Raw genomic sequence first — 144,179 nt, forward strand, 5'->3', positions numbered from 1 at the left:
ATGTAATTAATAATAATAATAATAAAGAAAAAAACAGGACAAGAAGGAAAATTTCTGCACACCGGGACAAATTTTAAGAAACCGGGGCGTATGGTAGCCTTACATACTTATTTGCATGCGGAGTGTCAGTACGGAGCCACTACGTAGCAGAGTTGAAACAAAACCTCGTAAATAGGTTGCCAACTCAGGAAAACAAAATTACCGGCACACCCTCAAAATTCTCTGTACAAATGAGAAACTGAAGACTGTATTGATCGTTTGCACTTGTTTAAAATTATCGAAACAGATGAATAATACTGGATATTAATCTTTATGTAACAATAGTTGATTCATAAAATGAAATTTATTCTATAAACTTCACTTCAAACAAAGGAAATTGCTTTAAAAAGTCATTTTCTACTCTCAATAAATGAATAAAATTCTTTTACAATAAAATATAAGTGTTATCAAATTTGTTATCTTAAATAAATAAAAAAACTGCCATACGTTAAAAAAATATCGATAATGTATAATACAACGGAAATTTGTGTTTGTAAAGGCACTGTTGAAAAATTTCGATGTTCAATGTTATATTCTGGATTGCAGATTCCAAAATACCGGTCAGAAGGGGTCTAATAAGAAGTTTGTACCGGTCACCGGCCTTAATCAAAATTACAGCAAATACCGGCCAGTTAGCAACTCTACTCGTAAATCAGAATGCTGAATGCACCAAAATACTTCACCATGCATTCTATAGTTTCTGCAAAATGAGTTTAATGAAGATAATCATATAAAACAAAATACTGTGTTATAATTTTCCCTTTAACAGTCTACTTTGTGGATTTGTTATATCTTCCACTTATCAATTTCCTGTACGAGATGAGAATAACGGTTTCTGCGCAAGATAGAAAGAAAAAAATACATTTTTCTCATAAGGATTCAGTTCACGTAAGAAATAATGAATAAGTTTAATAATAAGAGCCGAGGAGTGAAAAACTAACTCAGCAATAATGATTGTAAGTATAAATATAAATATAAAAAAACAAAAACAAAAAAAAAAAACAAACATTTAATTCCATCATCGTTAGGATAAGATCAATATAGTGAATCACACGATAGTGTGAACAAACCAAACCACACAATAGTGTGAACAAAGTCCTGTTAGAAAAATACTCCATAAATGTGACACATTTTTTTAATGCTTCTACCATTTATACAAACCCTCACATTGTTTTCGTTCTGGCGGCGCCCCTAATAGAGTACAAACGAAAATTTCGCCTGCACATTTCTGTGCAAATGATGTACAAGCGATTGATATAATTTGTGATTGAATTGGATATGGTGGGGGCTACCATTTAGACAGCCCCACTTTGTTTTCGTTCTGGCGGCGCCATTAATTGTGTACAAACGAAAATTACGCATGCATATTTCTGTACAAACGATGTACAAACGATTACGAAAATTTGTGATTTAATTGGACATGTTGGTGGGAAGCTACCATTTAGAGAGCCCCCAGTTTGTTTTCGTTCTGGCGGCGCCCCTAATTGTGTACAAACGAAAATTTTGCCTGAACATTTCTGTAAAAACGACGTACAAACGATTGCGACAATTTGTGATTGAATTGGACATGGTCGGGGGCTACCACTTAGACAGCCCCACTTAGTTTTCGTTCTGGCGGCGCCCCTAATTGGGTACAAACAAACATTTCGCCTGCTCGTTTCTGTACAAACGAAGTACAAACGATTCCGACAATTTGTGATTCAATTGGACATGGTGGGGAGGTATTACTTAGAAAGCACCCCACTTAGTTTTCGTTCTGGCGGCGCCCCTAATTGTGAACAAACAAACATTTCGCCTGCCCGTTTCTGTACAAACGAAGTACAAACGATTGCGATAATTTGCGATTGAATTGGACATGGTGGGGGGCTACCACTTAGACAGCCCCCTTTTTTCTGTTCTGTCGGCGCCCCTAATTGTGTACAAACGAAACTTTTGCCTGCACATTTCTGTACACACGAAGTAGAAACGATTGCGATAATTTGTGATAGAATAGAACATGTTGGTGGGGGGCTACCAGTTAGACAGTCCCCCACTTTGTTTTCGTTCTAGCGGCGCCCCTAATTGTGTACGAACATACATTTTGTCTGCACATTTCTGTACAAACGAAGTACAAACGATTGTGACAATTTGTGATTCAATTGGACATGGTGGGGGGGCTACCACTTAGACAGCCCCCATTTTTTTCTGTTCTGGCGGCGCCCTTAATTATGTACAAACGAAAATTTCGCGTGCACATTTCTGTACAAACGAAGTACAAACTATTGCGACAATTTGTGATTGAATAGGACATGGTCGGGGGCTACCACTTAGACAGCCCCCAATTTTTTTCGTTCTGGCGACGCCCCTAATTGCGTGCGAACATACATTTCGCCTGCACATTTCTGTACAAATGAAGTACAAACAATTGCGACAATTTGTGATTCAATTGGACATGTTGGGGGGGGGCTACCACGTAGACAGCCTCCATTTTTTCTGTTCTGGCGGCGCCCCTAATTGTGTACAAACAAAAATTTCGCCTGCACGTTTCTGCACAAACGAAGTACAAACGATTGCTATAATTTGTGATTGAATAGGACATGTTGGTGGGGGGCTACCAGCTAGACAGCCCCCAATTTGTTTTCGTTCTGGCGCCGCCCCTAATAGTGTACAAACGAAAATTTGGTCTGCACATTTCTGTACAAACAATGTACAAACGATTGCGATACTTTGTGATTCAATTGGACATCGTGGGGGGAGCTACCATTCAGACAGCTCCCCACTTTGTTTTCGTTCTGGCGACGCCCCTAAGTTTGTTCAAACAAACATTTCGCCTGCACATTTCTGTACAAACGATGCACAAACGAATGCGACAACTTGTGATTGAATTGGTTTTGGGGGGGGGCTACAACTTAGACAGCCCCCATTTTTTCTGTTCTGGCGGCGCCCTTAATTATGTACAAACGAAAATTTCGGGTGCACATTTCTGTACAAACGAAGTACAAACGATTGCGATAATTAGTGATTGAATAGAACATGTTGGTGGGGGGGTACCAGTTAAACAGCCCCAATTTGTTTTCGTTCTGGCGGCGCCCCTAATAGTGTACAAACGAAAATTTGGCCTGTACATTTCTGTACAAACAATGTACAAACGATTGCGGCAATTTGTGATTTAATTGGACATGGTAGGGGCTACCATTTAGGGGAACTCCCTCGAGAGGAATCACTCTACTTATTTATTGCAAAAAGCAGAATTTAAAAATTCGCATTCGTCCAAAGTTATCGTGTGAAGTAACAGCCGTTTGTATGTACGTACTAATATTGATAAGTTCCTTTACGCGATCCCAATTAATAGTTCATATGCCCGCGCCACACACACACACACTAGCATTTGTACACATGAAAGTATACCTGGTAGTATCCACACGCTTACGCCGGAAACTAGAAACAAACAAACACACACACACACACACACACACACACACACACACACACACAGGGACAGAGAGAGAGAGAAAGAGAATATCTTGTTGTACCTTTATACTGAATGCACCATTACTCACAAAATCAGTTAAAAAAGAAAAAAAGAAAAAAGTTGTAAATGAAACTTTCAAAGATTGGTACCACTGCTGCGTGTCACACATGAGATTGTTCCATAATGATTGATTCGTAATATGATGTATATGGGTTTCTTAATGGTAGTATAACAAAATGCCTTCAAATTGACCACTAAATAAAAAGTGAAATTTATTTCTCAAATGTTGTAAAATCGAAGTCGGTGGGCATTATGGGAACAGTCTACAATAACAATATATGCAAATAAATATTAATATACTTCACGTTTTCCAGTGGGTGCAAGAAAGCTTCGAATAGTATTTGTTGCCAGAAGCATTAGCTGATGTATATATATATATATATATATATATATATATATATATATATATATATATATATATATATATATATATATATCGGTCAACGTGGGAAATGAAGGGGTAAACATCCCTTAAAGTGAGAACATAGTGCAATATGACACCTTTTAGCAAGGCCATGACTAGCAACGCACAATGCGGATTTGGTTGAAACTCTTGCAGTGAATACACAGGAATCAGAAATAGAACATACGTGTTTTTTATATCAGTCAACGTTTGGGGATGAAGGGAATAACCATCCCTGTAAACTGCAAACATTAGGCAATATGAGGCCATGTAGGAAGGCCATAACGAGTAACGCTCTTGTAAATATTGGCCAAGGTGAGAGATAAGATTTGAATTCGTTACTACAGTTTCAATTGTTATTTGTACCTGTATTATAAAGCAATATCTTGAGTGTTTAAAGCATGGTTACATCACACGATACTAGAAATTAAATGATAATTACGAAGAATTCATAACACAAGTGGACACTGGATTTAACTCGGTTTATCCTTGATAAGCGTGTTACAAGAGGAATGTTATCTTGTATTAGTAAAAAGACAATCATTCCAGAATAAAACATCTATCAGAGTAATATGTTCAAGTACACGTGTACCGATAAGTTATCAGTGAACAATGGTCAATGTTTTAATCGCATGCCTTGTGTCCTATATATCTTTGATGACGTGCACTGAACAGTGTCAGACTATCGTTAAGAAAGCATGACTATCATTATGTTTATTGGGCCATAATAAGTGAAAGCTATAGAGCACTATCCAAAACCTAATCCCATTAAATGTTATTCGTCTACTTGCAGCCTATTTTGCTATTGTAGACTTTCGAGAACAACCTCCAAATTGGGTAGAGACCACCTTCCAAACTCCCTTCGGAAATTGATCAATGACGCTGCAGATACAACCATGCGTATTGCAACGAAGACGTTACTGTAGACTTTGATTTGGATGAGGATGTCATGGAACCAAATGCCATCACCGGCTCGGGGGAAGGAAGTAGATGAAACTTACGAGAAATGTGTGCGGAGGAGAGCATCGGGGACCTGCGATGATATGAGTGGCGAGTCTGTGGACTTGGAGTACAAGAGGAAAGCAGTTGAATTATGAAAGAGTAGAAAACGAAAAAAAAATTATCGTTACAAAAATGAAATGAAATCTTTAAGTTTTACGTCCCACGGTTATGCCGGTTAGGCTAAAGGAGACGGTGATGATGAGAGATGAGTGAAATGGTGGAATGAAGAAAGTGGGAGGAAACGGGAGAACCCCGAGAAAACCCACGAGCACGGTGTTTGTCCACCACAAAGTTCACTTGGCGGAGGCTGGGATCGAACCCGAGACCCCAAGCACCAGAGGTGAACGCTCTACCACTGAGCCACCGCGCCCCCAATTATCGTTACAGTCCGCTCTGTGACACTACAAGAGAGTAACTTCTTAAAAACAGGCGTACCGTTGGAAAAAACAAGTCTAGGTGGAACAAGCAAAGACAAATTGGTGAGGTGTCGCTCGCTATGCTTCGAACTTTCAAATTGCCGTCGATGCACATTTACCGCTGCATTACGTAGATCGTGGTTGCGAACATTTAAGCTGACGCACAATATTGTTTCACATAAAGTTCCAAACTTATAGCTAATTTTCAATATTAGCCAATGTCTATCCCTAACGGCATAGCTACTTATGGTGTTCTTAACAGGTGTAGTGTTGCATATGTTCGCAGATTAGGCGGGTGTTTACCCCTTCATCCACCACGTTGGCCGATATAGAAAAAACGTATGTCCTTCTTTTGATTCCTTATTCACTGCAGGAGTTACAAACAAATTTGCATTGTGCGTTGCTACCTATGGACTTGATAAAAGGTGTCATATTGTCATATATTCGCACTTTTGGGGGTGTTTACCCCCTTCAACTCCATGTTGGCAGATATAAAAAATAAGTATGTCCTATTTTTAATACCTTTATTCACTGCAGGAGTTTCATGCAAATCGGAGTGTGACACTTGGAAAATCTTGGTTGTTATAAATTTCAACTAGATTTATAGGCCGATATATACGTACTACCATTGCTCTTAATTTGAACATTGCGTATTTCATGTCTCTCTAAGATATCTATAGAAATAGAATGCTTTCGATTTTATTATTCCATAGGTTTAAGCATCGATATCAAATATTGACTTTAAATCTGACGCAAGCTTTTCTAATTTTTAAAATGTATTTCAAATTAATCTTTAAGATGATTTACAACCTGGTTGCAAATATCACATCAGATATTTTTGAAATGCCATACAAAAGAAAGTTATCGCAATTGTCAGATATTCATAATCAAGCAGGAACTGTTGCACGGGTATTTAAAAAAATGCATATTTTTTAAAACTTCTTTTTATTAAACAAAATCTTATTTATTATTAATATTTCTAGATGAACTATATTAAATTCGTACCTTTAAATTTAGTTTTGTTTACTTATACTCTAGGAAAGTTATGAAAAAATAAGTTTTATCAAACCTCCTCCCGAAGGGGATCAATGACATTTATAAGGATTGCCACCCCTCTCATAGTTGGCCTTGATGATATGTCTAGACTCAACATTGGCTACACATTCAAACACACACAATTTGTACATAATATTAATTTGAAACGCATTTGGTAGGTTTCTAAGCACACAAATGATAACCTCGAGTGTTTGAACGCAACTTAAATAAATTCAACTATGCCATTAACATCCGATAGCGCAAAAATAAAATAACGTGATTGGGACCCTTTGTATTATACGTTTATAAATACGTATAATAGTTTAGGAGCCATCTTACTGACGATTGTTGCACGGAGGTGTATAGAGAATTTCTCTTCAAAACTTGTTTCCTATATGTCTAAGGATGGTTTTTAGCTTGGATATGCGTTTCTGGTATGGAGAGGTTTCTCCCAAAATGGCCGCCAGCTAATGTTTAACGTTGGTGATAAACAGCCCATATCTCCGAAACTATTGCTTTTAGCTCAAATTTCCAAAGAACCAAAATGTATCAATACATATTATTTTGATAATGTGCAAGCAGTTTTAAAAGAGAAAATCTAGTTTTAAAGGTTATAAGAAAGCTTTATTAATGAAAACATTGCATTCTTTGCAACATTACTAAGATAAAATATACATTTTGATAACGTACACAATCTTATACGTAGGACTGATTATAGAGCAGTAAATGATTTAGTGAGTTCTAATCTATATATCTATCTATTATATATATAATATAGGGTAATTCCAAACATTGTGGCACTTTGAAACTTCACAAGTACAACATCTGGAAACGGCTATTACATTTTCCTACATATACAAGTGTTTGGCTGTGCACAAGTCTGACAAGTAGAAATGTGATGGAAGCCAGGAAGAAGTTGTTCAGCCGTAATTTGAGAAATCCCCTGTTTCAAGTTCCAGATATTCATATTCATTGAGATTACGTATATCTTGTAGATCTGTTAACAGACTGTACCACCAGTTAGCTTGTAAATATGCCCTCTCGATAAATAGTGCCGTACTAGATGATAATGGTGGAAGCACTGTGAAGTCTAAAGTTTTCATTCAATGGTATTTCGTGATTCTTAAGTCATCCATTTTCCTAAAGTCTTTAGACAACATCCTTGTTCAAACAACGGCTACCAGGTTATATAAGGATTTTTTGTGGACACTCTGTATATTTCGTAAAGACAGTGTCTATTTTTTCGATTTATACTTTATTCTGCAACGCATATAAGTTCTTTCTTCGGTGGGAATTGCTTCCTTCCCACACAATTGGACAAAGAAGTCTCTCATTGTTCTTTCATTTATATATTTAAAACATTGCTGTTGCTGAGAACATTTCAGTTAGTGACAAACCATTTTAGTGTTTCTCCCTGACTTATTATATGCACAGTATATTTTCTATAGTTATTGGGAACTGAATTAAGTGTTTTCTTTAATCGCTTATGAAACATTGCCATAGATTGGAGAAATACAGGCTGACCAGATGTTCCAGTGACCAAAGCGGCACCAATTGCGTTGTTTCGTAGCTCGTTATCTGTACTTTCTTACGCCAGAGTTATCGCCGTGTCTAGTGCATTGCAGGCAGTTGACTAAAATTAACATAATTGTTTTTCGATATTCTGTTTGTATGTGCATACAGGTGAGTTAACTGAGTGATTTTTGAAATGAACTGCCAACCCTCTTTAATTGACCACTGCAGCCCGTACCTTGAGCTTTGGTGCTCATGGAGTTTGACTCCGGTATGGTACGTAGCCACCACGCACGTTGCGTCAGGAACCAAGTACGATTGTGTGTTAAGGGGCACAAGCTATTAGCCGGTGAAGGACGTTTTCTTACGGCTAGCCCCCAACTAGTAAAGTCCCAGGTCCGCAGACCTTGTGCGTTTAAAAAGTTATACACACGCCCTTCAACATCAGCATTCTACTTTCTCTTTTATTTGCTGAAAACTCATCTTTACGCTTCAGGATTGTTCGGTGCCGCAACTGGATTCATCGTGGGACGATTCAGACAACTTTTCCCCAGTGCTAATCTCCCAAGTGCGTCAATGGTCTGAGAGAAGCATTTGTCGTGAAATCTGAATTATAATCTCATATATATAAAGGGCTATATTGCCTTAAAAGGGCAAAGTGTGATTTCAGTGACGAAAATTATTATACATATTCAGTGTTCAGAGTTGTGTTCATTCCTCCTCGCTATTTTTATATATATAATAGTATTCTAATAAATAAGTATGGTGTCATTTAATCCAGTGTGTTTTCGTTGTTTGTATGAGTGATATTTGTATGCGTTATGGTCTGGATGATCGTCCGTGAGGTTTTCGAGACGAGACACCCGAACCTCTCGGCGCCTAATGCTCATCTCATTATTGAGACCGACGAGCGATTTGGAAACAGTTTGTAATCTCTTCTTGGAGAGGTCCTTCATCGTCCTGTCCAGGTAAGTTCAAGTATCAGGAAGATAGTTATTGGTAGGTCGAACCACGAACAGCGACCAGATTACACGGAGTGGTTACAAATAAATGTTCACCCAAACAGAGACCTCGAACAGAAATGGTTACAAATAAATGGAAGCCCGAACACCCGGGCGATTACACTCTTCAGCATTTTCAGTTATTGAACTTGACAGATCATATTTTCCGAACACTAATCAAGTATGAATAATTTTCTGCCAGCTTTGAGGCTGCTTTGTACCAAATTTACTGTTAGTATCATATCCACTTAAAGAATGAATCGCAGGAAGTACTTTAATAACTCATATTGAAACAATTTGACATATATCGCATACTGAGATATATCTTGTAGATTGTCGTTTCTCGGAAAATGTCCAAAATTCGTTTACTACATTCGGTTGAAACTCTTTATGAAAATAATAAACATCACAAACAAACACATCTGTGTCTACTAATGCTATTAGCACACTTTCAACTTTTGAGTACTTACAGCATGATTTATGTGAAGAAATATTCTTTCATCGGCTTCTTCAAGAGAACTACTCCAGAGGATGATGTTCTTCTATCACACTGCCTTCTTCTAATTTGTCAGCTTGTTATCCATCCATATCACAAAAATAATCTAATTCCAAAAGCTTTTCATTGAATTTACAGCAGTACCAGCTATGATGAGAGCATGAAACATAAAATCAAATACTATGCAGCGTGTATTTGGATGACATTGAGGCGTTTTTTATGTTTATTTCAAACTCTTTTACTAATGCTGATTTATTTGATTTTTGTCAGATTGTCATCTTTGGCTAAAAGAAATGAAATTGGTGTTAGCTCAAATGTTAAATGTTTATCAATTGAATAGCTTGGCTATTTTGAAATATCATTTTTTCTCTCAGCATTAGATGTTTCCACTTTGCGTGTACTATGAATTGCCTGTGCAGTAGAGACATGAAATGGGGTTCTTACATATAACAGATATTTCAAAACTGCTGGTTTTCTTCTGTCGCTTTGGTGCTGGAGTAAGTTGTACTTTTTTAATGATTCTTTCTAAAATCCTAAAACATAAACCAAATAATTAATCTCACATACTTAAAGGTTTCCTACCAAGTTTAATTAATGGTTTCAAAAAATAAATTATATTTGATGTCAACATAAAACTTCATGAAATTCATGTAAAAAAATGGAGTATATAATTTAAAATAATGTGCTGATTAATTTTGGTCCTTTGTAAAATTTTGTGCTAAAAGCACTAGGTTCGGAGATATAGGCTATTTTCCACTAACGTTGCACTTGGGCTGGTCGGCCATATTGGCGGCCATATTGGAAGAAATCTCCCCATACCAGAAATGCGTACCCAAGCTAAAAACTATTCATAGACAAATAGGAAACAAGTTTTGAATAGAAATTCTCTCTTCCACATCCGTGCAACAATCGTCAGCAGTATGGCTTCTGCACTATAGTGAATATGATTGTTATAAGTCGTCTGGCAAACCTTATCTTATGAGTCAATTTTGTTTAACTCTTCACGATTATGTACAAGATAAATCAGCAAGAACAATACCGTGGCAAAAGAACACCAAAATCAAGTTGTGGCAAACAACACACTACCGTTGCACTCGAGAAAATGTATATAGTAATTGTGGGGTGTTTACTCAATCCAGGCGAATCCAATGATTCACGAAATTGACGAAATGTACCAAAAACTACAATATATATATTGAGCAGTGGTCAACAATAAATGTGCAATGAAGTTTGCATGAACTATAAGTGTTGACAAACGCAAAAATGAAAAAGGAACACGATATAAAATTTACATATAAATTATAAAGTAGAAAATTTTAAATTCTACAATATTACCAGTGTTTAACGAAAACAAAATCAAAGATGAAACGTATAACAATCGATGGATAATATTGATGTGAGCAAAATTATAAACGTGAGCATGAAAGATCATGCGCAGTTTTCGAGAAAATGGAAAAACAGAATAAATTTGTAAATCTGAAAACTGATACAATACAACACCCATACCATTGAGATGAAATGGATATTGGTATGCGGTTTATACTCTGTCCATAAGCTCTTCATTATGATATATATCTAAAAAAATACAATCACAGTCACTGTATGGTAATATGATTAAACCTAATTTTTTGTTTAAACATAAATTTTAGCCATGGATTATATATATATGGGAGGGGTGTATGTGTGTATGTGTGTGTTCTCAAAATGGTGCTCCCGAACAACAGAGCGCAATTCTTCAGGTAAAAATAACGCTAAAATCCTATCTAATGGAATGCCCTCCATGGCCTCCTTCGGCCGTTATAGTGAATCAAAATTTAACAATGCATCAACGCCGTAGATTAACTTGAAACCATTAGTATTGCTCTAAGAATCCATCAAGCAGTTATATCGACTGTTATGCTAGTAAGTAGTGCTAGTGTCAACGTATATAAACTTTAACTTCGTTCTGGAAAGAATCGATGTAACTACGTGATGGATTGGTAGATCTACTCTATGAAAAAAAAAATGAAATGAAATCTTTGAATTTTACGTTCCACGGTTATGCCGGTTAGGCTAAAGGAGACGGTGATGATGAGTAATGAATGAAATGGTGGAATGAAGAAAGTGGGAGGAAACGGGAGAACCCCGAGAAAACCCACCCACACGGTGTTTGTACACCACAAAATTCACTTGGCGGGAGCTAGGATCGAACCCGGGACCCCAAGCACCAGAGGTGAACGCTCTACCACTGAGCTCCAGATCTACTCTATGGTTCTTTATCTGCGACGCTGGTACATAGTGCAATTCGAGCCTTTACACGAGGGCCCGAAAGTTTTTTTTGTTTTATTTTGATTTGTAGAATAGTGCTGTCTAGTCCGTGGGTGCCATTTTTAGAATACCCGAAATATATAGGGTGTCCGATATATATATATATATATATATATATATATATATATATATATATATATATATATATATATATATATATATATATATATATATATATATATATATATACAATGTAATCCGGAGTTTGGGATAGTAGAACTTTTGAGCCTGAACCGGTACACAAATAATGGTTATACAAATAATGGTTAAACTTTATTCATGCACATATTTTTAAAATAAAAAGCAAGGATTGAAATACAGTAGAATCACACAGCGTTGCCAGATGTAACCGAAGGAGCAAATCAATTTTTAAAAAAAACACATAGTGACTCATAACTCATACGTATGGATGTTCTGTCATTAATTTTCAGTTTGTTTAGTTGGAGTAGCTTGGAAACTATGAACTGGAAAAAAGAATTTTTCATTTTCACTGATAACTAATCGGATGAGGCCTCTATAAGAGGGAACTAGGGAAAACGTAGTTTTCATAAATTAACACTCTGATATTTCAGTGCATTAAAGGGTGTGTTAAGGATCTGTCTACATTATGCAATTCTGAAAACAACGAAAAAGAAACTTTGAAATTATACTGATAAAACTTTTACTTATATGCATCCGGCAACATTGTTATTATCATGAAATGAGTTATCAGCTCTACAGCAGATGTAGAAGTGCTCCTGTTTTGATTCAAACACTGGTTCACACATTTCATCATGTTGGCAGCCAATTTACGAAGAGTAGAAGTGTTAATGTTCTCAGTGCTACTGAGAATGTTGGTTTCCAGGTCTTGTATAGTTCACGGATTGTTCTTGTATATGTCTTGCTTTAAGCAGCACCATAGAAATGAATAACAGTGTTGCCGGGTGCATGTAAATAAAAGTCTTATCATGATAATTTCAGTTTCTTTTTCGTTGTTTTCAGGAATTGCATAATGTAGGCAGTTAGGAATTGCGTAATGTGTTATGAGTCGTTTTACGTGTTTTGCAAAAAAAAAATGATTTACACCTTCGGTTAGGGTCTAGGTCAAAACCCCCACACGATCGGTCATAACTCCCACACAAATGGACAAATCCTCCAAACGCACGAACGGTCAAAACCCCCACAGCCAAAACACCCACACTCAAGAAATGTCAAAACGCCCACACGATCGGTCATAACTTCCACACAAATGGACATATCCCCCAAACGCACGAACGGTCAAAACCCCCACAGCCAAAACCCCCACACTCAAGAAATGTCAAAATGCCCACACGATCGGTCAAAACTCCCACCCAAACGGACAAAACTCCCACACATAGCAACGGTCAGAATCCCCACATAAATGGACAAAACCCCCACACAAATGGACAAAACTCCCACATGCAGAAATTGTCACAACTGCCACACAAATGGACAAAACCCCCACACAATCGGACAAATCCCCCACACTCTGAAAATATCGTGATTGCACGTCTTTGTTGCGGCTCTTTACGACGGCCACTTTAGTGTTTCTGTCATTACAAAACAGTGCAAGAAGAATAGTTGCAACATCAGTTTAAGTGGAATAAAAATGTTATTAAAAAGTACAAGGGCAAGACATACAACCAGGATCATTTCAGAGTGTGGGAGATTTGACCGATTGTGTGAGGGTTTTGTCCATTTGTGTGGCAATTGTGACAATTTCTGCAGTGGGAGTTTTGTCCATTTGTGTGGGGGTTTTGTCCATTTATGTGGGGATTCTGACCGTTGCTATGTGTGGCTGTTTTGTCCATTTGTGTGGGAGTTATGACCGTTGGAGGTTATGGCCGATTACCAGTGTGGGGGTTTTGGCTGTGGGGGTTTTGGCTGTGGGGGTTATGACCGTTCGTGTGTTTGGGAGATTTGTCCATTTGTGTGGGGATTATGACCGATCATGTGGGCGTTTTGACATTTCTTGAGTGTGGGGCTTTGGCTGTGGGAGTTATGACCGTTCGTGTGTTTGGGAGATTTTTCCATTTGTGTGGGGGTTATGACCATTTGTGTGGGCGTTTTGACATTTCTTGAGTGTGGGTGTTTTGGCTGTGGGGGTTTTGACCGGTTCCCTTCGGTTACATCTAGGAACACTTGTGGTTCCTAGTGTACTTCAATCGTTGCTTCCTAGTTTAAAAATATATGCATGAACAAAGCTTCATTTTGATATAACCGTTATTTGTTTATCGCTTCAGGTTCAAAAGCTCTACTATCTCTAATTCCGGGTTGCATTGTATATTGGACACTATATATATATATCTGAGATGCTTAAGGTTAAATTCCCGTACTTAGTTTCCAAGAAAATAATATATATATATATATATATATATATTATAGCGCTGAAAAGTATTGTATTCGTTTCCAATAACAACTAATAGTTTCTACCTTGTAGGAACAGATTATTTATTTATTGCATATATAAAGAAATGTGTTCTGTTTGTTATATCATTATATCCAGTGTTATTTATTGTCATCTAACGATGATACACATACTGCTGACATTGGCGCATATGCTCCTTGTACAGTGAAAGTGGTAACAATTTTTTAAGCTTTATTTTGATGTACTTTTTTAAGTGGAGATAGGAAACTGATTATAAAGTTTGCGTATATTAATTTTATGTAAATAGGAAGTATGAGCATAGAGGTTTGTAAGGTTTAGAATAGCCCTAGAGTAGCGTTTCCCAAAATTTTTCAACTTGTGGCAAACTACGGGTGTTACTTGGATTCCTGCGACACACTTATAGATATTATTTGTAAATATAAAACACAGTGGCATTTTTTCTGTGATTATTGATCTTCTCACAGAGAAGAAAGCTCGAACACTGGTTTTTCCCCGTGGTAAATCATTATGCTTATTTTTCATTCTAATTTAAAAATAGAAAACAATTGCAATGAAATATTGACTCAAGTTTTTAAAAATACGCTTTCTTTTTAAAAACTATATCCAACCTTTTACTAAGATGGAAGATCTCTAAATAACGAACGAATAAACAAATCTCTTTTACTTTTAAAACACAAATGTAGGTAATTTGTCGAAAGGATTGAATTATATTTTAAATTTTCAAGTTGCGAAATAGTTTGCAAGAATAAAGAAGCAATAATGGTCATAACAGTGACAACAAATACTTTTTTCAACATTAGAAATGTACAGAGCAATAACACGGTATGAAACTTAAAATTGTAGATTCATAGTAGAGGTTCATAGTAATGTGAAATACAAATATACATTTTTCTCTATGTTTTACAATTTCATTGCTATAAAATTAATAATTTTGTTTCGATTCCTCGCGGCACACCAGCGGCCCATTCACGGCACACCGTTTGGAAAACGCTGCCCTAGTGATTAAACGTTAAGGTAAAATAGTGGTAAACTACTTTCATAACGAAACTTAAAATAGTTTTGGGCTTATTTCATGTTAGAATGAACACATCAAAATGTTTCAATTGTAACCTATTTCTATATCATTAAAAAACAAAGTTAAAAAAAAGAAAAGAAACATTAGTAACAGGCAGTTTAAGCGATTTTTTTAAACGCTCAGTAAGCGCTTCATTAATGGAAACAGTGTTGCCAGATTTTCTTACCTAAACTGCTCCGATTCTTTTCGAAACGGTTCCGCAAAGTGCAAGAAATTTTAAACTAAAAATTTTTCGAACTAACAAATTTCAAAACTAAAAATTTTTCGAACTAAAAGTTTTGAAACTAAAAAATTACAAAACAAAATTTTTTCGAACTAAAAAATTGAAACAAAAATTTTTCGAACCCAAAAACATATTTCAAAAAATTTTCGAACCAATTTTTAAAAACATGTTTTGAAATAAAGATGTAAACCGCATCTAAAAATTTTCAAATCATTTTTTTCGAACTAAAAATTAAAAAATCAAATTTCAAAAACTAAATTTTCAAATCACTTTTTTCGGACGAAATCATTTAAACCAAATCTTGGATATATTTCCCACCTCAAATTTTCAAGATTACCATTATTTGAAAACAAGTGTACAGGGTTTCAAGAAATAATAAAACATATTTTTTTCAGCTTGTTGTTGTATTTTAACGAAAGGTGTGTGCTCTTCTCATAAAATTTTGTGAACGTAATAAATACAGAATCTAGTTTAATGAATATTTTTTGGGCGTGTCATCATTTTCGACTCCTGTAGACGTATCCTGTAAAGAAAAAGAAAAAACAACGGAGTACTTTATGAATTTCTTTTTCCTGAAACAATAAAAACGAGTAAATATTGATAAGAGAGAAATAAAACTTACTCGTAAAAGATGGAGGTGTTTAGTTCCATCTTCCTCCTCGGGTACGAGATGACAGCATTTCTTCCACCGATGGTGGTGGTTTATGAACTCTTGTGGGTACTGCATTTTTCTTGGTGTTGCTACTTTATGGTCAAGGTTCCTCCTTGGATACGAGATGACTGCATTTCTTCCACTGATGGTGTTGGTGGTTTATGAACTCTTCTGGGTACCTCATTTTTTTTCTTGGTGATACTGCTTTGTGGTTAAGGAGGGGGAAAAGGAAAATGAAAAAAAAATTGAAGCCTCATTGGGTATTTACAGTTTTTTCTTCTTCATCTTCTTTTTCCAGTTCCAACTTCCGTTTTTTAACGCACCCGTACGGAACCGTATCATAAGAATTGAGTTCTTTAAATCGACGTTTTGTGTATCGGATGCTGTATATTTTTTCTTCTTTGCGTGTGACGATGGTATGGTCTTTGGTCCTGCATATTTTATGGGGGATGGTAATGGTGACTTGTTCACGGCATTGATTTGTAATCATTTCTTTTAGCGTGTTGAAATTTAATTGCTGTTCTGCATCATAGTTTAATGTAAATCCTCTAATTTTACATATGTAGCTGGTGACGTTGGTGTCTGGATTGTATATTTCTAAGCTGTAATTTTTCGGATCTCCACTAACAAATGTCTTGATGTATTCTCGTTGTCCATAAGACTCCATCTCATCCGATAAGCATCCCAAATACGTAGAAGGTTCAATGGTTGGCTCTCCAGGCTTTTCTGTAAATATCAGAGAATCCGTGTCGAAATATAAAACACGTTCCTGCAACATTTCCAGGTACTTATACAGTTCCAGACGTGCCTGACATGTTGTAAATGCACCTAAAACGACATTGGTGTTTCGGTTTTGAACAGGCACATGTTCATTGTACTCCCAGAACGCATACAACATGGTATCATTGATGGGTACAATTTGATGGAGTTTAATGTCGGGGGAAGTGAGTTTTTCATAAAATTCTTCCGGCCGATCAATAATTGTGGTCTGGCTAAAGTTTGAACGTTGCGAAAGCTTTCCCCATAGAGAGTTAACACAAAGCTTAGATAAACTTCTTATTTTCAATTTTGGTCGGATCCAGTGCAATTCCTTCACTCTCCAGGACGGTTTGTATAAATTTTGTTTTGTCTTCTTCGGTGACACAGGAACTTGGCCAGCCAGAAGCTTCCATTTTCGATTTCAAAAACGTATTGATATATTCCGTGAACAAGCCACCTGTTTTCGTGATGGGGTCATATTGTTCAATGACATAATCCCAAATTTCAAAGATTTCCACCGGTTGATATCTTAATTCTATTGCCTTCTGTATTTCATATGATACCCATGTTCCAGTGAGGCATCGCTCCTGATCGTTGTGCGTACACGATGGTGTAGGGTCTGGGTTCATTTCTTTGGCACAAGCAGCACACAGTGGAAGCAATAGCTTCTTGTTCCATCGGTAAGGCAGGAGACCACGATAAAGATGGCGACTTGGCAATATCGTCATTTTGATTGTAAGGATAAAGCGAAACAATATCGAAATATTTTATTTTTTCTCCTGCTTTTTCGTCAACTTGGTGATAGAATTTCACACAATTGGTCCTTCCTCCAAAAAAGCTATCTCTTGGATTTAACCCTTAACGAGTTTTCGTAACCATTTGGCTACACATTTTTTGATCTTGCCTGTTGCCTTTGAAGACTATTATTTTTAGGTATTTTTTCTTGTGGTTGTTTGTGTACATACTTTCCGCGATTCAGAGAAGCTATTACCTCCTGGTGACAACTCTGGTAAATTTTACGCGGAAGGTAGTCTGTGGATATATTGTTTTGCAAGCAGTGCCGGAAACAGACAGAAAAGGTAGTGAACCGTTAAGGGTCTGCGGTTCATGTACGGATGATTCTTGAGATCAGGCCCGTATCCAGGGGGGTCTAGGGGGGCAGCCCCCCCTAAATTTTTGCCGGCCCCCTAAAGTTTTTACAGTAGGCTTGCAAAAGAACTATAATATGGTGATGGACTATCATATGGTTGGATCGGCCCCCCCTAACTTCAGCCGGGTCCCTCTAAATTTTTGGGCCCGGCCCTGCTTGAGATACGTCGCCATTGCTGGATTTTGTTTCAAGAACTGCTTAAATTCCCACTCCCATATTTCATGTACAATGTACGCCAATTCACGCAGTCTTGCATTTTTTCGTTGCGTTCGTTCATAACGGAATTCCATGGTGTCTTCAGGATTGCCGTAGATGGGCTGATTACGGCCTGTAGTAATACACACTTTACAGCCGTGATAAAAACAGACGGCATGCTCATAGACGTGCTCCTCTAACGTCTCAGGATCTTGGTAGTAGCCATCAACATGGAATCCCGCAATAAACACTTTTTTTTGTCGAGCCGCATGTAAGATTTGTTTTCCTTCGCTTTTTTCAATGTAGGCCAGCCATTGCATTGCAGCGATCTATTGGGTACTTCTCCATCGATAGCCATGTGCCGGTAGAATTCCAATGGTGTTGTTTGAGGAAATTCCGGCGGAATACTAAATTGGAAGCACTTGCAATCGTGATCGTCTCCAAGAAGGGATTCACTTTGGTTTCTGCTTCAAATGACGTCATAAACGAAACTCATGCTTGTCGCAGTACATTGACATCTTGAATTCAATAGTTGATAATTTCTTTCTGGAAATCAAATGTGTCATTATGATGATCGTTGTACCACTGCATGAACTTGCTCCTGTCTTCGACGCACATTTTATTTGCACCATAATACTTCGTTTCTGGAAGTGGTCCAATATACGATTGATTTTCTTTGGTGTTGAAGAAATGCGGGAAGTAGCCTTTGGTTGCGGGTAAATTGAACGCTTTTGACAATTTGCTTAACGCCATAGGCAGGAAGTTCAAAGAGTCAATGAACGTCAGATTATTCAAGGTTAAACTCAGTATCTTGGTCCCATTTAATATGACGTCAGGTCTCCATTGACATTGTTCTACCATGGTCTTTAGAATAAAATGTCCATCGTAGCCCTTCGAGTTGTGAGCGAGACAGAAAATCGTATTTATATTGGGACTACGTTCCCGCAAGTACTGGAGAAAATTATAAATTGGATCGTCTCCTTGGAAAATATGTTGGCGCTGACCACACGTACTGCAAGACTGCTGGATATTATCGTTTTCAACACAGGCGTAACATACTTGTTGTGCAACCAATAAATTCGGAACGTGGACATACATATTATCGCCAATAGTCGTGTCCTGCATGGATTCTATATCGTAGAAAATCAATAAGGCTTTCTTTGCGTGCATGAGTGAAGGAACACCAGGTTTTAAGCATTGTCGATCAGGAAGCATAAAACATTGATGTGACCCAGCAACAATCTTCTTACATACATTACAAAAGATCTTATTACACTCATGAATACGTTGTCCACTTCGTACAAAAGAATATATTCTGTAACATCTAGTACATTGCTTCACCATTTTACATACAGATTCCCCTTGATGATATGGAGCATTACGATGATTGTTAAAACATTCTTCGCCATAAAATTGACGATTGCAGTCATTGCACAATATCGGCGTTTGATTCTTGTCGCATAGAGGTCTCTGTAAACATTTGGAGCACGTTACAGGACAATTTTTCACATGTCTGTTACGATGATCATACTTTTTGTGGCACGCTTCACAGTAGAAATTGGTTGCAAAACAAGCAGTTAAAGATTGGATGATATCAAAGTGTCCAGCCAAACAAATCAAATTTATGGGAGTGCTAATTTCATCGTTGGGCCCCTCGTACATGATGTCATGATCTGAAAAACTAGTATAAACAGTAATTTTATACTCTTTGAGGTATGACTGGAATTGTCGAATTTCATTTACACTGCCCCCATGGTCCAAATTGACTCCTGCATTTGAACACAAAGTCTCGACTTCTTGGTCCACAACACATTTTCTCTGATTTTTATATTGCTTATGTCGTTTCACATCTACATTCTTGTATTTTTTCAGGCCAATAGCAATAACAAGGGCGTACGCCAGACACCTTAAATCTTGATTTCTTACGCGTACAATCCCTCGCTTGCTTCGTAACAATTGTTCGTTCTCCAGTACTCCCTGCCGCAAACCGCCATAGCCACGTGGAATATCCACACGATGAAAATGAACGGTGAATGGTTCGTGCAGGAGAAATGAATTGTTACTTTGTAAAACTCTTTCGAACGAGGCCCACATCGTCTCCAATGTCAGGTTTCGTGCTTGACGAAAACTCACCCAAAATGGCTTATTGGTGTTGCGTGGTGATATTATCGATAAACCAATCATCGCCTCATCGTCGACATTGGCTAATAAAAGGTCCAGCATTGCTTGGAAACTATTATGCACGTACTGGATAATATCGGTTCCTACGGGTGGTGCGTTAAATTGAACTTCGAGCATTCTGCCCTCAATGTTAAATCGTCTATAATGACGAGTAATTTCATTACAAACAGTAAAACCTGATTCGGCCATGGTTAAAAACAGGAGAAAATAAACAAACAGGTACAATTACGATAAAATATGTAATGGGGAAAAAGGAATTGAGCGGCGTGAATTTACTACAAAAGAAAAGAAGAAAGAAGAATCTTAAATCTATTATATAAAAGAGAACGCACAAATCCTTTGTTAGCTCATAACGCTAATACGGCTGAACCAATTTCTTTCATTTTTGGGGGGTTATTAGGATTTGGACCCTAGATGGTTTTTATCATATCACTTTAATTTTTAATTACCAGTGTCTTGAGATAATTGACCATTCAAGTGTCCATAACGTACAAATCCTTTGTTAGTTCATCATAGGTATAAAAATAAACGTATTTATATGCAACCCGCATGACCGTGTCACTCGGCGGGTTAACATAAATGACAGGCGATATAATGTTAACATTTACTGCAATCTTCTATGGTTTTTATCATATCACTTGAAAGCGAAAAAGTAAAAATTATCTAAGTAACAAAGTTTATTGCGTTCCGGGGTGACCCCAGCGAAGCGGGGTGAACGCTGCTAGTACCTGATAAACAGGAAATCATAACATTTATGATAAATTCTTAACTAAGCAATTCATGTAAAGGTCCTGAGTTTGATTCCCTGGCGGGTGCGTTCAGAATCTCCTTATTAAAGCACACGTACTAGAAATCAAAGTTAAAAAAATAAATAATTATGTTACTGAAATGAGTGTTTTATTGCTGTCAAACTCGAGACCTTTACATCAGCATATAACTGACCTACGGCTCTATAGTGATAAAAAGAATGCATGAAAGAAATGAATGTTTCAACAGTACTGAGATGTGACAAAGTACGCGTAAGTATTTTTTCCACTCACAACGACTTTAAATGATACGTTTGCAAGTTTGAGAGAAGCATCAAACATTAACGTTACGCATACGTAATTGTCGAAACAAAATCTGTATAGCGTAAAACGTTTTTTATTGTGACTAAGCGGTTAGCGTACATGCTTCTAACATGGAAGGCCCTAGTTCAACCCTCCGTGGGGTTTGCTTTCCACGTCGGATCGCTGTCAAGCCTTTTTTTGAAATTTAATATTCTCATGCGTTATCATACATTCTTTCAAAACTAAGCTAAGAGGTTAACGTACACACCTCTGGCCCTGGTTCAATCCCTGGTGGTTGTTTGAATATCACGTTAAGCTGAAGGGACGCTAAACTAAAACAATGCGTTTGCAAGTTGAAGAGATTCATCAAACATTAACGTTACGCATATGTAATTGTCAAAACAAAATCTGTATAGCGTAAAACTTTAAACCAAATATTCATGTACTCGTGGCTAAGCGGTTAGCGTACATGCTTCTAACGTGAAAGCCCCTGGTTCAATCCTCGGTGGGTTTGCTTTCCACGTCAGATCGCTGTCAAGCCTTTTCTGAAAGTTATTATTCTCATGCGTTATCATACATTCTTTTCAAAACTAAGCTAAATGGTTGACGTACACACCTCTGGCCCTGGTTCAATCCCGGGTGGTTGCTCGAATATCACGTTAAGTTGAAGGGGACGCTAAACTAAAACAATGGTTTCAAAGGGAATCGAACCATATTATTCTCAGGCGTAGTTTTCGAAATTTTGTAATCCATTCTTTTCAAAACTAAGCGCACACATTTTTAGCCATGGTTCAATTCCCGACGGGAGTTCACATTCAACACTAAGCTGAAGGGACGCTAAACCATATCATTTCTCGTGCTTAGTTTTCATGTGTGGGGGTTCCTGATTCGATGTCGTGAGTTTATTTGGGGTACTACCACTTTCCCATTCCACTAATTCCACATAGCCTAAATATTTCGTACTAAAAGTAAAACAGTGAATTAGTGATCCGCCCACAAATATTAAATAAAAATGATTTTCGAATCTTGTGTGAGAAATAAAATCTCACTGAACTTACCTCAAATTCAATGAACGAAAAATCGTCGCAATGAAGACACTTTTAAAAAGCAGACCTTCTTCACTTGACAGTTGAGAGCGGTGTAGGATTCGAAAAGTGAAGTTTATATTTTTATTTAGGTCGCTATGAAAACAATGTCATCACCAACCAATCAGAAACGAGGAAATTCATAAAATGATGTCACAACGAACCAATCAAAACGCTGCTTTCGTCATGAATCACGAACCAAAACGATGTGTAACATCGATCGTGACGTCATTCACATTTCTCAATAGTTACAACATCTAGTATCGCAATTCTGATCATGACATCATTTCAAATGATTTCTACATACTCCACCTTTCGTAACTGTGACGACATTTCATTTTCCTCATATTCCATACGAGGATGTCAATGTTTGCTTTTATGAATCATGCTGACACGTTCGTAGTAAAACTAAAGTAATACGATACAACATCCGCTGACGTTTGCATTCAATCATATGTGCTTCTATGTCAACACACAAAGAAGTCTATCAGCATTTAATTTTAATCCACGAACGGAAGCGTTACACTGCCAGATTTATTTTCTTAAAGTATAAATGTATCCTTTCAAAAACCATGGTTAGAAACCCACCAAGCATGATTAAATCCGATCTCATTAAGCGGTTAGCATACACATCTTTGGTTTGAAAAATCTGAGTTCGATTCCTGGAAAAAGATTTACTAGGATTTTCCTTTTTAGTTTTCTAAAACGGATTAAAATTTCAAAATTTGGTTTAAATTTCTAGTTCAAAAATTTTAAAAGTTTAGTTCGATAAAAAGTTTGATTTGAAAATTTTTAGATGTGATTTACATCTTTAGTTCGAAACTTTTGTTTTTAAAAATTGGTTAATTTCGACCTGGTAAACATTGACACAATAAGGAAATATTGTTGATGAGTAGTAAGTACTTCAACTCTCGGAAGTCTCTCTCTTCCTGGTTTTAGTCTGTGTGATCCTGGATACGTTAGCAGGCTAGTAGGATGTATAGCTGCTTTATGTTGTGTCATCGATATGTATTTTGGCTGTGTCAATTTGGGAATTGCATGTGCATGTCATCGAGTGAGTGTCACTACCTTTGCTTCTGTCATGACGTCAGAGAGACAGTCGAAACAAATACACTTGAGAAAGCTCGATCTTGGTCATTTGGTCATTGCTCATTGGGACCTTCGTTACTTGGTCTTTCGTCACCGTACCTTCGGTCCGGCATTCGATGCCTTGGTCGATTGTTTGACAAGTCATCATGGAGATCTTCAAGACGCCTCGACCTACAAGTCTACGCCTTCAGCTTCATATTAGGGTGAGACTGTTCTAAATTTAAGTTGCAAATCCTAGCTCTACCATCCATTCCTTTAACGTTCTCATTGCTACCATCATGTGTTTCATTTTAATCAAATTTAGTATTGTTGGTAGTCCGTACTGTTTCACTATATATATATATATATATATATATATATATATATGAATATGGATATGGATATGGATATGGATATGGATATAACGTATACTTAATTTACTATAAATCTGACCCTGGAACCGTACAATAGCTCAATATATTACATATATATACTTACATTTAAATAATCTAACATATGCGAGATCCACACACAAATCTTTAAGAAACCTGTTAAGGACTTGAATCAGTTTAGGTTTTGGATTGTGTTGCGTCTCCTTCGTATGCTGTATCTTGAATTCCACTTGAGATTTATCCTATAGGCTACCAATCTGCTCTAAAATGCTGTAGACAAAATAGCGCAAAGCAGGACATCTTTCTCTTTTGGAAAAGAAGGTAAATTAATGATGATGACAGTACTCAATTTATTTTCATATTGTCATTGGTTCCTAATCGTTAAGTAATATTAAAATTCTAGTACATTTTGGAAAGTGAAGACAGGAGAAAAACATTTTAGAAATAATACCTTTTATATACACGTTTACTCTGTTACTCACGCCTCCTTCATTGTTTTCCAAAGGGAAGAATAGAATAAAAGAAATAAGAGAGTGAAAAATATGACACAATGACCTAAAAAAGAACTGCATCATTGATTTTACGTGCTTTCTTCCATTCTCAAGGGGATTTTTCTTAGAGAAATTTGTCTGGCAACACTGTCCAAACGTAATGGAAGAGCCATCACCTTTTCTTCGTCTCTTTTTTTACCCCTGTTTGTGTGAGGCTTCTCCGTGTGTCAGTAGTTGGCTGCGGGAACGTAAACACGTCTAATGGTTCCCGCTCACAGTATTTACCACTTCGCCAAAGATTCCTACCCGCAAACGATTCCAGCATCTGGGGGAGGAGAACGAAAGCTTTAAGAAACAATATATTCTTTTTTTAATCGTTTTTGGTTGCAGTTGCAATTACTTCTTTCCACCCTCTTTCTTCGTTTTTTTTCTTTTCTCAAGAATGAAAGGATGAAGAAGGAAGAAGAAAAAAATGAATATTTATGCTTTCAATTGCCAACGCTAACTACGTGCTTAAAAATACCGTTGAAAGGAGGTGCTTCACGTTTTAGGAAATAACATTTCCCAGTGAAAGGAAAATGGCAAAGAAATGAATTACAAATTATTTGCACTTAAGACGTGGAATTTACGTTACTTTCAACGAAATGGAGTGAAATAGAAGATTATTAGAAGATTTTTCATTTTTTGAGGGGTGTTATATAAATGTGTACGTGAAGATGAGAACCAAAGCTGCAAATGCAACACTTTACATTCTAATGAATCGATAACAATATGTGAAAGTCTCTCGTTTTTATTTCCACAACAAAATTGCATGTCCTCAATCATTTTACACTTCCAAACTATCCTATACATACGTACAGGAAGACTTATTGAATGCCAGTCTGTCTGTCTTTCGATATGTATCAGTGCAAAACCAGTAAATGATAGTGGCAGGTGGTTTTTGGAATCGATTGGGCTTCTCCAGCAATGGTATATCCTTAAAATCTGAACGCGTTTACCGCGACTAATATAGGATAAAATGTTTACAACGCAACAGTATTTCTAGATAGCCTGCATATAGCTATTTTTTGATATTTATAACACGTGCATAAATATTGTCTTCATATTAATCGTGTACTCTGTCTACTATAAGTTGTAAATTAAGCACTTTACCTGAAACTATCAAGACTGATCACAGAAAATAAATTCCGAAGGGATATGCTTATTATTATCTTTTTTATTTATAAAGAAAGTAACTTGAAACTGACTTAGAGTGCAATTTTATACAGTGTAAATGTGAGATTATGTTTGTTGAGTTCTCGCAACATCCTCCCTAGACATACCTTGAATACTCTAAGCCCTCTTTTTGTCCCATCTTCTGAATACGATAATACGTGTATATCAGAATTACCATCACACTTTAAAGATGCAGAAAGCACACTCATGCAGAAACTGAATTCAGAACTGAAATTTGAACATACTAATACAAAGAAGCTCTATAGCAATAATGCATATTCAACACAACATTGCAGTTGCAAATTATACCGTAAATTAATGTTTTGATCCCTCCTAGTCTACTCCCCGGATCGAACATACTACAGTGGACAGCCTCCACTTTAAACTGCAGGTCTCGTCTTTTATAGCTTAAGATTTTTAGCACTGATATAAGACCTAAATACAAATCAATCAACCAATTGTTTCCTTTCGATCTACTGTACCTTATCTGTTCTATTCTCGAGCGTAATATCCAGAAAGAGACCAAAGTAGTTCGAAACATGTGTAAAACTTAAACTAATGCAATTTAAATATTATATTCTTTCTTTTACATTTTTTGAAAACAGATACTGGAGAAATTTAACTACTGAATAATATAAAATATACGAAATACGATTATTTTTCGCTTGACAAAAGTAATATATTTCCGTAGTCAGCATACAGTTTCAAACGCTTTCCAGGCGAATACCAAAACCGCTTTTCTCCTCTACAGAAAGATAACTTCCTTCCTTCAGGCCCGTCTCGTCCATATAGACAACCTAGGCGGCTGCTTAGGGCGGAATGACAGGCCCTTTTTTTACATGCGGTTTATCAACATTAATTATGTGCTCATCGACACGCGTGTTGATCGGCATAATTCGATTTTCGTGCTCATCCACACGGTATTTGTATCTTCAAATCTCATTCTGCTCATCCACACGCTACCAGCTGTCAAGTGCGGACACCTGGCTTCGTGCCTTGGGGGGTGCGGGTGCAAGCCTTGTTGTCTCTCGACGTTCCCAGAGGCCAGGTGTGCACACCTGATTGCGTGGTCTTGGTGCTGGGGGGTGAAGAAAACTATAAAAGGCCGAAACATGATACTGCCGCCTTTGCTAAAGAGAAACTGTTATAACGAAGTAAAGATATCATCCACAACACATTACACACACACGCTTCCTGGAGAAATAGGCATTGCGTTCCGTCGGCTGGGCCCCCTATTGTAAGTCAAGCGCTGGCCATATAGGTTTTGCAGCCTTTGGCGACAGTCGACGGACGGGAACACGATACTATCTCTTTGAGATAGCATTAGAGAAGCGTAATACACAAAAATTAGAGAAACCCAACCCTCCAAACTCACACTTGTTCTCGAAATAGAAGTCCGGTCCTTGCCAGAGCCATGCCGAGACCAAGGAAAAGGACTCCAACTAGGCGACCGAATGCAGAGGAGGAAGAAGTGACCCACCCAGATGAAGATATCTCCAGAAATGTTGCTCCTGTGACCATTGTGAACGCATTCTAAGAATTCGACATAAACAAAGGGATACAAAGAAAGATACACAGAAGTGAATACCAGCTGGAAAGCCTGCACGGAGGTGACATCAACATGTACTTCAAAACAGAGGTGACCAGGGACATATTTCTGAAGTTTTACCTCAACGCAGACCCAGTCGTAACCTTCGGTTCGCGCTCAAAAATTGTGGACAAACACAACAATACCCAACATAGAGAAGCTCCTGAACCTGAAACGAAAGTGACCACACAGGAAGAGAAACTGTAGCACACACAGGTGAAAAATCCAAGCTCTGGCTCTCATGAGGGCCACCCAAACACACAGATGAAAAACCAAAAGGTGAAGAAACCACATTCCAGAGTAAAATCCGGCCCTTATGAGGACCATGTGGAAACCACCGCAGAAGAAACACTCAACCAATCAGGTCAAGTAAATGAAACCCAACAAGAGAACTTGCAAAGCAATGAGAAAAAAGAGGATGACTTCCAGGTTGTAAAACGAAGAGGCAAGCGAGAAAATAAGACGGAAGATCAAAACCAAATCCCAAACCCCAGCCACACAGAAGTCAGAAGAAAATTACAGCGAGAGAGCACGTACACCTGCGTCATCAAAGGAGTACCCACTGCAGAGGATACACCGCAAATCCAAGCAGCTCTATTAGAAGAACACATCCGCTACACAAATCTTATTCGTATTCAAACATCAAAGGGCCCAGCACCGATGCTTAGACTGTTCTCCAAGCGCCCAGAAGATGTAAACATGGCTCACCACATATGGACTGCAAATACAGGGAAGATACTACAAAATAGAAAACTCCAAACTACAGCCCTGCTGGAACTGCTACCAGTATTGGCATTAACGCCTTAGATGTACAGTACTGCGCATATCCTTCCGGTGTGGAGACTCACATAAAGAGGAATGCAGAAATCCAATAAATACAAACTTGTGCGCAACTTGCAAAACAATGACCCACAGAACAGGAAGCAGCATGTTCCCGTCCAGACCAATGGCTACACAACAACAAAAGGTCACAAACATCACTTTTGAAGATGAGAGCCAAACCCACGGTGCTATCGGCTTTTTTCAGAGCCAGGATAAGAGACATCAGTAAGTTACACAGCCAAACGCAAACCAACAGGCTCCTCCAGATTCAACACAGGACCATATCAAAAAAGCAATAGATACAGCAACCAACAAGATCATAACATGGATAACTTCTGTACTTACAATTTCCACTCCACCAAATAATCATCAAAAGATGCTGGACGCAATTCAAACAGCCACCAAGAAGATATTTGGGAAAACAATAAATGCGCTCATAACAACTAGCAGAACAATCATATTACCAGACCAACATATGCACAGAAAATAAAGCAATCCATGAACAATCAACAGGACAGAACGATAGAAGCAAGTGAACAGAACCAACAGGAAGTCAGACCTCAAGAAACAAGCAGAAGCCGCAGCGAAGAAGCTAACAAGGGGAAGAAGTACTGCAGCCTGCAGACCGACGACGACCCAAGCACCACAGACAATGGGCAACGCAAACGGCAAAATTGCATGTTCAAAAAAAAATAACAATAATCCCCACTAACAATACACCTCCCCACTACAAACTACACAGACTTGCAAATAATTAACATTTACAGATAGGGCTTTAATTTATTACTACAGATGTGTTTACATGGATTTTTGCCTCCCTTCGTTTGTGTTTTTGCCATGTAAATCCTTATGCATGCAGCATGACCGACTAAGGTTTATTTTCTTGGTTTCCAGGTTTTATTGTCCCTCTATCAAACACAAATAAAGCTTTTCTTCGCGCTTTCCTATCTTCTTCTTTACCCTTCTTTCTTCTATCCACACATTCGCGTGTAAATGTCTCATAAAGATAGAAACCGCAGCACACACTCCATCCGACAGATGCTTTAGTATACTAATTGCATGTAAGTAGAGGCATGTAGACAGATGGTTGATGCCTTATTCTCTATCAGAACGCGGACATTCCTGAGGGGCGTCCTTTTTTTAAACTTTTCTGTTTCTGTTTCTGGGATTACAGTACCACATTGATCTGCAATGGAGTTCACAGGGACCGCTATCAGGAAAGAACTGTTACTGCATGAAGGATATCAGTATCATTTCCAGAGGAAGAATTGAGATTCTACAACATGGGTAAGTGAAAATCGTTAATATTTCCATAAGCCAATTTTGAAAGTTGTAAACAGAAGCCCTGAGAGTTTATAGTATGCCTGAAATTTGTAATTACATTGTATTACAAAACTTTAATAATCAAATCCATATGTATTATTATTATTATTATTATTATTATTATTATTACTATTATTATTATTATTACTATTATTTGGGTTTCCTCTTCTGAAAAGCCTAACAGCTGGAAAGATTTGGAACGGTCCTCTGGACCCGAAGAGCCTAACAGCTTTACGAGATTGTGGAAGGAGAGTGTTTCCATATCTATTATTATTATTATTATTATTATTATTATTATTATTATTATTATTATTATTATTATTATTATTATTAATATTATTATTATTATTTGGTACATTTATGAAGTAAAACGTAATTAATCAAATCTACATCTTTCTTTCAGTTGTGTGTGAAGAGAAGGATTTCGAACTGTTCTAGCAAAGTGAAATTGGTGGAGGAAACAGCAGTTGTAGAGAGAAATTACACATGTATGTCAGACGTCGCTGCTTGCGAGATAAGAAAACGACTCGCAAATTGCAAGAGAAGAGCAGAAGAAGAAATATTTACACCAGTAAGTCAGATCTTCAAAGACGAAATGACAGTACCAGTAAACCAAGGTTTAGATTTGGTGACAACTATTCTAATGTACCTGACGTCACGTTTGTCGGCGTCACAAGACCTGACCTCACAAGAAAGGCTATTTGAACAAAGGAAGGAGAAAACTCTCAGCTTGAAACAGGATACCCCAACGCCTAGCAACATCTCCTTCCCTGACGATATTCTCCTATTTCTTCATGAAGGATGGATCTTCATTCTTGCAATACGACAAATTAGAAGAAAACAAAATGATTTTGTGTTTTGGTTATGAGAGCTTAAGACAAGCACTGAAAAACAGTGAGGAATGGTTCTTGGATGGAACTTTTAAGAGTTTCTGTAAACATTTTGCGCAACTATGTACCTTACATGCTGATATTGGAAGTATACATAGCAGTACATCGGTTCTTTATGCATTGCTGCTCGACGAACGTGACGTCAGGTACAGACATATGTTTTCTTTCGTAAAATCATGGTGTTGAGCTATCCCAAAATTGGTGAAAGACTTCGAAGCAGCAGATGTGAATACTCTGAAGACTGTATTCTCCGCTGCTCAGATCTCAGGGTGCAACTATCACTTTAACTAGGCGATTTGGCGGAAGGTATAGGCTCTCGGCATGGTGGAGGAGTACACAAAAAACGAAGATATACGCAATCATGGGCGGATGTGTGCTTCTCTGAGTGTGTTGACGATGATTGGTTGGTCATCATGGAGGACTGTCCAACAGGAGAAAAGGTTGAGGCGTTCAATGAATATTTTATTGTACAATGGCTGGAGAATGCTAACGTACCTAGAAAAATGTGGAACTGCAGTGGGCAAAGGCACAGGACGAACAACGTCGTTGAAGGTTGGCATCATCGATTGAACAGCACCATATCAAGAAATTCACCACATTTCTCTCTTATAAAGGTGTTGAAAGCAGATGCCACATCAAGTTTTCATGTCCTTAACAGACAGGAAGTGTTTGGCAACAGCCAGAAGAGGAGAAGGTTGGCATATATGAAGCTGGATGACAGGATAAATCAAATACTGGAAAATTTTGGAGAAGATGGTGACTTGAAGAAATGTCTCAGGAGATTTAGGTACGTGCATAAACTCGAGTAGGCTGGATATTGTAATGTGTAAATATTCATAAGTTTGTAGCCATGTATTATTTTCGACGAGGTGCAGTTAGTACGGATATACTCGACAAGGCTCCTATCGGGTATGGATCGAATGCGATGTAATTATGTAGTCATTGCTTTGTCCCATGCTCCTGAGCGGCATGTTATAGGTCGTCCAGACGTATCAACATACATTTTCATATGTTTTGCATAAATGTGTTTTGCATAAGTTTGTATCCAAACAAAATTTTGTGGCTGTGAAGTGTTAGTTGAATATGCGTAACTTTGTACTGATGTGGTTTAATTTTAATATTTCATAAGTTTGTAGCCAATTGTATATAGTTATTACGTTTTGCATGAATGTGTACAGGTTTTGTTTTATTTTCATATTTTGTAAGTTTGTAACAAGTTTCTTATAGTCAGTTCCCTTTTCTATGTAAACAGGTTTCCACCCCTCTTCTCACCTCGCCTCAGGTAGCATGCGGATTAGCACAATAATAAATAAAGATAAAAATACCGTGCCGATGTGCACGAAAATTGTACATGCGGATGTGCACGCGTGCCGATGTGCACCACACCTCAACATTAGCCAAAACGTACGTGGGACAGCGCGCTACACATTTAGAAAGAGGAACTTAATGAAAAGGGATCACTCAGATCGATTACTGCTTACTTATATGAAGCGGGGAACATCTACCTGGCTATAGTACGTTTCCGTGTTCCTACTGCTCATTCTATGACTAAAGAACATCTGCATTATACGAATATCGAGATTCCGGATGGTCGCAGAAATGTCACTCGCCTAAAGTTTCTAAATAAAGTAGTCAGTGGAAACTTAAGGTCTGAAGCCCAACTTCAAGAATTATTCCTTCACATTCCTACCCGTTTGCATCAAATACCCACCTTTCCCGCCCTAGACTATCAATTATTCAAAGGCCCTTCTTTCACAGAGCACAAATTTATATAATTAGATAACAAATGACGTGGACATTTTTTAAGCTATTCAGATTTGGATCGAATAATGACATAAATTCAAATTAACTAAACATGAATTAAGAAACATCTTTGTTTTGTCTTTTTTATTATTTTTTTCTATTGTTAATACATGTTTGTTATGTTTCTCTATGTAAATAGCACTCGTTATTCTGATCCTGTGTTTTAGTATCTGTTAAGATAAATACATGATAGACCCGACAGTCCTAATGAAAGAGTTTGCAAGTAGGAAAGCAAGGAAAGTAGGCTACCGTTAAGGTTATAAATGCTGTTGCTCAATTTATCTCAAACAGTGAGTGTGGGACTTACGGAAATATTATAATATACTATCTCAACATCACGAACTTTAAGTTGTTTTTCTTTACACTGGTGCAAACAGAACTAATTTTTCTGTGATATTAGAAAGAATTACAACTATTTTATGTTTTATATTTTCAATGGACATGGTTTACATTAGAATACAATTTTAATTTCCTGTTGCCCTGTGGTTACATTAGTAAAATTTTATTCCAAATGCCGCAGCAATAATTAAAAAAAAAATAATTGGCTTATAGATTACTTATTAATACCATAGAGAAAGACATTGGGAGTAAGTTTTGTTTTATTTAATGCTTAAACAACTGGTAACAATGTGATGATGTGGGATAATGTTAGGGGTGACAAGGCTTCACTTTGTTTTCGGTTTGGGAGAGAAGGAGATTATGGGGGCGCAGACATATTTTTCGCCTAGGGTATAAAATAACCTAGAACCGCCCCTGCCTTCCTTGCAGGATTGAGCAGGAAGCTTGGGGTTCTCGCAGTTACTTAGCGATCAACTTGCTGCTCTTTAAAACGTGTTGTATCATCCCAAAGCTCTTACGCGACTTATTGTGTTAATAACATAGGATGGTTGCTCCCCGGACTACAGTGATATATTTGAATGATTCTTTTTATCCGTTAAAAAATGTTGATGCTTTCTGTCTTTGAAGAACAGAGGACATTCTGAAAGCAAGAGGGATAGTTTTAAGTTATATTTTGAGAAATTTCTATTAATAAAACATGTACTTTTAATTTTTGTTCACTGACGATAAAAAAGGTAACATAGAGAAATCGTTACTTGTCCTCAGAATGGATCTTATCTGTCAAATCTCTCTTCAAACCGGAAATGGTAGAAATTGACCATTTCCAGCTTCAAAGTTGATCGCCATAGAACAGAAACGTGATTTTCTGGAATCGATTCAGTTTTTCAAGTAAAGATACCAATTTCACCCATATCTCTCTCTACGAAAACCGAAAATGATTGAAATTTACTAGTAATACCTATTTCAATGTTGGTCTCTGGAACAAAAACAGTAAGAGATAGCAACAAGCGGGTTTTGGAATCAATTCAGGGTAGTAACAATAGATTCTGTCTCCATCATTAATCCTTTATTCAAACCGAAAGTGATCCAAATTAACCATTTCGGATTTCAATACTAATTGTCATAGTGAAAAATGGTAATTGAAAGCAAGAAAGAGTTTCTAGATATGGAACCAGTACCACAAAAAATATGTTCCATTTCCGACTTTATTCCTCCATCACAATCAAAAGTGATAAAAATGAACTATCACTTCCGGTTCTATTTTGATGTCTGTTCAAAGACCGATGAATAGGTTCAACCTCTCACACTATGGCTCTATTGCAGCTTGAAGTTATAGAGCTACTACTTTCGATTCAAATATTGAAATCGGGTAGTTTGAAAGACCTCCTAAGGTCACAGTGTGAATTATAAGTTACTTTATGAGTCTTTTCTTTATGAGTTCTACATGTAACTGAGATTCTGTAAGTAAAATAATAAAAGAAAAATAAACAACCTTATAGTTTTAAATTAACCTTATGGTTTTATATATATATATATATATATATATATATATATATATATATATATATATATATATATATATATATATATACTTTTATATATATACTTTTAATTTTTGTTCACTGAAGATAAAGAAGGTAACATAGAGAAATCACTACTGGTCCTCAGAATGGATCTTATCTGTCAAATCTCTCTTCAAGACGAAAATGGTAGAAATTTACCATTTCCAGCTTCAAAGTTGATCGCCATAGAACAGAAACGTGGTTTTCTGGAATTGATTCAGTTTTTTCAAGGAAAGATACCAATCCGGCTTGGAGAGAGATTTGACAGATAAGATCCATTCTGTGGACCAGTAGCGATTTCTCTATGTTACCATTTTTGTCGTCAGTGAACAAAAATTAAAAGTATATGTTTTTATTATAGAAATTCCTCAAAATATAACTTAAAACTATCCCTCTTGCTTTCAGAATGTGCCAACCTGGTACAATGTGTTATGTTTGGACTAGACGTCCAAACGGTAGCATATGATTGCTGACATCAAAACGTTCATAAACATGGGGTTCATTCCGTTTTATTTTCGAAAGACGATGCGTCCAAGTGTGAAATCAATTAACTTCACACAATAGGAAAAAACGGTTTATGGATCACAACTCTTGCATGAATCTGAGCTCTCATGTGGTATAGTTTTCTTACAAATGAATGTACATGAGAATAACTTACGTATGAAGCCACAAAGTAAGTAAATGTTAAAATTCACAAAGTAATGTAATTGGGTAACAATGTTGCCCACTTCGTATAAAGACCAGAGTGTACTTGCCCGGTTCGCAACACTGACAACCCAATAACCACAAATGTTGATTAGTTTCATTCTCTATGTTAGTGTAAATGTATTTGCACAAACATAATTCCACTTGATTGTATTATTCCTCTAATATTGAACATTTCCATTCACTTTCCTATAGTAAGCCACTGGAAGGACTCGATATTTGAACACCCTGTATCTCGGAAACGAAGCAGCATCGCACCCATGTTTATAGGAACATTTTTACTTATTTGAATATATACAATCACCTCTTGACTTTTGGCCATGCATTTATGTTACACCCTATATATATATATATATATATATATATATATATATATATATATATATATATATATATATATATATATATATATATATAAGGTTGTTTATTTTATTTTTTTTATTATTTTACTTAAAATCTCAGTTACATGTAGAACTCATAAAGAAAAGACTCATAAAGTAAGTTATAATTCACAGTGTGAAAATAGGAGGTCTCTCAAACTACGCGATTTATATATAGCACTAATTAAATTTAATGAAACGAAATGAGATGTAATTGGATTTAAGTTCCAAAGTATGTCCTATAGACTGAAGCAGACTGACTATGATGAAATTAAACAATGATAAAGGAATCGAAAAAAAAAATAGTAAAATATAGAAAGCTAGCTAGATAAAGTCCAAGGAAATCCACGTATAGGATGTTACACACCACAAGCCAGGGATAAAACCAGGTACCGTCACATCAAAGATAAGTCCTCTATCTTAGCCATTAGATTGCCAAACATGGAGTTTATTCGTAATTACAAACTAAACTGTCGCTTCTCTTTCAGGAGAGGTTATGAAGGTCTAGAGGTTGTGTGTGGAGGTAAGAGCTTGATACGGTTTTGACTTCGGTGCTCTTAGAGATGATATAGTCAGCAACTCACCTTCTTGTCTTTCACTTTTCCAGTTGTCCCAGGTACCTCTTTTACAAAGGCTAGATGAACGAGGGTAGAATGAGAAATGGCAGCTACTGTTCATTTACGATGCTGTTTGGGGTTTGCAATCTAAGGTTTAACCAAACATTTCAGTACAAAATGTATTATCACATATCTTCAATTTTTTAATTGTATGATTTTATGTATGGTAATTAACATAGTGTATCACATAATAGACAATACAAAATTATCATATCACAATGATAATTTCATATAGTTTCAATCTGTGTAAAATGACAGGGGTAGTCGGCATCTCTGGTGTATTTTCTCCCAGATGCGAAGAAAAGATGCATCTGTATGGAGTTCTATAGACATGGATATCCGCATGATTTATCACACGAGGAATCTATTTTTCTTTTTAAAATATATATGTATCCCTTTGGCATATAAAGCTAAGCTCGTTATAAGGAAAAGAAAAGGACGTTGCGAAGATTCGTAGTTTTCAGCATAAAGACAAACACTTGTGCATTTTTAAGACCCTCATGTAGGTCTATCATGTAGCAGCTATTTTTGCAACAGAAGTTTTGAACATAAAGAATTAAAGAAAACTAGCAAACCTGCACGTTCTGCACAAGCGCAGGACACTATTGTTGTCTAATGATCGAATATGATACAAAATTAAAAATATTTATGGCTAGCTAAGTAGTTTTAATAACACGTTAATAATATATTTAATAAAGAATTTCTCGTTAATTACTCGAATTTAAGACGACCTCGAATCTAAGATGGTCCCTGGTACGGAATTTAAGACGCAGCCCGATTTCGCTGGGTTATATTAAGGAAACATAGTAATATGTTCCGTTTTTATTATTACTAAAGCGCTCTTTGATATTGGTCATTTTCGGTTATTTTTATATATCCCTCTTTCCTCCCCATGTTGCGGGCACAGCATGGTAAAAATTATCTCAGGCTCGAATATCATGTATGTTGAAAATTTGATCTAGATCGGTTGGATGGTTCAAGTTAAGTTCTATTTACTGTTATATATTAATCTCCCCTTCCCGTCCCCTCCTCTAGGTTCTACCGTGAAAGTGAAAATGTTAAAAAAAAAAAAAATTCCAATCCCGGACATCATCTATGTTGAAAATTTGATCGAGATCGGGCAGGTGATTCAAGAGTTATTAAGTTTTATTTATTTTTAAATATCTTTCCCCTCCCCTCCTTCTACCTAAGTTCTACCGTCAAACGAATATGATAAAAGCCACCCCAGGTCCGAACCTCGTCTATGTTGATAAATTGATTAAGATTGGTTCGGTGGTTTAAGCGTGATGAAGTGACAAAGACAGTCACTTTTATTTTTTACTTTATTTTTACATATATGTCCCCCTTCCTCTCCCTTACATTAGGTCGTCAAAGCAAAATTATGAAAACATCCCAGGTCCGAACCTTATCTATGTTGAAAGTTTGATCTAGATCGGTCGGGTGGTTCAAGAGTTATTAAGTTTTATTCATTTTCATATATTTAACTTCCTCTCCCCCCCCCTCCCCTAAGTTCTACCATCAAAATGAAATAATAAAAAAACTTTTCCAGGTTCAAACTTCATCTATGTTGAAAATTTGATTGAGATCGATCGGGTGAGTCAAGAGTTATTAACTCACGAACATGGTCACTTTTATTTTTATATTTATTGATTTTTTGTGTATCTCCCCCTCTTCCCCATCTCCATGTTCCATCAAAGTGAAATGGTAAAATCCATCCCAGTATGGACGTCATCTATGTTGAGAATTAGATTGAGATTGGTCGTTTGGTTCAAGAGTTATGGTTTTATTTATTTTTTTTATAATTCCGTCCTCCCCCTCCCCTAAGTTCTACCGTCAAAGTAAATAGCTAAAAACACTGCAGAACTGCATCTAGAATTGCATCTAAGTCAACATTTGATCGAGATCGGTCGGGTGGTTCAAGAGGTTAAGAGTCACAAACAGAGTCACTTTCAATTTGGATCTGAAGTTTGTTGTCCACAGGCAACGCTATTAACATATAGATATTGGATAATCAAATTTAGAAACTCGTCAATTACTCGTTTCGCTGGGTTAAAATAAGAAAAATAGTAATATGTTCCATTAGTCAGTCACTTTTTACTATTGCTAAAGCGCTCTCAAATCAATAGAAACAAACAAATATAATGAAAAATGGAAAAATAATAGGTAATCTATATAAATAAAACTTAAATATTACTATTGTGGACTGAATTTGGATCTGAACAGCATTGGGCGTGTCACTGTAAATCTCCCCCTCTCCCAAGTTGTGGGGCAGAGTTTGTATTTAAGTGGCATGAGAAGTGTCACTGTTCATCTCAGCGCCCTCAAAAACTATGGTTCGACACTACTGGTAATATCGGTCATTTTCGATATCTTCTGTATGGACATCACCAAGATGCGATGAGCTGTAGACTCTCAAGAGACATCATTAATATTACTCACGCGTCTTAGAGTGTGTTCCAGTATAGATCTAAACAGGGAAGTTATGGGCTCTATCTACTTTGATAGGATATGCACAATGTCAATACATCGAGTACCGCAACAAATCTAGTAGTAATATTAGAAATGTATTGAAGGATGGAGGGAAAAAGCTTGTCTTGAGACAGTCACCCTATTGTCTTTCCATTATTGATCCAAAATTTCTCGATAAATTCATTGGAATTATTTGTTCCAATTTGATTTATTAGAAAAATAAAATTAGTAATGTTTACGTACATCTATGAAATGTAGCAAATAATATAATACACAGTATAATAGTGAAAGCGAAATTTAGTCTATGACTCCTTCTTTCAATCTTGCAAACATTCTACCTAATCGTATGTGCTATTCTTTAGAAAACGCTTCAGAGACAAATTGCACGAACACAGGCTGAGAAACTTATAGACAATTTTAGTTTATAAATCTTAAATGAAAATGGTTAAAAGTACTGCGTTCTGCGTTGAAAGTTCGACTGAAAGAAGAACAAGTCATCTGAAATATTAGTTTAGCTTTGATTTTATTTTGTTTCCTTCTTCTACTCCGATTTGTTGTTCTTCAAATCAGCGCACGAGGATAGAGAATTTTATCAAATTTCAGATTTAAATAGTCAAGTAGTTTAGAAAAATTGCGTTGCTGCTTCTGTAAACTATAGCACCATGACTAAGTTTTCCATACATTAATTACACTCACTGTTTCCAGACATTTTAAAACGCGCTTGATTATTTAAAGTTGGGTGATGTTTAAGAAACCTATAGAGAATCGATACTAGCATTAGTAGACTCGTGATCATCTACAATGCAAATATATATTAACATTTTCTTAGGGGTGTATAGTTTCTCCATAGAAACGTCTGGATTTCTTCGTTAGTAGTTGTCTATTATGAATAGTTCTGTACCAAAAGTATGGACATTCTATGGCTATAGTATAATTTATGGTATGTACAATTAAAAATAAAATAGTTAATGAGGACAAACTAATATACATACATGTGTACCTACAACAGAGAAAGCACTAGTACTACATATTCTTACGAAAGAATAAATGATTTGATGAGGTCACCATATTACTTTTCAGTACATATTTCGACTTTAAGTCAACGTTATAAACACGAAGGATAGAAGGATTACACTTTTATTTAAGATAAAATGAAATAGTGAGTTAGTGAATATTCATGTTTCAAAAAAGTAGGTAGAATAGATTAGGTTTGCATGATTGAACTTCGATTGGTGCATGAGGACATATCCTCTCTAATAAAGGACAGTTGATATCGTGTAAAGTGTTCTGGTCAGTGTACTTAAATTCAATCTTTTACATTATAGAGTCTCTGGTTCAAATCTCACCTCATGGTTATTATTATTATTATTATTATTATTATTATTATTATTATTATTATTATTATTATTATTATTATTATTATTATTATTATTATATACTTTATTTCTTTTATTTGTTTCACTCTTATTCTTTATTTTTGACTTTTAAAAACCAGTTAAAAAATTACTATATTAACACCTGGACAACATTCTGGCTTTGACAGTAAAACGTTCTATGCAATATAATTAATAGCTAGAGAATTGAACATGTAGTCAACTGAGTTACTGTATGTGTCATAATTGTCTTCTTCCGTCGTCGTCAAGTAAAGATTTTTTTCTTTCTTCCTTCAGTAACTGAAAAATATGAGAGTATGCATATTTTACTTGAAATGATTCCTCAAGCGTGAGTCAATGTTATTAGCAAACGTTTTACGTGTAAATAACTTCTTCAAATTACCCAAAAATCACGTTTTCCACTACTAGTTCTTCCACGAAAAAAAGTGACGCTTTTAATAAATTGTTTATACATACGAAATATGACTAATGCTTGCTGATTACTCGATCGTATTTTTAAGTTTTATTATGAATGTCCTACTCTAATAATCCTGACAGTTGATCAGCATCAGCAACCTGCAGGTAAATGAAACACAATATTAATAATATTTAGTACGAATCCCTTCCTTGTCTGAATCATACTGAAGTCTGTTAGCCTTCCCCTTTTCGTGGAAAATGACTCATTCAGAACTTTGCGGTCTTCTCTATGTGGGAAGATTAACTCCTGTTTATGATTCCTTTGCTGAATCATGGAACCGTTTGCATGCATATGTCAACAAAGTTATTTAATAAATTTTATCCCTGCCAACAGTATTTACAGCAAGCGTGGGACGAACAATGAAGGAGGGTTGGATAAGTGCGGGGTTTATTAGCGTTTCGATTTGTTATCTGTGAAGAACATTATCGCAGCTTTTCATCAAATGACACGCTGTTAATTGAAAAGATTAATTGATGTTCGGTTATTATTATATATTTACGAAATTAACTCTTTTTTTTTAACTCAATAACAGAAAGTAGTGTACATAAGATTTCATTATTATATGCATGGGCGGCGATTACGGGAGGCAAAGTGGTGCAGTTGCCCCCCACTTGTTTGAAATGACCCATTAATGTATATAGTTTCATTTGGAAATATAAAGTTTTTGTATTTATTAGTGGTTCATAGAAAAAAATTGTACCATATAATATTTGATTTTGCGTGAGTACGTATTGGTTCTCTTCCCGTGGAGTTAAGCGAGCTACAGGAATTTCATTTTAATTGCCACGAAAAATGACCCAAAAATTAACCTATTGGAGCGTAACAATTCCAGCGTACTTTCATTTCTTTATACAAGGGCTCGATATGTTAATTAGCCGCTTTGAAACTTATTAATATAATATTTCGCAATAATAATAATAATAATAATAATAATAATAATAATAATAATAATAATAATAATAATAATAATAATAATAATAATAATAATAATAATAATAAGAAGAAGAAGAAGAAGAAGAAGAAGAAGAAGAAGAAGAAGAAAATAAATAATCACAAGTTATTAATTGCCCAATAATTGAGTTCCTAAAATGTCTTTTCTTCTTTCTAATAGTAAGGAATATAACCACATGAGCTCCCGCCGGAATAGAACCTGGGTCTCCCACGCCTTTGGCACCGCGAGTCCCCGAGTCTCCCGGGTCTCGTACACTAACCGCTTAGCCATGAAAGATCTCACAAGTAAGGGACCATATGGTTGTCGCGCAAATCAGATGCAGATATACGCCATCTGATTGAGCATGAAAAGATATGGAGAACACAGAAATTTAAGGTGCTAAGGGCCATAGGGAGCGGGGCAAGGAAAGAGGAAACATTGAATGTCGGCAAAATTGGAGAAAGTCAGGAATGTCGGGAAAAGTTAATTTTTTGCGAACAGGGAAAGAAAGTCAACCAAAAGAAAGAAACTAAACACAACAAGGGCATCAAGGACGAAGAAAGATCATAATCAGGGTTGCCATCCGGACCGCACTGTTGCCAGCTCTGCGTAACATTGATATGGAAGATATAGCACAGTATAGCAATTCATGCACAAGGAAAAATATTAGTAACACAAAAGAAATTGAAAAGACTCTGTACACGTGCTTAAAAAGGTTTAACGTAGTCGTGAGTGAATATTACACCCGCGTGAATCAAAATGGAGGAAAATAGAGAACAGTACGCACCATTTGTAGTTTAATTGCAGTTGACGTGAAGATCACGAATGAATGCGTGGGCAACACACAAACATTTCTCGCAGTGAGCACAGCGGATAAAAGCAAGCTGGTCACACGCGTCTCTGCAGCATTCCTCTGTGAGTCCTTTTTCAAAGCAATATACGGAAGGTGTTTCAAACTGTCCAGGATGTTCATTGGAATAGCCACATTTGAAAAACGCAAAGCGTATCATCTTTTGGAATCGCCTAGAGGAAAACTGGTAATGAACAAATGACTGAAGGCGGAGAAAGTTCTCACGTTGCCACACACCAATACTGGAGAACACTAATGTATCTGTGATGAACGATCATCATTATCATCATGGAACGATGCTCCCAAACACTTTCGTTTCTGTGTTATCATGTGTACCTCCTTCACTTTCATGTCTATATTTGTCCTCCCTCATGTACATTATTCACTCACGACTATCGTTAAACCTTTTCACGCACGTGTACAGAGTCTTTTCAATTCTCTTTTGTGTTACTAACATTTTTCCTTGTGCATGAATTGCTATACTGTGCTATATCTTCCATATCAATGTTATGCAGAGCTGGCAACACTGCGGTCCGGATGGCAACCCTGATTATGATCTTTCTTTGTCCTTGATGCCCTTGTTGTGTTTAGTTTCTTTCTTTTGGTTGACTTTCTTTTCCTGTTTGCAAGAAATTAACTTTTCCCGTCATTCCTGACTTACTTCAATTTTGCCGACATTCAATGTTTCCTCTTTCTTCGCTCCGCTCCCTATGGCCCTTAGCACCTTAAATTTCTGTGTTCTCCATATCTTTTCATGCTCAATCAGATGGCGTATGTCTGCATCTGATTTGCGCGACAAACATATGGTCCCTTACTTATCAGAAAGGAATATTAATTAAAAAGAGAGTAATAAGAACCTCTACCTTTTCCATTGTTTTGTAGTGTAATATGCGAGCAAAGTGGTGTGTTTAGGAGTGTGCCATTGCATATACAATTAAATTTAGTGAATTCAACATAATTCTAGGTTTTGGGATTATTTTGTATAACTGGAGTGTGGAGTGATTCTAAGTATTGTTGTGTTTTGATGCGTTCCAAGAAAGTGAAAACTGTACCTAATGGTAACGAGCACGTTTCGGGAAGTTGCAAAAGTAAATATTTCTTTAAGTGTCGTAGCATATGCTTATAGTATTTGCTGTCCTTCATTTTCTAAGAGTAATAACATACATTTAATGGTATGTGTGGAATTAAAAATATAAGTTGTTCATTAATCCCCAGTTTCAATATAACTTCTAGAAAACAGGCCCCATTATTCATTACTATGATTTAATATTATCCTTTCTATGTATTTGTTTCGCAAATTTGTTATTAAATAATCTGATCACAAAATTTTCCAGACATAATTTTAAGATGCTCATGAGTAAGGAATCAAATCTCTTCTTACAGTTCGTTGTTTAAGATTACAAAGGGCTAGTACCAACTTGCGTTGCTCTTGTCAATTTACTTAATAAAATATGAAATACGATATACGATGTTTTAACTGAAAAAGACAGTATCCTATTACTTATACAACCTTTCTTTAAACAAAGTGTTAGAAGCAACCAGGGAAACTTACATTGATATACAAATATTCAGATCATGTCTTGCCCCGCACCCCACTTTTAACGTCCAATCGCCGCCACTGATTATATGACTATTTGTATTAACCTAGAAATTTTTAGAAAAAATCCAAAACAGATACTTCTGAATCCCTTTATATTTATACAAAGTGCACACCAGAAAATCTGCCGTTTCGTTTTTAATTTCCAAGAGTATGGAAATATAGGAAATTAGCCTATGTCTGTTTCTAACGAACTCTCCCTCTTTATTGATATACAGTTGCCATCTCTCCGTCCAAGCATGAGGCATAGTTAACTTTGGAAGTATATTTCAGACACTGGAAAATAGCACTTACCAAGGATGATCTACTGACAAAATAGCTTCCTCGAAGAGAATCCTGAGGTTTGGAAACAACTAGAATTCACTCGTGTCTAAAGTTGGTGAGAAGGATGGGTGTGGCAAAAGTTTAATACCGTGATCAATCAAGAGTGAAGTCATAACATTAGCACGGTGTGCGGTGCATTGTCCATGTGGAGGATAAAATTGCCATTTGCCATTTGTGGTCATTTCTCGATCAATTTTTGCAAAACTTCTGTATTGAAAAGTGTGCAAAAATACTCGCCTTTAATTACATGATCTTTCGGAGCAGGGTGGGACAATATCACTTCCTGGAAATCCTAGAAAATAACCTACAACACTTTCTTGTTGGATTTCACTTCATGATTTTTGGGGGGGGGGGATCTGTGTATTTCCACTGCATCGACTGTCTTATTGTTTCTATGTTGAATAATGAAATCTGTGATTCACCCATTTTTACAATACTTTCCAAAAAATTGCATCCGTCTCTTCTAAAGCCTGTCAAATCTGCAACAATTGACTGAATCCTTGCCTCTCTTTAATCGTCAGTAGGCATTCGGAACATTCGGAATCCAGAGGGAAGAAACTTCCCTTAGGTCCAGTTTGTCATTATTCGTTCTACTATTTCCATTGTTAGCCACAATGTACCACAAATTTCCTGCATGGTAACACGCTTTTCTTCTATGATGGCATTTTCAACCGTGCAATATTAACGTCAGTAGATGCTGTTTACGGACGTCTAGACCTCTAGTCATTTTTCACACTCGTTCACCCTGCTATGAACTCACATAGCCACTTCCTATTAATGTTTTCTCCAATAGCACTATCACCGTACACGCCCTTCAATTGACGATGAATATCGGCTGCACAACGTTCAGCTGCGGTGAGGAATTTCACAATTACCCGTTGGTCTTCAACCGAAAATTTCATGTCCCCATGCAGTATCAAAAGCATACCTTAGTCTCGGTTCGCACGAGCAGAAAAGTCTGTTGCGGACCCGCGCGAGCCGAAAATACATTGATTCTTATTATTCATGTCACACGAGCAGACTCTCCCGCGCGACTCTGCTGCGGACCCGCAGCGGGCAAAAATTGAGTTGTGGGGACTGCTGGCTCCCAGCGAGTCTGCACAGGTGTAGCGGGTCGCCAAAACAAAGCTGCCAATGACTCAAGCCACACGAGCAGACTTTCCCGCGCCCGCAGAAATGGAAATCGAAGAACTGGTTGTAGAATTATTCATTAATGAAGCACAAAAAGATCCGGAGATATGGCATTTAAACTGTGTAAAATATCGAGACAGAAATAAAAAGCGAGAGGCATGGAACAAGATGTGTGAGACCGTAGGCCTATGTGAGAAATTTAATAAAAGAACAAAGAAGAAAAACAGCAATGATATGTATTATTATTACTTTTTAATATGAGAATCTAATATTGATGTTGTGTTACTAGTGACATAGTAACACCTTAAAACTATTGTCAATATATCGTTAAGTCTTAATTGTTTAGTTTTACGTTTGTTTGCTTTTCTTTTTGCTTTGTTTTGTTTTTGTTTATCAATCCCTTGTCTCTAGTTGTCCCTGCTGGGGTGACCTTCCCTTCCCTTTACTTTTTCTCCCTTTTTCATTTATTTATGAAATAAAGGATACGAAAATAAAAAAAATAACATTCCCAATGATGATATCTCGTCGGTTTTGAATGCTCAAGGCACCGGCTGAGAGTTACGCGGCTGAGCTAATCTACTACTACTACTACTACTACTACTACTACTACTACTACTACTACTACTAATAATAATAATAATAATAATAATAATAATAATAATAATAATAATAATAATAATAATAATAATAAAATTCGTGCAGTATTTACATTTGATTTTCTTATAGCTTCCTTTTTCAGCAGCGAGGCTATGAGCCTTTATTGTGATATTAATAAAAATATACAACAAACAGGTTTGGAGAACGACACTCTATTGTTAATGCAGTTCCTTGATGAGATTTCTTATATCACTCACTCCGGAATGAATGGACCATTTGTAACACAGCATTATACTTTAAATCGAGGTCACGTATTATATAGCCTCTGTGTTGAAAAGGGACGCTCAAGTCCAAAAACAACCATCAACATAATAGCAGAACAGAAAAGAAAGAAAAATAACATCGTTTTTCGGCTGACAATTTGTCGTCCATTGTTAACGTATTAAATTTTAAAATTATTAGATTTAACACGAAAATTAGTTGAACATCAGGGTACGCATGATGTTTTAAATACAGATGCATAAGAAAAATATTGTTTCTCGTATAATTGATGATATTGTGCACATTGTTGCTATTTTAGAGATAGCAAGTGAATGTTTCTTGACATAAAGAACAACTTAAAATCTTGCTATGAAACTCCACCTATGTAGCTTACAAAATAGAAATAGTAGCCTTTCTCTGTTTTCGTTTGCTGCATTGCCTCCTTGTGGTGTACTACACATGTTGGGAATTTTCTCAAATCCTTTTATAGTTATTCGTAAAATATTTGAACCACCTTCCTTCTGATGATCGCATTTCAATAAAAGTGTACTTACAAAACTCCATTAGATACTCTATTTTGGGCATAAATTTTAAACTTCCCTATCCACTTAGATTGTAAATAAATAAGTGGAAATTTTGGTATTATATAAATGACCGTCCTTCCTCTTTTAGCAGTGGAATATACGAAAGCTTTGAAACATGTTCCATTGTTTTACGTAAGAGTTCATATTTGGAATTCATATCTTTAACTTAAGAGACTCTCACACACGACACTGTGTGAATAAATAAAGAAAAATGTTACAATTATAAAAATAGTTCCCTTTTCCCACCTTAGAAGTGGACTATTTGGAAACACTAAATCAAATATTTTTATTTAAGAGTTTACATTCGGAATTTCACATCTCCAATTAAAGCGAATTCTCACATTGAACACTTTCTCAATATATAAAGGGAAATTTCACTACTATAGAAATGGAATGAAATCTTTGAATTTTACGTCCAACGGTTATGCCGGGTAGGCTAAAGGAAACGGTGAAGATGAGAATGAATGAAATGGTAGAATGAAGAAAGTGGGAAGAAACAGGAGAACCCGAGAAAACCCAAGCACACGGTGTTTTTCCACCACAAAGCCCATTTAAAGTGAGCTGGGATCGAACCAGGGACGCCACGCACCAGAGGTGAACGCACTACCATTGAGCTACCGCGACTCCACTACTGTAGAAATCTCCCTTCTCCTCTACAAGAGAAAAAAATAAAAAAAACGCTGGAATCTGTGCTCCATTATTTTTATTTAGGGGTTTACATTCCGAATTTTACATCTCTAACCGAAGTGAATTCTCACATTTTCTTTGTGAATAAATAAAGGGGAATTTTACTGTTACTGAAATGCTTCTTTTACCCTCTTAGGAGCGAATTATTTAGAAACGCTAAAATAAATGTCTAATTTTTAATTTATAGTTCCAACATATGCCAAAAATTGAAATTAGTCAAGCGACAGTTAATCCACGCTAGTGGACGCTAATAACAACTGAAAATGTCTATGAATAGGTCCTCGAATATCTTACTTTCTGTATTCATACAAATGATAGTTAACATAATTAGCTTACATTTAATGTAACAACTAACATTTGAATTGGTGGCATCATCTGAAGTCTTATGATAGTACTTTCTGCTTTAATTTTATAACTTGACTTATTATCGTTAAGAGTTCATCAAACGAAGTTCTGTTCATGCGAAAATAATTTTAAAAACTTCTCTTTGTCATTGCGTAAATCAATAAATGTGGAAGACAATTGTAGCTGAAAATAAAATTAACTGTTTTCTATGTTGGACTGAAACGCTCGCCCGAGTTCGTTGCGAGTCCACAGCAGACTTTTCTGCCGGTCTGAGCTGGTTGATCTGTGACGCCCGCGTAAGTCTGTTGCGGGTCCGCAACAGACTTTTCTGCTCGTCTGAAGCGAACTGCTGCCACCTAGTAAACAAAACCTGCACTGGTTAGAGACGAAGGGTGGTGGAGGTCTTCGACGCCGCAGTTGCTCTCCTGAAATGGACTTCAAAACCAAACGGCGCGTACTTCCGGTGTATGTACCTCGTACAAATTATTTTCACTGAAACAAATAGAAACTAGAGTATCGGTAGTATTTTCCAACGAAGATCAAAGTTCAATTTGTTTTTAGACTAGCAAAGTATTGGTATCTAATCATGCATGTATTAATATGCTATTTATTATAAATGTTTGTTTATTTCCTTTTTAACTGCATGTTTGATATGAATGTGTTCTAATATTTTTTACATAATCTTCTCCCATGATTCTATAACTATTTTGTTCTAAATGCCATTTTAATTGTATTAAATATTTATAAAATTATTGTTGTTTCCGTTCTCTCTCTCTCTCTCTCTCTCTCTCTCTCTCTCTATATATATATATATATATATATATATATATATATAAATTCTTCCTCTCCCAAAATTGCAAGGGATTGTTTTCTCTATTCAACGATCAAAACATAACATTTCAACATCAAACCATAGAGAAAGATATTTGGGTATGAAGCTTGTAGTCTTCGTGATAGAAAAATACTCATAATAAAGTATTACAGAGCTGTTTGTTTATTGATAACGGAGTAATTGAAAGTTAAAATGTACAGTAAAACCTATAAGCAGATGTGCAAACTAGATTAAGAATTGTATACTATTAGAAATTAATATTTACATCACCTGCACTTTCAATATATTACATTATGGTTGCGGTAGAAATTAACTTCTTATTTATCTTTTTAGTACAAAAATTTTGATTGGACAGAAATAATATTTGTAGATAAAAATAATAATTTATTACTGAATACTACAGAAAATTATAATATCTGCAAAACAGATATCGTAAAATGTTTATGAATGCCCATTTAAATGTTAGTATAGATTCGGCCTCAAAATAAAAATTGTGATGTTCATGATGAGTTGGACGAATCTAAGTACTAATTATTATTATTATTATTATTATTATTATTATTATTATTATTATTATTATTATTATTATTATTATTATATATACTGTTGTATATAATCGTGGTCAAGTTGATACTATTTATTTTGATATTGCTAAAGCCTTCGATAAAATATCCCATCATAAGCTTCTTAATAAACTTCATTTCTTTGAAATCTCCAAATCCTTGATTCACTGGTTCGCTTCTTACTTGTTTGATCTTAAATTCGTAGTTAGATATATGGGTTCTAAGTCATCTGTTTACAAGATTTCTTCCGGTGTTCCTCAAGAATCCAATTTGGGTCCATTATTATTTTTAATATATGTGAATGATATTGGTAATTATTTGAAATGTCCTTTTTTACTGTACGCTGATGATCTCAAGATATTTTCTGAAATAACTTGTAATCAGGATCACCTTAAATTACAAGCTGATATTACCTCAGTTTACCAATGGTCTGTACAAAATTCACTTCCATTAAACATGAATAAAACAAAAAGTATAGCGTTCTCCAGGAAAACGAATATATTGTATTTTTCTTACTCAATAAATCAGTATAGAATACAACCTGTTTCAATTAACAAAGATTTAGGTGTTGTGATTGATTCTAAATTACTTTTTGACCATCATGTTTCAACCATGGTTTCCAAGGCTAGAAGGAATCTGGGACTCATCAAATGGGCTGCTAGAGATTTTAAGGATATTATAACTTGCAAAATTTTATATTGTGCATATGTACGTTCCCACTTGGAATTTGCTTGCTTGATTTGGAACCGTAACCTCATTAGTATTACTCAAGTTTCGGAGTCAGTCCAGATTTCCTTCCTAGCCTGGTTGAAATATAAATTTAAACTATACGATCTGCCCAATAGGGAGATTCTCGCTAGATTGGATTTACTTGCTCTCGAAGTTCGACGTAATTTAAGGCAAATTAAATTTATTCATGATATAATACATGCGAAACTAAACTTAATTGAATATTTGTTTATTAAAGTTCCCCTGTATAAATCTAGGCTTTACCGTCCTATATTGTGTAATAGTAATTTAGTTGGTTCGCCATTATTTATTTGTGTTGACAACATAAACAAAAAGTCACTCAAAATTGATTTTTTCGATTCGAATTTTTTGGCGCTTAGAAAACAGTTTTTGGATTGTTATATTTAATTAAAATACCTAATTTAACCCTCTTTTGTATATTGTCTATTGAATTTTCTTTTCTTTTTTTTTACCCATATGGTGTATATTTGTTTATGTGTTTTATTACTAATTTCTTTTAAATTTGTTTATTTTATGATCTACTTATGTAAATTTTTAGTAATACATCCTACTTGATTGAATCTTTATTGAATTGAGGATATGTTTGTAATTTTATTTTGTAATTTAGTTTGAATTAAACTTGTGTTAATGTTTTTTCTTTTGCTCTTCTTGATTGTCATGATTTCATGTATTTTAATTTATTTCTTTTGTTGTATTTTTTCCTGTAATATTCCATTGTATATAATTGTATATATGACCATTATGGCTTTGGCTGGGGTCGCAATTTCTCATAATAAATAAATAAATAAATAAATAAATAAATAAATAAATGATTATTATTATTATTAGACCCTATTATTATTATTAACCAATATTTATTATTATTACTAACTATACTATTATTAACACTTCAGCTCAAAATAATTATTCCAATGAGTCAAAGAAAATCAACATTTGTTTGATTTAATTCCAACTGTAAGAACGAATGCAAGTTTTTTAAAGAGATGTGGCTGGCCAGTTTTTATGAATAAATCAGTACATTGACATAATTAGGATACTTTGATAGCGGAGGGCGTCGATCTTTATTTTTGAAAATTGAAAGAGCTTTCAACTGGTCTAATTGTTTATATATAACATCCGTAGTTTGGAATTGAGATAATAATAATAATAATAATAATAATAATAATAATAATAATAATAATAATAATAATAATAATAATAATAATAATAATAAACATCGAAATGAATTACCTGGATTGCTATATTTCTTAACGCACTATATTATAGACCTATATATTGATCTGGTAAGATAAGTTAAAAATGAAGTTTATTTCTTGATTAGAGAAAAATCTCTCAGAATATAAAAGAATGTTACTGATGACTTGAATTTATTGTACTAGGGTTAATAGAATCTAAACATGTAGGTGATTTTTTTCTTCTCATATAAATGTGTTTGTAAAGATAGTTTCTGGTTGGAAAATAACCTCTAATATGGTGCTTCATTCTTTGCGGCTACAAGTTTCAGTGTTCACGGAGGCAAGGACATAATTGAAAAGCAAACAGATGCAAATTAATGATTTGCATAAACGACCAGTTTTACATATATACATACACATACATACAATTACACCCCTTTCCCCTTAAATGCCAATAATCCCTCTCTACCAACACCTTATCTTGGTCCGTTGCTCATTACATAGCCCACCGCCTCCCTTCTTGCTTCTTAACTGAAGCATCAACCCATCTCCGGCAGAGTGCCATATCTCCTGCAACCTCCTTCCCCCATCGCTAAACACGGTTTGCAGAAGGATTCAACAGCCATTATCAGCCAGATACAACAGGCAGAAACTGTTTAAAGTGTAGACGACGTCGTTCAAACAGCAATGTAAACAGAATAGTCGGATACACATAATTTCCACAATCACCGTTAGGTTTTTCTTGCTCGTGTTTGTAGTCTACAAGATAAAGCAACACTGTTAACAGCAGTTTCGAGGCGGAGAATTTTCTCCGCATAAGGAAAAAAGAAGAAAAAGAAATATAACTCCATAAAACGTCACCTTATCATAACTGACCTGTCACCGCGAAAAACTGACTTAGTCGTAATACTCAAACAGGAATGTAACAGGATACGTACATCCCGTATGCTTTCATCAATCTATTTTTACATTACGTAACCTTGAGGACAAAATAGCTACCAATATGGATTTAAAGTTGGAGAGAGTAACATCGACTACTTTCTCTTATGTACTTAACTATTGATTTCAGTAATCCTTAAAGAAGAATTAAGGTATTTGTGTCTAAAATTGTCAAATAGAAGAAAATCTGTAATAACTTCCCGATGTTATTACCTTTATATTTATCTTATCAGTACCTAGGACTGGACAATAAATCTAAGTGAATGATTATTTTTTAAGAAATAAGTTGGAATGAAAATAGTGATCATAAACAGAAAAATCCTTAACAAACCCACAAATACAATGCTTTGCACTGATGGTATGGAAATTAAAGGTGTAAACAGGACTTTCGTCTTCAATTTAATAATATTTTGTAACCATTGTTTATCAACGGAAACTTATCAAAATGAAGAATACTAGGATCTTTCAATACAACGTTGATTACAAAAAATCTATTCACTGCCGCGATCTTTCGCGTAATCTGAATTTACATCACTTGTTTACGATTATTAGCACAAAGGAAGAACCCCAAACAAACCCAAAGACGTTATGTTGTCCATCGATTACATATGGAAAATGAAGGGATTAATAGGTGGAGTTGATTTTAACATCCTTTTTAGCATCAAGGCTATATGAGAAGTGGACCTACTGATTAACGTGGAATCCGAATCATATGAGCTCCTACCTGGAATTGAACCCGGGACTCCAACGCCAAAGACGTGAGTGCAAAGGGGTTGATAGGACATCGTGTTGAATCTAGTAGTATATTGTAACCTATGTTTAACAATGGAATCTAATGAAAATGAAGAATATCAGGACATTATTCTACAATGCAGTGTTCATTACAAAATGGCCATTCATTGCCACAACAAACAGTCTTATGCATAATCTTAATTTACATGACTTGGTACTGTGGTAACTACCAAAAAAACACAATTACAAATAGCCATGCATCATTGCTATACACATTGAGAAGGAAAACGAATTCATTAAAGATATAGAAAAGCAAGAATATCATCAGAAAATACTTAATAAGATAGAAATTTTATACAAAGCTGTCACAATGAAAGAGGTGAAAATGGTCATTGTTGATGCTAATGAGGTTAAGAATATAAAACCTCGTCAAGAAATATACATGAACTAGTCAGTCAATGATGTAAATAAGGAGAGGCATAAGTTTATTATACGTTCTTAGGAGATAATAGGCTATAATTGAGAACTGTGGAATAGGCTATAATTGAGAACAAAACCTGTAAAATATTGAGAGAATTGTCGGTTAAGTTGAAATTGAATGTTGAACTGTGGAATCAATTGAAGAAAAGGTTCAAGTTTTCATTTGAGAAGGTACTGGGATATTATATTCTTCCTTTGCGATTCTTAGGAGAATGCTTTCTTCCAGTCCTTTATCTGAGATCAATTTAATGTATGCCGTATACATAAATATTATTAGATTACGTACACTACACCTGATAACACGGACATCGACAGACAAAATTTAAACCTTCACAGAGCCATTTTTCCAATTAGTGTACATTGTTTTCAAGCAGCATATGCATACAAGAGAGTTTCAGTTCCAATAAGTTCCGAAACTGTTCATGTTCTGTCAGAGAAATTTATTTAGGTTTGATTTACTGAATACTATTTTAAACTGAGTTGCCTCAAATTTTTAGCTTTTCCTTTCATCAACTTCACCTTCATCAATCATTATCAAACCTGCTGCAAAATATTTGTTCAACTCTTCTACACAGTCTGTACGAGGTTCGAAAGAAAAGTAATGAACCTGATAATACGGTTCGTGTATTAATAACTCAGCAGCTTTTCCCCTCGCATGGCAGTTAAATCAATCTAACTTATACTTATTACAAGCTTGAATTTTTTACATTTGCTATGCGATCGATGTTTGTGTGCTATGCAATGAAGTTGTGTTTATGAGATAAATTAGGAAAATAGGCAGACAAATACTGAAACAAGAATGTGGCAAATACATTTGGGATAAAGCTTGGTAAATCTGTTGCTGTCAATTACGAAAAGTTATAAATGACTTATGGAATATAATGTGATTAGATGTTAGGTGGTCTAGAAAAAGAGAAAGGCGAGGAAGAGAGGTTTTATGCAGGGAGACCATCAATCTCAAAACTGGATGACAATGGAAAATAAATAAATAAATAAAATAAGAACTCTTGCAGTGTTAGATTGTCGATTGACGGTCAGGATGTTCAGTAGGAAGTTAAATTTGAACCGGCTTCTTATTGTTCATCAGACTTTAATACAGAATTTGGACACTTGGACAGTGTACGTGATACTTTCAAAAGCCTCATGAGTGAAAACATTGCCAATCGGAGGAATGAGTCTTTATCGTGTTTGCCTGTGAAGGATCGAAAATTCGGCAGTTGCGTGATAACAGGTAATGATTTTTTTTCTTTTGTTTCGAATATGATACCCAGAAAAAATGTTCAAGTCAGAAGTGATATACTGAAAACTCTACCCCTCCAGAGAAAGTAAGAATGAGAAACTCCAATATCAAATAAGTATTCATTTGGTTCTGATAGGCAAGAGATTGTCCACGAGGAATTTTTGCCTCCAGGACAAACTTTCAAATAAACGTTTATTGAAACATGCCTGAATAAGCTCGGAGATTGGATGCCACATGTATATACATTTAGACTTGTATACGTATAGCTTGCACATAGGTGTTGCATCTAGAGATGCAAAAAAGCCGGCTTTTTTGAATCGATGGTTTTTTGCACATAAAAAGCCGGCTTTTTTTTTAAAAAAACGAGAATTTTGGAAATTTTGGCTTTTTTCATTTTCGTTTTCATTATCAGTTTAAAACAAAATTTTCAAAAAAGCCCGAAATTTTCGAAGCAAAAAAGCGAAGCAGAAAAAAACGAGTTTTCTCCAAAAAAAAAAAAACGTTTTTTTCCCGAGCACTTGCATCTCTAGCTGCATCATGACAATGCTTCATGTCAAGTGACAGCCTCCATTAAGGAATAATGTTGCACACGAGACGAGAAATAACGTTTTCTCGTCCCGTTCTCGTAAGTTTTGTAGAAATATTTTCTCGATTCTCAAAAAAGTTCTCATCTTCTCGTTTTGTAAGCCCATGTACAAAAGTTAAGACCTGACGTTTTTCTTAATTTCATCTAGAAATTATCAAAATTCTTCCGCGTCACGAGAGGTGCACGAGGTAATATAAAATATTGAAGTATATTGCGTAATGGCTTGCGTATCTTTAAATGTTGATAAATGCTCACCAAACGCATTATATTCCTACAATCACTTTATCAATTTTAATTTAAACTACAAATCATGAAACACTAAAACAGCACTTAGTATTTGAGACTTGAGATTCTAATTGAAGACTTCTGTTTCGTCTTTTATCTCGACACAAAAATCCAATAGCTATTCTTGATAGCTATTCAAAAGTTTCGAATTTATTTATTGATAAATTTTTATTTCAAACATTTTCTCCAAAACAGCTAGGGTGATTTTGTCCATACGTCATAAAATATTCCATTAATATGCAACAATCTGCACTTTTTTGTTGTTGTTGTTTTACCAATTCCTTAAAGAGTAGTGTACTATACTCGTAACTTCTTGTTCAGATATTTTTTCTCGAAAGTGGCACTAGAAGTTTGGTTTATATTTTACTAGCTAAAATGTTTGTTCTTTACTAGGAGAATGGATTTGTGGAAGCATTTCAATTGAAACGTAATAATAAAAAACATAATATCATTCTCCTTTCCATTCTTCCTTACCCCTTCTCACTCAAACGGAGCTGAGCATAGACTTAAACGACATTGGGATGTGTCACTATTCATCACACCGACCCCGAACTACTGGTTACTTACTAGTATCGGTCGTTTTAGATTATTTTTAATGCCACTCCGATTCTATACCCTTCTCTCACCCCATACCAATTTGGACTTAAGTGTCATTGAAAATATCTTTATTTATTTCAACAACCCAGAAGAGTATGGATTACACACTAATATCGGTCATCATCGTAAACAGTAATAAAATGAAGAAATTCATAATAAATCTGAACTGTGATCCTCACTTTTACGTAAGGATACTCTGAAATATGACTTCCAATTTTCCATGGGCCACAAAATTTAAGGTGTTTTGTGTGGTAGCGTTATAGTGCCAGCATTTGCACTACGACAAATATTTTCTACTAAAAATAGGAACCAGTCAGATGGCACAGATCAATATGGAATCTTCGTATTATGAAAAAGGTGACTTTTCCATTTCGTTAATTGTATGCTTCATTTAGAAATGGAAAAAATGTGTTGAACGACAGCAAAACTGAAGGACAAGATCAGCTACATTTGTAATGACAGCGGACAGCAATAACATGAATTTAAAAAGCAACAACCATATTAGTATTTCGCAGTTTTTCTTTTTTCCATCAGACATGTTGGTATCCGCTTTAACACACAAAACGAAAGCGACAATGCTTATTGGTGTGGAGAGCGGTGAACGTTCGGTGATACACGAATGGTGAGGGTTTTCTGTGGTGGAAATCAGGTTCTGATCAATGGATTATGACTAATCAGGGACAGGGTAGGGGTTCTGTGAGTAATGCTTTGCGAGATTAGATGTGTATCTATCCGTGTCGAATGCAAATTTCAACGTAATACATGTGACAACCACTCATACACTACTCAAGAGAAGGACATATACTCTCTTTTAAATAACACACCAGCGAAAATTTGGACATCAAATTTTGTTCTTGCTGACACTTTTACCATTTAGGAACTAAGTACTCATTCAATGTATGTATGTATTTATAAATCCTTTATTTTGATGAGAAAAAATTCATTACAGATAATTAGCTTGAATTGGAAGCATTGTGAAAATGACGAAGTACTCTTTGAAGATATTTTTACATTATCTTTTGTTTATATGGGCTTATTTGTTTGAATTAAATCTGACACCCTATATTTATGACAATCCAATGTTTCGTCAAAGTGTTATATGAATCTAATTTTACATGACTTCATTAAAGATATCTCTGTTTCCATCAAGTTTTGTAGATAATACTCATCTCCGCTGATAACCTAATCAATTTATACGTGAATTGTATACGTTAAATTTGAACATATTGCGAGAACTAAATACAATCGCAAATTCAGAACTTATTCATGAGTGAAAGTTGTAGGAAACAGCTCTTATCTACTGCAGAACATGTCACTTTTGTTTATCTTCGATGTCCCTTATACAACTGATAAGCGAGACCTTCTTTGATTTTGTAGGATAAATTTGGACTTATTGATAAGCACTAGCTAAAGTTTAAGATAAACTACATAAAACTTTAAGAGGCCTTATCACTGCGAAATTAAAATACCGCTAATTTTACAGTAATTCCCTAATATCTTCAAACAAATAAAAGATAATCGAAATGTGGAACAAGAGCGCCCTAGGCAATATTATTTTGCATGAGATACCGTTATCACGAGTCACCTAGTAGCTTTCCGTTAGCAGCCATTTAGAAACGCGAAAATAAATACCGGGTTTCTAAATGGCTGGAAATCGAAAGTAGATAAGTAAGTGGTGATAATGGTATCTCATGTAAAATAATATTGTCTAGAGAGATCTTGTACCACTTTTTGATTATCTTTTATCTATTTGAAGATATTACAGAATTACTGTAAAATTAGCAGTATTTTAATTTCGCTGTGATGGGGCCTCTTAAGTGAAACTTTGTTAAGCAAAACTGTACTATTTTTTTTATTATTAAAAGAATATTTCACCTTAGACGTAGAGAATAGCTAACAAAGGATAGTTCCAAATTATGTGCAGGACATTTTTTTAAGATTCACATTTTTTAACACGTTATGTTTATGTTTAGTATGTTTGGAAGCTTTGAACGCACATAGTATACAATAAAATAAGGTTTCAATCACTTTTTGTTCTTTTCTCTATAACACATTGAATTAGCAACTTCGTCACTTCGCTACAAAACTAACTCAATCTGGTGATTTTTCAACGGGCTGTCACATTGTTGCAAATTACCTAAGACCAAAAATATTTCATTATCGCATTATGGCTATACACATCTTTAACATAATTATATATTTTTTCGTATAAATTCAATGCGGTCACGTTACACAAGGGGACACGGAGGCTTACTGGTAAAGAGCTGACCTCTGTTGCTAGGAGTCCCTCGTTCTATCCTCGGTCAGGTAAGTTTGTGTTGGCCGTGGGTTTTCTCGGGGTACTTTCGTTTCCTTCCACATTCTCATTCCACCAATTATTCCATCGTCATTCACTTGTCTTAATCATCCTTCTCCCTTAGTATAATGGGTGAGACGTTAAACTGAAAGATTTCAAATTTTTGTATGATCTGAAATGAAATTGGCCTCCTGACTCGTGGTCTTCGTTCTTCTTACTAACTACTGCTATTTCAAAGTTAAGTTTACTTATATATCTTCTAGTTACATCTAATTCAACGTAGAATAATGTATTCTCTTTTTTGTTTTTCCCTTCAATTTTAGTCAAACAACGGTGACATTTGTGCAGTACTGAGATCAAGATATGGATTTGATCACACCTCCATTGGTCTAAAATATATTTATAGTAACATACCAAAAATATATAATTTAATGGAAAGTACTGACGAGTTAGATAGTACGATAATACGTAAGTAAAAATATATGAAAGGATGTAAAAGATTACGTAATAAAACTAATTTGTGACGTAATAAAGAAATAATTTAGATGATCAGTTTCTACGAAAATGTATTTACATTGTTTTTTCAACTATATTTTTTCTAATTCTTTAATTTTATAATTTTTGTTTCTTTCTTTATTGCTATTGTTATTAGTTTTATGCCCATAACCCAGTAAACATTCATTAAAAGTTATTTAAAATTAAAGAGTTAATTGTAGTGTTGGGTCATTAGAAATAATTTATTCTGTCATCTGATTAGTGTCGAAATAAAAGGCTTAATGGAGGATTTATTTTATTATCAGTTTTTCACCTTAAGAGATGGTGTGTTACCGATGCTATTTTGTTGTCCAAAAATCACATCTCTAACAGCGTCATATAACTTAGTTTTTACCGATTTTCTCGACAATTGCACATTAGGATCTAATCACAAGAAGGTCACTTTGGTGAGCTTAATAACTCCTGATTAACATAAGAATCATATCTTCACAACTATATTTTTTCTTCATATACTAATATTATAAAGTAGTATTTGAGGTGTTGCATACGAGACAAGGCATAATTTTTGTGACGGGATTCGAGACGAGGCAGAATTCATTTATTAGAAATAAATACATTTTTCGAGACGACACATCACTTTCATAACATATGTGCAGTGTTTCTCAACCTTTTTTGAATGACGATACACTTTACTGATTGTCCAGGACATCTTCACACACTTGTTTGATATTTTTATTATAAATAATAATAATAATAATAATAATAATAATAATAAGAAGAAGAAGAAGAAGAAGAAGAAGAAAAAGAATATATATTATAATAATAAAACCTATTAATTTTTATAATAACTCTATATAGCACTCAGCATTATTGCTATTGCTGGAGTTGTTGACTGGTACAGTCCGTCTCGATTTTAAATCGAAAGTATGTAAATTCTTTGAAATTGCGATTTTTACATTCATTAAAGCATAATATGAAAGGAAATGATAATAGAAGAATTTTCTTAGCTCAGGTTGTGAAAAAAACGCCCTTGTACAACAGTAGCTGTATATATACAAATGTATTAATATTTATAGAACATTTAAGCAAAATCCTTGTAAAAACCTACATTTCCCTTTTTATTATCTATTTCACTGTGATGTGATAAGCTGGGGAGTTAAGAAGTACCCTAACCTATAGCTTTTTATACCCTTGTACTTCCTTTTTCAAAATTGCGCAAATACCAGTTTCACAGCGATACAGAAAATAAAGTAACCGTGGTCAAGTTAAACATTAACAATTCCGTAATAAAAATTAGTATTAACATCAAAACATGAAAATTATGTACAAATACCTTTTTGTGCAAGAACTACATTGCAATGTAGACAAAAGTTTCAAGTGATACCTTGTACAGGATTATGTTTATTTTATTTTGAGCGTCTTCGCTTGGCTTGCCTTTTGTAGGTTACATCTGGAGCGTCCCTTGCAATAGTCCAACAGTAGTCGGCCAATATGTTAGAACTCCACTTTTCCTCACATCTCTTCTCCATGGCTGCAATATCTTGATGGAAACGCTCACCATGTTCGTCACTTACTGCTCCACAATCTTCGGGAAAGAAGTCTAGATGTGAATGAAGAAAGTGGAGTTTCAGAGACATATTGCAACCAAGATTTTCGTAGCACAATAACAACTTTGCTACCAGTTGTTTGTAATTTGTTGCTCGGTGTCTTCCCAAGAACTGTGAACAAACACTCTTCAAGCTTTCCCACGCAGCTTTCTCCTCACCTTGGAGAATTTAGTCGGACTTGTGATCTTTGAATAGTTGCCTAATCTGTGGCCCTATGAAAACACCCTCTTTAACTTTGGCATCACTTAATCAAGGGAATTGTCCTCTTAGGTACTTATAGGTCTCATCCTCTTGGTTCATGCTCTTAACAAAACTTTTCATAAGACCTAATTTAATATGTAGAGGGGGAAGCAAAATTCGGTTACGATCTACCAGTGGTTCATGCTGCACATTTTTCACTCCCGGCTGAAGAGTTTCTCTGGTACTCCAATCACTTTTGCGATAATGAGATCCACGATGTCTACTGTCCCATTTACATATAAAGCAACAATACTTTGTATACCCTAACTGCATACCTAGCAACAGTGTTATTACTTTAAGGTCACCACAAATGAGCCACTAAAAATCGTAATATTTAATGGCTTGAAGTAAACGTTTCAAGTTTTCATAAGATTCCTCATATGAACTGCGTAACCTACAGGAATTGAAGAAAGTTCATTTCCAATATATAAAAGCACTGCCTTTAAACTCACCTTGTACGAATCTATAAAGATAATTTTAAGTGCCCTCATGAGACCATTTACATCTGTACATGCCACAAGTGTGTCTTCCATAGTAAAAAAATGAAGTGAACATCTCCCTATTCCGATACACTGAAATATTTACTTTTTCCTGCAATAAATTCCATTGCTTTAAGCGTGACGCTAAAATTTCGGCTTTGCTTTTCGAGAGGTCCAAGTCTGTGATTAGATCACTTAGTTCCTCTTGAGTAAGTCTATGTGGTTCACATGGAGGTTCTTCTACAACAAACGTAGGGTCCTTCGAAGTACTTGATTCAGGAGCTTCAACTTCTTGATCATCATCAGAAAAAAGATCGTATTCTTTAGGTGGGTCAGGAACAGGGCGCATTGCAGAAGGAATGTTAGGATAGATCAAGGCCCGCTTCTTTTTCGTGGAAATTCCCTTCTTGACGGAAGGAACCATACAAAAATAACAGTCTCTGATGTGGTCGCTTGGCTCCTTCCAAATCATGGGCACTGCAAAAGGCATTGAGCGCCCTTTCCCATTAATCCAATTTCTTAAATTGCTGGCACAAGTGTTACACACAATGTATCTTATCTTGGTCTCCAATTTTACAACCAAAGTAATATTGATAGGCTTTTCTTATTAGTGGTGTTATAGTCTGCTTTTGTGAGGAAAATGTCACTTCCCCACACACGTAGCAGAAGCTATCCGCACTGTTTACACAATTTCGCGGCATTTTTGTTTATTGAAATCCTCAAAATATCACTTGAAATAGTTCTGACAACTATTTAAAAATATACATTCGAAATACCAGTATTTTTGCGTACTTGTAGTTGTATTTTTATGTCCTGCACTACACAAACGTCACACCCAAAACGATGATAACTGCACTAAACTTGTCTTTTCTAACAATAGCAGAACACTACTGAGATAAGGAACACAATGAAACCAAGCGTTCATATAGTTTCTCCAGTGTTGCCGGATCAGTATAACATTTTATCCCAAACGAAGCGAATATATTTATTTTTAAAGCGTTATTATTAGACATGCCTGTAAAAAGAAAAGTAGAACTAATATTCGAAAATAACTTTCAAATTCGTGATCAGCACCACAAAATCAATAAGAATTAGCTGATTTTGTTCAATTTACATTTTCGTTGTTGAACAGTGTAATTATTAAATTCTTCATAATTTTTAAATTCTAAAATTTCGCGACACACCTTAGGGGACTGCATGACACACCAATATGTCTCGACACATCGGTTGAGAACCACTAACTTCAACTCTTGTTTCGTGCTCATCCAAAAGTATGTTCATCACTGTTAGAAGTAAATACCTGGATGTTAGGAGCATGTGTGTACTTGTTCGAAGATGAACAATAGATACAATCTGCTAGTAGATACAACGTATCTTTTATGTAGAATACGTAAATAAATAAATAAATAAATAAATAAATAAATAAATAAATAAACTACCCTTCCAGCAGAACATTTAGGCTATTATTTGCAACAATGATACACTTTCCAGCATCATAAAAATTCGTCTCCCTCGAAAAATGTGCAGGAAAGTCTGCACTCAAGCATGTTATTTGTTCAGCATCAATGAATCAACTCGAATGTTTTCTGTTGGTTCAAATATGGAAAACAGGCAAATTTTGGAAACGAGAAACCAGTGTACGGTCGAAATTCCAAAGAATCTAGTGAAGAAGAAACGTATTAGGGGCGGGAGGTAGGAGGGGCGATGGAAGGTAACTTTTCAGAATTTCGCTTATATCTCGAAAACGGTGCGTCGTAGCGAAAAAGGTTTTATGTTCAGAAAGAAAACTGAGAAAATTTCCTACAAGATTGTTTCTATTTCCTTTTTCCCTATTTCTAATAGCTTTTGAGATATCCGCTTGCGAAAATTGCAAATTTTCAAAAATCGCTTTTTCCTCTCACTTTTCTAGACAAACTTTGCCTTTTAGCATCTCATCCCTTAATTTCAGCCAAGGCTTCAAGAAAAAAAAAAAACAGTAGAACTAAATGACGTGTAACAACTAACATTACTCGACTACAGTATTGTTAAGTTTTAGTATCGTAATAAAAAAAAACTGAAAAAAATTAAGAAATGGGAAACTAGCGAGAAAAGTAAATGAAATGCGCATTGTAGATGTAGCTTCATTAACCGAGTTCAAAGAACAGCTGTTTTCATTGTTTGTAACAAAAAAATTACCCGAAAAAAAGTATTTTTGGAAGGGTGGAGCTCCTTCGTGGCTAAGGGTTAGCATATGCGCCTTTGGTGTGGGAGACCAGGATTCGATTCCCGGCGGGAGCTCATGTGATTCGGATTCCACGTTAATCGGTAGATTCCGTCTCATATGCCCTCGCTGCTGAAAGGGACGTTAAACAAAAATCAACTCAAGTAAACTTTGGAAAGGTGAACAGGGGAGGAGAATTTTCCTTTAAAGTCCCCTTCTATTCATGCATTACTCTCGAGTCCAGTTTGTTTTTAAATCCTGTCGTGTGACATTCCTAAGATTTTTTTTATTATAAGAGTGCTTTTATATTTCCTAAGAGTGATTCACTTTCGCAATGACTACCGGTAATAAGTGTTTTGTGTGTGATGGAGACATCGATGAATCAACTGATGACGTTTCAAGAGTGTCAGAAAAGGGGAATTCTTTTCACTTATAAATGCAAGTAAGGAAAGGAAGAACAACAAGAACTCCCAGATATATGATTTGAAATCCCTCCTAGTTCACACTTAATGTCGGAGAAATTACACAAGGACTCAAACCATTGTGGCTGATTTGAAGAGACATGCTGCATCAATAGCATCACAACCAACTGAAATAGTGAGTTTGAGATCTTCACTACAAGATTTTGATTTCAAAAATAATTGTTTCTGTTGAGAATGAGTTAAAGAAACCCTGTGACAATCACGCTGTCACGCAAAGATAGAACACTCCTCTTTCCTCTGTGAGCTCATCCATAAAGATCAACGATAAAAATGTTACAGTAGGTTCTTTCCTGCTTTTACAAAGGATTTCAGTAATGAAAAAAAAAAAAAGAATGAAGACTTGAAGATGTTTTTAGAATATGAATTGGGTCCATTCCCGGTAGCCTTGTTCAATGAAGGTGAAATGAGAAAACTCAAACAATTCAGTCCTATACACACTGCTTGATTCAACCACCAAGAACATACATCTGCCAAACTTTGACGTAATTGTTGATGGAAGACTTCTCATCCACAAAGTGATTTGGCAAAGAGGATCTTTAGTTTCCACCATTTCTGAAGGATATGTGAAATTTGTCAAGAAACACTATCCTGGGAAGAGCTGCACTGTACTGTTTGATGGGTATGCAAATTTAGCGAACAGCACAAAGACAGCTGAACAGGGACGACGCTATCGAATGAAGAAGTCCGTCGGCATCAATTTCAATTCGAACACTGAAATAACAGTGACGCAAGACTAATTCCTCTCTAATGAGCACAACAAATGGAAACTGATTGACCTGCTGAGATCAAAACTCCACGACAATAAGGTAGAGACTCTTCAAGCATCAGACGATGTTGATGTGTTGTTTATTACAACAGCCATTGAAAAATCAAAAACAACCAGTGCCGCTGTCATTGGCGAGTTGAACTGGTAGTTCTCCTAATGGCAAAAACTCCAAGTAACCGAGATATTTTGTTTGTGAAACCCGGCCGAGGGAAAGTCGAGACCAGCGTACATTCCATTCAACAGATGCAGCAGTTAGGAATAAAGGACATTTTGTTCCTGCGTGCCTTTACAAGCTATGACACAACGAGTGCAGTTTTTGGGGAAAGTAAAGTTGGTTTCATCAAACCTTACCACAAACACTCAGACATTCGAAAAACAACTGAACATTCTCGAGCCTTTACTCATCACAAGCTGAAGTTGAGGAAGCTGGTCGCAAATGCATCTTGATATGGTTTGGAGCTCCAAGAACGGAGAAATACCTTAATCTCTACCGTTATGAGTCGTTTGTCAAGTCTGTAGGAAACGTCAAACCTGACATCCCTTCTCTCCCACCAACTGAGGGGGTAGTCAATGAGCATTCATTCAGAACGTATCACCAGGTCCAGCACTGGTTAAGAAATGAGCTGCCACCTGAAGTGTGGGGTTAAGACTAAGACATTCTAGCACCAGAGAAACATCTGAAGAGGATTTTCTGCAGGTTCACCAAGACTGTAGTAGCAAATGTGGATGCAGAAGAGCATCAAGGAACTGTTCTCTTTTATGTCAATACTGTCTGGATAATTGTTCCAGTGGCATCCCAGCGTTGGAGAATGAAGAATACGACGCTGAAGAGAGAGAGTCCCTACCCATCCCTGAAGAGACAGAATCCCTAGAAGACGTGGAAACTGAAGTGGAAGAAAATATAAATGAAGATGAGCAATATGAGCCACCTTCTGAGCCAATTGCTGGATCCTCCCGTCCCAAGAGAGCCAAAACAATAAAATTCTCGTATGAATAGTTTTCCTATAGTTTCAATGAAAAGCTGAAGATAAAATATTAAATAATAACTAATTTCAAAGAAAATTGAATGTTCTACGATTTTTTCCCCTGAGGAATTGGCTGAAGTTAAGGGATGAGGTGCTAAAAGGCAAAGTTTGTCTATAAAAGTGAGAGGAAAAAACGATTTTTGAAAATTTGTAATTTTCGAAAGCGGATATCTCGAAAACTATTAGGTATAAGAAAAAAAGGAATAGAAACAATCTTGTAGGAAATTTGCTCAGCTTTCTTTTCAAACATAAAAACTGTTTCGCTACGACGTACCGTTTTTGAGATACAAGCGAAAATCCGAAAAAAAACTTACCTTCTCCCGGCCCTCCTGCCCCTCGTTCAACTGATAGGTCCGGGGACTTTTAGTATGTTTACCTCCTAACTACTCGGGCCGGAATTTTTAACCCGGGCCCTGCTCGGCTCGTGAATTTATAACATGACGCCCGACCCGGGTCCGAAATATGTTTTAGCATTTAGGCCCGAGCTAGGCCCGAGATCGTGTTATAATCAAATGAGCTCGAAATAAGCCCGGATTATAGAAACTTAAGAATTAACACAAAATTGTATTTATAATTACAGCAAATAGAGGTTTAATTTTGCAGTTCTGTTTTAATGGTTCTCTAGCAAGAACGGTGTAATAAATATCGTTGTACGGTGTATTTACATTAGGCCCAAAAAGGCCCGAGAAATATGGTTGTATGCTTAAAAAATTATGGCCCAAGCCCGGCCCGGGCCCGAAGTGATGTGTGTTTTGTAGGCCCGAGTCCAGCGCGCGGACTCGGCCCGACTCCGTGCAGACCTCTAATACAGTGTTCGATCGAAGTACAGAACTGTTGCAGACCTAAAACCTGATTTCTCTTGTATATGGGTGTATATTAACAGCACTGTTATTTATTATAAGCATTAGGAAGAAAATGACTGAACTTTGTTTTATTTTTAACTCACCATCACCTATAAGTATTAAGTAAAGGCTCAATAGAGTAAACGTATAAAGAAACACATTCAAATAATGTGAATTTGAGTGACCAACAAGACAACCATTACTTATTTTTTAAAATTTCATCGTTTCATGTTAGAAAATTACAACCGTTGTCTTGACCACCCGTATAATTTTCCTCACTTAAATTACAAAGCAATTGTATTTTTCAACCATTTTTCATTGATAAACGTCATAAAATTTCTTTTTAATCTTATAAAACCATGTAGAATGAAGAAAAATGTATCTCACGCTATGTGGCAGACAATATAATCCACTGCTCTCTGTATATATATATATATATATATATATATATATATATATGTGTGTGTGTGTGTGTGTGTGTGTGTGTGTGTGTATGATTCGATTTTTCTTTTACATTCTTTTTGAAGATTGCGTTTCCATTGGTTCTACCTATGTCCTTATCTTGACATTTAATATTTATATGTGTTCTAGTTGTTACTCAAAGAATATCGTTCTCTTTTTTTTTCCTTATTCTTTTTTCATTGGAAAAAGGGGAAGGGAACAATGGTGGTCTTCTCTTACTTGGTTGTTCTGACTTTACTCCCTTTCTTGTAACGAATCGTCAGACGATTTTGATGTATGCTGTCACGACATTTGTAATATATAAATATATCGTGTTTTGTTATCCCTTTTGAGGGATTCCTTTCGCAAAGGTTCTCTTTTTCTTTAAAAAAAAAAGATACAAAATAGGTATCTTTCCTAGTGAACACTAGACTTTTCTTCCATTTAGTCACGCGATTGAGAGGGTCATAAATTAAACATTCATAATTTTTTTTTCATTGTCTTTCCTATTTCTTTCTTTCTCTATTTCTTTCACCTTCATATACTGCGTATGTTAAATTTATATCTTCTTTTTATCTACAATAAATGGATGAAGTATATGTGTCATTGTTAGCTGTATTTCTTCACTGTAACTCGTATATGACCTTGTTTGTTTGTAGCCGTTAGAAGACGAGCAACAATCTGTTACTTCAAATTATGAATTATTATTAGCAACGAAGAACATTCTTTAGTAGAAGCTCATGATCGTCTAAATCCCACTTTAAGCTGTAGTTCTACGTCTTATAGCCTCGGTGCTGAACGGGACGCTAAACTACAAATCAAAACAATCATTCAACCAAAGAAGGACATGCTTTTTACGGCAATAAAAATAGTTTATTTCTCGAAAACTACGCATGAGAATGTACTACGTATGACAACTTACAAATCAGGGACGTAGCAGGATTTCGTACTAGCGGGGTCCGTGATATGAAATACTGTGGTTATCGCACCAGATGCTCGATCAATCTAAACTATTTTACTGACAACATATATTGGTTTGTTAGGACAATAAAGTACGGATATGTTCGTAAATAGTTTAATAACAAACTATGAATAAATCTCGAGTAAAAGAATAAAAAAAAAAGTATTGAAAAAGATTTTACAATATCTACTTCCTTAAGAACTTTTCTAACTTTTTAAGTTATTTAAAGTTTTAAGATTTCCATTACGTTATTGTGGATTCATGAGCATAGTAATGTTTAAATTGTACTTTCAACTTGCATGGTTTCCCATTTTAAAATTGAAAACGCATACTGTTTTCATAAACGTTCCGAATTCTTGACTCAATCAGGATATTCGCAAATTACACACTTATTTCTTTCTTCAGAAACAGAGACCTCCTCAGGACAAAATTAAAATCGTAGAATTGAAGCGATTAACTCTTGACATTTCTGGTTCAATTGAGATTGAGATCAATAATTGATCGTAAGAGCATGTGAGCTTGAATTCTGAAAGGGGATAGCGAGCTTTAGCCTAAATTCGACTGAAAGCATGACTTAATCAGATTAATGAAACCTTAATTAAACGTAGTGGGTGCAAGTTTCACTCAAGATAGTGAATACAAGCTGGATTGAGGATAGTGACTGCAAGCTCCATTAAGGATAATGAGTGCAAGGTCCATTCAGAATACTGAATGCACTCCATTGAAGATAGTGAATGCAAGGTTCATTGAGGATAGGAGTGCAAGCTCCTTTGAGGACAGTGGGTGCGGACTCGATTGAGGATAATGGATGTAAGCTCAATTGAGGATAGTGAATGTAAGTTCCATTTAGGATAGATGGTGCAGGCTCCATTGAGGATTTTGAGTGCAAGCTGCATTGAAGATAGTGGATGCAAGCTCCATAGAAGGTATTGGATGCAAACCCAACTGTGGGTAGTGGATGCAAGCTTCATTGGAGATAGTGCGTGTAAACTCCATTCACGTTAATGGAGGGAAGCACCATTGTGGTTAGTGGGTGCATATTTCATTTAGGATAGTAAGTGGAAACTCCACTGAGGATTTTGGGTGCAAACTCCATTGTGGATAGTAAGTGCAAGCTCAATTGAGGATGGTGCGTACAAGCTTCATTGAGAATAGTTGATCCAAGCTCCATTGAGGATAGTGAGTGCAAGCCGATTGAGGATGGTTGGTGCAAGCTCCATTGAGGATAGTGGGTCCAAGTTCCATCTAAGATAGTGCGTGCAACCTCCATTGAGGATAGTGAGCCGAGCCCAATGAGGCTAGATTAGGTCGAGTGATCGATAGTCTCGTACAGCACACCGAGGCAGAGCTCCAACGAATTTGAAGCTGAGCTAGTGTGAACCTCATTGAGCTTAGTGATAACCAGTCTCACGAGGAAGATTAGCCTGAGCCTGAGGGAACCTGAATGAAACTTGATTGGAAAATGTATATGAGAGGATTTTAAGGGATCTTTGGATATATATTCTTAGCATTGGACCCAGCGATATAACTTCTAAAACTATGAAGTACTTTTTTAGAAGTTAGCTTCACCAAAAACTCCTTTATTTATTTACTCTGTCTATCCATGTGTCATCGTCAATCTTGGCTAGTGTGTAGAAAATCAAGAGTTAGAAATGGGGTTCATTGACGGAGATCGTCTATCATCCGAGAGTGGTAGAAATAAACTATTTCAGGTTTTAATGTTGATCACTATAGAGCAAAACCGGTAACAGACTGTGGAAAGTGATCACAAGAATACATTTTATCTCCAAACCTTTACCCTCTATTGTAATCAGAAGAGATAAAAATCCATTATAGCTTCCGGTTTCAGTATTAATCTACATAATGCAAAACCGAAAAAAGTTATCAAGAAGCAGCTTGTTTTGAATCAATTTAGTTTTCTAACAATATCTACCATTTGGTGTCTTAATCTTCTATTCAAACCGTAAGTGGCATAAATCAACTAACTCGGATTTTAACATTGATCTCTACACTGTAGTAAAAACTGTAATAGATAGTGATAAGCAGTTTTCTGCTATCAATTAAGCATCCCATTAATATAATCCATCCCCGCTCTAATCTCTCTACTAAAACCGGAAGTTGTAGAAATCTAGTTCCACTTCTGGTTTCAATATTAACTGATAAAATATCATATTATTAGTGAATTTTAAATTTAAATATGAAGTACAACCTCTGATATCCTCTCAAGTACATTGTAATTTTTGCGTGGACAGGAAGAAATTCGGAGAATTGTTGACGGGTTGATGTCGGCATTGTTGCTCCCATTGTTGAACTAATCAAAAATTCAATTTTCACATTGTATACACTTTAAAAACCAAACTCCTTTACGTGGTGTACATTGTGGGACTGTAACATTTTCAAATGATAATAACAAAACAAAAAATGTTTCTAGAAATGTGTAGGAGATAAGGATTTTCATTTTTTTATTCTAACAAACGCACAAAGATTTAATGAATCAAATGTGCATATACTATATATATATATATATATAAAGATGAGACATCCCTCTTGTTCTATCCAACGAAATCAGCAGAACAGAATGTCGACATTATCGGAAACAGAACGAACGCCTACCGATTCTATATCACTGCTTTCCCCTATTCAACCTTCTTCTTTCTCCCTCTGTGAACAACGACATTTTGTAAGCTGTCAGAAATCGATCTCTTTTGTTTCTCTGCTATTAGGGTTCCCTCAAGAAGAACAAAAAAACAAAAGAAAGTAAAGAAAGGTGGGTTATCCTTAACAGGAGACAGATCTTAGGACGTGCCTCGGGAATCAATAATCTCCCTTTCTCTCTTTCTCTCTCTCTCTCTCTCTCTCTGTCTATATGTATTTGTGTGTGCGTGTGTGACAGAGAGAGAAGAAGACAAGAGAGAGAGATGCTCGTATTTGAATGGATAGCACTGAAACAGAGTATGAGGAAAAGAACAATCTTTCTAGTTTTTTTTTCTTTTTCTGGCCCAATAATACCTAAAGAGCAAAATATACCAATAGTTATCACCAGAACACTATCACAAATTTCTGTGAAGAGAGAGCGAGGAATTTTTCATAGAGACGAGCTGTCACATATTAAAAGCAAACGAACTCTTGTTTCAGAATATAACAGCATTAATCAATTACCACAAATACAATTAGTATTATTAACCCTTTATATCATTGGGCAAGCATTGATAGCATTACCATTAAAATATTTAGTTTGCTTTTATGGTTGAACCATGTCTTCCTGACCATAATTTCGTAGTTTTAAAAGTATTTCTATACTTTGGTTACAAAATACAGGGTATTTATTTCAAAGCAACATTGCCATAAAACTGGTCTTATGTAGAGCTACTAACTATCATTGCCGTATTATGGTAAAATATCATAAGAATACTCTCAGTAATTACCAACAGTTTCGTTGAAATATTTTCCTACAAAGCAAGAAACCACAAATAAGAAAAAATAAAAAAGAACTTTCGCGAAACGTAGGAGATAAAGCATCTTGAATACTAAATTTGACTGTCCCTATTGACGAAGATTAGAAGTATCTAAAGAAGGATCCACAAATCATATATATGAATATTATATGAAAGCAATAATGCCAATTAAATGAGCACTGGTTATAATTCGGGCGGATAATGCAATAGAATGTGATGTTGCTTGAGAGCAACACTGTCCAATAAAGAGTAAGTAAAACTACTCTTTTCTGATTTAATATTAAACGAAATTCTCATAATATTCCAAATGTTATTTGTCTAGATGATTTTACTGATGAGACTCCCATTATAGAGGATGCGTGTAAAGACGTTTGAGAAACATCTGCCCTTATTGACAGGTTACTTACCGCAACTCAAAATTTCCATGCTCCACGGTCTTCCGCTAACTTTTTGGTCTTCACGTTCGATTTTCCTGTTTTGATATCGTCCATTAATTATAGCCTTCTTCGACTCTCCCTGCTGACATACCCGCTAGCACGTCTTTCAAGATACAGTTCCTTCTTAGTCAATGTCTCAACTAGTTTCTCTTCCTCTTTTCTTCTCAATAATATATAAATCTGTTCTTTTCTCCTCCACAATTTTGCAAAAAGTCTCATTCGCTTTCTGCTCGACCCTACAACTTCTTTCCATTCTTATCCACATTTACATTTCGAAAGCTTCCAGTCATTTTTCATTATTGAGTAATATCCATGTTTCTGACCCATATAGTACAATATCCCACACGAAGCATTTTATGAGTCTTTTCTCAACTCTTTATTCAAGGTCCCACAGAACAGACTTTTCTTCTTCCTAAAGGATTCTTTCGTTATTCCTATCTTGCTTTTACTCCACGTCGACATTTCGTATCATCACTATGTAATAATACTACCCAGTATCGAAAACTAGTCACTTGTTTATTTTCATTCCTCCTACTTTTACATTTGACACCGACTGCTTTGTTCCACTCGTCGTGGCTTTTGTTTTCCTAATGTCTATTTTCATCCCATATTCTTCACAGCCCTTCCTCAAGTTTTCTAACATTTTAGTATTTTTTTTCAGATTCCGCCAAAGAGCCGTATCATCTGTCAACCAAATACACCTAATCATTCTATTTCCTACTGAAATGCCGACTTGATTGTGTAGATTCTTTTTCACTGTCTTCTCTAGATATTAAATAATGTTGGCGAAACACAGCATCTCTGTCGAACTCTCCTTCCAATTGTACTTTCCTGAAAAACTCCTATCTCTATTCTAACATTTACTTGTTGGTTCATATAGAAGTTTATTATGACTTTTCGAACTTTCCATATTAACCAAAGCTTCTTTAGAACTCCCAACAGCAGTTCCCAATTCATACCGTCAAAACCCTTTTCTTGATCAATAAATACAACATACACCTCTTTCCCCTTTTTCTATAAACCTTTCCTCTATCACCCTTAATACTCCAATTACATTTGTTGTGCCCTTGTGTCGCCAAATCGAACTGTTCCTCCTTAATTTTTTCATTTGTTCTTTCATACAACCTTCTGTTCAGCATTCGAAACAAAATATTTACTGCATGGAATATGAGACTCACATCTTCCTGAGTTCGATTTCTGAGCCATGGAATCAGGATCATCTTCAGGAAGTCTTTGCTACTCTGTTTCATATATTTCATTGCAGAGTCAGAACAACTCTTTCTTTCCCTTTCCTCCCATATTCTTAATTAATCTATTGGTATATTATCTATCCCGCTTGCCTTTACATTACTAATCACGGATATTAGTTTTTCAATAAACCTTTTATTATCAGCTCGAACTTCATTTCCTACTTCAACATCTAGACCACATGGTCTTTTCCTACTCTCATATAAGTTATTAACTTATTCTTTCCATCTCGCTGACTACCTTCCCATTCTTATCTTCTACTGACATCGTGATACCTCCTTGTTTCCTTCGCATATTGTTGCCTACTTTTCTTCTGTCTACCTTTCACTTGAATATCCACTTCTTCCAGCACTAGGTTATGGTATGAGAAAATTCGGCTCCGGGAAGGGTCTTCGCGTTCTTCAACCTATTCCAATACTTGTTCTGAATCATAACATAGTCTATCTGATCTCTTCGGTCGTCTATTCTTGATTTTCAGGTATATCTTCTTCTCTTGTCTTGATTGAACCAAGTGTTCTCAATTGCTAGTGAATTCTGTCCACAGAAATTCACTAGTCTCTTTCTATTATCTCGCCTAAACCAAATTTGCCTACGATACTACCTTAATATTTTTCTCTACACTGAAACCTCCGTTTACAGTTACAGATACAACCCTTTCCTCCCTGTCTATAATTTCTTCTAATTTCTTATAATTTTCCTCTGCCTATTCAGTTCTATGTGAAGTCGTCGGTGCTTAACCTCTTCAGTCCCAAGATGTTAGTTGGAATCGCAGAGATAGGAATTTTATATATTATGAAATTGGGTTGCTATGAAACGCATAAATGACAGTTTTGTTGAGGTACGGTTGACGGGATGGAGTGGGGGGCCTGTTCAGCCGGCTGAACATTTGTAACAAGGCACTATATTTCTGTCCATAATCGGATACTTATTTTTGGAAGAACAGTGAGATTCATCTTCTTAAATTTTGAGCACATTTATTCCTATATTTTTCGTACATTCAGTTATGTATGTTGTATATGTTAAACTAATATAGCATGTGTACAATATTTACAATGTGTTTATATTGATAATTTGTGAACTTGTGTTCTTTCCAATTCCTTTCCCTTTCTGCATTCCATTATCCGGTTCACTTTCCATAGAAATCATAGAAGCAGTTTCTGTTTTCCTGAATGCAGAAGAATACTGCACTAGATACATTTGGAACGTGTTGATTTTGAACACCCTGGTTTATTGTTTATGTGTCTGTTCGCTCTTCTCTGGTGAAAGTAGAAACAGTTCTTTACCTGGATATTCGACTAGCTACTGGCGCGCTTAGTACTAGTCCTGTTGCCAGCCTTTATGTTGAAGCCAATGAACGTTCATTAATATATCGTCGTAGCTCCTTAATTATTCTGCACACGTGTTCTGTATTTCTAATCACCTCTGTAGATTTTTTTGTGTGATGGCCCGATTTACGACATCTATACTGTACGTCGTCGCTGTACACATCCATGGTATATCCATGAGTGTGTGAGTCTCCTTTCTGACGAATTTGTGTGGCCCTCTCTTTCGTTGCTTAAATTTTTTGTTGTCGCGCCAAGGCTGCTTCGATCACCACGGTTTGAATTACACTTGTCTTCACACCCCAAGCAGCATACTAATTCACAGGTGTACCAGCAACAGTTTGCAGCACTCTTAGAACAGTACCTTAATTTTAATGTGTTCTATACGGACGGATTAAAGAGGAAAATTCTGTTGGCTGTGCCTTTGTCATTGATGAGAGCAACTCAGAATATAGCTTACATCGCCTCTGTTTCGTATATACTGCTGAATTTGCTGCCGTTACGCTTGGCCTGGAACATCCTTTCACGCTTTCGTTCCGTCGTGTGCTGGTTTGCATCGATGCTCAGAGTGTAATTAGGGGCCTCCAGAAGTCTTAACTAAGCACACCCTCGTTGAAGACATCCTTCTGAGATCCAGCCATCAGCTCTAACACCAGGACTGTGTCATCGTTGTCTGTTGGGTGCCGGGTCATGTTGGCATCAGGGGAAACGAACGTGCTGCCACCATCGCCAAGAACACCGCATTGGCTGAAGTTGTATTGGAGCATATTCTTCCTTACTGCGATCTTTACTCATTTTTCCACCTTGATATGCACTCATTGGCAAGTAGTTTGGGACCAGCCTAATGAAAATGGACACAGTTAAGCCGCTCATCGGAAAGTAACATACATCTCGCTCTAGTCATCGAGATGAAGTGTCTTCTGACGCGTTTTCGCATTGGACACTCTCACCTGACACATGAGTATTTGCTGCGTGGTTTGGGCCGTCCATATTGTGAGGATTGTATTGTCCCTCTGAGTATTCAGCACATTCTTGTGGAGTGTCCTGAATATTCAGATCTCAGAGAACGTCATGGATTGCCTTGTACCTTCACCCGCGCTTTGGTGGATGATGATGGTATTGCTAGCTTGGTACTTTAGTTCCTTCATGCTTCTGAGGTTGCTCGCATTCTCTGTGCTTTCTCGTCTCTTTATTCTCTTAATTGCTGCTACGCTTTTAGCTATTGTTCAATCTTTTATTGTTTTATCTATATTGTTCTTGTTATCTATTTTTATTCCATATATTTATTCTTTTATCATTATTTTTGTTTTTAATTTTGCAGCACTTTTTGTTTTTGATATATTCGTTTTAGCTTTTCCTTGCTCTTCTATTGATGCAGTGCTTGTGCAAGCAGCCGTGTCGGTCGTGATACGGACACATGGCCTCAATGCTGACTTCCCCATTCGCCCCCCCCCCCCAACTCAGTCATACATACATATTACTAAACTGGTAAAATAGAAATATTAGAAAGCTGGGTACACTGATCCCCTCAATGAATGCAGCCTAAATTCAAAAATAAAAAAGAAAATATGGAGCAACATTATCTTTCGAGCTTAATACTGGAATACTGTTTAGTTCTCGATCCATCAGTTTCATAAGCGTCAATATCGCTTTCATCAATCATTTGAAGTACATCATCCTGGTGAAGACCTCGACCTGAAATGGAAATCGAAACAAGTTTCCTCTTTAATTAACCAGAATTGTTAAAGTTCTAGTGAAAAATTAGCTAAAAACACCAAATTAACATTTAAAATAATTCATACAATTAAATAAATACAGCAACAATTCCTGGCTACAAGCCTAAACAATTATACAAACAATTATTCAATATTTCTAGGAAGTAGCAATAAAAATCAAATACGATACAGTAGTACAAGGGTTAGTCAGAATTTTATCAGTTGCGTACGATTGTTCAGCCGGCTGAACACGCCAACAATGACGTCTTATATTTACAGACTTTAGTTCATATCAATGAAATTTCTTACTAATAATACACACCAGACATTTCTTGATAAGAAAGAAGCGAAATGTATTCCCTAAATTAGGTTTTATAATGCATAGACGTACCTTTGTGAAAGGACGATGCAGCTTCCCGCTTTTCTAGACGTTCAGCCATGCTTCCGAACACAAAACAAACAAAAGAAACGCGAAACTCGAACTACTCACACGTACAGATAAAGTACAATGTTCAACGAGCTCAATGACGGAACTTGAGTGCTTTTGTCCCGTTTGCAATAATACAACGTGACCTTGAAATTTGTTCAGCGGGCTCGACAAGGGGACTGAAGAGGATATGTCTGTTTCACCACTAGATCCTTTGTTTTTCCTTTAACTCTTGACATCATAACTTTATCATGAACAAATTCTACTTTCACTACCTTCTCTTTTAAGCGGTTACCACCATTAAGACCGCTCTCTTCATTGTCTGAGTAAAACATTCTATATTTTTCGCTGTTCAACATCCCATTACCATCTAACTTCACAAACTCACATCAGATATAGATTATTTTGTTTAATCTCTTTTTTAAGATTTTCTAATTTCCTTCCTTGTAACAGTGCGTACGTTCCCTGTTCCTATCCTAAATCTTTTGCTCTTGCTTGTCTGTTTTCGCTATCTAACTTCCTCACATTTTTATTTTCTCATAAAATAGTCCGTTCCAAGACATTCCCCTCCCAAAGATGCAAATGGAGGATATTTTATCTCGGGAACCATATTTTGACCTGCGAAAGACCACTATATTCTCTTTTTGCTGTCAGCAAACCAGGGAAGAAATAAAGCGGTGGTTTCCCGTTGCTTTCCATCCCCCAGTATCCTATCCGTTAGTCATTTTGACCACGCCTAGGATTAATGTCGTAGTTACAGTACCAACCACTATGATTTTCGCCAACCTGGCTACTGGAGAACTGCTGTCTTCTCCCAGAATACTCTTCGTCTGACTACTCTATTTAAACCAATTCGGTAGGGGTGGTTACAGATAAAAATATTAGGGATAATGGATAAGCTTAGTAAATACCTAGTACCTAGCATCCGTATACCTAGTAGATATTTCCATTACTTAATAGATATTTCACAAATAATAGAACTTAATGTAATGATAGCTCTAGATAAACTGAGACAACACAGTATGCCAAGTACCTTACAGTATGCCAAGTTATATAATAAAAATATTTAAAGATGGTTAAGAAGCAAAACTTGGCAAATTATATAACAATTACACAATATTTCAATGTAACAAACAGTATTTACAAACGATTGGAAGAAATCATACATTGTATCAGTTTATAAAGCAGGTGACAAACATGATACTAAAATTATAGACCTACTAACTTAATTGGGCTTTCCCAACCTGAGGCCGGGTATCTCCAGGGGCTCACAAGAGGAGCTGAAAAGATAAATATAATAACACATAGTAGTGGGAAAATATTATTTTGAAGTCTCTGTTTTGTTAGAAAAGTTTTTACTTCAATACTTATTGTCAGATACAGTAACGAATATTAAAAAAGTAAAAAGCAACTGGAGTAAAAGAGGAATAAAGTTGGAGGAAATCTGCACATCGAAATTCAAGAAAAATACTGTTTTTAAAAATACAATAGAAATTGCATATTGAAATGCAATTCAAATTAAAGGCTAGTGTAAAATTTGAGCCTTGTGTGATTTACTAGGATTCGCAAGCACTAAGCATCAATATTCAAAAACCTTATTAGCAGCTAGAAATTGCTTATGGGGTTTGCTGGAAAGAGAATGGGGTCAAAAGAGATAATGATATCAAATAGACTGAGGACACTTGCCTTAATGTGTTAAGTAAAATACTCGAGTGTATTACTCAAGGATATATTCAATTTAACATAAAGTGTCAGTTACATGAACCACAATGTGGCATTGTCAGAAATAAATACACAGTTGCTAACCTTCTCTAAATAGCTCAAAATTTCAAAGGCTCTGTCATCAAGGTCACAGTTAGATTTTATGCACATAAATTTAGCAAAAGCTTTTGACTCCGTACCACATTGCATTTTTTTTGGATAAGTTGCCTACTATAAGATTGTTTCCAAGGTCTGATAGGAAGAACATTTAAATTAAAAATAGCTATGACGTTTCCTAATATCGATACAATTAGATTAGGAGTACCACAAGAATGTTTCTATAGGCCTCTATTGTTTACAATATTCACGAACGATTTGCCTCAATTATTAATGACTATTCCCATGTATGCTGATAATTTAAATTGTACAACATTGTTAGAAGTTATAATTTTATAGATTGTTTTCAAAGCTCCTTAGATTCAATAGTCAACTGGAACAACAAAAATAAAATGACTGTTTCTATAAATAAAACAAAACAATATTATACACAAGGAAAAATAATTCTGTATATATAATGAAAATTCAGAAACAAGATATAATATAAACGGTGTAAATCCAGAAAAAGTTAAAAATGTAAAAGATTTTACAGCAACATTTGACGAAACACTTTTATTTGGTGAACATGTAAAATTAATATGTAGGGATGGTACAAAACTTTCCGACTTTCTTATATCACAATACAAGAATTGCAAGTGTATTGATACACATGTTTCGTTACAGCGTGTACATAATACAATACCATGTGACATTATAAAATAGTTGTTTATAAATAATGTCTCTACATTATTTACAACTGAAGATAACGTCATAACTTAATTTAAAAAAAGAGTGGTCGCCATTTTGAAAATCGGAAAAAATAGAACCATTACCTATTAAAAGTATTGTTGACCATTAACTAAAATTTGTATATAATTCTTTAACTGTCGTTTACTATCGGACTACCGAAGATATATAAAAATTTATTGACCACGTACAATGATAATAACTCCTAGTTATGACGTCGTTCAGATTTATTAAAATAGAGAAAGACAAAGGGAGAAGAAAATAAAATTAAGGGGGAGATAAAGGAAGGAGGGAAAGAAGGAGAGATGATTAGAATGATCTTACAAAGGAAATATGTTGTCTCAGAAATAGTAGAAAGCAAGATTAAAGTAACACAGAAAAGGAATATTGAACGGTCTATGGTAAAGGTGGAAGAAAATAAAAGAGGAAGGAAAAGAAGAACTAGAGGAGAAGAAGAAAAGTACAGAATAATCATTCAGATATAGTAAGAAAACTCAAATAAGTACTAGCGGTACTTTATATTCCTGTTCTATTTCTAGAGAACCGAGTTTAAACTGTTTGCTGCAAAGCACATTGCAGCATTGCAAACTGCATTCGCCCATACAACTCTGACCACCTGGATCCAAGTAAATGTGCAAGTCGGAGATACTCGGACCCAGCCCAGGTGGTGAGAAAGGCTAGATCGATTTTTTGTAATCATTGTTTCTGATCCTAGTGTATTATTTGTTTGCTTGATGTTCCTTGCCCAGCAATCAGGGTCGTACTTGAACTACTCATTCTGAATGCAGTGGTTACTATTTCTAGTTCTGTTCTATTGTTCCTGCTTGCTTTATAGAGGCATAGTCACTTTAATCGAAAGATTAATGAAAATAGTACAGCACTGCTACTATCACGAAACGAGTTATCAGCTCTACAGCGATGCTGGAAATGTCCCTGTTTTGATTCGAACACTTGTTCACACGTTTCAACATGTTGGCAGCAACTTTGCGAAGACTAGAAGTGTTAATGTTCTCAATGGCACTGCGAATGTTCGTTTCCAGGTCTTGTGTAGTTCGAGAATTGTTCTTGTATACCTCTTGCTTTAAGTAATCCCATAGAAATGAATAGCAGTGTTGCCGGGCGCATGTAAGTAAAAGTTTTATTACGATAATTTCCAAGTTTCTTTTTCGTTGTTTTCAAGAATTGCATAATGTAGACAGATCATTAACACACCTTTTGATGCACTGAAACATCAGCAATGTTACCAATTCAGAGTGTTCATTCATGAAAACTACGATTTCCCTAGTTCGCCCTTACAGAGGCCTCATCCGATTAGTTATCGATGGAAATGAAAAATTCTTTTTTCTGCTCCATAGTCAACAAGCTACTCCAACTAAACAAACTGAAAATTAACGAAAAACGTCCATACATATGAGTTATGAGTCAATTTACATGTTTTCTTAAAAAAGTGATTTACACGTTCGGTTACATCTGGCAACACTGTGCGGTTCCTAGTGTACTTGAATTGCTGCTTACTGGTTAGAAACATATGCATCAACAAAGCTTCATTTTGGTATAACCATTGTTAGTGTAGCGCTACAGGTTCAAAAGTTCTACTATCCCAAACTCCGGGTTGTATTGTATATTGGACACCCTGTACAACACACGGTCCGGACTTTAGCGTAATCTAACTGTGGAAGATAAGCTTACTTACACGAGTCCAAATATTCTCGTCAAGTTATCTAATCTTACTGTCTAATAATCACATATTCGCATTTCAATATATACATATTCAATTATATTATACAATTTGACATTAATTATCCATCTTCTACATATTTCAAGATTATTTAAATACATCAAATACAAGAGAGAAAAATGAAGCAACTCGACAGACCAAACTGAGTAACCGCACCAAAACACACTTTTATAATTTAGTCAACTATTAATAATTTGGGATTCTAACTGGTAAGGATAGCAAGCAGGCATGAACATTCATAGGGATATTTACACATTTTGCAGAATAATAATTAACAAATATTGCTAATTTGCAGTACTGATAATTTTAAAATCCATAATACACAACGGTAAAGTATCAAGGAAATACAGAATAATCTGTGGGTCCACAAGGTGTAATTAGTAAATTTTCATCTCTGAGTTAATTTTAGATACAAAACTAAACGTAATTAATACAATCGTTAGTGGGACCCGAAAGCTTATATGCTGACACCGCATGTTCGAAAAAAATTGTAATACATCTCAAAGATCGAGCAATTTTAGAGAAAAGGAGGCATGAGTAAATCATCCACCGAGCAATCATCCACGGCACTGCTTTCAAAAAAACTGCTAGCTGTGATAAAGCACTTTCCTCCGCATACTAGGGAGGTGTATAACCATACGAATTGTATCTCACAATATTTCATGCAAAGAAAAGAAATCTCTGAATAATATCTTCAGGTTCAAAACAATTTACTAAGTGATTATATAGTTTCAAAAAAAATTTTTTTGGGGGGGGGGTTGTTAAGAACAATAAGAAAGCTTTACATATAGAATAAAAGGACACATACAAAAAAGAAGAATAGATATACAAGGGAAGGTTAGATAGGAGAATAGATGCCGCTAGGATGGTAATCGGATATAAAAAAAAATACTGCGACGAGTGTCAACTTTAATGCCAAACGCTTATCTTAATATGCCGAAGCGGGTGGCTCTCTAAATACTTGGCGTCCAATGTCCCTGAGCGCTAAAATACAAGTTCGTGCCTTATAGTCAACCATCTCACAATGGAAAAGCCTTATGGAATGATTGACTATTAACTGTTACCGGTACCAAACCGCTCAGTTTAGAGCCGGATCTACTGGAAGGGTGGTGTGGTCTCTTAATTTTAGAAATTTCTAAGTAAAAGTAGCCGATTCCTCAGAATAACTAAAGAGAAGATTTAGATCAAGGTACAGAGAAAATAATTTAGTCAGAGAAATATAGAATACATAGAAAAAATATTGTATCCAAAAATAAAAAAATAATAATTTAAAAATGACAAGGTAAATTAAATCGAAAACTCGCTATTCACTACAGTCCGCAAGTGTGTGAAGCCTTAAGATTTCATTAATTTCAATTTCTACATTAAGGACAGAAATGAAAGTTTTTTTTTTAAGGACAAGTGACTTGGCATTCTGTTACGGAAGAAAACTACCATAATAAACATAATATTATTTGCTATCATCTGTCCTAATGCAAACGATATTTAAATTAACGTTCAAACAACAACGCTTAGAAAAAAGAAAGTAAGGAAAACAACGAACGGAAACTACAGCGTTTGCGAGTGTACTGTCAGGGGTTCACGTCTACTTTAACTGCACAATGATTCAATAACTATTTATAACATTCAGTAATTATCTTGATATCCATTGAAACATTTAATAAACAAACACTGTTGGTAACGTCATACTGCGTATAATGTTAACGCACTCAAGCATTTAGATATCAAATTTACTTAACACGTTGACTGCCAAGCGTAATTTTGGATTATGGGTGGGCTCAGGCCAAACGTTCAATTCTTTTTACTTTTTAACTTTTGTGACATTTTTAACTTGATGTTTCAGTTTTTAATGGTTTCAGTGTTGTTTTTGATGTTTTGATATGTTTTCAGCTGTGTATACTTTAGTATACACATGGCCTGGGACGGTTCATAGTCCTTTCCAAGCCACGTGTATACTAAAGTTCGTTCACTCTTATTCAACGTTTTTATTGGGTCTTTAGCATGATACAATGTATAATATACTTTTCATGGGTAGGTTGTTTTTTATACTATCTTCTTATTCCTGGCATAATATATTGTTGAAAAGGAATACAGTACAACCCCTCAAATCCCAACTAATTAGGGCTGAAGCCTGTTCGGATTTCGGGGGATTCGGATTACCCGGGAAATAATATTACGTACTTATTTCGTCCCTGAATTTGCGGTAAAACAACGACTGAGGTTAGACAGGGTGGCCCAGTAGTCGAAAGGGCAGTGACCTTGACTGGCGGGTGTACACTCATGTCCAAATTGTCTTCTTGTAAGAATATAATTAGATAATGATTTTGAATAAGCATTAAGCCTAAAAATGTTAAAACCTTAAAAAAACTAAATTTGTGTGATTAAATCTATTTTTTTCATTTTCCAGCTGTAGTTATTTTCTTTCTCCTGAGAACGTGTTCGGATTTGCCGGGTTTTAGGATTTCCGGGGTTCGGATTTGAGGGGTTGTACTGTATTACTAATCTTGTTTCCCACAGTAATTCAATAATGACTTTTCTGTCACTTGCTACAGCGCCAGAAAACGTATCATGCAAGGCCATTTGATTATATATATAGCCATTGAAGACTTCCCTATATTGTAGTCGATAATGTATTGAGCTTTTCCTTTACCTTCACCTCTCCTGTTTGGATGTAGACAGTTGTGCAGTGCTTTGTTGAAATCATCAATACTTCCCTCATGTCTTTCCACTTGCTCATTTTCACACCTTCGCCTATTATTCCAGAGAAATATCTTACTATAAAAGATTTTTAGAGAAGAAGTTATCCTGTCGTTGGCAACCCCAAGCAACCAACCCCAGCCTCAAGAAACAAGCCCAACGGCAAGAAAGGAGAACTCTCACTATTTGGTTGACAGAAAGTTCTGGAAAAATCCAAAAAGAGGCGATGTGTTTTGTGTTTGAAAAGTATGGAAGAAGTGGTCAGCTAATAAATGGTAAACTGAAGCGTGTACCTCAAGTTGTGACTTATTGTAACACCCGCCCTAAGAGTCCATATATGTGTAGAGACTGCTTCAATGAGATTCATTAGACTTGTCATATTTCCTTCTAATAACAGAAATTAGATATTAGAAGGAAGTCATATTAGATATTAGTGATCATATCAGATATTAGATATGAGAAGGAAACCACTAATTCATATTTCTTTCTAATTACAATTCAGGAAAGCTTTAATTGTTTGACATTTATCAGATTTATGTGCGTTTTCTCCATGTATTACAATTTAGAAAATAATGTTTTATATTCTGTAGTGGAAAAATACATTACATTATATACATTGTTCAAACAAAATGTAAAAAGAAAACAGCATACCTATATATCTATAAGTTAGTTTTGCTTGCTGTTTTTTGTTTTTATATGATGCATATAGATATTGTACCAAAAAGCAGGTTTCAATATAAAAGAAAATTATGTACTGGATTCAAAACTTGATCCCTCTTCCCCAGGAAACAAATTCCATAAACTGACAGCAAAATAAAAGACACTCAGGTCACATGTGATATCTCTCCTAAGGGCAAAGTAGGATGTTCAATAGTTAAGAACACACATGACCAGGAAGGAAACCTAGTGTGTGTATACTTAAGTATACACGTGGCAGTGAACGTGTTAAGCTGCTAATGTGCATATGTGCAGAATAAAAAAAAAGTTAATAGAAAATATTTTAGTTGTTCGTCACAATGTTACTCTATTTACTATTCTTTGAAAATATTTCACTCGCGATACTATTATATTTTGAGTGGTTGCACTGATATAACCGAATTCCGAAGCGTAAACATAGCCGAACCTCAAATTTCACTACTTGTCATAATTGTAGCGGTTCACAAAATCTCATAATATCGGACAAACTTCTCATTTTAACTTCATCATGAGTCTTTACGTGCAGACGGTGAGAAATGACTCGCGAAACGCAATTGTTGCATTGCGTTAGGTGTCTCTGTCATACGAAAACTGAAACGTGTACTCAAAACAGAATATGTACTAAGTATGGTAGAATTATAACTTTTATATCATTAAGCAAATGCATTAAATATTCAAAAGATTACACAGATCTCTAATATATGTTTAACAAAACAAAATACTACATGAAGTCACGCACAGATGTAATATCATATGCTACTAAGTACACATATAAATGCTTATTACTACACAAAATTGAAACCTACGCATTTACACTGAATATAGACATATATTTAAAAAAACAGAATCATAGTCTCAATTGGTCTCATGTAAAAGGAGGGAGCAAAGTCTAACTAGCCCCTGCACTCGAAACAAAAATTTACAATTTGTAGAAGGAGTTTTAGCAAAAAAGGGCGTTGAGGAAGATTCGCTTCTGAAGGAAAGGAACCTTCACTTCTTTATTCAACCCATGTTAATTTAGGAAGCTACGGCAAACAAAAATGTCCCTACAGGAGTCCCTACGGAAACTTAGTCGTGCACTTTAGGATTTAACTTACTCAACATGAAAACCCTATGTACCGCCATGACATATATAATATTTACACAGATACTACAGAAGGAACTATCTAATGGACAGGTTACCGGACCTAACAAATTCAGGGGAGGTGAAGGAATGTTTAGAAGCTAAAACGAATCGAATTTTGGTTTTAGTAGCTAACAAAACCGAAAAAAAATCACTTTCACTTGAACCTGTCCAAGGAACTTTGTCATTACAAACATGGTATCTGCTGAATAGGATTCCATACATAATGTATTCCTGCTCGTCTTTCGGATTGCTTTTGTTTAGTCCTATATTGTGCTTCCGTTCATTTCATAATTAGACTATTGTTACCTTACATATAAGGTGGATTTTTACCAAATTTTTCCAAGACTATTCTATCAACTCTTTTAATTCTACTGATAATTAAAAATATTTATTTTGTACTCTTTATTACAAAATAAATACAAATATTATTTAAAAAGTAGTTAACAAGGAACACATACACTATGATAAGTCATCAATTTCCGTTGAGTTCATTTTTCTAGTCGCTGCCATAACCTAGATTTTTGGGAAATTCAAATTCTAGTCACACTGCATTTCTATCGATGGCAACACAGAAAATTCTTCCGATTTGTAGAATAACATTATATATGACTGAGGTAAGTTACATTTCATTATCTCTTTTCACTTACGAAAAACTGACAAATGATTAAATTGTTAGCTTTTGAAAAATATATAGTAGTCTGCCTTCTTAAGTTCAAATATATTTGCATAACATTCTGAATTGTAATATTTGAAGATAACATTTATTTAGTGACAGTATAAGAATAGCTTCAAATAGAATATTATTACTATAAAAATAGACACGGGACACCTGGAATAAGGCAAAACCGCTCCGAATATGAATAAACAAGTAACATTTATCAGATAGTTTGAGTGTTTTGAAGTTTGTTTACATGATTTCTAAGAATAATATGTCTTGCTAAGCCTTACCGAGCTCACCCGAATTTCCCTATTTCATATAAAATAATGTAAGTTGTAATGAACTGATTGAAATTTTAAGTACATCAACATTCTAAAAACTATCATATTGACATTAAAGCATGTTCTATTTTGTTCATATGGTCTCCTTCTTTCTCAGTACACTTCTGAATATACATGATAGAATTACTTACTTTATTTTACTTACTATCCTTGAGAATCGAATAAAAACTTCGTCCGAAGATCCTGTTGCTATCTGAAACACGGAATAAATGTTTACCAAAATATAATATTTAAAAAGGTGAAATAATAAATGAAATATGTAATTCAAGAATAAAAAATAGAAACAACCTAGTTCCATTTTGTAGTACATATCTTGATGAATAAACATTTTCAATCTTTCATGAACGAACAGAAATCATCTCAATGTTAAACCTGATTTAATACTCGAAGTAGCAGATATTAAACTTGATGTATAAAGAATTGCCCGAAACAAAAGGAGATATTATTTCTTCCTTAGTATACGGTTATGGTATATATATAATTCACATGCTTATAATATACATAAAACAGGATGGTAATTAAATTGTTACAATATTACTACCTACCTCAGCTACTAATTCTATGTATATATTACAAATTAATTATATGGCGTCCGTAATTTGTCTTAAAAATGAAAAGAAAGTTCACAACTTAGAAGTAATTTAGAATCCTATATCCTATCCATAAAAACCATTAGTCGTACAGCTGACAACTGTTTCAACACCATTGTAAGGAAACTCATAATTGAAGGCTTCAATTTGCAGAACAAATGTCTTAGTTGCTTACATGTTTCTAATTCTCTCACAAATTGTTATTCATTATTGAAGCTAACTGTTAAAATGAATAGAAATATGTCAGGTTCATGCTCGTTTATAATTCACATTTGGAAGTTATACCTTAGATTATCACTCCTGCTAAGATTATAATATGATGTGCCACAGCATAGAGAAAGTCGATCCTGTAGGACACTTATTCATTGGATGTTCATTTATTTTTCAAAATGTTTTGCATGTGATGGTATTTCTGTTGCTCGTGATCGAGAATTAAAGTTTTTCACAATTATTTCTAGAGAAAAATAAACATTCACATTTCAGTCGGAGTGAAAGGAATATCTTGATTAACACATAGGTAAACAGCTCACAAGATTCCATTAAGTAGCCATTATGCTAATCTGACGTACAACAGTTATATTTTCACCGACGTTACAATGTAAAGCTCCTAGATATTTCGAACAAAATACCGTATTACCTACCAGAAAGACAGAATTGTAGTCCATTGTATAAACGACTCCAAAAGTGCATTACCACCTACAATTCAACTTTTCCTGTAATAGCAGGCAACCCAAATACCTCGGCGGTTGGGTTGGTTGCGAATTCGAAAGGCGTTGGACCAAACCTCAATTTTGTAACAAATATATCAGTGTTTCAAATTGCAAATAAGAGAATAAAACAAATTGTTCAGAATTACAATTTTATTATCGTGACGGAGTTGGATGACATCAAAAGTTACAAAATGATCTTACTTAAGGAGTTCAAACAAAATGAAAGCAAGAAACATATATCAGAGGAAAGCATTTCTCTCCTCCCTCAAAACAAGAATATCCTAAAAAAAAAAAAGAAAAAGGTTACATAATGTAAAGGTTTAATATAAAATCCCCAACCAAAATTTTGAAAACTGACACAAGAAAGGAAAGATCAACTGAACCGAAGTGAATAAAATTGTGCACAGATGTTGCAGACGTAAAATGAGGGAATACGGGTTTCGTATTTTCATGGAAAAAAGAGTTGGGTGGGGCACGATCCTCTCTAAACATTTGATCACCAAATATCAAAAGTGCTAGTAAATGTATCCCAGATATGTGTAAAGGACATGACGAATTGCAATGAAACTTTGGGCATAGACAACACGTAAAACATAAATGAATACTGGTTTTTATTTTCTGCGAAGAAACGTTTTTAGGGGGCAAAAGTCTCACCCAAAATTTTGAAAGTTGACGCCCGAAAGGCAAGTAACAAGCGAACCGAAGTCAATGAACTTGCGCACTGATATAGTACACATGAAATGAGGGAATACGGGTTTCGTATTTTCCTGGAGAAAACGGTTGGGTGGAGCACGGACCCGTCCACACCATTGATCACGAAATATCAAAAGTGCTAGTAACAGTATGACAGACGTGTGTAAAGTACATGAAGAATTGCAAACGAAGCTTTGTGTATGGACAATACGCAAAAAATAAATGAATACGGGTTTTTATTTTGTGCGGAGAAAGGGTTTTAGGAAGCAAAAACTCCCACCCAGAATTTTAAATGTTGATGTCCAAAAGGCAAGAAGAAGTGAACCGAAGGGAATAAAGTTGTGCACAGATATTGTAGACATAATATGACGGAATACGGGTTTCGTATTTTCCTGGGGAAAAGTTTTGTGGGACACGGACCCGTACAAACCTTTGATCATGAAATATCAAAAGTGCTTGTAACAGTGTCAGATGTGTGTAAATGACATGAAGAATTGCAACATAACTTTGTGTATGGATAAATACGCAAAAAGTAAACGAATACATGTTTTTATGATCTACGGAAAAACGGTTTTATTGGGCAAAACCCCCGACCCAAAATTTTGAAATTTGACGCACTAAAGACCAGAGGAAGTGAACCTAAGTGAATGAAATTGTGCAGAGATATTGCAGATGTAAAGTGATTGAATACGGGTTTCGTATTTTCCTGGAGAAAACGGTTGGGTGTAGCACGGACCACTCGAACCTTTGATCACGAAAAATCAAAAGTGCTAGTAACAGTATGTCAGGTGTGTGTAAAGGAGATGAAGAGTTGCAACGAGACTTCTTGTGTGGACAATACGCAAAAATAAAGGAATACTGTTTTTTATTTTCTGCGGAAAACGGTTATAGGGGGCAAAAGAACCCACCCCAAAATTTTGAAGGTTGACGCCTGAAAAGTAAGTGAACCGATAAGAATGAAATTTTGCGCAGATATTGTAGACACAAAATACGGGAATACGGGTTTCGTATTGTCTGGAATAAACGGTTAGGTGTGGCACGGACCCCTCTAAACATTTGATCACGAAATATCAAAAGAGCTAGTAGAGCTAGTAACAGTATGTCAGGTATGCGTAAAGGACATGAAGAATTGCGACGAAACTTTGTGTATGACCAATAAGCAAAAAATAAATGAATATGGTGTTTCGGCAAAAAAAATAAATGAATACGTTTTTTATTTTCGAGGGAAAACGGTTTCAAGGAGCAAAATCTCCAGTCGAAAACATTGGAATTTGACCCCGAAACTCAAAAAGTGGACCGAAATTAATGAAATGTGCACAAATATTGTAGAGATAAGATGGGGGAATACATGTTTCGTTTTTTCATGAAAGAAAAAAAAACTGTTACGTGGACCGAGGCTTTGGGAGACGTGCGGAGTGAACAGAAGCAAATAAAATTGTATGTAGATAGTGGATATGTAAAATATGGCCTTTCGTGTTTCACAGGCCGTGTCTCCATCCGATTTTCACAAATTTGGCAGTTCATCTACAAGCACAAACAGTATAGTGTATTTTATAGTATATCAGAAGGTACATTTAACCCTTACAATGTTTTTGTGCATAAACAAAAACACGTGTCGATTTATTTCCAGTTTGTTCTTGATCTGCCAAATGTAAGGCAAAACGGATAAGGAAGGCCTTATTTTACGTACGGCCTATATAATATCTGCACACAATTTCATTTCCTTCGGTCCACTCCTTCCTGCGCTATTACTGTAATATTTACTTTTTTCGGATGGGGCCCCAATACTTTTTCCTCAAACATTTAAACACGTTCCATTTATTGCTTTTCCAAATTGACCCTACACGAAGTTTCGTTGAATTTCTCCATATTCTTTACGAACTTTTGACGTATGCTTATTTGCACTTTTGATATTTTGTAATCAGTGGTTTAGAAGGTCCGTGCCTCACTGAACCGTTTCTTTCCAGGAAAATACGAAACCCAATTATCTCATTTTACGTCTACAATATCTGTAAACAATGTCATTCACTTCAGTTCACTTTCTCCGGTCCTTCGGGCCACAACTTTCAAAATTTTGAGCGGGGGCTTTTGCGCCCTAAAACCGTTTTTCCATAGAAAAGAAGAAACACTTATTCGTTTATTTCATTATTAGTATCTACCTGGTAAGCTTTATCAAAATCGGAGTGTTACACTTGGGAAGTGTTACTGTCAGTCATTTATGCGTTATACTGTCAGTCATTTATGCGATATGCGTTGTCGCTGTTATTATTCAGCTTTGTTCCGGAGTACGTTATAAGAAAAATCAAAGATAGGAACCAGGGCCTAGAGTTGAATGGTATTCACCAGGTTATGGTGTATGTTAATGATGTAAATTTGATAGCAGAACAATCGAAAGAAATGCAGAGGCCTTATTAAACGCTTCCAGGGACATGAGTAAATGCAGATAAATCTAAATACAAGGAAGTTCACAAGGATCGTAATACGGCAAATTATGAATTCGTTAAAATATCAATTAATACTTTCGACACAGTGGATACTTTCAAATATCTTGGATCAGTATTACCAAACCAAAATTGTTAACACTTTTAAAAACAACCAATGTATTCACTGCTCAAAATATTAAAACATAGCCAAAGGATGTAACAAACTATATATGTCTAATCCTCTTAGTAACTATATTCAATCTTAATATGTATACAAGAAACACTTGCATTCTTCAATAATTCTTTATTATAAACCTGTGCCCTATGCACTCTTTAAACATTATAATTCATCTTGACCATTCCACAGCTATTACATATTTACTATTCACAGGACATTCATAATAACTCATACCGTAAACATCAACTTAAACATCCATCATAATTCTGTATCCTATTTGCACAGACTATCTTCAGTAACTACATATCGGACATTCTCATATTTGTGAACACTTTTAGCCCATTTCTATTTCCAACAATTCTCCCCCCTGTACAAAAGTAGAACGTACTCAAATAAACCAACATCATACAAAAAATGAAACAAACAGCATAAACTCAATCTGGACCTCATTCCAATTACAAAATCAATAGTACCGGTAATCAACCTAACCTAACAAACTAATGAGTCAATATTTTTACCAAAGCTTCTCCACAGTCTGTTTAACAATGACTCAACACTCTTATGACCTGGAAGCCTCTTTCAATCTATTATCCAAATGCATATACCAGGTTGCTACTTTATTATCTAAATTCTCAATCTTCAATGTATTTACGTCCAAGTTTTTCTTTATTTTTGCAATATCAAGGTGCACCTGTTCTAATACTTCCACACGTTTTTTTAATTCCCCAAGAACTAACTTCTCCAATATTCCATGACGTTTTTTAAGTTGTTCTAGATCATTATCCCTCTTTTTTAATTCCTCTCTCAAATCTTGTAGCCATTTGCCTTTACATTTACCATTACTCTGTTCCACAATTTTTGGTTCTTCTTTTTCTTGTTCTTCCATCAAATCGTCTTCAACCTTTTCGTTTGATTCTCTCGCCACTCCTTCAACTGTATTCTGATTTGTAATAACTTCCGACGAACTAGACTTGCTATCTACCGAAGTATATATGGTTTGGTTTTCAGAAACTGTCTTACTCTTTTTTCCTTTCTTTTTATTTTTCTTCCCATACGTTATCATATGCCCATCGTTGTCGTGTACTTCAGTATCTTCCTTAGACTCACACTCAGCAATCACTTTTGGATTATTGTTTATTTGTTGTTTGTCTTGATTGTGGTTTATCACTGTACTGCCCTGTTCGAAGCTTTTATCCTTACTCTGGGCTACTGCATCAATTACACCCAAATCTTGCATAAACTGGTCTGTCGTTGGTTGTGCATCTATATCATTCTTGTTTGAGATCAACGAACTGTTACAATTTACATTCGCATTTGGCGACGGACTGATAGAATTGATAACCTTATTACTTCTTTGATCACTATCATTATTATTACCGGTACCTTGCACTAATTTTGTTTGCGCTTGTTCTATGGGCTGAACATTATTTGAAATCTTTTTATGTCTGCATGCGTAGGCGAAATGATTCATTCCATTGCAAGAAAAACATTGCTTTCTATACGCCGGACAGTTCTTAAACTCATGATATTTCTTACACCTTCTGCATGGAAACTTCCAGTACTGATATGTAGGCAATTGCGAACACCGTTGACAAACAATTGATAACCCTTTGTGTCTGTTTTGTGATTGGTTAAAATAAACTTGAGCATTAGCACTCTCCATCTCGCAAGCCAGTTGTACTGCTTCTGCAAACGACAATTTGTCTTTAGACAGTAATACATTACGTATTTGATTGCTACATAATCCAAAAATTAATTGATTGCATAAAGCAAGTTCTTCATATCTTTCAAATGCACAGGCTGAAACAGCGTTCTGAAGATCTGAAATAAACTGCACAACACTTTGCTGGTTTTGTTGCTTCATCGAATGAAATTTGAAACGATATGCCCATTTGCTGCATTTTATGTCTGCGTTGGTCATGACTACCTTATGACTTTGATCTTGCTTGAAACCTAAAAAAGTTGGCATAATTTTTATATTCGGAAGCATTGTTCAAAGTCGACTGCGCCAATTGTTAACACTTTTAAAAACAACCAATGTATTCACTGCTCAAAATATTAAAACATAGCCAAAGGATGTAACAAACTATATATGTCTAATCCTCTTAGTAACTATATTCAATCTTAATATGTATACAAGAAACACTTGCATTCTTCAATAATTCTTTATTATAAACCTGTGCCCTATGCACTCTTTAAACATTATAATTCATCTTGACCATTCCACAGCTATTACATATTTACTATTCACAGGACATTCATAATAACTCATACCGTAAACATCAACTTAAACATCCATCATAATTCTGTATCCTATTTGCACAGACTATCTTCAGTAACTACATATCGGACATTCTCATATTTGTGAACACTTTTAGCCCATTTCTATTTCCAACAAAAATCATACCCAGAAAGAAATTAAGTGTCAACTGAAATCAGGAGATTCTTGTTATTATTCAGTTCAAAATATTTTGTCGTCGCGAATTCTGTCGAGGAATTTAAAGCTTAAAATATATAAAATGATAATCATGCCTGTTATGCTTTATGGTTGTGAAACATGGTCGCTTACGCTGAGGGAAGGACGCAGGCTGAAATTATTTGAGAATAAAACTCTGAGACGAATATTTGGACCCAAAAGGAACGGGAATGGGGAATAGCGGAAACTTCATAAGGAGGAACTACATAATTTATACGGTTTACCAAACGTCATTAGAGTCATCAAGTCTAGGAGGCTCAGGTGGTCACTTAATGTAGCCAGAATGGAAGAAAGTAGGAATGCTTTCAAAGTTTTAACTGGAAATCCAATCGGGAAACGTCCATTAGGAAAACCTGGGCCGAGATGGGAGGATAATATTAAGATAGATCTAGCAGAAATACGAATACAGAGTAGAAACTGGATTGAATTGGATAAGGACAGTCAATGGAGAGCTTTTGTGGCTATAGAGAAAGAGAGAGAGCTTTTGTGGCCATAGAGAAAGAGAGAGAGCGAATACATTTAAGTTAAGCACAACCGCACAACAAACATGAGTGAGTGGTTAGCTTTCGCGCTTCTATCGTGAAGTCCGGGGTTCAACCCCGCATTCGACCATTTCGACAAAAGTTTTTCTTAATTCCATATGTGAATGTAAAGATAATGCTTGTACTGTGAGTCCTGGCCGACTTCCTTTCTAATCGTTTTTAAATATTTGTTATTTCTAATTACTAGCAGTGATGGATTTGAGAAGAGGGTTAGGGTGGGGATGTCTTTCGGATTTAAGCCTCTACCCCTAAATTACGGAATTTCAGAAAAAACTAAATATTAGTTTTGCCTTTACTCATAAATTTCAAGCTGTCCTCAAATAAAAAATTAGGAATTTTTAGAAAAAAATAAGCATTAACAAGAAAAGCCCCTCCAAAAACACTTTTCTAAATCCGCCACTAATTATCAGTATAAAATGGTCTTCAATGTTGTATCTGCAAGATTATAGGTGAATATACAAACGAAACGAAATATTTGTTATGCCTGTACTCATAAATTTAAGCTCCTCTTAAATAAAAGTTAGGAATTTTTTTAAAAAAAACAAACATTATTCAGAAAAATCCTCCCAAATATTTTTCTACATCCGATACTAATTATTTCTTTTAAATGATATTCAAGGTTGTGTCCGGAAGATTATTGTTAAATCATTGCGCACAGCTACAGTATAACGGAAATGTGAAATATGCTCTGAGAGATATATTTAAAAACGTATGCTCTGATGGATATATTGAAAAACATAAGTTTAATTATGTGCTAGAAGATAGAGTACTAAGCTCTAAGAAGTGAAACACGGATGACTAAAAATAAATTATCTAGAGAAGAAAAATGTCGATAATTCAGAAGTTAAAATAAAGTTAGATAGTTTCTAAAATGGCCTTAAATACTTTGTACTTTATGTTTACTTTAATTCATAAACCATATGCTCCATCCATCATGATGGTGAATTCCAGAGCGAAATATGGCATTTAGGTAATGGAATCTTATTTAACTTTAGAGTATACTATAAGAAAGCTATTTAAACAAAAAAATCATGAAAATGAAAAAAGCCAAAATTTCCAAAATTCTCGCTTTTTCCAAAAAACCGGCTTTCTATGTGCAAAAAATCATCGATTCAAAAAAGCCGGCTTTTTTGCATCTCTACCTATAGTAGTTTTCGAGATACATTTCAATTGTGTGCTTTTATCCGGGGCCACTCCACAGGGGGCCAAAGTTGATAGGAGGGAATTTTCCCGACACCGTCCTAATTTTCCCTGTTCAGGTAAGATATGAGCGCCGACAAATAGCACCTCTGGAAAGTTTGTATCATGTTGAAGAGAATAAACTGTAAGCAATGACTTTCCACTAAACAGTGTTGATGCAATAAGTATTTCACTGCAAGTCTGTGATTTTCTTTATAGTAACAGGGTTAATGGACCTCAGGGACATATTCCTTGTCCATGGCAGATAATGTTTTGTGCATGAACATATCTTAGTTATATTTATCAAATAGATTAGGTTTGATTCGGAAGTCCGTATGACACGTTCATATCCGTTTCTTATGAGTATTGAATTTACATAGTTTGTCTGTCGTAGTGTCACACTGTGAAACGAATGTTGCTTGTTTATTTAAAATAAATATGTTTCAATGTCTTTTGCTGTTTAAACTCGAAGAGAAGAAAAGCAGTACTGTGGTTTAGTTGTTGAAGTCAACTACTGTAAAACGCTGTAAAACATGTTTAATTATTTTAAATGAAAAGTCGAAATTTTGAATTTCAGACTCTAAGGTAATGGGATTCCTAGGTATAGGCATCTTATTATTAGAAATTCGATTTCATGAAACTGTTGTAAAAAGAAGAGGATATCTCCGAATACTTTAAATTTCGAGACATGAAATTTGGTGCTTAGGCTCTTTTAATTGAAATAATTGAACATTTATATCAGTGTTTTTTTTTTAAATTTAACTTACAAGGAAGCATCTATATACTACAATCAATAAGTTCATGGACTGGATGCAACATGGTACTAGTAGTATACTACAGGTGATAAGTGATATCCTGGAGGAAGCAGTGGAAGTTCGTCTCTTGACCCAGCAAGAGGCAGGTATATGCATAGAGAGTAAACAGATGTACTGTTTCTCTTGTGAAAGGAAATGATTGCGCCGCAGCGGAATTGGAGAATGTTGCAGTTTGGGCAGCGGGCAAACATCAAGTTTAAAAAAAACTATTCAAATCCGCTAGAGAAATGTTGCAGAAGATTAGGCAAGTATAGAGTGACAACGCCCTGGGACTCAGTGCAGTGTTTAGTGGCACTAACGGTTTACGGAGGAGAGAAACTGTTTAGAGGATTATAAACCAGTAGATCGGCCAACGACTGTCCGAACAGAACGCAAGATCGAAAAGGTTGCACTGGTTGTATGGGCTAAGTGTTCCCAGTCGGTAGATAACATCACAGAAGCAGTACGAATCAGCCATGGTACGTGTCATAACATTCTGAAGGATGACTTGAACTTGTTACGTGTTACGTGCTACGCATTCTGACACAAGACCAACGATCAAAAGTACTGACGCAGATGGAACGTTCCTGAATCGGATAATAACAGGAGATGAAACATGGTGTCTCCTCTACGATCCACAACTAACTAGAGTAGCAGCTACCTGGAAATCGCCATCATCTCCAAAACGCAAAACAACCAAGACAATATAGGTCAAAAGAGAAAATGATGCTTGAACTATTTTGAAGGTCAGTGTGGATCTGTATAATTGTCTATATGTGTGTGTGTGGACGTTCACATCGAGAACAACAACCTGAGTTCTACTGGTTGCCTATATTCTGGGTACCAGTCCACGTATGTATGACTGTACTAGTATATGTAAGAATACTAGCTAAAATGCCCGGTTTTCGAAAAGGAAGAATAGGTTTACGGAACATATTTAAAAGATGCGTAATTGTTGCGTAGTTGATGTGTAATTGATTATGTATTTGATGCGTAATAGAATCGAAACGATATTGTAAAACCTCAACTTGATTCAAGTGTTTCGTTCAAAAATACATTTTAAACAACGCAGGCGTTATTCTTTGTCAAATTTTTAAATAAAATAATTCTAAATAAGTTATGGTCTCTTCCCTCCTACAGCCTCTTCTCTATAGTTAGTGATATGTATACCAAGCCAACCGTATAGATTCGCGTAATAGACTAATGAACGAACGAACATTTACCTTCATATAAATAAGATCTATAAACTATACAAGGTGTTTCTGAACAACACTGACAACGTTTGGGAGGTGATTCCAAACACCCAGATAAGACAAAAATATAGCCCAACCTGGGTGTAGCAATGGTTCCTTTCGGCGCTACAAACAGCCGAAAATGTGTTGAAAAATAGCAAAAACATCCATAACGCAGGATAAAATTGCGTATTAAAGTCGGGTAGAAGGGAAGGTTTGTTATGTTTGGTGGTGGATTCAATTAATGCACGATTGGATGTGTTAGGGAGGAGGCACAAAGGTAACTCCTAAGAAAACTGGAAAATTCTTGAAGTATGTTATCGAAAGTTCAATGAGGAAAATAACAATATGTACAATATTTCATCGAGCAAAAATCATAGTATATTGTTCAAGCTAGGAAAATGCTGTTAATATCAGAAAGAAAAGATCTTTGGTTAGTCTACTTTATCTCAAGATAGAATATACTCTCAAAGAAAGAACCGTAATTTCAGTGGACACATCTTTTGAGTGTATAACTTACTGAAATTATTGAAATATGAATGTTGCGTAGGAGTTCGCAGATTTTACAGGTGCAATTATTAAGTATTTTACAAGCAATCCACCACTTTTCCTAATTTATATGTTCTCACGTTTTACTGTAGAATCTATCTTTAGTATATTTACATTGCTGAACTAATACACTATAATTAAACTTTCTATTATAGTATAATCTCGTTGTCTCTGTTGCATTTATTTTCTGACTATCTTTTACCCCTTTACTCTTGAACATTCCCTAACTTATATATCATAGCTGCTTCTACTTTATGGTGGATGTACTGCTACTTTCAGTAAAATACCCAAGGAATTCTCCAATTTCTCTGTAGTTTGTCTGTATACCATATCAATGTTGTATTAATGGAATTTTTCATTAAAAGTAATGAACACTCCATTTTACCCAACTTTAATTCAAGAGCTCGTGACTAAGCGCTTAGCGTACACGGTTTTGGTGTGGGAGACCCGAGTTCGTATTCCAAACATGGTTTGAATCCCACGTTAAACTATAGATTCATGTTTCATATAGCTTCGCTGCTGAACGTGACGCTAAAAATCGAATCAAACCCAACTTAAATCCATTTTATCCTACTTTAATCCATCTCTTTGTTCTCGACTTATGGCTCTTTTCACATTTTTTGACAAATTATCTGCTGGTCAAAACTCCGAAAGCAAGCATTTCTGCACCCAGGTTGGTCTATAATTTTGTCTTACCTTGGTGTCAGAAATTAATTCCAAAACGCTTTTGGTGTTGTTTAGAAACATCCTATATAACTTCGGTTTGCTCCCGTTAAATACCAAAAATTCTAGCAACATTACTGTATGTGTATTGGGAGGACAAATTATCTTCATAGTTTATAGATTATACTCCGGACTACTGTAATAATTACATATGAGATCCAGTAGCATAATAGTAGTGAAGAAAAGTAAGGAAAGAAAAGAAGGTATTAATAGGTAAAGAAAGGAAAGCAAAGGCCGCATTAATATTATTCTTTTCTTTTAACCATTTTTACTTTTAGAACCATTTTATTTTAGTTTTATTTCTCCGACGACATCCTCTTAAAACTGAACCGAGACAGCTGTCTGCTACTCATCGTGTTCACAGCTTCTCTCCAGGTCTTACTCTTTAGTAATGGATTTTTCATGTTCTCTTGGATATTTAATATCACCGACACCGACAATCTTCCTATAACCGTGGCAACTCAATGCCAACTTTGATCGTACTTCAACTTTTCTAAAACATTTTTCCTTTTTTCCCTCTTTGTCCTTTCATTTTATCTCCCCCACCTTCTTCTCCTTGTATCAATGTATCTTCTATCTCTGTTTTCTTTTTTTAAACCCTCTCTCTCATTACTTAACTTCTAACTACCTTTCCAATTTTTCTTGAAAATGGACCATTCATAGTTAAACATCGCTGATTCCTTTCTTCTCTCATTTTCTCTCCCTCTTCTCTCTCTCTCTCTCTCTCTTTCTCTCAGACACACATTCACACACTGTATCGCTATCTTGTCTCTTCTTTTCGTCCATCTTTCCATCTTCGTTTCATTATTCATCAACACTGTTACATTTTGCATTCTTAACGAAGATCAATTTGCTGCCAGGTTTAGCTTAATGAATTATATTCATGTAACGTGCAAGATTTCACAGAAAAAAGAAAGAAAGCTTTTCCTTCTTCCTCCGTTAGTCATAAAATGTATAATTTTTACACTTTTCCTTCAACATAGGTCACACTTATCTCTTTTGTTAATAAAGAAAAGAATACTGTATTAGAGATGACACTAATACTTTGTAACTTTGAAAAGTAAATAGCTAACTTTCACACATTTTTTTTTTTTTTTTTTTTTGCAAAATGTATATTGATAACACATTTAGTGGCGGATGAAGTCGGGGACCGGGGATCTAGGCCTCCAGCTTTTTAAGTAAGAAAAATAATTAAAACAATTATTTATATATTTTTTGAAAGTTTATAGTGAACTCATGATATACCTATCATAGTCTGGGTTCTGGTTGGCTTCCCAGTTTTTACTTTCTAGATCCGCCACTGCACACATTAACACATTAATAACACAATAGATAAAAATAAAGATCTATACACGTTACGATTGGCTGAGATTCTCTCTTTCTCTCTCTCTCTCTCTCTCTCTCTCTCTATATATATATATATATATATATATATATATATATATATATATATATATATATATATATAGAGAGAGAGAGAGAGAGAGAGAGAGAGAGAGAGGTGCATGAACCCCCCCCCCCACAATTTTGAAAAAATAACCGGGGTTCTTGTCCCTAGGTCAGATTTGTTCCATTTCGTGCAAAATTTTAACAAAATTTATGAAAGTTTAGGGGGTCTACCAGCAGCTCAAACACATAATAGAAGTGGCAAAAAGTATTGAAATAATTGAAATGTGAATTTAATAAATAAAAACTTTTTGTTTTGCAATGATTACACAAATTCTCTCATTTCTAAGAATATATTAAAATAAAGTAGTTAAAATATAATATATATTACAAGTGTCAAAGTCTCAAAGTGTGCTTAAAAAAATTGAAATGCAAACTTGATAAGTAAAAGCATTTATTGAAGGGATTTATTGAAAGGATGTTTTGAAAATGTTCTTGTTTTGCTGAAGAATGAAAATTCGCAGTCAGCTTGATTCCAAGTTATGCACAGTCGTTGATTACATTCGCGGCATTGATATTGAGACGTGGGTTTTGAAATAAAGGATTTTCTGGCCAGCTTGCAACTTCATCACCGAGGAAGTCATCTTCGAGTTTCAGGCTGTGAAATGTAAACCAAGAGTCTGGTCCAACCAATTCGGTTAGAGATGTAGTATTGGTAATTTGTTCAGAAAACCGAGTTTTTCCAAATCCTGTTCCATAACGTTCATTTGGATTTGGTAAGGGAGTAGCATTTTTCACAGTTAAGAGTCTACTGGCAAGAGTACATTTCTGTTCGAAGGGCGCACTGCTAAAAAGACTCAGAGGAACCATCTGTGATGTTGAAGACCACAAGTGCCGTTCAAATGCACGTATCGCACTCATAGAAATTAATGGATTTATGTTCTTGTACAGCAGGAGTCCAGTTTTTCATTAAAGATCCTGATATCTGTTGACTAACCTTTTGTCGGATTCTATCTGCACTGGATGATGTAGTGACTTTTGATGTATCTCCACCCACTTCCTTTATCAACGCTTTGTTGTGCAGGCGTCATTTGCAAACGAGTTGCTAAAACTACGATGTTTGGTCGTTGGATAATAACATGTGGGACTAAAACACTTGTACGCACTGAATGATGATTATTAGAGTGTGTTCTGCTGAATTGGTGACAGAAAAATTTGCAGATACTACTGCATAGATTCTCGAAAACGTTTATCCTCTTCATTCTTAATAAGACTATACACGTTGGCAGGTCATAACTAAAATGTTTTTTTTTTAATTGTTTCTCCATTTCCTGAACTTTTGATAAAGTAGCTGGACTGGATCGACGACTTAGGTATAGCCCGTATCTTAGCGTTATCATCTAGTGATTTAATTATTTTCTCACACACTTTTCGTTCTGAAATCATGTGAATATTTGCTTTATCATTTAAAAAAAAACTTTTAACTGCAATAAAACAAGCTTTGCAGCTTCCCACCTTGTCCGATTGATCTTCCGTCTATCCTCAACATGATACATTACACACCTCAAAACCTTCAGACATGTTGGTAAGCGAGAGCTGGTGAGCAAGGCGTTGTCCTCAGTGATAGCACTTCGTAATCCAAACATACTAGAATATTTCCTAATTTCCACAGACGTCATCTCTTCATATACAGAGCTCCTTCGTGGCTAAGCGGTTAGCGTGCGTGGGAGACCCGGGTTCGATTCTCGGCGGGAGCTCATGTGGTTCGGATTCCACGTTAATCAGTAGGTCCACGTCTCATATAGCCTCGCTGCTGAACGGAACGCTAAACTAAAATCACATCACATCACATCTTCATATACAGTACGAAAACAGTTTTTTTTATTTAATTGAATTACGGCAGGTGGAGTGGAGACTGTAAAATTATATAAAAGCAGGAGTCTTCTCCTTCGAAACTCCAAAACCTTGGTTCGTAATACTCAGAACTTTGCGTAAAAGTGAACAATATATAAAAAGGGGACTTAAGATTTTAAAATCTTAATAGTGTAAATATTAAGAGAAGAATATCTTGCCCTTATGTTGTTTTTATTCAAAATTTACGATTTTATGCGCCATGTACGTGGCGCCATCTGTTCAGCAACTTTTCAGATAACGACCGTGTTCATATAACTTCATGCCTCTGGTGGACCCCCTAAATATACTTTGACTTTTATTTAAAAAATGCTGGGCTGTATTATAATTCAGAGGGAATATTTCTAGCCCAGGGACAAGTCACTTTGTGAACAGTGCGGGTTTTGATGCGCCTTAATATATATTTATATATAGGCTAAGAAGTTTGGTTCGCCAACTAAAATTTTGCTCTGTCTGTCCGAATATTCGTTCGTCCGGAAACTAAGAAATCTCAAGAGCTACTTTGATGGATCAGCATCAATTTAGATATGATATAGGCAATCAAAAGTTACCAAGTGACTTCTTGATGAAAGTGATCCATCCATTGGAAGAGTAGAAAATGATCCATCAACCACTTCTGGCTTTAACTCTGATCACTATAGAGCCAAAACGGTAAGAAATAGTAAGAAGAGGTGTCTTGCAATCGATTAGGCCTCCCCTGAATACATTTTACCTGCATCCTTAACTGTCTACTAAAACTGGATGTGATAGAATCTCACTACAATTTCCGGATTCAATATTGATGATCTACATAGAAAAAAAAACGATGGGAGATAGCGAGAAGTGATTTAGTGGAATCGATTTCGTGTTCTAAGAATAGATTCAATCTCTTACCGCCCTATTAAAACCGGAACTAGAATGGTTTAACCTTTATCACTATAGAGTAAAAACGAAAATACATAGCGAGAATTGGTTTTCCTGGAATCAATTAAAGAGCCTCAAAATTACATTCCATCTCCACTCTAATCTCTACTAAATCCGAAAGTGGTAGAAATCTATTAAATTTTTAGGTTTCAATATTAATTGAGAAAAATACGAGGTGCTTTCAAATTATAACACCTCTTTATTTCTCAGGACTAGTAACAGATAGAAACGTGCTGCTCGTTTTAAAATACGCGAGCATTCATTGTCACAGTGTGACAGAGATGGCAACATCGTACAGCAAATAGAAATCTAGCGTTAGCGATAAGAGTGATGACTATTTATTATACTTACGATACTCTAAAAAATTTTTTTTTCCTTACAAGAACAGTATATAATCATTCTTTTCCTCCATTTGTGTGCTGTGACACCGCTTGAAACTCATCGCCAGTTGAGTGAGACATGTAATGATGATGATGAATGTATCTAATGTGCGTTCGTGGGTGCGACAATTCAAAGAAGGCAGAACCTCGTATGGCAACAAAGCAAGACTATCTTGGCCTCGCACAAGCCGATCTGACGACATGATCAAATGAGTGAAGGTCTTGATGTAGAATTGTATGGACAGACCGTATAGAAATGCCAACTTTGCGGACGACGTGTTCCACACTGATTTGGCTACTCTCCAAAGCAACTTTCTCCACTCGTCCAATCATGTCGTCAGAATGGCTTGTGCGAGACCAAGATAATCCTGGTTTTTAAGCTTGTGCCCTTCATCGAGTTTTTTTCTAAACCCATCTCGCACAGATTTGTGAAAGTTGAGAATATTATGCATGATGTCATATGCAGAACCATGACTAATCTGCATATAGGTTGCCACTTCATTAACAGTTACTCATCTGTTATTCAGAATCAAAGCACGGACTCGTTCAATAAAGTTATCAGTTGTTGTTGTGCCTGGACGTTCTTCTCTTTCATCATCCTTCACACTCGTTTGACCATTTTTGAACTGCTCAATCCACTGGTAAACACTTCGCAGTGCTAATGCATTGCCCCTGTATTGTGCTGAAAGTCTTCTATGAATTTCCAGTCCGGGTACACCTTCAGGCCATACACACACACACACACACACACAAACGGACGACAGAATGCTATTATTCTTTGGTGCACACAGAAATTTGCGTGGCCATCTTTATTTCGCAACAGCGCAAAGCGGACTGATGTGACAATGCTGCAACCTACCACAGCAGAAGCCAATGGTAACACCTAGCGTCCGGTGAGCACACAATGCCGTAGAGCTAAACTAGAAACAAATAGAAAAATGTTGCAGTTACTTATTGACTGACTCTCGTATATGTTCTATGAAGCTTTTTCAAGGTATTTACTGTTTATGGTAGAAAGCTGTTAAAACCCTCCTACCGTTAACCCCAAGAAGATAAGCGAATGGTAAAGTGAGAGACCTCAATGAGCAAATTAGAAATCGTAGTTTCTATGCACTTTTGTTGACTGGCTTGATTAGGAATTGTACAGGCAGTATTCTGTATACTCATTTATATGATCTGGAGTGTAGAAGATGTATTATTTATCTCCTGCTCCTGCGAAAAGTCATACTGCTGAAATTTAAGAATGCATTGCTACAAGCTAAGTGAATTAGTATATTTTTCATCGCTATAAACTGTATATAAGGATCAGTACACGTTTTAAGTATTCTTCTCTTAGTTTATGACTTTTTTCTTTTACCGGTTTGACTTCTTTCAATAGCCTCCTCTGATTTTAAACACCTAATAAAAGATAGCAAAGTTTGTCAGGTATACACCATGTTCAAAAACAACAATATTCCATTCAGGTTAATGTCATTGAATGTGCTTTATTCTCTTTGAACCTTTTCTGGGGTCTACACACAGTAAAAGTAATATAGGATAAGGTAGTGGAAGTCTTCAATTAAAAACAAACTTCTCCTCTCTTCTACAATGCACAGCACACGTGAAAATGATGGGGAGACGCAAGGGAACGACATTCCCTTAGTAAGCTAGTGTTTGCTCAAAAGAAGGAAGAATATCAGTTATTATTAGTAAAGATCAGTAACTGGGATCGTGGTCTTGATTTTGTTTAGTTACTATTTGTTCTGTATCAAATGCTACAATTCTATCGGTCATCCAGGAAAGTTTGCTCGTGGTTACGGCCTATCAGAGTGTACCTATTACTGACCGTCCTCTTACTTTATGGAATTACATTTTCACCCCCGAAATACTTACAACATAATGTGGGTTTAGCAAGTGGGAACTTTCAAACCTTCTACTGTTGCTCGGACATTAGGTTTAATAAGTAAAGAAAATTATTATCTTGAAATTTATTATCTTGATAATCGTTCTAAATCCATTAATGACTCTTAGAATTAAGGTTTTATTCGTCTTTATCTTGAAATGAAATTTCCACCTTCTAGCGAAATCACAGACCAATACATCAACAAAGATTAAATACAGAGAAAAACATATAATAAAGTAATCAACAATACTGACAATCAACACAATTATGAATTCAATTGAACAATTTTGATATATTGTATCCGAGATAATTATGAATTCAATTGAACAATGATATATTGTAGAGAAAAGAAAGTTTCCTGTAGATCTATGAACAAGAGAAACAATTGCTTATCAAAGCCGACAGAAATGAAGTGTGGCTCTTGTTTTCGAAATGAAGTTTCTGTATACTACAGGAATTGATTCCTGACTGATCATATATATATATATAAGCAGCTTTTCTCTTTTTTCACCCCTTTAGGTCCGTAAATTATCCTGCTTCTTCTGTTTTATAGCTTTTGTGAAATTCTCTACCCTCCTGAAGTGACAAACGCGAAATTAATGATGAAAATATCTCGCTTCAGGCATACTGACCTGTCGTATTGCCAAGTTTTCTTTTGCTGATAGATACCATACGAATCCCAGAATTGTAAGTTAGAGAGGAAAATTTATCACTGCCAAGTAGAGAAAAAGCGTCACTCTTTCACGGCGTGAAGAATAGTCTCTTTTCTTTCTTTCTCTCTCTCTCTCTCTCTCTCTCTCTCTCTAATGAGTAGTACATTTCATATATATATATATATATATATATATATATATATATATATATATATATATATATATATATATATATATATATATATATAAGAAAATTGATGGAAAAGAAAGAAACTAAAGAAGTTCTTTTTAAAATTGACTTTTTTCTTAGTTCCAGCAAAGAATGTTGAACACTTGTCACCTTATTCTTTTTAATTTCCTTTTATAAAAGAGTGTTTTATAAGATTTACTTTCTTTTCTCTCTGTTACATCAATTTTTAGTCCCCCACCCATTAAACGCTATTAATTCACCATTATTTTCTTTTTCCTTTTTCATACTAAAGATCCGGTTAATCTGTAAAAAACAATGTAGGATTCAATAGAACTAAATTAACTTACAACAGAATCACACGATATTATTCCTTACTAGCAAATATGCTCATGTGTTGGGGCTAGTTGGATATTCTCAACTACTTAAGCTAAACTATGACTTATCAACGCCTAGGCAAAACTACTTAAGCAAAATTAATACTGAGCAACGCCTACGCAAAAATACTTAAGCTGAATTATGACTGATCAGCGCCTAGGCAAAACTACTTAAGCTGAATTATGACTTGTCAACGTCTAGGCAAAACTACTTTAGCTAAATTATGACTTGTCAACGCCTAGGCAAAACTGTTTATGCCTAATTATGACTTATCAAAGAATAGACAAAACTGCTTAAGCTAAATTAATACTGAGAAATGCCTAGGAAAAATTACTTAAGCTAAATTATGATTGATCAACGCCTAGCCAAAACTGCTTAAGCTAAATTAATACTGAGCAATCCCTAGGCAAAACTACTTAAGCTTAATTATGACTGATAAGCGCCTAGGCGAAACTGCTTAAGGTGAATTATGACTTATCAACGCCTAGGCAAAACTGCTTATGCTTAATTATGACTGATCACAGAATAGAGAAATCTGCTTAAGTTAAATTAATACCGAGCAACACCTAGCTGGCTCCTTCCGACACAAATACACAAGGAAGAAACTGTAAATGTATTTTAACTACTTTCAAAATTTATAGTACACTACATTCACAACTAGCAAATCTCAGTTCTTGGTCTCTAAATTCAACCAAAAAGTTAACGAATTTTTTTAAAAAAACTGATCTTTTAAAAAGGTTTTCCTTTCTTTTTTTTAAATTGTGACCCGTAATGTGACGCTCAACTGCTCAAGTATCCCGATGCATTTGAAACGTTGGGTACTCCTGGTTTGTCATAGGCTTACTTAACTATTGTCACCAATTGTGCTTTACTAATAACCTCAGTCATCTCCAAATATTATATATGACTTGAAATAAAAGCATTTATGCTAAATTTAACTATAAATAATTGAAGTTCATAGTTGAGGCTCACTAGCACCTCATCTATGTATTAAAAGTTGTGCAAACAGGCTATGTATTCAGAGTTAAATATAGTAATATAGCCTAGAAAAGTACAAACGAAAAAAGACCAAAATCGTCATTGAAACTAAGGATATTTTAAGCTTTATTATTTTTCTCCTGTAAATTACTATATAACAATTACTACAATTAATAAACTTGTGTAAATAATTATGATTTTACATTAAGTATTATCAGCCGCTTGCATCAAGGTGTATTTATTCATAAGTAAGCTTGTGTCAATTTTTTGTCTTCCATTGTTAAAAGTCCTCCGGGTACCCTTGGCAATGGGGGCTATAAACAACTATGTTCATATGTACCCATTGTAAAATATGATGAGGTACCAGAAGTTCAATATTATCTAGTGTATATATGGACAGATTTCCTTGAATCCTCATAACCCTCCCGCCGATTTAGTTGTTTCGGTGTTCTCCTTTTATGGACGGGGCCTCGAGTTCGATTCTCGGTAGGAGAGCCTTGAAATTGGAACGGCGAGTGGTTCAGATTCCATCCTAAATTATTGATTCACTTCTCATACAGTCTTTGCACTGAATAGGGATACTAAATTCCAACAAACTAATTGGATCCTCATCTCTCGTCTTCCAATGTTCCCTCTCTATTTTACTGATATTATATATTAGTAACATAGAGAGAAGAAATTAAGATCACTTGCATTTATTTTACTTAAACACATTCAAACATGTTACATTTCCCCTATAATTTAGGGTAGGATGGCATATGACATGAAATTGTTCATTATTCTGGTACAAAAATATGGAGTTTCTAACTGAAACTATTTGCCACTAATTTAGTTAAGAAAAGTATGACAAGTTTAAATTGAAGTTACTAGTATTCTTTTCTTAAGCAACACGAAAACAAAATAGGAGAGTATTGAATAAAAATTTAAGAAACTTATTAGACTTTACTGTCCCGTGTCAATATGATAACAGAATTTATTTCCATTTTTGCCTCCGAGTAAAAAATACCAAAGATTTTAGGGTGACACATGATGATTCGTTATATAGGCCAATATTAATTGCATGGAAACTATTAATGACAGAGAATAACGGTTTGCGGCATCTTGAAAAGCAACTCTAACAGTCTTTTTTTGTTCATGTGGGCCGTGTTAGTAGCTCTCAGAATGTGCAGTCGATATTCAATCTCCAAAACACACTACACATTCATTTTCTCGCTACCTCTGACATATTCACAAACAACGTATGTGGGTTCGGAACCCCAAATGTACACATTGTGACGTTTCACCTTGCCTGATCTTCGGAAGGTTGCCTCATTACTGAAAATCAACCACCCCAAGTGATCGAGATCATCCTCGATCCGTTCCAGAATATCCATTGCAAACCTGGTTCGCTTCTGGTAGGTCATCGGGCTATATCGCCTGAATGATTTCCACCTTATATTCATAAAAATGCAGTAGTTTATGGAGCACATTATGGACCGTTGAATGTGGGATGTTCAGCTCGCATGACGCTCTGCGAACTGACTTTGTTGGGCTTCTAATGAAGACCTCCCTGACCTCACCCACAGTTTCTTCAGACATTCTTGCTTTGCCCGATCCAGGCTGTCGGTTGACACTCCCCGTGGCTAAAAACTCTCAAATCATGTTTTAATGGTCTTAATGTCTGGTGAGTCCCGTTAGTACTTTCATCTGAAGTGCCTTTGTACGGTAATTGGTGATTTAGTCTCAGCCAACCACACCAAACAATGCACTCTCTCTTGTGCTGTTGTCATCTTTGTTCATGAACACCTGCAGCAAATAACAACAATTAACAATCAACAACAACAACAAAAAAAACTGTTTGAGTTGCTCTTCAAGATGCCGCAAACCATTTATTCTCTGTCACTAATAGTTTCCCTGCATTTAATACTTGTAATCAAGGAGGTTTCATGTGGGCACACTGTATTATATAATTGACTCTCCTTGTATCTTCTAATATAGTGTTTGATCAAAGGCGTCAATATATTTTAAGTTATTTTGGAAGCTTTTTAATTAAAGAAAAGAAATTGAACAAACTACGACCAATTTTTACTGAAAGAAATGTAAAAATTTAATTTTCGAAAGGTAGATAGAAAAAGCACTAAATTAATAGTATAATGCAGGGGCGGAAATGAGGAGGAGTGCGAGTGGACGGTGTTGCCTTGGTACAAGTTCAAGGAGGAGAAAATGATTAGCATAACATGAAAATGTGGATACAGGAAGAACTTTTCGTTTCATTTTTTTGTTTCCTTCCCTCTTAGAACATAAACACACTTGTTCTCTGCAAAGTGGTTAAGATAGCAAAGGGGTGACGTAGCACAATCACACTGTATCTATCAATAACTGTCTTCTTAGCTTTGGAATTCCATTTCCACCCCTATTATAAAGTAACGATCAGGAAACAAGCGCCTTATTTATATATTGCACGTGCAATTGAGAAGCTTAAACAAGAATTGTTGATGGATCTCACCCTAAAATCACAAATCCAATTAGATGGGAGAAGGGAAGTAGGACAAAACAACTATGTGCAGGAACAGAGTTTGAAGAGAGAGAGAAAAGACATTTTATTAACAAAGTTTCTAACGTTGTAGAAGGCCAATTAAAAGAACTTTCTCGGTCGCAATACTATTCAAAAGGATGCTTAAAGATGGCAGGCGTGTGTCACTCTCCTCTTTTAAACCAGTCATTGGTGATAGTTTGTTTTAATTTAAACTCCTTACTTTCTTTCCTCATCTCATCCATTTAAAAAATCCTCTTTCTCTTCACGATTTTATTACTAAAAACTCCTTAATCAATAATCCAAGTTTCTTTTCCGTGATAACATTAAACAAAAGTATTTTTCAAAGGATAATAATAGAAAGCGAGGAGATTTTAAAAGAAACGAAAACAACAAATTCTGGTGAAGAAAAGTTTGACGGTAGAACAACCTGGAGAGGAACGCAAAAGTTTAATTTGAGGAAAAATAAAGAACTCGTCTTGATGGTGTAAGTAAAGCAAGCGTTCAAATACCAAGAAAGAGAGAGAAAGAAAAAAATAATTGCTAATTATTTTAAGTTGCTATTTTCTTTTTTTTTAAAAAAAAGTTGCTACAGCATAAGGAAAAGGAAAGAGAACGGCAAGAAAACAAAATTTTCTTCTGTAATAAAAAAACAGAAAAAAAAGAAATGAATGAGGATAAAATGAGCACGGTAAATAAGTATTTATGAAGAAAGCAAAAAGAAAACATCTCCGTGAAATTTAAAACTTCTAAATGACTCTTAATTTAACGGGTAAAAAAATAAAATAGAGGAAATCTTGGGTGTCAAGTTCGTTTTCTATTTTGTTAGAATTTTCATGCCTAATAATTTACATTTCCTGGCGGTTAACCAAAATTAAGGAAACAAAGACACTTTAATCAAAAATGTGATTTTTCTAAAATAAGAAGTCGTTCCATAAAATCAGATTTTAGATTCCAAAAACATTTTTTTTTTTGTATCACTAACGGCGTTGAATAACCTAACACATGTTTGTTCTTTGGTTCACTGATTTATATGACAAGTTACTTTTCTGCGTTCTTCGGAACTTTGATGACAAGATTTTACTGATTTCCTCCTCAAATATATTTAAGTATCCTCATATCGTGTCAACTATTAAAATTTCTATTAATATAATTTTAATATTTAGAAATCAAATTTAATTAAGTAATTTTGTAATTAATTTTTTAGTAGTAATTTGGTTTTATTCAATATTATTTGGTTGTAATTTAGTAGTATTTGGTGTTAATTATTTAATACTAATTTAGTGCTAGTAATTAAGTAATTTAATTAAGTAAGATGTAAACTTAATTAAATCTAAATTAATAATATTAGCCTAAATTTAAGTAATGTAAGTGATAGTAAATACTTTGTATTAATAAATGTAATATTAAGTAATATTAATCAAATTTAAGTAAGTAATACAAGTAATTAAGTAAGTAATTAAATAATATGTGTACTTCTGTGTTTTGAGAAAACAAGGGATATTTGAGCTAGACTTGAGGAAGTAAACAATACGTAAAATTTCGGCAACAAAATTTCAGCATATTTCAAAGAAAATAGAGAAGAAAGTTTCCATATAAATCAAAGGGCTAAAAGATTACGTAAATACCAAAAATATATATTTATGCATATATATTTAAATGCATCGTTTTATACAACGATGTATTTGTTTGCTTTTTAATGGTAATTAGTTGATCCAACGTTTCCATTGATATATTGAATTATGTTTTAATGTGTTGAAGGTATGCAAAGAAAAGAAGGAGAATTAACGAGCAATAACTTACATTAAAAGATTTTGATTTGAGTTTTAGCGTCCTTTTGAGCAGAGAGGCTGTATGAGACGTGGACCTTCAGTTTAATGTGAGATCTGAATCAGATGATCTCTCGTGGGGAATCGAACCTGGATCTTCCATTTCTAAAAACATACACTACCCGCATACCCACAAAGGAGATCCCTCACATTTCTAAAATTTATTGTTCCTTCCAAACTTTTGTGTCAGTACTCTAAGACGTCTTTTGTGTTCATAAGCCATGATTTATTCAACATATTTATTGCAAAATTACTTTTTTATTTTCTTAAATAATGGGATTGGTTTTTATATTCTTTACGATTAATTTTAAGCATCTATTGTAAGTTGAAACGAAATTATATGTAATACTGTTTTTACCACAAGTTGTTGAGTTAACATTGTCTCTTTCTATTTCATTCTTTTATCTCGTGTAAACTCAAACTTTCGTCAATAACTATGCACATCTTTCCTCTTTATTACTATTTATATTACTAGTAAAATACATTATGCAAATACATACAAGCATGCATTTCTATTAATAAATTAAAAGGTAATATGTTTGTTTCTATAAACAAACTTTTACTTAGATAGTATATAGAGCAACGATACATACAGTAGTTCATAACTTTCGTAATGCAAGTACGGGTTTTCTGTAGGTTTGCTGTTTTTCTTTTATTTCCTTAGGTAACAGGAAAGTATCAAAATTTCTTATACTTAGCTGAATAATATATTTGTCAATAAAATTACAATGAATCGTTGTCAAATTATCTGGTAACATAGTATTTAAATTACACACTGAATATGGTAAGTGTTAAAATTAATGTTGCTTGTTTTAATACCAACTGTATTTTCGTTTTAACTTGCCGTGATTAACTACGATGTTCGAGCAACAAATCGCCCAAATATTCTTTGATGCACTTTTATTGGACACTCATACATCGTATTACTTACAGAGGCCAGTGAATGAAGGTGGTCATCATCTACTACTAAACCTTGTCAGTGCTAATATAATTTCCCAATGAATGAGATAATAATGCAACATATATCATAAGAAATAAATCTTCCCCATATTATTTTAGCACTGCTAATCCAAACAGAGAAACTTTTTAAAAAAGGAACTTAACTCAAACTAAATATTTTCATTATAGAAAAGCTTAGATAAATTGTATTTATTGTTCTAGCTATAGTATATATGTATTAATTTATTAAGTTGTTAAGAGGACAGAATGTTGTTGGAATATTAAGTACCAAGTAGGGTTAGAAGACAGATACTTACCGTGTAGTGCCATTTTGTTAACTTTATAAAATAAGATAAAAAAATGGCTAACTTTATGATGGTTTCTGGCGTATTAGGATTCACAATAACTATAGAATATTTTGACAACATTTGAGAATATGTAACTAATATAACATTGAACTGACTTAAAGGCAAAATATTGAGGAATTGATTATGTTAATTGTAGGGAATATTTACAATATGTGTAATTAAGTTAATGATGAAAACAGTTGTTATTTGTGATGATATTAAAGAATATGTAAGAAATATCCTAACCGGATAAAAAATAGTGCAGAAAAGGTTTAATTCGCAGCAGTTGTCTATGGTTATAATATGACTAAGACTCGTTGATTTGCAGCAATGGTAAGATCATAAGTAGGTTTCTACAAACATAAGTAAATATTTTCCAAATTTTATTTGTATATTTTTTAGTAAATATTTCAACAATACTAATCAATTCCTTAATATGTTCTCTGTTAAGGCTACAATATGTGAACTATATATATTATCATAGAAAACACAAAAGATTGAGGAGATGCTCCAAACAGTATAACCATATAGAAATTATTTACGGAAACATTAAGAACAAAATACAGTTCCACTATAATTTATAGTAAACACAGCTTCAATTGTTTATTTCTTGGTTCTTCCCATTCCAGCCATCCTATGTGTTCCTTTATAATTCGTTAATATGCTCTTTCGTTTTTCCGTTTCCATATTCATATTCCACCAATTCTTTCATAACCATCCAGTTTTCTTGTAGGAACCCGTCTTTCTTAGGTTGAAAATGGTGAATGTGAGACGTAAAATTAAAGTATTCATTTCAATTAATTTTTAAGAAATTCTAATACAAAAAAGTTCTTTAAGTATTTATTCTATCTGTTCGTATGTCCGTCCGGAATTTCAAGAATTAATTTGATGGATCTACATCAATTTTTTTCAGGATGTGGAGTAACAAAATCTAGAAATTTAGTTAAGTAGTTAAATTGTTTGTTGAGCACGAAACAGGGAATATTTTGAAGGAAGTGTTATATTAATAAACGAAGGGATAAAACAGCTAACGAAGGGAAAAATTAATAAAATCATTTATTATATTCTATGTATTGTCTTTTACCTACAATGATTATTATTTTCTAAGTGGACGTTGGAATTTCTCCTTTATATTACGTTTCAGTGTAATTACAGTGAAACTTTTGAATAAAGGACACCAATGATATTGATTATGTGTCCGTAAATGAGACGTGTCCAGTACAGAGAGGTTATACAAGTGTAAAATACTCACAGCTCATGCGGTAATTGTAAGCAATATACAATGAACAAAGAGTGTTCTACGAGAAAGTAGTCATCATCATCATCATCATCATAAGTATACTTTCATTATTGATAGGTCACCTGCTGCAACTGAGAAGCTTCCATGCTCCACGGTCTTCCACTAACCTCTACGTCTTCAATTGCGGTTTTTCTGTTTTGATATCATTCTTCAATTGTAGCCTCCTTCGTCCTCTCAAATCTTAGGAGCACCACTGAATAAAATAGATAAAAGTTATACAGTAATATTTTACATAACACAATTAATTGGTTCCGTGCTATGCAAAATCGCGTTGTAAGAGGTCTTCTTACAATTGTTCATCACAAACGTTTAAGATTACAAACCATAATAAACCTATTGCGAATTCGTAAATGCATATAGATATAATTATAAAACCTTTATTGGAAAAAAACTCATGATGTTCGAATCTGCGATATCCAGGGCATTGCGGCATATATCAAGAGTAACGCCCGTTTACAATTTGGCTTAGCCTCATTTCCGGACTTTTTTTTATGGAAGAAGGTCCACTTTCAAGTTCATTTTATTCCCCTGTAAAAATCCCTTAATTCATATACTGACTGTGTTAAATGTAATGGAATAATAATAAGTAACAAAACATGAAATACCGGAAAAATATTGTGGGCAGAGAAAATAAGAATTTCAAATTTAGCTTGTACATGCTCTATGTGCTGGCTTACCAAGTATTATGACTAGGGTTAGGATTGCGATGATATTGCTTCTTTTCCTCCGATGAACAGAAAAGTTGCTCATTACGATATATATTTTTTTACTAGAAATTGAATGATTTAGAAACATACTTATGTCAATGTTTAGTATTTATTCATTATTTCAACTGCACCACATAAGCCACAACAGAACTCATATTGCGTGTGCTTTCCTTCTTTCAGTTTACTTTCTGCGTACCACCATATCCTTCTCATGCTCACTTTGATTTTGACCATGTTACTATCCATATTTTGTTTTCCCTTTTCTACTGTACTAATGTACTTCATTTATACTCCCACTTTTTGTTATTAGTATCATGCTATTGATATTGGATACATGCCCTTTTTTTTTTAGTTTAACGTCCAAGATACTTGCTTTCCGAATGCAGAATTGTACGGCAGAGGTACCTACTTATTTCTACATTAATATTCTGCTTATGCATATACATATTTGTATATCTATCTTTACAAATATAAATGTTAATTAAATATTACTCTTCCTTTGTGAAGCGTAATATTTCACTAACATTAACCTATAAATTGCCACTGAATTCTTTTTGCAACATTCCTATAATTAAATTAACAAAAGCTAGAACTATCGATGCAATTTTAAACAGCTATCTAAAAATAGACTAAAATATATTTGTATTTTGTATATTTATTTATTTTTCATTCCCTCTGGAATCGGTTTACTGTACCAGCTGTATTTTCCACATTTAAATCCTTTTATTGTTTATAACTTTATTCGCCCTTCCTTTTACGTAATAATTTGAAATTATTTTAGTAATTCTTCGCGGGTGTCTCTTAATTTGTTCTGAAAATGTATGAGCCGTCCAGTGTAAATAATAAGAGTACTTCCGGTACCGTGCGGATTTTCTATAAAAACCAATTAAGTTAAAATCAAGGATGGAAAATAAAATATCGCCTTGGGCCATACGTCATAACATGGTACGGGGTCCTTTTCAGTGGGTGTAGCTTAAAGCACTTTTTAAAGTCCATTTGTTCAGTTAATATTGTAAATATAAAAGAAAGAAACGTATATTTATCTATTCCACACAAGGCTCTTTAAAATTAAAGTCAACATAAAACAGTGGAAATCTCCATTTTGTCATATCATGGACAAATGAATCTTTAAAAAATCGTAAAATTAAAGAATTTACTTGTCTATTGCAAAAAAGAAAAAAAATCAAAAATTCGCTTTTGTTCAAGAGTCATAATGTGACGCGACGGACAAATGGATGACGTACGTGCTAATATTACTATCTTATAAGCCCCACTAGTATATTCCTCATAATAAGACGACGCTGTTGCGCACTGGAAATCACTTCTTGTGAGATCAGCGAACTCAAGCAGTACCGGATCTGGTCAGAGAAAAGATAGTGATTGTTCAAACTCACAATATGATGTTGATATTGCGGCGTCCATTCAGCGTCGTGAGCACAATTGAGTTTTTTTCAAAGAAGAAGACAACAACTCCTGTCTAGAAAGCCAGCATTAACGGTGAGAAAAGCCGACGTCCTGACCACATATAATTTCAATTGGATGAGCGTCACAAGCCGATTGATAGGCCTTGGGCTTCCCAAGGTTGTTACATCGGGTGTTTAGTTTTTTTTAAATACAAATAATAACTGATATAATTGAGATAATTGCTCGAAACATGATTTTGAAAAAGACAAGCTTTGTATTGAAATCATAATTACACAAAGAAGCTTAGAAATTCATGCATCGGATTGCGTAGATCGACGCATGGGGGAATGTCGAAATATAATACAAAGAGAACACAATTCTCTTTGTCGTCTCACGATTAATTAATTCTCCCTCCGAAGGTACTTCATACTTTACGAAGGATGGGGAGGAAGATGTACAAGAAGATAAGATTTCACTACATTATTAAGAAAGTGCCGCAGTTTTACTGGGAAAATATTCATATTAAAAAAACCAAAAGCAACATCAAAACTTCTAATAACACGTATCCCGAACGTGGCAGCAATTAATTTTCGTTTTTCCCTCCGTACTTGGTTCGGCAACGCAACTAACTCATAAGAATTAGCTACTGCGCTGGTTTTCGTCTATTTCAGATGCTTCTGGATTCAGTCTCTAAGTTCTTTTACCACCTCCAAGGGAAACGTAATTATATTCTTAGGAAAAATTCTTTCCACCAGCTTGAAGGATAATGGAGTTTAAATTAGTTTTCTCAGCATATAAGCTTCATTTAACTTTTAATTATACGATATATTTCTTTTCTTGCTATTTCTTTTTCCTTGCCCCTAAAGGACGAAAGAGGAATTAGTTCTTGAGGAATCTCTCACTTGTCCGAAAAGATTTCAGTTATTTGTTCAAATTTGTATATTTGCCTCTTCATTGTTACCGTTAATCTGTTTTAATTATGTATACACGTGCTTCTTTCGAATATACAAATCAAATTGTAAGCTTTCATGTAAAAATAAGGTAACTTTTTGTACTACCTAGAGCAAATATAAGTGTGCAAGAAAGACAGAGAATTCCCAATTTACTTTATGAACTAGCAACGTGTTTCAGAAAGTTTAAAGGAGCATTTGTCAACATGAATTTCAACTATAATAGAATTAGAAATGTGCTGTAAATCAACTTTTCGTATCAGCAATGAAACTGAAAAAAAAAAGGGATTAGTACCATATATGGGTTTTTAATGAGTTGAATGTCACCAATTAAAGGGGACAGACATAGCCACATTGTTTTCAGGAGGTTTAAGATGATGGATCTATTCTTCCTTTAAAGAATGTATACCTGTAGATCTTGACATTCAACGCAAAAATATGTGATTTTGTTCGCGAGCAGACTACATTTTGTTTTATTTCTTTATAACAATATTTCATTAAGTGTTAAACAATAGTCATAAAAAGTGTGGCAACGAAGTTCCCGGAATTATTTCGTAAAATGAAAAATATTAACTGCAGGAAATAGATGTTCCTCTAACTTTCTACATAATCACCGTCTTTTTCAATGCACAACTTTCCTCGCTTACACAGTGACTGGAAGTTGCTGGGGAAGTCATCTTCTTGGGTGGCCTTCAGTTTCCTTTCACGAGGCCTCCACTTCCTCAAACTTGTTATCCTGGAATTAAAGTTTTTCAAATTCAGAAACAGAGAGTAGTCCGTTGGAGCCAAGTTTGGCGACTACCTGAAAATGTTACAGCTGTGTAAATAAGAAGATTTGCAGGAAACTTCAATTGCCGCAGCTGATTTATTTTGGTCTGGCACGAACCATCCAGATGAGGAGTCACTTCATGATTTCTGGATGAAAACTTCCATTAATGGTCTGGCTCTACAGAACAAATTTGTTGAGAATGAGACTCTGAACATCAACAAAGCACACTCTCTTTATATCGATAAGTATTCCATTTAAGTAATAATACACATTTTTTTCTTGTTTCATTGTATTTAACTTCGAGGGAGGTAAACCTAGACTCTACATTATAAGAAGTAGTATGGGAGTTACCGCTAGAAATATATATGTCACTGCTACGAGTGTATGTGTCACGTTAGAAGGCAAAAACAATAAATACAATCTCAGACAGTGCACTTTTTAAATTATACTGTAAATAAATAATATACACCAGCAAGATAAAAGCTACCAATTTATTATTGGCAACGAACAAGATACTATTTAGCGTCATTAATATTTGTTTCCGTCAATTTTCTCGAAAATTACGCATGGGAAATTAACGACAAATATATTATTTTAGTCAGTTTTATTTGATTTATCGGTTTATATAAGATTTATCTTTGGACAATGTTGTAGTTAATATGATTAAAGTTTAAGAGTTATTCATGATTTTTTGCTATATCCCATTGACCATACTGTTTACTGTCATCTCACTAGTGTCATAATGTAAAACTTCCTATGGTGGTATAGTTGATTATCAGTTTCATCTTAGTTGCTAGCGTGGTTATTGTACAGTATTTATTAATAGATTTATAAAAATAAATTAGTTTTTATCGATTTTCTTAAATATTACCCAAGAGGATTTGTACTTAACTATTTTGTAGAGCTTAACTAGATGTATCGATTCATATGATCATCTTGAAACAATTTCTCTTTCCGTTATCTCTCTATCCATCTATCTATATAAATCAAAATGAAAGTGTTCCGGGTGGGGCCACTGGGTCGAAAAAGTGCAAAACGCTTTTTCAGGCCAGCCACCCTGAATGAGGTTTTTCCTAGGTTTTCCTCATTCACACCAGGCAAATGCCGTGGTGGTAACTAATATAGGTCCCAGGCCGCTTCCTTCCTTCTCTTTCCCCGGATTGTGTGCTCGCCGAGGGATGTCATCCCTCAGAAACGTGAAGGGCTAAATGCCCTTAGATGCCGAAAGCCCAGAAATCTAAAATCCTATCCTATCCTATCAAAATGAAGGTTTTGACTATGTTTCACTTAATAACTCTTGAACTACCGGACCGATGTCGATCAAATTTTCCATATAGATGAGGTTCAAGCCTGGGATGTTCTTTTATGATTTCAATTTGACGGTACAACTTAGGGAAGGCGGATATATATATATATATATATACATATATATATATATATATATATATATATATATATATATATATATATACATATATATATATAAATTATCGAAAATGGCCGATAACAGAGAGCGCTTCAGTAATAGTAAAAAGTGACTGAATAATGAAACATATTAGTAGCTTTTTTTCTTATTTTAACTCAGCGAAGCGGGTAATTGACGCTAGTGCGTTAAGATATTGAAGAATTTCTGTAAGTTATTTGTATTTTTATGCATAACTCCATATTTTCAAAAAGTTATCAGAAACCTTTGGACAAAATTGTGTAATAATATTCATTTGAATTACTCTATTTGTACATATCTGAAAACAATTTAAAGTTCTATCTTGCCTGTAAAACAATTGCTTTGGTAGCACCTGTGCTTTCATGAAATGTAATCTGTAAAACTATTATGTTGTTTCCATCATAAAACAAACATAAATGCCAATTACCTGAATATGAAAAAAAAAAAGCATGTAACATCAACTGTGAGTTACCTTTAGCGGTTCAGTGCATAATGTCATGGACTATTATCCTGATATCCCGTGTTTAAATCCCTGGCAGATATTACTCTTTTTCCACAGAATATTTAATTTGAGTTTTATCCAAACAATTCAACGTCGCCCCATAAGAGATTAACGAATGTTTAGTTTTTCATTTATTAACCAAAGCATTTCATCATGGAATAAAGAAAAAACATATCTATGTAAATATATTTTATTTTAAAATTTAAAACAACAATTAAAGTACAAACGGAGTATACAATGTATATTCATCTACATGCATATCGGATCTAAAAATAACTGAATATATAGTGAGTTTGCAAATGAGTTCCCATTACAGTATTTATTAAAATGGGCAGAGCGAAAATAATTTGATTTGATTTGTGTGTTAAATATTTTGCAGCATCGCTCATTCCACTCCACTCCAGCATACACATATTAATATCTTCCATGTGGCAGCTCTTGTCTGGATAGCAATAAAAGTTGATCAACCAACTCATTACGCGGTTTAATTGTAGGCTTAATTGCGTAGGAGCGATGTTCGAAGATTAAAATGAAATGCTCGCGGTGGGTGATCGTGACGCTGCATCGAAGTTTCCGGATACTGTCACACAGTAATAATACAGCTCAGGTACTCACTTCTATCATGTGACTGCGTACCACTTGTAACTAATATGTAAACTACAAAGGGAGAGAGAGATTCGCTTCAAGAGAGAGTGAGGAGGAGATTAAAAGTCTAATGTGTTCAATGGCATTATATCAACAGTAGTGAATGCGAAGCTTTATTAAAATATTATTCATAGAATTTTCAATGTACAAGGAAAGAAGTGAAATTAAATTTCTGGTTTTACGTCCCATGGCTATGCTCTGTAGACTTAAGGAGACTCATAATTAACGGAAGTAAATGATTATGAAAGATTTGGTAGAATGAGAATGTGAGAGAAAGCCGTAGAATCCCAAGAAATTCACGGACACCCATGTACTCACGAAAACTCATGTAGTCCACTACAAAATTGATGACCGGGTATCGAAAGAGGGTCTTCTAGACCAGAGGTGAGCTATCTACCGTTGAGGCACTGCATTACCCATGTACGAAGCAGTGTAAGTGCCGATCTTCTTGTTTCACAATGTATATTTTTATTCCAAGAATAAATCAAACCAATCATTTCATCTCTTCCGGATCTGTGTTGAAAGTTTGTGAGCATAGGTTGTTTCCAGAAGAAACTCTTCAAAAAAAAAAAAAAAAAAAAAAAGTAATTTTCCAAGTTAGTTTAAATGTGATTATACTTCCTGATATGTAATAAGCATTAGATACGTAACATAGGTCTATAATCAAAATAACATTGAAAATATTGCATAAAATTAAATTTTTGTTGTAAGGTGTGATTATATCTTATAGTATAATGAAAGCGGATAATTAATGCAAGTATATTATAATGAAAAGATTTATGAAATATCACTCAAACAGTACAATAACTATTTATCGTTATTTTACAATAAGGCTGTTGCAATTTTATAGGGATGTTTCTTTATGATCTAGATTAGCTATGCAGGAAATGAAGTTACATTTTTATACATGTGACGTAGAATTTTTCAATTACTTGCAGAAGTGTACAACACTGATGAAATCATAAAACACCTTTGGCTGTTGACCTTACAGCTAATCGACTGATTTTGATTCCGCTTTTTTGTTTGAGAAAATAAGCATAATTCTCTGTTTCAGTCAAACTCTTTTTAAATTTCTTAATTTCTTCAGGAAATATTAACAAAATATTTTAAAAATAGCTATCGATACTTTTGCTGAGGCCTGTATAATAATAAACTGGAATGAAATAGAGGTGTTCCCTAGTAGCAGCACATGCTAGTAGTATCATAATTACTTAATGGATATAAACGACTAATAATACCCAATATTATCATAACATAGACAGTTGAATGTAAATCAGCCATATGCAACACCGGCCCTCGGGCCGCTCCCGACCCACTTAACCCCTTAATCCGGCCCGCCTGACTCGTTATTGAAAATGAATTTCTTACGTAATCTTTTAAACTGAGCTGAAAGCTTTTCTTGGATAACTGATGTCCGCCTTGAAAATGTCCTTGTGTTGGACTATCCAGTGTAGAATGTACCACCGAACATCATCAGACTGGTCAAGTGTTCCACTAAAATGGTAAATAAATAGATTTATCTGTTAGTTAGTTTTTTTTTTTTTTTTTTACTAAGTATATATTACAGTTACCGTTATAACAGTTTTTATGTCCCTGTGATGCTCGTATACGACGAACAATTTTATGAATTGAATTCGATTCCTGTGAAAATGTACCTTGTCTTATCAGGGGCGGATCTATGACGCACTTCTGGGGGTGCGGTGAGTTGTAATACTGCTACTTAGAGCTACTTTTAAGAGCTCCAAACTGTGGGATGGTTTTATTTATATGTAAAATTAAAAAAAAAACTTCCATCTTCTGGGAGGGCGATCGGCCCCTGGATCCGCGTCATGCGGCCATCGACGCCAGTAAGTCTTCTGTGATTGCCCCACTCCCTCTTCCAACTTGCACGTGTGTGACGTAAATGATACCTACTGTGACGAACTCTCAAAATTTGCGAAATTTTCTCGCAGTTTCCTCGATTTCTGGGGGTAGAGCAATCCTTAAGGGGAGACTATATTTATCATCTATATCTTCAAAAACATCTGGTGAAAATTCTCATAGTAACGGGAGAAATTATCCCCCTAACAAGTTTCCTAAAAAATATTGTTTGTGTCGTTTTGTTTCCAATGAATACAATTTTTGAACACGAAACTCTGCCTTATCTGGAATCTACGTCAGTATTTATTACTTGTTCGATCACTAAGATCCTTATATCTCATAACTTCTGGATCAATAAGATCAAATTAGCACACTTCTAAATTACAAATACAATGTGAATCAACCATTTCCATAAAACTAATAATTGTTTACATCGCCTTTCCAACAGAATGTGTTTCCTATTTTAAACATTTTTTTTTCACCTATGAAACGTACTATTTATCCCTTACTCTGTTCCATTAAGTAATACGAATTCTTCATAGCAAAAAAGAAATAAATGAACGCAGAAATATTTCCATCATTTCGATAATTTTCTAAATTTGTAACGTAATAAGATTCGTTATTGTCTATTATTGTTTCAAATACCTAACAGCAAAAAAACTCAATGATTTTCCTACATTTTGCATGTAAGTTATAAACATTATGAGCATTCTTTTACAGCTGTTCTAGTACATAATTGAACACAATAAGAAAAGCTTTTTAACGTGTATTTAAATTATATAGTTGCAAAATTACTGATAACAAAATCTCAAAACATCTCTCACTCACAGACACTGATAAATTAATCTTATTTTTTAAAAGTAATGTCACACAATAATTAACGACCATATATTTTACAATGTACCATGCATGCTATGTACATGTGTATGATCGTAGAGGGTACAAGGGGTGCAAGGGAGGCTTCTAAATTATAGTTATTACGAAAGCAGGAAATGGAATTTCTTAATGGAAGGGAAGACAATGAATGATAACGAGAATAGTAATTTGTGCTGACCTGTTATTTTGCTAAACGGATGGCTCGCGTGTTTCAATATAGGTCACAGAGTTTGAACTGACCCTTCTTACTCAGAAACAATTACTTGGTTTTCATAATGATAAGATGCACTGCAAATTTACATAAAGAAACATTCAAAAATCTACCCACAAGGGTAAGGTCAAGAGATCAATATTACAACTATGTAATTATCATATGATATTGTTGTAGATATAGAGTGGTAAAGTACACAGAAAAAGAACGAGTTTACTCAAATATTCATTTGTTTATCAGAAGCACTGCATTCTTCTTGGTAGATTTTAATAGAAAGATATGATTTTAATGGAAGAAACCAGTGGCGTACGCAGAAGTTTGTCAAGGGGAAGGTTCAAGCACTTAGTTTCATTTCCTTCTTGAACAAACTTTGGTTTTTTTGTGTATACATTTTATATAATAAATTTTAAATTTTTCATTTAAAATTTTTGGTCTTCTTAAAGAGACCAAAATGTGAAACTTTCCTCTTGCATACCGCACTGGAAGGAACACCAATTGTCACTTTAATCTTAATGCGACATAAAGATTTATCAACTCAGTTATGCTTACCAGATAAATACGTCTGATCTCGCTTTTATGTTTTTCAAGGGACTTTATGAAAAAAGAAAGAAGAAGAAGCATCAATTGTAGGAAAATGTAACTAGGCTAAGTAGGGAAATTATTTTAAATATAACTTCTTCTCAATTGATGATTTGTAACTTTTCAATTGAAAAACACGTGCTTCCTCTTCTTTTGTCCATTTTTAAATAAGTAAAACATTGCATCTTCTACTTCCGTATTAGAAACTAGAAAACAGCTTGCTTGGCGATGCAGCACAAAACACTTCAGCAGGATAGACTATAAGAAGAACAAAACAACGCAGATGACATTGGCAATCGCATGGTACTTGGCTTGACCCCGCAATCTGCCCTTAGTACCGTTTGTTTGGTGTCGGTTCCGGTTACCCGCTTGACTCGCCACTTATGAATTGATGTGAATTGTTTAGTTCAGTATCCTATACGTATATGTTTTTAAAATTTAAATCGTATTTTCCCTCTGGGTTTGATGGTCTACATGGTATAAGTGGAGGGGAAATTTAAAATTCGTTAACGTAAAGGCAGGAACAAAAATACATTGTGAACATGAAGAAACTGGAGAAAAGGACAAAATGTGTTTCCTATTGCGGTAAAACGTGAATTCTGTTAACGTAAAAATGGAGATATATTGAACGTTGCAATTAACATAGAAGGAAGAGATTGGCTAAGCAGTGTTTCTATTGGTTTGAACTTAAATGTTCCTTCACTACGGAAAATATATAAGGATAGTCCTGCTGTCTGATGTGAATTGTGAACTACACCATTCCAACTGAAAATATAGCACATGTCTCCCCTACATAATGTGCAATTTCTTTAATTATTCAACCTTGACGGATCCTCAATTGGGAAATGGAATTCTTGTTGTGTCTTACAAACCTACCAAAACCAAGTTTCAAAATATTATTTCAACATTTAGCTAGTCGTACCTGAATCGATGGCACTGTATTTCGAAGAAACGGAAATTCTAACATATAATCTTGAAGTTTTTGCTACTGAGTAAGTATGGTTCCAATTGGATTAAAATTATATTTCATTTACCCTAATATTGAGGAATACTGTTCACCAATTTGGTCTATGGCCTATTCTGGACATCTTTCCAGGCTAGATACTGTTCTCAACTTCCTCTCAGCCATTATGCCTCACATAGTCCCAGAACAATGTATGCCAAATAATGGAGCTGGTACTTTGTTTCTATATAAAATACCAAACGCAAAACTAAACTGTCTTTATCTACTTCCCACACTTAATTTCAACGTACCAATTCACACAAAATGGAACACTAATCTATTCTATGTTTCGAAACCTATACGTATAGTAGTCCAAGGGCCGCTCATGTACAGGTTTTCTACAGAATTCAACAGATTTCAACCTACCTTCGATATGTTTAGGACTAAAAGATGTATCTAATCTGAATTGTATAAAGTTAAGTTGTAAATCTTTATATGTAAATATTTGTTAATATTTTTGTTTATATTGTTTTTTATTTCTATTAGTATATACGAGGGGGATCCAAAGAAACCAGATTGAAAGAACGCCTATGTTTCCAGGCGCAGTACAGAGTGTTCCCACTAGGTAGGTCAAGTAGAAACCTTCCCAAATCAGTTGCCCAAGCGGCATCTACGTGCGAGGTTAACGTTTGATTGTATTATTGTTTTTCTCAACTGTTCTCGTTTGCCACCTTAGTGCTTCAACAGGCTTTCGAGAAGGATACTATGAATTGTTTGAGTGGTTTCAACTCTTTAAGTGTAATGAGATGAGTGTTGAAAATAATGCTCGTTCTGGGTGCTCTTCATCATTTCAAAACGACGAAAACATCGAAAAAATAGCCAAAAACCAGAGGATGGTCGTTTCATGATCGATGATATTTCAAAACAAACAGGATTGAGTTGGAACTCGTACCAGCGCGAGGTTTTGCAAATGCAACGTGTTGCCGCTAAGTTTGTTTCTCGCCTACTCATACAGGATCAAAAACATTCGTCTGAATTTGAGCCAAGAATTGAGAAATCAGATTGAAAGTGATCCTTACAGTTTGACATTTTGATATTTCATCCGAGCTATCCGTTTAGCAGCGGATCTCTTCAATCTTTTGAGTTTTCTATGAAAATATATATAATTCACATATTGTAGCCTAAACAGAGAAGATATTCGAGAATTGATTAGTATTATTGAAATAGGGTTATGGCACTATATATCGAACACTTAAGGACATTTCTATGAATATTGAATCATTATTTTCTATCAGTGAGGAACAGGGCACTGTTTTAGCGGTAAAACTGTAAAAGTGTTATTTATTGGTTGAAACCAACCCTTTATGACAATTAAATTAACAATTGTGAAATTTGAAGAACATTTAAATAGCAAAGTTGTATTACTTCATGTATCGGACGGGTTGTGTTATATATCGATCAACGAGGTTTTAATTATCGAACAGGCTGTTTTACATATTGAAGAGCGGGGTTTAAATATAGAAACAGAATATTTTATTTTTAAACAAGTTCACTTTAAGGATAATATGGATGTAGTTTCATTGTAAACACATTGCAATAACTCTAAAATATAAACTAAGATAGCAAACGCAAAGAGAAATACATATTAAAATGTTTCAAGTTACAAAATGTTTGTTTCATATGGTCACTATTCAGCACAGAGAGGAGCAACTTACGTTAATCTTTTTGGTTGCCTTTCTTCTTCTTCGGTTCTTTCCGGCATTCCTCGCAAGATATTGCATACATATTCTTCAGCCTAAATTGTTGGGGTTTCTCCGTGGCTTGAGGAAGTTTGAGAAACTCTTTAAAAAATCGTCACTACTACTTGAGGAAGGCGAGCATAATAATTCCGAAGCAATCTCATCTTGATGCAATATTTCGACTTGTGATTTTTACTCCAGTTTTCGAAATGATGGCACCTAGAAGATCCTTCTTGGGTGAAGGTGCGTACATATTTAAGCGTTCATTATGACATGTGAATTCACCATTATCACTTTCTTACTCTTCGTTTTCTTCTTCTGAGCTTGCACATTTGTTGTTTAGTTATCAGCCAATTTAGTTTCATGTGTCACACTATACCGGGTTTAACACTTTTCCAATAAGCATTCAAATCTGAATCACCATCATTCTGTTCCTCTTCGTCACGTCTTAGTTTGTCACGGAACATATTAAGAATACGAGGAGGCATGAATTCTTCCAGATCATCAAGCACGAACTTCAGTTTCTGATGAGGAGTAGGGAACTTTTGTTGAGAAGATGAAGGGGTACTCTAGTCACTCTCTTGCTGTGGTTTTCCCACTGGGATCTTCAGAATATCGTCAACACACTTGGTATAGTCCACAGCAGCAGGACTCAATGAATAAAGACCACACTTACGAAATGCGCTTTTCACAATTTCTGGTTTGACGGCATCATTACAAACTTTCTTCAATTGGGGGTGCAAAATTTACCTTCGTTACCGAGAGTTTTGATTTTCTCGTCCTAAAGAGCATTCTTCAATGCTCTTTCAAGGGTGAAAATACGCTTACGTCTGCTGGTTGCAGAAGATGAGTGGCATTGGGAAAAAAGACAATACACAGGTATTCGATGATTGTGACAATATCCATTGACTTGAAGTGATAAGATGATTCCTATGCCAAGAAAGAGAATAATAGGAAGTGTGATTTTCTCAGTGTCTAGCCACAGACTAAACCGTTGGAGGTAGATCAAAAATGTTGTAGTCTTCATTCAGCCAGTTTCTGTTTTCTTATAGATCCATAGCTCAGGTACATTCTTCTTCATAATTTGCTTAAGTCGTATGTTGCTGTAGATAATCATGGTTTGGGCGCAACACCCGTCAACACAGAAATTGCCAAGTACTGTTATGTCCTCGTTTTCTTCATATGTTGCTGTAATTTGACGCTGTACTTCTCTCACACCAGGGTACTTTCCTGAAACCATGTGGAACAGAAAGTTTGTTTCGTCTGCGTTCAGGATCTTTCTTGGGTCTTCCATTATTGCACTTAATCCCTCAGATTCAAGATAGCTCTAAAGTTCAACAAACCAGCCGCGCATTCTCTCTTCCAAAACCACAGCTCTGCTCTTACTAGTAGTTTCAACCTTCTTCTGAGACAGACATGGATGTCTTTCCATAAAACACCTGAACCAAATTTTCCCTGGTCTTCCATGCTTGAACGATGTGCTTCTTCTTAAAGACTGTACATTTTCCTGAACAGTGTCCAGTAAATTACTTTTCTTAAACGGAAATCCTCTCTTTGCCATGTTCATTACCCATTCAGAAATTCTCTCTTGTTGTGAGGTTAGGAACGGCTTCCAGCCAAGAGCAATCTCAGTCTTCTGACGCCCAGATAATTTATCTTTTAAAGTTGTGATAGGAACTTAGAGGGTTCTCGATGTCTGCCTTTGAGACATCATATCAGACCTCACCTGCTGAAAATATTGTCAAGGCAGATAACGAATACTGGAATGGTTATGACGGGTTTGATTCTGATTTTGGGGACACCTTCCTTGTTGGGTTTCTTAATTTTGCCCATTGTCAAATCCTGAGCACTAGTTAAGGATACTCAACAAAAATATAAACAATTATTTATGATTAACTTCAAGTGTTTTTACTAGTCTATACATTGAGGAGAAGAGCCCGGGTCAGAAGTGTGAAATAATGCGATCAGCACGACGTAAGACCTCGATTAGGCCCTCTTTGACGAAACATTACTAAAAAGGTAAATCTAAATATTTTGATAATGGTTTGAACCCATGAACTATCAGATAGAAGGTGGATCGCTTACAATTAAGTGTAAAACTCGGTATTCAGTGCAAAAGAAATCAACTTAGTTAAATTAATATTTAAATCACCAATAGCCCTTCCAATTACAATAATGTTCGATACAAAAGAACACTTTCCCTTTAAAGGAACCTCTTTTATCGAACGACATTTCGATATTACGAAATGGGTCTCGAATATCGAACATTATTTTCTTTTCCCTTCAAATAAGATAATAGCTGAAAAGAAACATAACAAATAAATATAACAAATAAATAAATATACATATATTGATATTAACACATCGTATTATTAAAAGGATACCTTATAATGACACCATCACACAAGGGAAAAATGATTATTACTGTGGTGCTGCATCTTACAAAAAATATAACGATTTCTCCAATCTCCCACCAAAACCACAGACTAGGAAACTTTCCCACGTTCGCTAATATCGAAACGTATCGACCTATTGATTTTTATAAGGCCAGGTTTGGAAGGGTATGTTCACAAATTTCAGATAATACTCAACGTTTCTGGTATTCTTATTTCTTAAGTAAATGACCAAGGTGTTCGATATTTAGAGGCCGTTCGATATTTACTGCCATTACCCTATTTACTAAAAAGTATACAAACAAAATATGGAAAATATTTACTTATGTTTGAAAATTGATAGTTGTAGAAATCTACTTACGATCTTACCGTTGCTGCAAATCAATGAGTCCTAGTCGTATTATAACCATAGACAATTGCTGCGAATTAATCCTTTTTTGCACTATTTTTATCCTATTAGGATATTTCTTACATATTCTTTAATATCATCACAAATAACAACTGTTCTTGTTATCATCATTAACTTAATTACATATATTGTAAATTTTCCCTACAATTAACATAATCAATTCCTTAATATTTCGCCTTTAAGTCAATTCAATGTTATATTAGTTACATATTCTCAACTGTTGTCAAAATATTCCATAGTTATTTTAAATCCTAATACGCCAGAAACCATCATAAAGTTAGCCAGTTTTATTAACCTTATTCTATAAAGTTAACAAAGTAGCACTACACAGTAAGTATCAGTCTGCTAACTCTACTTGGTACTTAATATTCCAACTACATTCTGTCCTCTTAACAACTTAATAAATTAATACATATATTACTATAGCTAGAACAAGAAATAAAAATTATCTAAGCTTTTCTATAATGAAAATATAGACCGGGCGGGTCGTGTTATATCCTTTCAGGGGTCTCTCGATATTTTTTGATTCATTTCCTTTTAGTTAAAATCTTTTATGAACACTGTCATACAGGGCTGTGCTCAATTCTATTCATAATATAGTTCCATTTTTTTATTGTGAAGTCTGCCTTTGACTAGGCCTAAGAGAGACAAAGAAGGGAATAGTGTATTGCTTGGTTGCCTTTTCACATTTGAAACAATTATGTTTTAGACGTTAAAAATTTTAACTTCCATCTCACTGTTTTAATTGCTTGTTATTTTTTGATAATGTCAAGTGGGAAGTATTTATTTTATTTTGTTTCCATCAAACTAAAAATCTTGTGGGTGCGCCGTAGTTGGCGCACATGGTTGCAGGAATGTGATCTGGACTATCATGTTACGTTCTGTGATGGTTTCTTAATCGAAAAAAAGCGGACAGAGACTTCTGGCAACGTATTATGTGGACCGACGAGAATTCATTCAAGATGAATGGCTGTGTAAATCGTATTTATTAGAGTGATACCATTCCACACGAAATTGTAATCTCTCTCTCTCTCTCTCTCTCTATATATATATATATATATATATATATATATATATATATATATATATATATATATAAATTTTCCTTGTGTCATTGTGTGGGGTGGTATTTGGAGTGGCGGTGGCATAGAACCATGCTTTATTGAAGGAACTGTTACTAGTGACACACAACTTCAGGTCTTAAAGTACGGTTGAAAATACGAAACCATTTAGTTCATGTGACAACACGATGGAGCACCATCTCACTTTAGTGTTGCTGTGAGCGATTTCTTGAAACAACATGTTATTGAATGGATTGACCACCCTGCTCATGTCACCTGGTATCATGCGACTGGATCATGAGGGGTATTGTCAACAACGATGTGTTTTTCCGATGACCGCAGGATTAGAATCACTTGAAACAGCTAATCAAATAAACAATCATTCGAGAGTTTTGATGCTAGTTCTCAGTTGTCTCATGATATTTGCCAATCAGTGCTGACGAGATTTATCTTGTGTACGGAACATGGTAGGAGACCGTTTAAACAGTATTTGTAAGTGCAATAAAGTTTGTCAAGTCACATAGCTTCTTCTATTTTATTTCTTCGCATATTGGGGAAAACGATTTTGTACCTACCCTGTATATTAAGTACCCAAGTGTGTAAGGGCAATTTAATATGTTTTAACATGTATTACCTTTTGAATATCTAGGGGAACGATTTTCTTCTTGACAGTATATATATAATATACGTATATTGTAGGGAAAGTCAGTTTAATATGAGAAGCACGAAGCTTAAACTCACACAGCACACACATATCTTGCGCAAGAGAGAAACAACAAAGTTAGTAGCATTGTATGGAGTTTCATGAAGTAGTAGAGAGAAGTCCAAGTTCATTTGCTGCAGTAGTTGTGAAATACAAGACAAGTTTACAGGTACCTAGAATAAAAACATGTAGATTTTTAGAGCTATCGTTAAATCAGGGTAGTGGATAATAAGGTAAAACTTGGTATCTATGCGTTCTATTGTGCCGGTGCTGTGCCATCAGTTGTGGCTCAAAATACTTATGAAATGAACGCAACAAAATGGGGATGAAACTGATGCACAACACGGTACTTAACTGTAAAATTATGGTTGAATTTAAATGAAATTCAAATGTTTCAATTTTGAAAAATAACTAGTTGTAGGAAAGGTAAGAGAAAGAGAAAGGTTTTAACTAAGGTAAAGGAATGAGCACTAGCCTGATATTCCAACGATGCTAGTGTCGTCCTGGTCAGCTGGAACAATGAATGTCTTTCTCTGGAGGAGTCTGGATAAACTGGAGTCAGTCAACATCTGGATCTCTATCCTGTTGATCTGCATGGGGCGTCGAGTTCTCTCTTGACTATGCGTCTTTACGGTGATGCTCTCCTACACCTTCATTCCACTAGTTTCAACTTAAGCTCAAAGTATCTGCGGTGTAAACCAATTCTTGAGTTATGCAACTGGTTGTTCTCCAATGGTGTAATCCGCTTCTCTCGTCGTTCCTGCACCTATCCTAACTGTGTGTCGAATACCCTTTGTTCATGTGTCCTCCGCGGTTTTGTCTGGCTGTAAAATGATGACTCTGGCGTTCAATGAACGGGGAAGTACCAGGCTGTGTGTAAAGGTATGCGAAAAGGCCAGAAGGAAACTAGTCGTGTTTATTAACACATATGTGATTACAGAAGCTGTCTGGAAATGTACAATCTTAATAAAAGTTTTGTTCCGATGGATTTTAAAGAGTTCATGATTCTGTAGAACATAGTCGTAATTTAATAAAATAATTGAATTTAGCGAATTAAGTTAAGAGTTTACACAATTATCACATGGTCACTTCACATCAAATACACAGCTACTTCACACACCTCTCCTCAAAACTTGAAATACACGAAAATTTCAGTTTTCCGTAGTACAAATTTTTTTAAAAAAATTATCGAAGAAAGTCCAAAAAAAAAATGTTTGTTGAAGTTAAATAGTTCTTTATATAACATATTGTTTGTTTTGAATCAAGCTTGAATTGTAAACTGCTGAGTGTGTATTTCCAAGACAGTTCATGTAGTGCACTGGATATCCTTGAACATGTGATGACGACAGCGTCTCTGGGAAGATGGAAAATAAGAAAAAAGAAAAATAAGCATTAGTACTTGCATAATATCATTGTGAGTGACATGTGTTTTAAGGTGTTGGTGTGGAGTAACATTAGTGCTCAGAAATGGGACATGAAAAGTAGGGATATTAATTTAACTATTGCCAATGCAAATAATATAAACTTAGATAGGCCTACAAATTATAATAAAAATAAAAATATTGTAATCAAATAAATAAATATTTCATAAGTGTAGCAAAATCCAATATTGACGTGCATATATATATATATATATATATATATATATATATATATATATATATATATATATATATATGTTCCTCTAATGCTGAAAATAAAACTTCAATATAAAACTTGACTAATACGCGAGAAAAAAAACGTTGTAATACTATCTAGCTAACCAGGTTGGATGATATTAATAATTATTTCAATACATACTGTGAATGGCATAAGAGGGGCGGGAGTTCCAGATTGCAGATAGTAAAGTCAGACTGCACAAGAAGGGTACTGATTTCAGTTTTAAAAAAATGAGCTTTAAGTTATTTAGGTTTAAAGAGTCCGTTGACTGGAAAAGAATTCCAAAATATGGTTATAGCCCCATATACTGGCTGTAATCAAACTAGATGAAATCAACACGATAGAACTATTCATCACATATAACCTACAACCCTAACTAACATATAAATTCTTCTTATCTTAATCTTCTTTCTTCTTAAGTATTGTCCTCTTCGGGCATCGGATCCTAGACATCTAAAAGGGTGGAGCATGGTTCTTGCAATCTTGACTTTAATCTTACATCTTCTTAATGTGTCATCAAAACATTTGTTCATATGCTTGTCGTTAATTTTATTCATCCCTCACATACTCACATTTCAAAAGAATAAAAGTAAGAAACTTCTATAGTTATACGTTGTCCAATCAAATGAAATGGTACAATTCTTGAAGATACCAACGTGTTCCAAATTTCGAACTATTCCAAGTTTTCGAAGTGTTCCACCGTTGGATTTGGATGCACAATTCAAAACCAAGATAAACTAATTTCTAAGCGTGGCCAGTGCTGAAAGAAAGTTCATCATCCATCTGCAAGGTGTTCCTATCCACAATTCAATCTTCAAGAAAAGTAATCCACATGGATGTTACGTGCGAACAGACGGATTAACAGGTTCTTCATCAATGGGCAAATATATGGGGAGTAATCGCTGATAAATGTCCCAATTCTCTCTATCATAAACACAAAATACGACACGGTTTACGTCATCTAGATGTTCCTCTAAAAATATTCTTGTTGTAACCAAGGCAATTTTAGCAGCTTCTAACTTCGGAAATTTAAACGCTCCAGTGGAAATGTTAGGTAGTACAATTGTAGAAAGATCATTCTCTAACATCACTTTAAAACAATTTTTGTACTTCTCTCGTAAAATCTTTTTGTCTGAATTCCGCGGTCCACATGCCATAATTACATAATTAGCTGGTAAACGATATCCATTGGCAATTTTCGCTTCTCTTGACTTCAATGATGACAGGGTCAAACATTCTTCTAAAAAAATCAGTTCCAGCTGCGTCTTGAATAGCTTTATCTGCACCACCTAAAAGAGTTAAGGTTTCATTCGTCGGATTTACTAAGGCATCTGCTTTTATATCCACTATGTTACCATTATAAATACTAATCTTCTTATTGATGGCAGTATTACAAGCAAATTTTGGTTTTTCTTCTGTGGAATTCTTCCCTATAGTTGCCCACGTTGGTAGATTTTCAGCAATCACAACATCCTTGATATGAAGAGAAGGGATGAAAACTTCTTCTTCTAAACATTGTTTTCTGGGGTTGAAAACCGTTTTAGTTAGTGGTCTTTGATACTCTTCGTGTGTCGTCTTGTTCTATTTTAACGTATGATCTTCCGTCCAGACGTTGATAGGCATCTCTTCATCAGAGTCTTCAAAGTGGTCTTCCTGTTCCGAGTTTTCCTTCTCATAAAATTTCTTCAATCTCTGAATTGCTATGCTGTCAATCTTATAAGATCATCGGGCGGTCCTATACTTAACATAATACGAATTTGGATTTTCCACGTTGAGTGTTAACCAGCTTTCATTGTACTATAACAAACATAATTATGTTGTGTACCAGAATATTGCAAAACCGTTGTATTACGAAGTGATTAATATAAATTTAATAACCATTTTAACACAGTGATTTTGCAGGTCCATAAATCTATGTCAGCTTGTATGTTTCGATCTTGTGTACATACTGCTTTCAGTTTTTGCTGACTCTTCCTTAATTACTATAAGTGCATTACATACAACTTATTACTGATTCATTTTCTTAATAGTTGCAAGTATAGTATTATATGGACTGCTTGGTTCACAAGTGGTGTAACTCCAAAATGTTTTTTTTTTTTTTTTTTTTTTTAAATAAAGAATTTGAAGTTCAATGTCTCATGAAAAATTCACATTTATTTTATGGTAGCAACCAAGAGCATAATTATGATATTTATTTTCTAATGCTAATACTTAAAAATATTTTCTTCAAAAGATTTACGTGAGATTTAGAAGCTTAAAATTTTCTCCTGGAAAATTTCAATTTTAGAGTTATACTACTTTGCATCCAATTGGTTCATATCTGCCACTTTTCGCATTACAGTAAAAGAGAAAAATATATCCCAATATTGAACCATATAAAAAAATCTACATGCCTATTATGTAGTATGATTCAAATTATGAACTTGGTGTTCTTAGTTTGAAATCTAAAAGAATAAAGGGTGTTAATATGAGTGATATAATCCCTTTCCAACTGAGACAGAAATTTACCTTTCTATACAAATAAGGTAAATAGGCAGTTTTTATTTAATGTTGAGTATTGTTTGCCAAGTGATATTGTGATAGTATAGATGTATTGTTAGAGATTGCTTGAAGTTTTCTTACGAGTATTTCTTAAGATAATGTTCAGAAGAGAATAATCCTAACTTAAAATGCCATCCAAGATTATTAGTGATATCTGTGAAATTTACAAAGCAAAGTATAAGCTCTTCCCCAAAATAACCTCCAAATTTCAGCACAAAGGAGAAGCTGACGAATTTTGCTGTGTGTGCAATTATCGATGTTTATTTAAGTATTCATAAAATGGCTAATATTTACTAAGAAGTAACTGTTGTTACTGACTGAAAAATTAGAGAATTGAAATTTTGTTTCTTGCAAGAGAGCCAGTTACTATTATGTTATGCTTCTTTAAGTGAAGAAAATTGTGTTATAAATTTTGTTGTCTATTCTAAGTTTGTCTTAAAATTACAATATGAAATTTTATAATATGATTTATTTTCACATGTAATTTACGCAGTTATTTTTCTTCTTAAATATAGACTGTATTTAAGAAGTAACAACTTTTGTGAATTGCGTCTGATACGTAGAGAAAAATGTGAAGTGCGAACAAGAAATGAAAACAAAAATAAATATGATTAAAAAAGGTTTTAGAATGAGCAACATATGTGGTTATTGAATAAACGTTAAACAAAAATATTTATCAAATGTTCAATGCGTGTCAAATGTTGAATACTTGACTTGAGAATGAGAGCTATGGAAATCTTATTAGAAATAATTAAAAGCTTTTAAGATGTGCGAATTGAGAAGAATTAATAAAACTAGATAGACCGAGCAGTAAATCAATGATCAGTTTCTAGGATTAGTAGAAAGAGAAAATATTGAATAGTATTAATAGGCGAAAGAAAATAGTTAATTAATAGAGAATAAACTGTATTATCAGAGACGTGACGAATATTATTTTGGCAGTAAAACAAGAAAGAGTATCAAAAGTTTTATCTCAAGATATTAAAAATTACAACTCTTAAATCAGGAAGAGAATGTTGACGGAAGACCATATGATAAGTGGAAAAATCTCAGTTTAGGCGGTCACTAGTTTCCCATCCAAAGCAAAATCTAACGATGATAATAGCATGATGCATCTACTATTATTCCTTGTACATAAATGAAACATCCTAGGTAAGATTACTGTCTAAAGCATTAATCATTATGTATAATCTTATTAAATTTAACTATATCAATATAACATTCTTAACCACAATTTTAAGTAATTGAAAATCGAATTACATATATGGTAATAGAATGGTACGGAATGTACTGTATATACATGGCAATTCTAGTATGATCATGACATAATAGCCATCATTTTAAGATTCAACCTATTGGAATAGCATAGCAATAAATTATTACTAATCTCATCTTTTAAAACAAAAGTGTTAAATTAATGTGTTTGTCCACTTTCCCAGTACAAGGGAATTATGCAAGTTATTTAGTATCAGTTTAAACTAAATACAGTGTTTTGTAAACTTGCTATTTGTTTCTTGCAACAGTTCTTTCATGCTTTTTTTTAACTCACGGTACCTCTAGTGGTCCACGATTTTTCAATATCACTCCAAATAACATAGTAGATAGTATCTAAATGTAAATGTAAGTAGCAAGTATACGTAAGCAATGAAAGCATACATTATAGCTAACTTTGGGTAAGTTTAGTTTGTATCAAAGCCTCCAAATACTTTCCGCCTCAAAGCGCCCCAATGTACACAACCTGGGAAAGCTCGCTTACAATATTATCGTAATTCCAGTAGTTGTCCTATTGCTAGACAAGTGACTAACGATTGCATCTTTGATTCGCAAGATCTCAGTGGAAGATTCTTGTAATTTAAACATATTGAAGTGGTTTGGATTCCATTTAAAGTATAGGTTCACGTCTCATATAGCCTCGGTGCTTAAAGGGGCCTTAATCTTTAATCCATCCAGTAGTATTATCTCTAGGACGAGATAGATTAAAGCTTTTGATTAATAAATAAAATAACGGTATGTCCGACAATCATTGAATTCCTTGAATAAAAGAATAAATTCATTATCAATATCGCAAATAAATTTGTAAATTGAACAAAAGAAAACTAAGTCAAGAATAATTAATGAGAAAAATCTATTTCACAATGAAACCGTATTATACTCATAGGCGTCTTAGACATGTCTTGATGCAATTATGAGATGCCCTCTTCGTTGGTCTACTGACTAGTGCGCGCGCCTTTGGAACACGGGAATCCGATTTCGATTCCCAATAGCGACCCTTGAAATTAGAGCGCATTATAGAAATTCGGATTTCACCTTAAATCGCGTCTTATACAGCCTTGGTGTTGGAAAAGGATGCTAAACTGCAATCAACCAATCAACAAAACCAATTACGATATGATTATTAGTATCTTAAATATATTTATCATTGTGGGAAGGGTTTCTGCTTTGTTTAACAAAACGCCTTTCATGTTATGCAACTCCGTCTAACTCTAGTGAGTTGCTAGGACATATAACCTTCTGGGGAAAAGTAAAACGATTTACACGTATACATGTCACGTTAAGTTATATGGTAAAATATAACTAACTATTAATGAATGGGTAAATTTTAATTTTCTTCTTAAATAACACATGAGTGTTTGTGCACATATTACTTCCACGTAATGATAAAATTGTTTGATGGGAAAAAACGTCCAAAGAAGAGATAGGCACTAATCGATAGATTTCTTCAAGCTGAACACAATGACACCGTTTCTTCCAGACATGTTTCTGGGAGTGCACTGCCCTTTCCCCGGAGATCTTAGTGTGCTCCAAATGAGGAGACCAAAATAATACTTCTATAATATAATAATAAATAGAATAGTACCAGCAGTGTCCCCCGGATTACTAAGTGTGGCCCCCGGCATATTGTTTCCGAAAGGAAAACTGCACAATGTTATGGATGTGTATCTATTTTCATGCATAGTTTTAAAATTGGACAGAAAAATAATTTTATTTCAACTTAATATTTTGATGCTGTGCAATCATCATGCATATACTGCACTTCCTTAAAATTAATATTGAAGTACATTCTCATCAATCTTTTCGTTATGGCACTAGCAAGATGACAGTACACTGAGTGGTTAATGAAATATAGTCCAAAATTATTATTAACTTTATTTTTTGTTTACTTACAATATTGTCTACCGATAAAAAATACATCAATCGATAGATCACAAAGAAGTGAAAACAAATAGAATGCTAGAGTGTCAATTATAATGTGTATTTTCCGAGAAAATCAGGAAAAACTGATTTTTATGGCTTTAAAATCTATGTCGACCATAACTGATAGTTCTTGTTTTGTTGTAATGGAGTGTTCATTTATTTATGGGCTATATATGTAAGAAATGTACTTATCATATCTACTGCTGTTAACTGGAAGTTAAATATGCAACTCATCAGTATGCTCATCACTACGAATTTTCTAACTTAAGTAAAAGTTACTGTACATAATTCTCGGGGAGATCACCTGACAGAAAATAAGTACACTATCAGAAGTGGTCAAGTATGATGTAGATTTTCTTGTTTGAAGTTGGGAAAAGAAGCGAAAGCTCTTACTTCAGGTGTTAGTTTAAGTTTCAAAGTTTCTTGAAGTAACTCATTTAATGGGCGTACAACTCGCGTGACGGTCTCTGCCACGCAGGCAAGTGTTACATAGACGTCCAACCAGTACATTGGATCTTTCGCTTACTAGGCAAACAAAATTTTTCCCTAATTAAACTAAAGTAAACTCTTTTCTTTGCCACGAAGCTCTGAATGTCTTAAGCGTAACACCTGGTGATTTCAATGTGAGAGTGTGTGACCATCATGTCGTGAGCTTCGTTGGGTTTTTGTTATTTTCCTTGAACGAGTGTTCGTTCCTCCTTCCACTTAAGTAGAACCGTATGTCCCTCGGCGAGTACATAATCCGGGGAAAGGGAAGGAAGAAAGAATTGGGGAGGGAAAAAAGCAGCCTGGGACCTATAAGATAGATACCACCCCGTCATTTGCCTGGTGTGAATGAGGAAACCCCAGGAAAACTTCATTCACGGTGGCTGGCCTGAAAAAGCATTTTACACTTTATTTTTCGAATTCGAACGCAAATAGTAGTATTTGATGATCATTATTACCTGATTTAATATTTACTATTAAAAGAATACTATCTGACTTTTTTTTAAATCTTTGTATTTTCTGACATAATGTACCCAATCATTCTTTCTGAACGTTAAGAACTGAGAAAGAGATCTCGTCTGGTTTTCTTTCAAATTATCATTGTAATTATACTAGTAAGAATGGTAAAAATCTTAAAAAATGGCTTGATTTAAAAAGTCACACTCACAAAGGTAATAAGTAGGCTAGTACGTCTTAATGAAAATTAAAATATTAACATTAAGTTTGTATAACTACTAAAAAATGGACAAAACTATAAAAAAATTGCAAATGAATGCAAATTATGTGTAGGTGGATTGTTTCTTTGTTTAAATATAGCAACCCTTTATCATCAAGACTATGTGGGACGTGGACCTATACTTTAAGTTGTAATCCGAGCCACTGTAATGCATTCAAATGGTCTTCTACCGGGATCGAGACGGCAATCTCTTGTACTAAAGGCATGCCGCTCGGCACTGTTCTTTTCTAAATTTGTCCCAGCCGAACACTTGTCCCCAAGATGTAATGAATCTCATACTTTAATCTAATACGATATTTGGCACGAATACAGAAGATTGGAGCACAGCTAAAAACACTCAGCTTTTCTGAGTGACTCAAACTCCAAATTGGCCTCTTTTGAAGATCATTTACGACATCAAACTGCTTCACGCCAGCCACTAATCATTGGAGTGTGCTTTATGTTGGTGAAATATAAATTTGAAGGCGTTCTAAACCTAGTGCTTGTAAGCACTACGGTACTTCCTTCATAATAATACATTCTATTGTCGTTGTAGTAAGAAGCTGAGCTTGTGAAACCAATGATCTAAAGTTCATAAATTTTAAGTACGAGTAACATGTCTATATTGCTGCATGGTTTCTTGTTTTCTAAAATCGCAAAAATACGGAAAACGATTGACTTAAATTCTTTTAGTAAGAAAGAAAATTGTTAATAATTTAAGCACAGAATTAGTAATACATATGTTTAATTTGGGGATAACCAAAAGTTAACATTGTATTTGGTCTAGGAATTAATTCGTGCGGGTGGACAAGAGATGGCGCAACGAGCGGAGCGTCCCACAGTTCCGTGTATCCACACATGTGTTGCAAACCCCTGTCATCGCGTATCGTTCGTAGTATAGGGCAGTGGATTAAAGCGTCAACAACACCAGTTTGTAGTTAAGTGAACATGGCGCAATTTGTGCCTGATAAAGTGTTTTTTTCGGGGTGTCCTGCTGCATTACTTTAACATGCAGAAAAGTGCGACTGAAAGTCATCGTATTTTGGTGGAAGTGTATGGTGACCATGCTCTAGCTGAGCGAACGTGTCAGAAGTGGTTTGCACGGTTTAGAAGTGGTGATTTCGGCTTGGCAGACCAAGAGCGAGCTGGACAGCCAAAAAAATTTCAAGACGAAGAATTGACAGCATTGCTCGAGCAGGATTCGTGTCAAACGCAGGAACAACTTGCAGCAGCATTAGGCGTTGATCAAACAACAGTCTCCAAACGCTTGAAAGCCATGGGAATGATTCAAAAGATGTCACATTGGGTTCCACATGAATTGAAAGACAGAGACGTTGAAAGACGAAAAACCATTTGCGAATTGCTGCTTCAACGACAGAGCAGAAAGGGGTTTCTGCATCGAATTATTACGGGTGATGAGAAGTGGATCCATTACGAGAACCCTAAACAAAAAAAGGCCTGGGTGAAACCAGGTGAACCAGGTCCATCACAACCAAAACGAGATATTCACTGTGCAAAGGTTATGCTGTGCATATGGTGGGATATGAAAGGTGTGGTGGACTATGAGCTGCTGCAACCGGGTGAAACTATGAATGGAGAACGTTATCGACGACAATTAATGCGTTTGAAGCAAGCTCTGGCCAGAACACGACCAGAATGGGAGAACAGACATGATAAACTTATTGTTCAACATGATAACGCTCGCCCACATGTCGCAAAACCGGTCAAAACCTATTTAGAAAATGTCGGATGGGAAGTTTTACCCCACCCGCCGTATTCACCAGACGTTGCTCCTTCGGACTACTACTTGTTCGATTGCATGAACAACGATTTGAGTGGACAGCGGTTTACTTCTTCAGAAGATATCGAAACATGGGTCTCTGACTGGATCGCTTCCAAGGATGAGGACTTCTTTCGCCACGGAATCCGTACATTGGCTGACAGATGGGCGAAAGTGGTAGCTAGCGATGGACAATATTTTTCTTAAGGTATTTATGTATTTTGTGTTTGTACTACAGCTTCAATGTGTGCGTACCAACCGCACGAATTAATTCCTAGACCAAATACCAAGCGACCAATGTATGTCCAGACACATACGCAGTAAGGTTTCTTGGTCCTAAAGTTGCTAAAAAAAAGAAAAAGAAAGAAAGGAAAGAAAAAAACATTATGCTACTGTTATATGATCTACTAATATTCGCTTACTTTTCAAGGTAAAATCGATTATAAGTAACATTCAGGAGAATGAATCATTGTGAAATTTTTAGCCCTGCTTTAAGACTTACAGTAACAGTTGGAGTTTGAAGTACTCACAGCGTTCGCTGATCTCTAAGCGCACTGCACTGAGATTCTGTCCATTAAATCACATACTGATCAATGTGTTTGTCCATTAATTATACTTCACTAGAACTGTCTGTGAACAGAAAATGTAATGAATAGTTCCTTCTCCCTTTTTCAAAGTAGTGATATGTGGTCAGAGTCTATAGTGATATATTAGCGCACTTATACTTAAGTGTCTGACTTTATCTTCGATCCGATCGTCCATGTTTCCTATGCCGGATACCGGAAGCTTATAAATGGATTTACTAACATATAATTTCTGCCTGTGTATTCCTCACCACATATTAAAAAGAAAAGCTCCTTCTTATCTGCAGAAATTATATTTGTAACTTCTCGTTGCTTAGATGTTAGCATAGAGCGACCTAATTTCTTCTTCTTGAGCCTGAGATTTGTCTGCAATTGCAATATCCCATAATTATTCTTTCTACTTGTTACCAATAAGTTGATCAGAGTGTTAATTTTCCACCCTTTATTTCTTACTAAGGTTCAGATTTATACAACTAAGCAATTTTTTGAAAATGTATCCCTTTGGGAAAAGTGACGAGAATTACTTTCTATCGGATTGAGCCTGTCATTAAACTCAGTCTTGTGTTTTTCTTTATTATTAAATAAGCAAGAAGAGTAATACAAGATTCCAGCTAAAAGTTATCTTAAATAGTACCTATTCCAATATGCTTGCTCAGCTATTAATATTATTAGTAATATTTTCTTTTTAACATTTTTTTTTATAAATAAATACCTCTGTATGGAGACTCGGGTTCGATTGCAAGTAGAAGTGTATACAACAGGATAATAATTAAAACTTCAGGCTGATTTATCACGTAGCTACAGTATTAACAAGAGACAATAAACTCAACAAACAAATAATTGATGTCTAATATTGTCACTCGTTATGGCATAAATTCGGAAAATTTAAAATAGTATGCTTGGATCAAATATTGTTCAATTTGCTTTTTAATATTTATATTTATATAATTACTACTACTACTTCTAGAATTAGAACTACTTATAGAATTAAGAAACTATTTCTGATATTCTTACTTAACCGATGCCTGTTTTTCTCCACGTTTCTCTAAGAATCAAAACAATGTTTCCTAACTTTGTAACCATATAGTCACATACGTATATATGATTACACTAAATTTCATTTATCATAATTCTTTAAAAGTGTGTATTTTTACATTATCCCGTATATGTACAGAGGCAAATATTGCTGTAACTCTATGATTCTTAAGTTTTCTATAAAACTTTCGCTATTTCTGAGGGTTGAATGAAGGTGTAATGCACTCCCATGAAAGAAAAACCATAGATTGGTTGAGACACTTCTTGTAATAATTTTTAGACCACAGAGAATAATTGTGCCATAATCAAGAAATCACGTGACCATAATTTCACATGAAAAGGCAGCGTCCCACAACCATCGACTCAAGAAAAAACAGTGTGTTTTATAACCAGTCTGCAACGCTCAAACATTTAACAACTGGAATAGGGAAAAACAATTTTAGAATTTGTTACAACGCTGCTAAAATCGTAGGCGGTCGTTTCATGCAGTCTAAAATAATCAAGAATTATTTAAATTTCAAAAGAATTTTGATATTTATTTTATTTTTAAAGGATTAATATCGATTTCAGACAAAGGATAATAAAAATGCTTACTTAGACTCATATAAAAGTAATAAATAAATAAAAACTTATTTGCTGTTTGTTAATGGATATATTTTTATTTAAAAACAGTTTGTTCTTGGTACAATTTGGTACCATTAAAGTTTTGAACTAACATGAGAGATAATGTAAAGAAATGTATACACACCTTTTGTGAGGTTGTATCTAAGGAAAATCCATATAATTTGAATTCTTCTTCATATAAAAAAGTATATCAAAACTATAAAAACAAAGCTGAAAGGAGCTAGAGATAAATTGAGATTGAATGAGTAAGTTCAGATATCCAACAAAACAGAATTGAAGAACACGTGTCCAAGAAGGATAACGTTATTCCATCAATAGAAAATCTACAAGATATAAAATGGAATTTATATAGCATGCTTTAATAAGAACAAGGCAGAAGTTTAGCAAGTAAACATGAGAATGTTGTCCGTAGAAGTCAAAATGATCTTGACTTTCTCTTCTAAAAAATGTATTTTCACTTTTCCTCTTTCATTTTTTCGGAAATACTTTCTGTATATTTTCCTTCAAGTTTTACTGAAATCAATTTTCAGGATAGAAACTGTCCCAAGGAATTCTCTTCGTGTATGTATGAACGTATGTATGTGCTAGATGTGTTAGTGTAAGCCTTCTTGTGTATGTGTGTGAGCCGCGAGGTGTATTGAGATGGAGGAAAATCTGCCAATAGAAGACCTGAAAGGCGACGACGAGAGGACAGAGCAAGAAAGAAAAAATGTTTAAAAGAAAAAAGAACTTTCCGAGGGGCTATAGACGGGCGACAAAAAGGAGACCCAGGGGTCGGATAAAGACCTGATTACCGCCATATCAGCTTTACACTATTCGCATCCTCTATTGCCGAAACCTCCCCTTCCCTGGGTTGAGAATAGTAGAAAGGCACAGAAGCAGAAACCTATCTGCAACCGCTCCCGGTGGACGTATGATGTCATCGGGTCCGATTGGATTCTCACACACAGAATCTACGCTTTTACTGTTCTC

This window comes from Thermobia domestica, chromosome 12, assembly GCF_964235325.1.
Source record: "Thermobia domestica chromosome 12, izTheDome1.hap1.1, whole genome shotgun sequence".
Lineage (NCBI taxonomy): Eukaryota > Metazoa > Arthropoda > Insecta > Zygentoma > Lepismatidae > Thermobia > Thermobia domestica.